General features: G+C 50.4%; 13 protein-coding genes across 33 annotated transcripts in view; 6 read left to right on the forward strand and 7 right to left on the reverse strand.

Annotated features, from left to right (window-relative positions):
• The window catches only part of TLCD3B (TLC domain containing 3B), a gene marked incomplete at both ends in the record, with an annotated part of 8,900 nt that extends 7,698 nt beyond the window's left edge, over positions 1 to 1,202 (reverse strand). Inside the window, one exon of the mRNA XM_081256718.1 lies at positions 1,078 to 1,202. Coding sequence (XP_081112844.1) covers positions 1,078 to 1,202 — 125 coding nt within the window. The remainder of the gene's footprint in view (positions 1 to 1,077) is intronic.
• Positions 1,203 to 14,396: 13,194 nt separating this feature from the next.
• On the forward strand, positions 14,397 to 20,939 carry LOC308629068 (uncharacterized protein). 5 transcript variants are annotated; one of them, XM_081256506.1, is made up of 6 exons: positions 14,397 to 14,486; positions 14,733 to 14,768; positions 15,590 to 15,733; positions 15,986 to 16,141; positions 20,168 to 20,559; positions 20,848 to 20,939. In XM_081256506.1, the coding sequence occupies exons 2-5, from the start codon at positions 14,763 to 14,765 to the stop codon at positions 20,279 to 20,281; spliced, it is 420 nt and encodes a 139-aa protein (XP_081112632.1). In that variant the 5' UTR covers positions 14,397 to 14,486; positions 14,733 to 14,762; the 3' UTR covers positions 20,282 to 20,559; positions 20,848 to 20,939. The 5 variants fall into 5 exon arrangements, with proteins under 5 accessions (XP_081112632.1, XP_081112634.1, XP_081112635.1 ...); XM_081256508.1 differs by having other exon boundaries at positions 20,168 to 20,529; XM_081256507.1 differs by having other exon boundaries at positions 14,434 to 14,498.
• A 199-nt stretch (positions 20,940 to 21,138) lies between these two features.
• Positions 21,139 to 26,407, forward strand: ALDOA (aldolase, fructose-bisphosphate A). 2 transcript variants are annotated; one of them, XM_081255409.1, is made up of 9 exons: positions 21,139 to 21,221; positions 23,712 to 23,838; positions 23,924 to 24,135; positions 24,586 to 24,640; positions 24,771 to 24,931; positions 25,279 to 25,362; positions 25,480 to 25,654; positions 25,816 to 26,015; positions 26,104 to 26,407. In XM_081255409.1, the coding sequence occupies exons 2-9, from the start codon at positions 23,727 to 23,729 to the stop codon at positions 26,197 to 26,199; spliced, it is 1,095 nt and encodes a 364-aa protein (XP_081111535.1). In that variant the 5' UTR covers positions 21,139 to 21,221; positions 23,712 to 23,726; the 3' UTR covers positions 26,200 to 26,407. The 2 variants fall into 2 exon arrangements, with proteins under 2 accessions (XP_081111535.1, XP_081111534.1); XM_081255408.1 differs by lacking the exon at positions 21,139 to 21,221 and adding an exon at positions 22,133 to 22,379.
• A 2,363-nt stretch (positions 26,408 to 28,770) lies between these two features.
• On the forward strand, positions 28,771 to 36,204 carry PPP4C (protein phosphatase 4 catalytic subunit). Of its 2 annotated transcripts, XM_081255656.1 has the most exons (9): positions 28,771 to 28,880; positions 29,106 to 29,267; positions 32,749 to 32,800; positions 33,320 to 33,370; positions 33,594 to 33,695; positions 34,309 to 34,482; positions 34,575 to 34,701; positions 35,490 to 35,679; positions 35,760 to 36,204. In XM_081255656.1, exons 2-9 carry the CDS (start codon positions 29,170 to 29,172, stop codon positions 35,887 to 35,889), a joined length of 924 nt encoding a protein of 307 aa, XP_081111782.1. In that variant the 5' UTR covers positions 28,771 to 28,880; positions 29,106 to 29,169; the 3' UTR covers positions 35,890 to 36,204. The 2 variants fall into 2 exon arrangements, with proteins under 2 accessions (XP_081111782.1, XP_081111783.1); XM_081255657.1 differs by lacking the exon at positions 29,106 to 29,267 and having other exon boundaries at positions 28,772 to 28,880.
• A 499-nt stretch (positions 36,205 to 36,703) lies between these two features.
• Positions 36,704 to 40,867, reverse strand: TBX6 (T-box transcription factor 6). The gene is made up of 8 exons (XM_081256864.1): positions 40,735 to 40,867; positions 40,418 to 40,652; positions 39,214 to 39,481; positions 38,986 to 39,132; positions 38,839 to 38,909; positions 37,607 to 37,680; positions 37,341 to 37,524; positions 36,704 to 37,257 (listed from the first exon to the last, which is right to left on the reverse strand). Exons 1-8 carry the CDS (start codon positions 40,850 to 40,852, stop codon positions 37,044 to 37,046), a joined length of 1,311 nt encoding a protein of 436 aa, XP_081112990.1. The 5' UTR covers positions 40,853 to 40,867; the 3' UTR covers positions 36,704 to 37,043.
• A 1,121-nt stretch (positions 40,868 to 41,988) lies between these two features.
• On the reverse strand, positions 41,989 to 45,707 carry YPEL3 (yippee like 3). The gene is made up of 5 exons (XM_081257167.1): positions 45,550 to 45,707; positions 44,696 to 44,878; positions 44,547 to 44,590; positions 44,227 to 44,335; positions 41,989 to 42,486 (listed from the first exon to the last, which is right to left on the reverse strand). The coding sequence occupies exons 2-5, from the start codon at positions 44,810 to 44,812 to the stop codon at positions 42,397 to 42,399; spliced, it is 360 nt and encodes a 119-aa protein (XP_081113293.1). The 5' UTR covers positions 44,813 to 44,878; positions 45,550 to 45,707; the 3' UTR covers positions 41,989 to 42,396.
• A 1,492-nt stretch (positions 45,708 to 47,199) lies between these two features.
• GDPD3 (glycerophosphodiester phosphodiesterase domain containing 3) lies at positions 47,200 to 53,226 on the reverse strand. 5 transcript variants are annotated; one of them, XM_081257249.1, is made up of 10 exons: positions 52,821 to 53,226; positions 52,329 to 52,371; positions 51,958 to 52,093; positions 51,820 to 51,865; positions 51,539 to 51,657; positions 51,370 to 51,459; positions 50,916 to 51,049; positions 49,277 to 49,336; positions 49,125 to 49,176; positions 47,200 to 47,394 (listed from the first exon to the last, which is right to left on the reverse strand). In XM_081257249.1, the coding sequence occupies exons 1-10, from the start codon at positions 52,957 to 52,959 to the stop codon at positions 47,257 to 47,259; spliced, it is 957 nt and encodes a 318-aa protein (XP_081113375.1). In that variant the 5' UTR covers positions 52,960 to 53,226; the 3' UTR covers positions 47,200 to 47,256. The 5 variants fall into 5 exon arrangements, with proteins under 5 accessions (XP_081113375.1, XP_081113376.1, XP_081113374.1 ...); XM_081257250.1 differs by having other exon boundaries at positions 52,329 to 52,384; XM_081257248.1 differs by having other exon boundaries at positions 51,539 to 51,865.
• A 415-nt stretch (positions 53,227 to 53,641) lies between these two features.
• Positions 53,642 to 60,260, reverse strand: MAPK3 (mitogen-activated protein kinase 3; the record flags this gene model as incomplete). 2 transcript variants are annotated; one of them, XM_081257252.1, is made up of 9 exons in its annotated part: positions 53,642 to 54,230; positions 55,062 to 55,216; positions 55,313 to 55,422; positions 55,583 to 55,714; positions 56,095 to 56,209; positions 56,510 to 56,626; positions 56,824 to 57,013; positions 58,845 to 59,027; positions 60,085 to 60,260. In XM_081257252.1, 8 exons carry the CDS (start codon positions 60,258 to 60,260, stop codon positions 55,094 to 55,096), a joined length of 1,146 nt encoding a protein of 381 aa, XP_081113378.1. In that variant the 3' UTR covers positions 53,642 to 54,230; positions 55,062 to 55,093. The 2 variants fall into 2 exon arrangements, with proteins under 2 accessions (XP_081113378.1, XP_081113379.1); XM_081257253.1 differs by lacking the exon at positions 53,642 to 54,230 and adding an exon at positions 54,249 to 54,353.
• Positions 60,261 to 90,621: 30,361 nt separating this feature from the next.
• On the forward strand, positions 90,622 to 96,152 carry CORO1A (coronin 1A). Its single transcript, XM_081255828.1, has 11 exons — positions 90,622 to 90,776; positions 92,354 to 92,552; positions 93,711 to 93,833; positions 93,924 to 94,053; positions 94,144 to 94,328; positions 94,476 to 94,595; positions 94,791 to 94,895; positions 95,009 to 95,154; positions 95,270 to 95,327; positions 95,421 to 95,636; positions 95,939 to 96,152. The coding sequence occupies exons 2-11, from the start codon at positions 92,355 to 92,357 to the stop codon at positions 96,041 to 96,043; spliced, it is 1,386 nt and encodes a 461-aa protein (XP_081111954.1). The 5' UTR covers positions 90,622 to 90,776; position 92,354; the 3' UTR covers positions 96,044 to 96,152.
• A 2,073-nt stretch (positions 96,153 to 98,225) lies between these two features.
• Positions 98,226 to 100,531, reverse strand: BOLA2B (bolA family member 2B). The gene is made up of 4 exons (XM_081257643.1): positions 100,396 to 100,531; positions 98,857 to 99,110; positions 98,668 to 98,765; positions 98,226 to 98,368 (listed from the first exon to the last, which is right to left on the reverse strand). Exons 2-4 carry the CDS (start codon positions 98,917 to 98,919, stop codon positions 98,269 to 98,271), a joined length of 261 nt encoding a protein of 86 aa, XP_081113769.1. The 5' UTR covers positions 98,920 to 99,110; positions 100,396 to 100,531; the 3' UTR covers positions 98,226 to 98,268.
• SLX1A (SLX1 homolog A, structure-specific endonuclease subunit) lies at positions 99,117 to 102,017 on the forward strand. 2 transcript variants are annotated; one of them, XM_081257641.1, is made up of 6 exons: positions 99,117 to 99,564; positions 100,106 to 100,157; positions 100,250 to 100,579; positions 101,434 to 101,561; positions 101,723 to 101,810; positions 101,892 to 102,017. In XM_081257641.1, exons 1-6 carry the CDS (start codon positions 99,377 to 99,379, stop codon positions 101,919 to 101,921), a joined length of 816 nt encoding a protein of 271 aa, XP_081113767.1. In that variant the 5' UTR covers positions 99,117 to 99,376; the 3' UTR covers positions 101,922 to 102,017. The 2 variants fall into 2 exon arrangements, with proteins under 2 accessions (XP_081113767.1, XP_081113768.1); XM_081257642.1 differs by lacking the exon at positions 101,892 to 102,017 and having other exon boundaries at positions 101,654 to 101,736.
• Positions 102,006 to 106,364, forward strand: LOC308629601 (sulfotransferase 1A1). Of its 7 annotated transcripts, none has more exons than XM_081257626.1 (9): positions 102,006 to 102,703; positions 103,016 to 103,173; positions 103,947 to 104,130; positions 104,237 to 104,362; positions 104,451 to 104,548; positions 105,062 to 105,188; positions 105,293 to 105,387; positions 105,886 to 106,066; positions 106,193 to 106,364. In XM_081257626.1, exons 1-9 carry the CDS (start codon positions 102,103 to 102,105, stop codon positions 106,351 to 106,353), a joined length of 1,731 nt encoding a protein of 576 aa, XP_081113752.1. In that variant the 5' UTR covers positions 102,006 to 102,102; the 3' UTR covers positions 106,354 to 106,364. The 7 variants fall into 7 exon arrangements, with proteins under 7 accessions (XP_081113752.1, XP_081113751.1, XP_081113754.1 ...); XM_081257625.1 differs by having other exon boundaries at positions 103,039 to 103,173; positions 103,912 to 104,130; XM_081257627.1 differs by having other exon boundaries at positions 102,545 to 102,703; positions 103,908 to 104,130.
• SGF29 (SAGA complex associated factor 29) overlaps positions 106,011 to 134,743 on the reverse strand; it is a 29,255-nt gene continuing 522 nt past the window's right edge. For 2 of the 3 annotated variants that reach the window (XM_081257637.1, XM_081257639.1), the window contains exons 2-10: positions 119,080 to 119,174; positions 114,877 to 114,952; positions 114,151 to 114,223; positions 109,587 to 109,651; positions 108,538 to 108,667; positions 108,320 to 108,466; positions 108,042 to 108,077; positions 107,771 to 107,933; positions 106,516 to 106,722 (exon numbers count right to left, since the gene is read on the reverse strand). In XM_081257637.1, coding sequence (XP_081113763.1) covers positions 106,606 to 106,722; positions 107,771 to 107,933; positions 108,042 to 108,077; positions 108,320 to 108,466; positions 108,538 to 108,667; positions 109,587 to 109,651; positions 114,151 to 114,223; positions 114,877 to 114,952; positions 119,080 to 119,174 — 902 coding nt within the window. In that variant the 3' untranslated portion in view covers positions 106,516 to 106,605. Of the gene's footprint in view, positions 106,100 to 106,515; positions 106,723 to 107,770; positions 107,934 to 108,041; positions 108,078 to 108,319; positions 108,467 to 108,537; positions 108,668 to 109,586; positions 109,652 to 114,150; positions 114,224 to 114,876; positions 114,953 to 119,079; positions 119,175 to 134,743 lie in introns of those variants that run through there. The other variant, XM_081257638.1, reaches the window with a different exon arrangement.

Genomic DNA, 134,743 nt, shown 5'->3' on the forward strand with positions numbered 1-134,743 from the left:
GGCCATAGATTTGCAGCACAAGGGCCCAGGCCAGCCCATAAACATGTTTCGTTTGGCCAGTATGGTGTTGCCAGTATAGTATTTTCTTAAATTCTAAGTTATTTGTCAGTGTTTAAAAATTAGATTTCACATAAAAGCTCAACTTCTTTTAAGAAAAAAATCAGGAGGTCAGACAACATTGGGCCCACACTCTTAACTCCATGATGTCTGGCTGGAGCCGAGCAGCTGCTGCCCCCACTGGATGGGATGAAAGTAGTCTTCCAGCTCACACAGTCCCCACAGAGCCTACATCTCTTGTGTCACTTGCGGGAGTTTGCAACCCCTATTTTATTTTATTTTATTTTGGCCACACGGCTTGTGGGATCTTAGTTCTCCGACCAGGGATTGAACCCAGGCCCCTGGCAGTGAGAGCACTGAGTCCTAACCACTGGACTGCCAGGGAATTCCCTACCCCTATTCTACAGACGTGAATTCACCTGACCCTCACACAACATCTCCACGGAGAATGGAAGGTGAGTATTCTTATTAAACCCACGGGGTTGGGGCTTCCCTGGTGGTGCAGTGGTTGAGAATCTGCCTGCTAATGCAGGGGACACGGGTTCGAGCCCTGGTCTGGGAGGATCCCACATGCCGCGGAGCAACTAAGCCTGTGAGCCACAACTACTGAGCCTGTGCGTCTGGAGTCTGTGCTCCGCAACAAGAGAGGCCGCAATAGTGAGAGGCCCGCGCACTATGATGAAGAGTGGCCCCCACTTGCCACAACTAGAGAAAGCCCTCGCACAGAAATGAAGACCCAACACGGCCCAAAATAAATAAATAAATAAATTAAAAAACACCTACTAAAAAAAAAAAAAAAAAAACCCACGGGGTTTACATGGGGGCTCTGAAGTTCAGAGAGGTTAAATGACTTGCAAGAGATCCCATAGCCAGTGTCTTTTGATTCTATATCTCCCACCCACCCACGCTCACATACACGCATAGTCTGCTTCTGCTCTTATCACTAACTCTTCCTGAAAGTAGGAGATCAGCTCCACCAGCCCTGGCCCCAGGAAGGATGCCCTCACCCTGTCCTCTTACTTGGATGCCACCAGAACGGCCTCTGGTCTCTCCATCCGCAGGTTGGAGTGGTTCTGCAGACCCCAGCTGAGCAGAGCAAAGCTCAGCGGGAAGAAGATGCAGCCCAGTACAAAGAGCAGGGTCATGCCTGTCTGGAGTAGAGAAGGTGAGAAAAGATGGCTGTGAGAACACCTCAACACAGTGTCCCTCAGACCCTCCCTTCACCCCAGAAACTCAAGGCCTATGGGATCCATCTTTCATAACCATCAAAAGCCATCAGGCGTAGCTCTTCCCCAATCTCTTCGAGATCCTTAATGCACTTTAAATATGCCTCATCCAGAGCAAATGGACATCCTAATTTTTGGTTATCAATCCATTTCCTACACTTTTATTCATTTTCCCTGTAATTCCTGAAGCTGGTCTACACCTCCCAGTCCATCTCACACCTTAAAATTCCTTCTTTCTCTTTCAGCTCTTAAGTATGTGCCTGCTCTTTCTTAACTCACCCCATCCCAACCTCTGTCCCCCGACCCCAAGCTCTTTGTGTCACCTCTCCCCTCTCCTAGGTCCTCACCTCGGAGGGGCAAGGTGGAGGCTAGAGAGGGAGGCTGGTGGTTCTCATCAGCGCCCAGAACTCAGAAAAAAGGAACGAGGGGTGTTCAAATTGTAAAGATAACTGAATTTTTAAAAATAATATTTCTTTAAAAAGAAAAAGAAAACTCAAAGCATTATCCCATTAAAGAAACAAACAAAACATGGGAAAACCTCTGAAAACATATATATTTACATATATGTTATTTTTGTCTGGAAGAGCCTCCCCTCCCATCCACTCCAGGGAGGGGAGGTGTGAGGAAGGCCCAGGAGAGATGTAGGGAGTCAGGGCCTGCCATCCTGCACCCCTTAAGCAGCTTTGAGGGGACCTTCTCAGGATACAAGGAAAGCGTCAAACTGCAAGGGCATGAGGCGGAGGCAGCTCTACAGAGGCAGTGGGAGGGGGCAGGAACCTCACCTTCCTATTGGTGGAATGGTGGACTGTTTGGAATATGCCATCTTCCCACTGGCCCACTTCTTGACAACATGTGCTCTATCATATGCTTCCTGGAGAGTGCCTGCTGGGGGGCGGGGCGTGCATTGGGGCGGGGGGGCGGGCGGGGGGGGCGGGGGGAGGGGTACCTTCTAACACTGAATTGACTAATTAGCTTTCGTTGATGGCTTGAAGCACAGCTAGGATTCAGGGGTGGAGCTGAAAGAGGGGACAGGATGAGGAGGTGGGGAAAATGAGAGCAGCCTAAGCAGTCATTGCTTTAAAAGGCAGTACAGGATAATAGTTAAGATGGCAGTTCCTAGGGTGGGACCATCTGGACTTCAAATTCAGACTCCAAGGATAATAAAAGAAACATACTGTAAGGCTCCATTTGGAGGATGTTCAAAACAGGCAAAATATCTTCTGTGAAAAATCGGAACAGCATTTAACTTGGGGGAGGTATTGACGGAGAGGAGACCCCAGGGAGCCTTCTGGGGGGTTGGGAATGCCCTTATATGGATCATGGGCATTTACACAGGTACCCGTCCTCAAAGCATACTCTTCTAATGTGTGGAAGTGCGGAGTCTTAACCACTGGACCGCTAGGGGATGCCCTGGAATTTTTTAAATGCTAAACCATCTTAGGCTCTTCCATTCCCTGAGCGATGGTTGGCCAGTCTCTGTGGGCCTCAATTCTTTCATCTGTGAAGTTGGGATAATAATAATGCCAGCTCATTAAATGCTAACTATATGGCATTTACTATGGGCCAGACACTGATACGAGTGCTTAAAAATATCAAGTCATTTCCTCAAAACAACTTTGTTAATGGGGATTATTATTGTACCCATTTTACAGATGAGAAAACAGAGGCACGGAGCAGTTTGGTACCTTGACCAAGGTTACACAGTCAGGGAGTTAATGAGGTGGGATTTTTTTCAACCCTATTTTCTGACTGTATTGGTCTCTCTAATATTAAACAGATATAGAAAACTCGTAAACTCATTTCCTAAAGAAACTGAATGGTTAAGAAAAAAAAAAAGAAACGAAACATCATTGACTACAATTTAGACACGTCAGCCACATTTTCAGAGCTTATCTCTGTTAACTGTTCTTAATTGTTTCCTCCATTTCCCCCCCTCTGGATAGGCCTTTGAAAATTAAATTCAAGGTTAAATCAAGAGCGAGATAAGACTGTTGAAGGCGAGGACTCTGGTTGCCTAACCAGTATCGTCCTTATCACCTTCTTTATTTTGTTGGAGACTGAAATGTGTCTACTTAAAAAATTATATTTCCCAGCCTCCCTGGTAGTTAGAGGTCTGGCCAATATGATGTAAGCCAAAGACGTTATGTGGGGTTATGAGGAAAGCACCTTTTTAAAAGGCAGACAATGCAGTCAGAAAGAAAGAACTATAGACAGCCCTTAAACATGTGAAAAGATACTGAACTGAGGTTTGAAACTAGGCAGCCTGACTGGAGTCTGCCCCGTTACCTTCCCTACTCCTGTGTAAGCTCATTTAGAGGATGAAATAGAGATAACATGGATAAATTTCTTCACACAGCATTCAGGGCCTGTTAGCTGCTATTATCATGAGCACCTGCAGTATACAAGGCACTAAAATACTAATATACTTTCTCTACCTTCTCTCATTTAAGCACCACTACAATCTTACGAATAAGTTCCTCATTTTATATCTGAGAAGACTGAGTATCAGAGAAATTAAATGACTTGTCCTGGGATTGCAGAGTAAATCGCAGAGCTGGACTCAGACTCGGGTCAACATGACTGCTGCCTTTCACGTTGGGAGCAGAGAGGAGGGGAGGAAAGGGGAGGAAGAGGCAGGAATAAGAGGGGAGGTCCCTCTGGTGCTGAGGGCCAGTCATTTTCCTCCGTAGCTGTGGCTTACCCTGGAACAGAGAATGAGGAAGGGAAGAGTCCTCGGCCATGAGCTGGTAAAGGTCAGGCCCTAGTTTTACTGGAATCTGGACACTCTCTTCTACATTTCTTTCTTTCTTTATCAGGTTCTTCCTGTTCAGAGTAAAATAGTTCGAGGCTGCATGGGCTTGTCTGAGAGATAAATAATGAGGAGAGAAAAAGAAAATTGTGGTTTAGAGAAATGGCTTGCACCACTTTTTTACAGTGAGCCTCAAGAGAGACTTTTATTTCATGACTCAGCACAGGCATGCACATGCCAAACTGAACTGAAACTTTCTCACGATACTTTCTGATCCTGATTATGTGCAGTGCACACCGGACTGTATCATTGTTCCTCTTTATCATTTTTCCTCCCCAAATGCTTATCATGACCCATTAAGCCAATTTCATAATCCACTTATGAGTAACAACCCAAGTTGAAAAAATCTTGGTTAAGAGCAGTATTTCTCAACTCTCAACTTCTTTTTAACTATTGCTCCCCAAGCCTTTTTTAGACATTTTGTTTCCTAATCACCATTTCTCATGAACTTATATACTATATGTCTGTGCTTTGTATATCTAAAAGATATTTTTCACCCGCAAAGAACCAATTTCTGCCCTCTTGGGGGGTGCTATTACCCCTGTTGAGAATGCACTGGAGACATCATACCAACTCATTTTCTGAGCCACCTTTACACACAGCATCCCAACATCCAATGAAATAGTATTAGTCCCATTCTGCAGTGAATAAGCTGAGGCTGAGAGGTTATATTAATTACTGAAGATTGAAATGGCTGGTAAGTGGATTGGGAATCCAGAGACCTACCAGATCCTAGCTCAGCTGCTTAATTATCTTCTCCAAAGTTTCATTCCCTCACATGGAAAATGGCGGAATTGGTCCAGAGAAGTGTTCTCTAAACCTCAGGGTTTTCTTCCCTCCTATTTGAGCTAATAATAGGAGACATTTTTACAGCATATACTAGGTGTCAGGCACCAATCTACCCTTTTCACATACATTAATTAATGTAATCCTCACAATAACCCAAGAGGGAGATGCTATTATTACTTTCTCCTTCCGGTTGAGGGAATTGAGGCACAGAGAGGTTGTGTCACTTGCCCAAGGTCATATGGGTAGTAAGTGGCAGAGCTGGGATTTGAACCTAATAGTATGAGTTCCAGAGTACCTGCTTTTAACCATGTACGTTAAAAGGAAACTTTTTATCAGTACGGAAAATAGAAAACCAGTATTATTTGTTGTAAATAGAAGGTAACAAAAAATAAAATGAAAAAAACTTGTTCTTACATTCTCACTAGATATTAGCACGTGCTTGGAATTCTGAGCTGGAGGCCGCCCTCTTTGTTAAAGACAAGACAAGAGAAGCATGGATAGAGAGGTGTCAAAGGGTTTCTGGCAGCGCAATGAGACTTTGTCCTGGAATAATCAGAAGCGTTGAAAGGGAATTGGAAAGAGAATGGCTTTCAGGGGTTTGTGTGTGTGTGTGTGTGTGTGTGTGTGTGTGCGCGCGCGCGCGCGCGCAGCCCTTTCTTGCTTAATGGCTGTACCACCTAAAATAAACCCAAGATGGGATGCATTCCACACACCGTGGTCCCTTGTCTTGGCGTTCTAGGAGTGTCTGAACATCCCGCGGAGGAAGGGAGATGCCAGCCAGTTCTGGCGTGTGGGTGCAGCCCCTGGCTACACGCGCCTCTGGAAGGCAGCCGGCAGCGCCCGCGTGGAGACGGGCAGCGTGGGGTGGCGCTGCCCCAGTGCCCGTCCACGCTCCCACGACTTCGGCCGCCGCTTTCCCGCCCCGGCCTGGCTCCCAGGTGGGTCTCTCACCCCCAAGTGGACCTCACAGACCTGTCACACAATTCACCCCGGGCCTGGAGTTTACCGTTTCCTGCTCCTTCAGCCTCCGTTAGGTCCAAATGCTATCTTGCGCATCCTCTTTACCTGTGTGCCGTGCCGCCGCGGCCCTGCGGAGGTGTGCAGGTGTGATATCATCGAAGCCTGTGAATAAGTAAACGATAAACAGCCAGAAGTGGCCTGTTTCCCACATGATACCCACGGAAGGGTCCAATTCCCCCTCCCCGTGCTCTGGGGTGTGTCCTGGACAGTGCGCCAGATCATTTATTATTTAGTGTTAGGTTCCAGGCAAGTTCAGTCGCACCTTTCATCTCTATAATAGAAAAGGCCGAGGGGCCACAACAGGTGAGTTGGAGTGAGAAAACTAAGCGTCCAGACCCTTTTTCTCCCATACATTGTCTGTGTGACCTTGATCAAGTGTCAGAACCTCTCTTAGCTTCAGCTGAATACACACAAAGTCCCATTGCCTGGACTTAAATCTTAGTTCCGTTACTCATTAGCCAGAAGAATTTGTGCTAGTGATTTAACTCCTCTGAGCCTCAGGCTTCTTATCTATAAAATAGGGACAAGAGCAGTACCTCTACATAGGACTGTGGGATGACTGAATGAGATGTATGTGAACACAGTTCCTATGTGGCACATTGTAAATATTCATTGTGACACTCATTAATAGTTCTTGTTGTTCTCTCTATATTTTTTTAATATTTATTTATTTATTTGTCTGCACTGGGTCTTAGTTGCAGCTCGTGGGATCTTCATTGTGGCATGTAGGTTCTTTAGCTGCAGCATGCAGGATCTTTAGTTGCGGCATGTGAACTCTTAGTTGTGGCATATGGCATCTAGTTCCCTGACCAGGGATCAAACCTGGACCCCCTGCACTGGGAGTGTGGAGTCAGCCACTGGACCACCAGGGACGTCCCATGTTGTTCTATTTTTTAATGACTCCCGTTCTGTGCCAGCTGCTCTGCATATATTTCCTCTAATCATCACAATGAGCCCTGCCAGTCTCTTATGTAATTCCTACTTTCCAGGTGAAGACTGAGGGTCATGGAGGTCAACCGACTTGCCCAAGTCACACAGACACATGGTGGCAGAACTAGAATTCAAACCTAGATCTTGCCTGGTTCTAAAATTCCTTCCCAACTAGGTCCTAATTCATTTCTATCTGTAAAGTGAAAATGATGGCTTCTGCCACTGAGGTCTACTGTTAGGATGAAATAAGATAAAGTCTGTGCACTGATGGAAAGAAATTAAAGATGATACCAACAGATGGAGAGGTATACCATGTTCTTGGATTGGAAGAATTAATATTGTGAAAATGATTATACTACCCAAAGCAATCTACAGATTCAATGCAATCCCTATCAAACTACCAATGGCATTTTTCACAGAACCAGAACAAAAAATTTCACAATTTGTATGGAAACACAAAAGACCCCAAATAGCCAAAGCAATCTTGAGAACGAAAAACGGAGCTGGAGGAATCAGGCTCCCTGACTTCAGACTATATTACAAAGCTACAGTAATCAAGGCAGTATGGTATTAGCACAAAAACAGAAATATAGATCAATGGAACAAGATAGAAAGCCCAGAGATAAACCCATGCACATATGGTCACCTTATCTTTCATAAGGAGGCAAGAATATACAATAGAGAAAAGACAGCCTTTTCAATAACTGGTGCTGGGAAAACTGGACAGCTACATGTAAAAGAAGGAAATTAGAACACTCCTATAAACTCAAAATGGATTAAAGACCTAAATGTAAGGCCAGACACTGTAAAACTCTTAGAGGAAAACATAGGCAGAACACTCTATGACATAAATCACAGCAAGGCCCTTTTTTGACCTATCTCTTAGAGAAATGGAAATAAAAACAAAAATAAATGGGACCTAATGAAACTTAAAAGCTTTTGCACAGCAAAGGAAACCATAAGACAAAAAGACAACCCCCAGAATGGGAGAAAATATTTGCAAATGAAACAACTGACAAAGGATTAATCTCCAAAATATACAAGCAGCTCATGCAGCTCAATATCAAAAAAACAAACTACCCAATCCAAAAATGGGCAGAAGACCTAAATAGACGTTTCTCCAAAGAAGATATGCAGATTGCCAACAAACACATGAAAGGATGCTCAACATCACTAATCATTAGAGAAATGCAAATCAAAACTACAGTGAGCTATCACCCCACACTAGTCAGAATGGCTGTCATCAAAAAATCTACAAACAATAAATGCTGGAGAGGGTGTGGAGAAAAGGGAACCCTTTTGCCCTGTTGGTGGGAATGTAAATTGATACAGCCACTATGGAGAACAGTATGGAAGTTCCTTAAAAAACTAAAAATAGAACTACCATACGACCCAGCAATCCCACTACTGGGCACGTACCCTGAGAAAACCATAATTCAAAAAGAGTCATGTACCACAGTGCTCATTGCAGCACTATTTACAATAGCCAGGACAAGGAAGCAACCTAAGTGTCCATCAACAAATGAATGGATAAAGAAGATGTGGCACATATATACAATGGAATATTACTCAGCCATAAAAAGAAACGAAATTGAGTTATTTGTAGTGAGGTAGATGGACCTAGAGTCTGTCATACAGAGTGAAGTAAGTCAGAAAGAGAAAAACAAATACCATATGCTAACACATATATATGGAATCCAAAAAAAAAAAAAAGGTTCTGAAGAACCTAGGGGCAGGACAGGAAAAAAGACGCAGATGTAGACAATGGACTTGAGGACACAGGGAGGGGGAAGGGGAAGCTGGGATGAAGTGAGAGAGTGACATGGACATATACACACAACCAAATGTAAAATAGATAGCTAGTGGGAAGCAGCTGCATGGCACAAGGAGATCAGCTCGGTGCTTTGTGACCAACTAGAGAGGTGGGATAGGGAGGGTGGGAGGGAGACACAAGAAGGAGGAGATATGGGGATATATGTATATGTATAGCTGATTCACTTTGTTATAAAGCAGAAACTAACAGAACATTGTAGAGCAATTATACTCCAATAAAGATGTTAAAAAAAAAAAAGATAAAGTCTGTGAAGAGGCTTCTACTGATGCTCAACTCAGCTCAGCTTCTTATTCCCCCGGGGATAAGCAGTAATTATCTAAGCCTAGGCCTTTTATTTTCATAATAAGGAGGCTAGTGAACCCCTCATTGTCTCTGGGAGGCAATATTATCTGATGTCCATAGGAGGGGGTTGAAAGTATCAGATCAAAATCAGAACTGTCAGGTTGCCTTCCCACATCCAAGCCCAGGTGTGCAGAGGTGTCTTTCATCTTCTTGGTTTTCTCTGCATCTCAGGCCTCCCACCCACCCCATGACGATTAGGACATCATCTTTTACTCTCTTTCCCAGGGGCAGTGTAAAACCACAGGTGAGAATATCTGACATCGCTGGCTTTGAACTTTAGAAAAAGGGAGATCTTACGGCTATTCAGCTATTGTGAAGTCAGTTTCTCCCTGCCTCCAATAAATGGTGTGATGTGGGTAGAAGTGGGGCCCTGGCAAAGTGGGGCGCATACATCACCCCTCCTACTGGCTTGCCTTGTAGTGAGCAGACCTGGTGCCCTGTCCACCCTCCTGCATAATGTATGCACCCGTGGCAGGAACAGAATACCACCCGTGGTGAGTCTGGCCACTGCAGGCCCTGGACGTGTCCAGAGGTCTTGCCAAGGCTGATGTCTCTCTGTTGGCAGGAGCTGAAGAGAGGGAGGGGCCATGTGTCACTTGAAGCCTTTCCTGGGGCTGAGGTGGGAACTGGTTTCATCTTGGGTCTCAGGATTCTGCGAAGATAGGGGCAGACAACAGGACAGCCCTAAGCAAGCAGTCTGACCCAGACTTCGACTCAACAGAGGTGTCACGGGGGACAGCTAGACTCCTGTTTTCTGGGCTTGAAGCCCCCTCTGAGAGGGCTGGGGTGGCAGAGAAGGTGCCTGGGACCCTCTCAGTGTGGCTGAAGGGGAGAGGAGAGATTTGGGAACCAGGAACACAGACCTTGGCAATTTCTGTGGTGCAGAAAATCCCTGGGGCAGCAGCTATGGCGAGATACATAGGGGTGGAGAATGTGGACAGAAGCAGGTGTACAGTGCTGCTTTCAGGGGAACATGCCAGAATGCAGAAATCATGGATGAAGTCTGAGGCCTCTGTGGGGGAGGTGTGCTTACCTGAGTGTGCGTGTGTGCACGTGCGTGTGCGCAATCTTGTGTACAAGCGTGGGTGTGGAGAACCAAACAGGTCAGGAATGAAAGTGGGAGGTAGGAGTGCCTTAAGAGCCAAGGGAACCAGGGCATCTGGATAACATTACTTCATTTGTTGGATTCTATTCATTCATAGAATCAGTAAGAACTCAGTGGAGGCCCCCTCAAGGCCAGGCTAACTGCTAGGGCTTGGGATATGGAGACGATTTAGACCCAGGCACTTGTGGTCTAATTGAGGAGCCAGGCAGTGAAATGGAGAATTTAACTACCTTGTGAGAAGTGCTAGAACAGCTGTATGTATATGGTGACCAGAGCAGTCACCTCTGCCTAAGGCAGGCAGGAGTACGACCCTGAGGCAAAACTGAGCAGTGGCTCAAAGGATGAGGAAGGTGTTAGCTGGGGTGGAGGCAGTGGGGAGAGATAGGGGAAGGGTGTTCTACGCAGAGGGAACAGCAGCTGTGAAACCCTATGCACTGGTTCAGGAACCTTGAACAGATCCTACGGTGGAAACTTGAATGAGCTGATGGGGCACAAAACGATCTTATCCGTATACATATTATCTGATCCTCTTCCCCCAGTGGAATATAAGCAACATGAGGGCAGGAAATTTGTCTGCCTTAGTCTCTGCTAGAGTCCCAGAGCCTAGAGCAGTGCTTGGCACGCTGTGGGATACATTGTGAATGAATAAACCGAAGATAGGCCCAGGGTGGATGGTGTGGACAGTCAACTAAAGCATTTGCGTTTTATCCTGGAGTCAGTGGGGAGCCCTTTGGGGTGGAGGTAAAAAATTGAAAGGGCACAAGATCTGGGCTTCCCTGGTGGCACAGTAGTTAAGAATCCGCCTGCCCATCCTTCTCAAACTCTTCCAAAAAATTGCAGAGGAAGAGGCTTCCCTGGTGGCACATTAGTTAAGAATCCGCCTGCCCATCCTTCTCAAACTCTTCCAAAAAATTGCAGAGGAAGAGGCTTCCCTGGTGGCACAGTGGTTGAGAGTCTGCCTGCCGATGCAGGGGACACGGGTTCGTGCCCCAGTCCAGGAGGAGCCCACGTGCCGCGGAGTGGCTGGGCCCGTGAGCCATGGCCGCTGAGCCTGCGCGTCCGGAGCCTGTGCTCCGCAACGGGAGAGGCCGCGACAGTGAGAGCTCTGCATACCGCTAAAAAAAAAAATTGCAGAAGAAGGAACATTCCCAAACTCATTCTATGAGGCCACCATCACCCTGATACCAAAACCAGACAAAGATACTACAAAAAAAGAAAATTACAGACCAATATCACTGATGAATATAGATGCAAAAATCCTCAACAAAATACTAGCAAACAGAATCCAACAACACAGTAAAAGGATCATACACCATGATCAAGTGGGATTTATCCCAGGGATGCAAGGATTCTTCAATATACACAAATCAATCAATGTGATACACCATATTAACAAACTGAAGAATAAAAACCATATGATCGTCTCAATAGATGCAGAAAAAGCTTTTGACAAAATTCAACACCCGTTTATGATAAAAACTCTCCAGAAAATGGGCATAGAGGGAACCTACCTCAACATAATAAAGGCCATATACGACAAACCCACAGCAAACATCATTCTCAATGGTGAAAAACTGAAAGCATTTCCTCTAAGATCAGGAACAAGACAAGGATGTCCACTCTCACCACTACTATTCAACATAGTTTTAGAAGTCCTAGCCACGGCAATCAGAGAAGAAAAAGAAATAAAAGGAATACAAATTGGAAAAGAAGAAGTAAAACTGTCACTGTTTGCAGATGACATGATACTATACATAGAGAATCCTAAAAATGCCACCAGAAAACTACTAGAGCTAATCAATGAATTTGGTAAAGTTGCAGGATACAAAATTAATGCACAGAAATCTGCTGCATTCCTATACACTAACAACAAAAGATCGGAAAGAGAAATAAAGGAAACATTCCCATTTACCATTGCAACAAAAAAAATAAAATACCTAGGAATAAACCTAACTAGGGAGACAAAAGACCTGTATGCAGAAAACTATAAGACACTGATGAAAGAAATTAAAGATGACACCAACAGATGGAGAGATGTACCATGTTCTTGGATTGGAAGAATTAATATTGTGAAAATGATTATACTACCCAAAGCAATCTACAGATTCAATGCAATCCCTGTCAAATTACCAATGGCACTTTTTACAGAACTAGAACAAAAAATCTTAAAATTTGTATGGAGACACAAAGGACGCCGAATAGCCAAAGCAGTCTTGAAGGAAAAAAACGGAGCTGGAGGAATCAGACTCCCTGACTTCAGACTATACTACAAAGCTACAGTAATCAAGACAATATGGTACTGGCACAAAAACAGAAACATAGATCAATGGAACAATATAGAAAGCCCAGAGATAAACCCTCACACCTATGGTCAACTAATCTATGACAAAGGAGGCAAGGATACATAATGGAGAAAAGACAGTCTCTTCAATAAGTGTTGCTGGGAAAACTGGACAGCTACATGTAAAAGAAGGAAGTTAGAACACTCCCTAACACCATACATAAAAATAAACTCAAAATGGATTCGAGACCTAAATGTAAGACTGGACACTATAAAACTTTTAGAGGAAAACATAGGAAGAACACTCTTTGACATAAATCGCAGCAAGATCTTTTTCGATCCACCTCCTAGAGTAATGGAAATAAAATGGAAATAAATGGAAATAAAAACAAAAATAAACAAATGGGACCTAATGAAACTTAAAAGCTTTTGCACAGCAAAGGAAACCATAAACAAGACGAAAAGACAACCCTCAGAATGGGAGAAAATATTTGCAAACGAATCAATGGACAAAGGATTAATTGATACAGCCACTATGGAGAACAGTATGGAGGTTCCTTAAAAAACTAAAAATAGAATTACCACATGATCCAGCAATCCCACTACTGGGCATATAACCAGAGAAAATCATAATTCAAAAAGACACATGCACCCCAATGTTCATTGCAGCACTATTTACAATAGCCAGGTCATGGAAGCAACCTAAATGCCCATCGACAGACGAATGGATAAAGAAGATGTGGTACATGTATACAATGGAATATTACTCAGCCATAAAAAGGAATGAAATTGGGTCATTTGTAGAGACGTGGATGGATCTAGAGACTGTCATACAGAGTGAAGTAAGTCAGAAAGAGAAAACAAATATCGTATATTAACGCATGTATGTGGAACCTAGAAAAATGATACAGATGAACTGGTTTGCAGGGCAGAAGTTGAGACACAGATGTAGAGAACAAACGTATGGACACCAAGGGGGGAAAGCCATGGGGGGGTGGGGATGGTGGTGTGCTGAATTGGGCGATTGGGATTGACATGTATACACTGATGTGTATAAAATTGATGACTGATAAGAACCTGCTGTATAAAAAAATAAATAAAATAAAATTCAAACATTCAAAAAAAAAAAAAAAGAATCCGCCTGCCAGTGCAGGGGACACAGGTTCGAGCCCTGGTCCAGGAAGAACCACATGCCGCGGAACAACTAAGCCCGTGCACCACAACTACCGAGCCTGCGCTCTAGAGCCCGCGAGCCACAACTGCTGAGCCTGGGTGCCACAACTATTGAAGCCCGAGTGCCTAGAGCCCATGCTCCGCAACAAGAGAAGCCACTGCAATGAGAAGCCTGCGCACCGCAACGAAGAGTAGCCCCCGCTCACTGCAACCAGAGGAAACCCACGCGCAGCAACGAAGACCCAATGCAGCCAAAAATAAATAAATAAATAAATTGATTTTTTTAAAAAGAAAAGAAAAGGCACAAGATCTGACGTGGGTGGGAGGAAATCACTTTGATAATGATGTGAAGGTTGAAGAGACCAGACGATGGCTCTTAAATTTGGGCACTGTCAATAAAAATGAGTGGGGGGTCAGGTTGAAAAATTATTGAGGATAATTCTATACAATTAAGAAGTGTTTCTGAGTTTTACAATATCCCTGGGAGGCAGGCGTTTCCCCGTTTTACAGAGGGGAAAATGGACTCAGTGAGGTGCAGTGACTTGGCCGAAGTCACACAGCCAGTTGGCGGTGTAGCCCGGGGGTTCAGTCTTGCTTTTGCAGCGCCGCAGGACCCAGCACTCGGTGAGGATCCGAGCCAGGCGGGTAGCGGCGGGAACTCTCGCCATTTCTACTCGGTAACTGCCGGAAAGCCCAGCGGACAGCGACTAAAATGAAGAGCGGGCGTCCACAGACTGGAAAAGGGAAACGAGGCGCGTAGAAGGAGTTTTGGGTCTGAGCGGCCGCCGTAGTAGCGGCGCTCTGATCCCCATGACAACAGCGAGAAGCAGCGGGAGGCTTCTGGGCGGTGCAGTAGCTGCGGCCGATTGGAGCAAACAAGGCGCGGAATCCGTGAAGTGCCCGCGGCCCCGAGGGCGCAGGTGATGGGATAGGTCGGTGGAGGGAGCCCGGGGTTTGGGGACAACGGTAGGATGTGGCCAGGGTCGGGCTGGGGCCTTCGAAGGAGGCGCTGCCCCGAATCCCCGAACCCCCATCATCGCTGTCCGGACCAGGGACTGTCGTTGGGCCTCAGTTTCCCCAAACGGGAAAGGGGAGGAGGAGAATGGGCATCCCAGCCCAATGGCCCCTCTCAGTGTCTGAGGCCCACGACTTTCTCTCCTCTGCAGCTCCTGGACTGACCGGCGCTGTCCTGCCCAATGGACGTGAGTCCTACCCCTCTCTGGAGCGGCCCCCTCAGCGCCCTCCACTCACCCTGACTTTGCCTGCCTTGGAGCCTGGACTTGAGAGGGGTCTCTTTACCCAACATAGACCCTTCCAGCTCAGGACAAGAGCTGTGAGACAGAAAGACAGTTGCAGGGACGGCCTTCCCATGGAAGGGCACATCCCACTCTGGCAAGATGAGGAGGTAGCCAAGCAACAGAGAAGAAAAGGCATCCCAGGCAGAAGGAACAGCATGGGCAGAGACGTGGGCGTGAGAGAGAGGCCAGGGCATTTGGGGAACTGCTAGGACTTCAGTATGGCTGGAGTGTAATGGGGGAGAGGGAGAGGTAGGCAGGGCCAGATTGAGGCCTTTGTCGCTGAGATAAGAAGTTTGGACTGAGTTGGTGGGAGCCACTGATGGACCGCAGGGGAGGGCGGGATACGCAGGACAGCTGGTGTGGAAAGGGGCACAACTGCAGGTTGCAAGACAGTTAAGAGGCCAGTACTGTGGGCTGAGGGATGGTAAAGTAGTGCAGTGGAAGCAGAGACAATAGATCTGTTTGGAGAGGCATTCTGAAAGGAAAAGCAATAAATCTTGGAAAAGTCTAGAATGACCAACAGGTCCTCGATGGTGCTGAAATGGGGATGACAAGAGAAAAGGCAGGTTCGGGGACAAGACAGTGTAGTCCTATTCACTCTCTCCCCACCACCTGGTGGCTGTTCCTCCCCTTTTCCCAGCCACCTCCCGTGTCCCTCCTGGTATTTCTGTGTCCCTGCAGCCCCTCCACATCTCCTCATCACCCCTTCCTCCTGTGCTGTCCAGGCCTCCTCTAGCCCGTGGAATCCACCCCCGGCTCCCGTCAGCAGCCCCTCCCTGCTGCTCCCCATCCCTGCCATTGTCGTCCTCGCTGTGGGCATCTATTTGTTGCTGCTGGGCCTAGTGCTGCTGACTAGGCACTGCCTGCTGGTGAGGGGCCTGGTGGGGGCTGAAGGGTGGGCCTGGGGGAGGAGGAACCTGGTCAATTTTTCCCCTCATTCATAGGCCCTTACCCTGAGACACCTTGCCATTTAGTCCCCGCATCTGTCCCTTTCGTGGGACCAGGAGATCCTCTTCTCGTACTCAGCTGAACCTTCTTCTGCCCCTCTCCCCAAAACTGAGTCTTGGCTGTCCCTCCCTACCTGCTGCCTGGCCCAGATCTTGAGCCCTGCCTTCTCTTAGGCTCAGGGCTGCTGCACAGACTGCAGCTCCCCCTGCAGGAAGCAAGGCGCCTCCAGGCCCCAAGACTGTTGCTGGACCTGCGCAGAAGCCTGTGACTTCCCTCTGCCCAGCCCAGCCCACTACCTGGATGCCTGCTGCCCCCAGCCCGCCGAATCTGTGAGTTCTTGTCCTGGCCCCTGGCCCCTGAGTCCTGATCTTGGTACTTTCTGTGCATTCATTTTTTGGTTCAACAAAATTTATTACTGAGTACCTATTCTAAGCCAGGCACAGTTCCAGGTGGAGACAGCCAAAAACAACATATCAGATATTTTCTGGTAATGAAAGCTACTTGGAGAAAGGAAAATAGGGCAGCAGCTGGAGAAAGGTAATGTATGTAACATGGGCACATTTCTACTTCTGAAAATGGTAGTTAAAAGAAAAGACAGCCCCTCACAGAGCTCCTTCTGTTTGCAGAATAAATATGATGTTCTAGATACTGTGCTACTTTATTAACAACCCCGAGAGCTGGATATTTTAAAAAAACTATCTATATGTATTTTTTTAAATTACAAAGTGTGCATGTAGAAATACATAGAAAGTACAAGTCACTTTATAAACTAGCTCTCTAACCAAGGTTGCTACATTTGGTGTATGTCCCTCATATACTAATACACATACAGTACTATCACTGTTGTATTTTACTATTGGCAAAAATGTAGTCATACCACATATACCACACAGACTATTTCCTCACATCCGCCACTTGCCCTTTTTAACATGACATCACACCTTGGCTACCTATCCATGTTTTTATCCTCCTTTTGCAGGGGAATAAATTGGCTCAGGGAAATTTAGTCACTTTTCCAGCATTCCACAGTAGAGTCTTGCACAGCAAATTGCTCCATCATGTGTTGAAACAGAACCCTCAGGGAGAAGCCTGGCTCACAGAGGACAGGCCATTTTTGCATTTGTGGCTTTAAAGCCACATGTTAATTGTAATTGACCACCTTCCTAGGCTCTGATTATTTTGGGCTCAGAGATGTAGACAGCAAAGCTCCTGCCCTTGAAGTGGGGACCTTCCCTAGGGAGGGAAGAGTGAGGGGAAAAGACCAAGCAAATTCATAACTCGGGCAACTGCAGTTGCAAATCCCTGCAAGATGTTTTGAGTTTCAAAATAAATTATGGGGCAAGGAGTTCTCCTCTTTCAGGTAATCTGCGTCTGGTTTCCCAGGCATAGCCCGGAGACGGGGCCCAGGGCTGGGGCTAGGGGGACAAAGGGGAAAAAGGAGAAGACCCTGGGTCCTCAAACCTCCTATTCTATAAGAAATGCTCAATTGCACAATGATTTCTGGCCCCCTGACCTGGGGACACCACTTACTTTGCCTTCTGTCCGCGGGGAGGGAAGTGTCAGAGGCCTCTCTTCCTCCTTGAAAGTGAGGTGCACTGTCAGGAGGGACTGGCCCCTCCCACTGCTCCCTCCAGGGCTGCAGGGCATCCAAGCTGGAGACCTCAGGTCCCGATCCTACCCGGCTTCTGCCAGAGCCAGGAAGGATTCTAGAATGACGAATGGTCATTCTGTCCTTGAGCTATCTTTCCTCAAAGCACAGTAAGGCTTCTGTGTTCTTCAGTTTCCTTATAGTAACAACAGCCACCACGAATATTCCAAAGCTCTTGGCTCCTTCAGAGCTGTAGAAACTGAGGCTTACAGAGGCCTAAAGCCTGGGTGGAGACACAAACCCAGGTTTCTCTTTCTCTCAGGGAGAAACCTGCCTATGTTACTTCTTTCACAGGTATGTCGTGAGGACCTAATTCATTCATTCATTTATTTATTCACTTATGAAAGATTTATGGAGGCACTGTTGAGGCACTGTGCTGAGCCTTGGGGGCGCAGTGGAAACAAGGTAGACACGGCCACGGGGCGTGAAGGACAGAGAGAAATAAGTAGGCAATGTGAGAAATTGCCTCACATTCTGAATCGAGGGTGAGAAATGATGCAGTCCAGGGCAGTGGTTGGTTCTCAGCCCCTTGTGTGATCAGAAGCTGGAACGAGGCTTAAATGGAAAGCCAGGCATCCAGGCCCCATGCCCAGCAGATCTGGAATGGGATCGGAATTTGCGAATCTTTAACAAGTTCTTACAAGTTCTTACGACTGACTCATACCACCAGGGTTAACAGCTATTGCTAAGGGCAAAGCGCTGTGACAGAAGAGTTGCCTTTTGCTGAGAGCTCCCTCCCTACCAGGCACCGTGCTTCGTGCCTTCCACTGATTCCCCACAGTGACCCTGTGAAGTAGGTGTTATATTTAAGATATATTTCAGAGATGAGGAAACTGAGGCGCAAATCATGAATTAGCCACACCTGGGCCTGAACTAGATTCAAACCCTGAGCTCCAAACAGTAACGATGGCTGCCCTTCACAACCTCAAAGTGAAAGAAATCAGAGTGAAAAACTACAGGCCTAGAGAAACACGGGGGTTAACAGTCACGTGGAGCCCTTGTTTAATGTACTTAAAAAGCAGATTCCTTCCAGAAGCCACAAGGCTGCCTGTGAGAGTCGAGATATCCATTAGCTAGTTATTAACAACGAGAGCCAAGCCCTTCCAGGCGGCAGAGCCAAGAAATGCTTTTAATACCCTCTTCTCTGACGCGAGAGCAGTGGGACCTCTCTCAGCCCCCAATTCTGCGCACAGAATGACGGCGCAGTCCTCCAAAAACCCACAGAGTTGACTTCAGCCCAGACTGGGACTCCCCAGAGACACCCCAAACCACACCCCCATCAAACACAAGGAAGCCACCTCGCTCTCTCCCCTCCACCATGATATACTTCTACCTCTTTCTAGAGAGACAATTCTTTTGGCAGGAGCAGATGCCCTCCCCTCACCGGAGCCCCTGGTGATATCTGATCTCACCAGTCATCGGACACTGCACCCCGAAACCTCAGCTCTTCTAAAGGTCATTCCCCTATTCCTGGCTTGGCCCGGTGTCTGACTGAGCTGTGCAACTGTGACTAACCCTGTCACTAACTCTGCCTCGGGCCTCAAGGAGCCAACCTTGTCACACATCCTGGGTGGGTCCTATTCCAGCCACTTGGCCTGACTCCAGTCCCTGCCTGCAGCAGTGACAGATCATTCATGTCCCAGGGCAGAAGAGGAGAGGTTCGGAGTGGACCGGTTCTCCCTTCCTAAGGACTTGCTGTTCCTGTTCCCCAAGAGGCAGACCTTCTGTCTCCCCTGGGAGCTGAGAAGCCCTCTTCTTTCTTCTTTGCCTAAAGAGGGAAAAATGATATGCTTTGATTGATTCATTCATTCAACATTCATCTGTATCTCAGACACCTGCTGAGCCTGAGTCCCCTGGTAGCTCAGTGGAGACAGGAGATGAACTGTCCCTGCCTTAGCAGACCCTGAAAGCAGCTGCTATTCATGCCCCTGGGAAGCAGTTGGTCAAGGGGCATCTCAGGACTGGAAGCAGGCAGGCCCAGACCCATCCCAGCCCCATTCCTTTGTTGTATTCCTTTGCACGATCACTCCCCTCTCTGAACCTCCATTTCCTCTTTTGTAAAGAGGCCCTCTACTCAAGGTTCTGATAAATAAGAGATGTAACTCCTTTTAAACATTAAAAAATTAAATGCAAATTACCATTTTTAAGGAAAACTAGATTTTAAAAATCATTCATGAAAATAGTCTGTGCCTGGCACAGAGTAGGTGCTCAGTAATAGAGGATGAATGAGATCCAGCTTAGTCTCAGGCCAAGGAAGAAATCCACAAAACCAACAAGTTGTTTTCATCATAGACAGTGTGTGTGTGCTTTCCCAGTCTAACAACTTTCAGTTGCGTGATATAAGAGAACCATCTCTGAGCTGAACATTGTGAGCTAAGCGTGGGTCCAGGGCCAGTTGATCTCTGGTCCTCAGTCTCCTCATCCATAAGATGGGAAGAAAGAAAGGACAACCCCCACCCCCACCCCACCGAATGATTTCTTCCAGCTCCTGAAGCCAGTTGTTAGGAACATTGCCTCCTTGCTGATTTCTCAACAGCACAAAGAATTGATTTGTTCCCAAGAATGGTGGATGGTACCCTCTGATCCACTGGGCAAATGGGACTTTCCAGGCCACTCTGTTCCCTTCTCCCCTGAGAAGGAAACAGCTTCAGGCTCTGGTCCCCCTTCCTCCTGCCCAACTCCCTCACCCCATTCTCCTCTCCCTCAGGATTGGGCCCCTCACTGCCCTCGCTGCTGCCCACTCTGTGACTGTGCCTGTGCGTGCCAGCTTCCTGACTGCCAGAGCCTCAACTGTCTCTGCTTTGAGATCAAGCTCCGATGACAAGACCCAGGGTCCCTGCCCTTTGGGGAGCGGCCAGCTCCCAGGGCCCACATGCCCTGTTCCCTGAGGGGCCTCAGGACACCCTTCTCCAGGCTATTGGAACCACAAATGGCCTACCCAGCTCACCAGCCTGGGAACCAGCAGTGGAGAGCCTGGCTCCCTGCAGAGTGGGACTCAAGGAGCCCTCCGCCAGCTGGATGGCAGCCCCTTTGGAGGGCCAGAAGAGAGAGTGGCTGGTGCTCTGGCAGGTGCCCCTGCCCTCCTCTCCCCCTCCCCAAGTAAATAATCGTATTTGAAGGTGAGGGTGGGGGACACTGCTTACCACAGTGAGCATTATGGGACAAACTTGGGCCTTGAGTATCAGGATGTAGGGGTACCCCAGGCACACCCTGTCCACGGACTCTTGGTTATTCTGAGGTGTGAGTGTAGTGCCTGCATCTGCTCTCCCTCTAAAGAAACAGGCTCCAGAGAATCACAGCAGCCAGTGAGAGGCCCGGAGTCAGGGGAGCAGAGGGGGCAGGGAAGGCCACGAATCTGAGTCCCCTGCCCTCCTTCCCTCCCCACAGATCCCTGTCCAAAGACTTCTCCTGACAACCTTCTGAGGGCCTCAGTCTGGATTTCCAACGAGGAAATTTCCTCTGAAGTACTGGTGAGTGGGCAGGGGACCCTCCCCCCACCCACAAAGAGGCAGGCCCACAGCTTCCTCCCCATCCTACACTTTAGGCCCCCAGCTGGCATGAATGTCAGGAGCTTCAGGTTTCCCTAAATATAGATCCCCTGCCAGGGGATCTGTGGCGAGGAAAGGGCAAGGGTCACCGGAGAAGGTCGGGGACATTGGTTGGGGGTAGGGCAGGAGCTGCCTTATAACCCAGCCCGGGTGTGGCCTGACTCACTCGCTGCTGACCAGGCTCTGCCCGCTCCTTCAGCCTCCTCCTCGCAGGTGGGCGCCAGCAGGACGGAGCGGGGGTGGGGCTGGGCTGAAGGCATCGGGATTAAGAGGGGAGACCTGGCGGGTAGGATGGGGACGCTAGAAAAATATCTGGGAGGCTGACAGCTGGGGGACGGATTTTATTTTGGAGAAGGAAGGCAGTGCCAGGGAGAAGTTTCGCAGGGGCTCTGGCCCCACATCCCCAGACTTGCTTGGGCAGAGCGGTAGCCGGCGGGTTTCCGCTGGGTCTGGCTTTCGTGGGGCGGCCCGGGCGGCGGACGCGTACACCCTCCCGGTCCCGGGAGCCAGACCCGCCGGAATGGGGCACAGATGCGGCGGAGGCACTCTCCCCGCGGGACACCCGGAACCGCTGCCGCCTCGCCTCCGCCCCTTGCCAGCCCCTGCCGTCTCCTCGCGCTCCCCGTGCGTGCCCTCGCCGCCCTCTCTTCCGCCGGGGCTCGCAGTCGCTTGACCTCCGGACTCGGTTACAACGCGACGCACGCTGCCTCAGCGCAGCCGGAAGCTGGGGCTGCCCCGGGCCGCTGGACTGGGCCCGTGGCGGGGGAAGCTGAGCCTCAGTCTTCTCGGGCTCTGCCACCCGCTTTTCCCCGACCCGACCCCCACCCCATCCCCATCTCTGCCGGTGCCCCAAATCGGCTGAGTCACAGCGCCCCAAAGCACGCCAAGCAGGGGGGGGGTGGGGGGAGGAGGAGGGAGAGGGAGGGGAGGGAGGAGAAGGGAGAGGGAGGGGAGGGCCCCCGCGACCCGCGGGATGTGGCCCGAGTCACGTCCGAGGGGGACGGGGTGGGGGAAGGGATCGTGTTCTCGCCGCACTGTCCTTGCCCAAGCGCCGCCTCCGGGCTTCGCCTTTCGGGAGGCGGACTCTCGCACAGTCCCTCGCCTGCAATTGGACGCCGGGGCGCCTCCGGCCCCCTGCAAAGGGAAAAACCCAGCGGAGACTGGAGCGGTGCCTTTATAAGGCGCGGCACCACCTCCAGCCTGCCCGCCCCCGCGCGCCCCCCTCGGGAGCTGAGTAGGCTGCGTTCCACTCGGAACGCGCCGCAGAACCAGAGTCCCGGTGACGACTGCCGCGTTCGCTCCCTCAGTCCACTCGCCAGCCCGCGGCCCTCCACCGCTGCACCCCGCCAATCCGCCCCTCTCCTGTGCCAGGTGAGCGCCCCTCCCCACGTGCGAAGGTCAGGGAGAGGGTCGTGGAGAAGGATCCGGGGTGTAGTGGCGGGTCGGGCGTCCGCGCGGAGCCCCCCACCCGGGCCCAGCATCTCCCCTCCCCACCACCACCCACACCTGTGCTCCTAGCCCAGACTCCCCAGCTTGAGCTTGAGCTCCCGCGGTTTGCTGCGCAGTCCAAGGGCCGCTCCGCGCTGAGTCACAGCAGGGAGGAAGGAAGCAGGGCGAGATGAAGTACCATTTCCCCCTCTCCTTTTCTTGTTAGGACTCTTGGTGCAAGTATTATGGCCCCTTTGCCTCTGCAGGGATCCTAGGAGGCCACGAGGGGTGGGGGCCAGCTCATATACTGCCTCAGGGTTCCCCAAAGCGGGTGGTTGGTCCCTGTCCTGGGAGACGGGAGGGTAAACCCCTCGGCAGCTTCTGATGCCCCATGAACACTTTCCCTATTTTTCCTTATCGGGTGACCTTGATTCTGAGTCTGGAACAGCTGCAGCGGCAGAGCAGACATGAGCATTTTTCAGGGGAGGGGGTGGGCGCTTGCCTCTCCTCCACGTTCTCTCACCCTGTATGAGCAGTGAGAACGACAAACCTCACCCCTTTCCTCCACCTCGGGCTGGGCTTCCTCTGTGGCCCTTTTCTGGGCTTCTGATGACCCTCCTGCCTTCTTCCTAACACCCTTTTAATAACAACCTCCCCCCACCGTGGGGGGAGAAGCCTGACCTTGGGGTGTCCTTGAGGCCATGGAGCCTGAGCCAGCCCTGGGATCTCGAGTGGACTGCAAGGAACGCTCCTGTAACAGTCAGAAGATCTGGGTTCTACTCTCACATCTGGCTCTAGGGTTGCTGTGTGGCTTGAAACACCGACCTTTTCCCTTCTCAGGCTCCTTTCAGATGAGGAGGTTGGGCCTTCTGCCTTCTGCACCACCTCTAATTCTAAAATACTCTCGTTCGGTTTTGCTTCCAGGCAAGGTGACCCCATGGCAGAGCGCAAGCAAGGAGGGTCCGGCTTCCACGTGACTTGCCTGTCCATGGTTCTGTCCTATTCCCTTTACCCCAGATGCCAGTATATAGCCCCACCCTCAGCTGGGCAACACCCAGCAACAAACAGAGTTAGGAAAGGTACAGGAGGCAGGCCTAGTATAGGGAAGTCGGATGTAGGGGAGAGCTGGGGACAGGAAGTGCCCCAAGCCCTGCCAGTTGTGGGGCAGGGGAGGTACGGAACCTTTGCCCTGACCTGCAGGCAAGGGGCCTTGCTTGTTGGGAGACCACGGGAAGACCCTGCTAACTAGCCCTCCCTGGTCTGTCTCCTGCCCAGGAACTGACAGGCACCATGCCCCACCAATACCCAGCACTGACCCCGGAGCAGAAGAAGGAGCTCTCTGACATTGCTCACCGGATCGTGGCTCCGGGCAAGGGCATCCTGGCTGCAGATGAGTCCACTGGTGCGGGCAGGACACAGTGGGAGGAGGGCCCCAGGTTGGGGGTGATAGGCTGATCCCCTTATTCCCATGTGATGCTTCCCTCCAGGGAGCATTGCCAAGCGACTGCAGTCCATTGGCACTGAGAACACCGAGGAGAACCGGCGCTTCTACCGCCAACTGCTGCTGACTGCCGACGACCGCGTGAATCCCTGCATTGGGGGCGTCATCCTCTTTCATGAGACGCTCTACCAGAAGGCAGATGATGGGCGTCCCTTCCCCCAAGTTATCAAAGCCAAGGGCGGTGTTGTGGGCATCAAGGTGAGGGGGCTAGGCCTCAGGGTGTGAGATGTAAGATGGATCTGGGGGAAAGAAATCCAGAGTAGCAGGCTGGGGGATGAACTTCGGGTCGGGTGGAGTCTGCCCCAGATCACCTCCAAATCGTGTGTAAAGAAGCTAGAAACATATGGGACCTGCTTGGCATTTTTAATCCTTGCAATTGTGAGAGGCAGGTGTTAACGCTTATTATACAATTGAAAAACCAGATGCTCAAGGCCGCGAAGTGTTTTGCTCATAGGGTCAGTAAGTGGTAGGAGCCCCGGCTCTGTGTGTGTCCTGCTCTATAGGATCAGATAACGTGACTACGTGAAACATTTGCAAACCAGGAAAGATAATTGAGAGATGAAGTAAAGCCGGGGCAGGGCAGGGCTACAGAGGAGAAAAGCACTAGAGATCACTTCCCTGTCCTGTGTTGTTGCCCCACTCCAACAGGTAGACAAGGGTGTGGTACCCCTGGCAGGAACAAACGGCGAGACAACCACCCAAGGTGAGAACCGTTTAGCTCCCAGCCCTACCCACCAGCCCACCCAGCTCGGTACCCCTCTGGGTGCCCAGGGTGTGTGGGAGCCACGTGCCCCCTCCTCTGCCATGCTTTGATCCCTCCGTCCCCTCTACAGGGCTGGATGGGCTGTCGGAGCGCTGTGCCCAGTACAAGAAGGACGGAGCTGACTTTGCCAAGTGGCGTTGTGTGCTGAAGATAGGGGAACACACCCCCTCCGCCCTCGCCATCATGGAAAACGCCAACGTCCTGGCCCGTTATGCCAGCATCTGCCAGCAGGTGGGCCTGTAGGTCCCCGAGAGGCCACTTCCCACCTCTTTCCATTCCAGCGTGTCAGCTAGCCTGCCACCCATCTGCCAGGCTACCTACCTTCCCCAAGGCAACTGCTCCGGATTCTCACTAAGCACCAGGCTTGGGCCCGTGGAGGGCTTTGCAAGCAGAAGAGCAGAATAGGGGTTGTGCAGGTGGATCTGGGGAGATGGCTGATCTCCTGCAATCTGGCAAGGGTTGTGAAGCCAGGGGTCCCTGTCGTCATGGAGATAAGATCTTGGTCAGTGGCTGTGGAGGGCCGTAGGTGGGGCTCTGGGTCAGGAGGCCTCAAGGCTGCCCTGTCCCTCACCCCACAGAATGGCATTGTGCCCATCGTGGAGCCTGAGATCCTCCCTGATGGGGACCATGACTTGAAACGCTGTCAGTATGTAACCGAGAAGGTAGGTTGCCTGCCTGGGCAGTGAGGTGGGCTAGAGAGCTGGGCTGGGGGCCCTGGGGCTGACCCCCGTCCCCCTCCCTGCTCCACCCCACCCCACTTTGGTCCCACCCTGCTGTAGGTGCTGGCTGCTGTCTACAAGGCTCTGAGTGACCACCACATCTACCTGGAAGGCACCTTGCTGAAGCCCAATATGGTAACCCCAGGCCACGCCTGCACCCATAAATATTCTCACGAGGAGATTGCCATGGCAACTGTCACAGCACTGCGTCGCACAGTGCCCCCCGCTGTCCCTGGTGAGACCCACACCCTCATCTTGACCCTTGGGAGGTAGACGAACTGTACCCATAAACCTTGTGCCCATGTGCTGTAATTTCCAGGTCAGCTTCTAGGGCCTCCTACCAGTCCCCCGGGTCTCTGACTACAACCCCTCCCCCCATTTCACCCCCTTCTACAGGGATCACCTTCCTATCTGGAGGCCAGAGTGAGGAGGATGCATCCATCAACCTCAGCGCCATCAACAAGTGCCACCTGCTGAAGCCATGGGCTCTGACCTTCTCTTATGGCCGAGCCCTGCAGGCCTCTGCCCTGAAGGCTTGGGGTGGAAAAAAGGAGAACCTGAAGGCTGCCCAGGAAGAATACATCAAGCGAGCCCTGGTAAGGATGGGGCAGGAGGTGGGCATGGTGCTGGGGTGGATGGGATCTGAGAAGGAACCTTCTCACTCTGGCTCCTCTCCCCTTTTAGGCCAACAGCCTTGCCTGCCAAGGAAAGTACACCCCAAGTGGTAAGGCGGGGGCTGCAGCCAGTGAGTCCCTCTTCATCTCTAACCATGCCTACTAAGCGGAGGTGTTCTAAGGCTGCCCCCTCAACACTCCAGGCCCTGCCCCCTCACACACTCACTCTTGAAGAGAGGGGGCCTCATCCGGGGCTCCAGGCTGCTCTTTCCCGTCACTCCTGCCTCCCTTGTGACGTTGATGCCTGGTGTTGTCTGTGTACGCTAACTCCACCATTTCCAGCCCACTGCCAATAAACAACTATTGAAGGGGGAGTCTGTTGTCCATGTCTGTGGTGTCTCGGGCAGGGGAGGGCTGGGGGAGGTGGCAGAGCCCAGAGAAGAAAGCGCCCTTGCATTATGTTCTTCCTTCTTGAGCAGAAAAATAGGTGAAGGAGATGGACTAGTTTAACACTTTAATACTTGCCCCGGGCTTCAAGAGAAGAGCTTGTGAATTTTCTTCCAACCACCCAGTGCTCTGTTGCTTCTGCCAGTAGCATCTGATGAGGCTCACAGTGGGGGGTGCATGTGTAACTGCTGGTCTCAGGAGGCTGCAACCTCAGCCTCAGTTTTAGGCCCAGAACTCACAGGTGTAGAAGGCCCCTGTCCCAAAAACCAGCCACTGACAGAAACTAAGATTTCCTGAATCTATAAACCGTACAACATGATAAGTATTCTACAGGAGTAGGTACTGTTCTTCCCAATTTGTCCTTAAGGCGATCTTGCCTCACTGTTTCTTGGTTGAAACAAGATTATTAATGCATGTCTTCTTAATCTGCACTGTTGAGCTTGTTTGTTTTCCCATCTTAAAAGGAGATGGGATTAGAACTGACTTCTTAGACTCTGGGCTGTGGAACCCCTTGAAGAACCTGGAATCCTCTCCGACATCCACTTCAACAACACAGACACACACACACAGAGAACTGTGGAGCTCAGGTTCCAGGTTAAGAACTGAACCTCTGTGGCTTCTGCATTCCATGAAGCCAGAATGAGGGTCCTGCACTTCCCCTATACCGTGCTTTGAACCCTTCTCCGTTCACCCAGGCTGGGGTGTAATAGTAACTATATCAGATCTTTTTGGGTATAAAAGATCTTAGTCATAACCAACGACATAGTCCTGCCACTTCCCAAATTTCATGATGTGGACCATTTCCTGTCTGAGCTCTCTAGAGGGGAAAAAAAAAATCTTCACCTTTCTGATCTCTGGACCTACTGAATCCCTATAGTCATCTGCACAGAAACTTAGTACCTTCTAGGAATTTAAGAACTTAGTCCTTTACCTTTCTCTGCACATTTGCATCTGTTGCCTACATCCAAAACAGAACTGGTGTCTAGTGCTCCTTCAAACTGTGGCCTCACTTCTGTGCCTAGCCTCACTCAGCTCTCTGAAACAGTCTGAAGTAAAGCAAGCAACTAGAAATTGAGGGGCCATAGAAGATAGCAAAAAGGATGTTCCAAAAGGGCTTTGACACCAAGTTTGGTTAAAGACCAAGCACTTCCTCTGCGTGCAGCAAGAGACTAGGGAAGCAGAGGACTTCAAATGTCAGTTCGGGATGATTTATAAAGTTTCTAACGACAAAGTGCCAGAAAGAGTAAGTGACAGAAGAAGAAACTAGAACTGAGGACACAGCTTTCCTGGGTTCAGATTTCAACTTTGGGGACTTCCCTGGTGGTGCAGTGGTTAAGAATCCGCCTGCCAATGCAGGGGACACGGGTTCGAGCCCTGGTCCGGGAAGATCCCACATGCCACGGAGCAACTAAGCCTGTGCGCCACAACTGCTAAGCCTGCTTGCGCCCTAGAGCCCGGGAGCCACAACTACTGAAGCCGGCGTGCTGTGCTCCACAAGAGAAGCCAGCGCAATGAGAAGTCCGCGCACTGCAATGAAGAGTAGCCCCTGCTTGCCGCAACTAGAGAAAGCCCGCAGGCAGCAACAAAGACCCAACGCACCCAAACAAACAAAAACTTCAACTTCGATTCAAACCCAAAGTTCTTAGCTATGCAACCATGAACAAGTTAACCTTTTTTAGCCAGTTTCCTCCTCCTCTACAAAAAACTGCAGACAATAAGCAGCTGAGGGGTTTCAAAGGGACCATTCTGGAATCGGGGAGGTCATGTTAACTGAGGTGTAGACTTGGTGTGGGGAAGGTGGACTCTTTTCCACTTCTAATTTCGGAGGTCCTCCACAGCAGAGATTTTTCTGGGGCCCTGGAAAGAGATCCGGACTGGAATTCCTTCACCATTGAACGAATACTTCTGTATGCCAACTGTTCCAGGCCTTGTTCAAAGTAAGCACTGCGGCTGCAAGTGTAAACAGGGCAAAGTTCCATCCCTCAGGGATTGTAATGGGGGAGGCCTGCTAAAACAGGTAAACAAAAACGTGTAACTTAAAGTTACAGGGTGGAGTCCCGGCTCAGCTCCAGTTTCCCTCACTGAGATGGGGGGACTGGACTGAGGTCCCCAACATCCCTCGCAGCGCCAATCGGCTTAGCCCACAATCACTTCCGTCCGTTTGTTGCCGACATCCGGTTCCTTGGGCTCATTTCCATTCCCAGGCTTGAGGGGGTGGGGTAAGGGCGCGGCGTGGGAGGGGGGAGTGCGTGTATGACGCCACGTCCGGCGCGCGGCGGAACTAGTCTTCCTATGCTTCCGCGGCGGGGCCGGAAGTGGAAGCGGTGGTGGCGGCGGCCCAAAGCGGAGGGAAAGAGGAAGACAGGGACCCCGGGAGCCGGAGCCGGAGTTGCAGCGGCGGTAATAGTCTGAGACCCCTCTAGGCCACCATCCCCAGCGCGGGCCCGCTGGGCCCGACGGGAGTTAGCGGGGGTGCTGCCTGGCCTGTGGGGCGGCCCGGGAGCCGATGTGAGGGGAGGCGGGAGTGGGGAGGCCGGGCCAGCTCCAGAATCGAGTTGCCCCCGACCCTGACCCGGCGCCCCCTAGGGACACTCTGATCCGCGGGCTTGTCTTCGCCTTTCCCAGGAGACCCCTGTGCGGTGCGGAGGGGGCGGGGGCCCCGGCTCTGACCCGCGCCGGGGGGTGGGCCATGGCGGAGATCAGCGACCTGGACCGGCAGATCGAGCAGCTGCGGCGCTGCGAGCTCATCAAGGAGAGCGAAGTCAAGGCCCTGTGCGCTAAGGCTAGGTGAGCCCTGTGGCTCCGGGGAAGAGGCTTGGGGTTCCGGCCTGGGGCAAACCCAGCTGAGAACTTTGGGCCTGGCTCATCCTGGAAGCTTTCCTGGAGAGGAGCGGAATAGGGCCTCTTTCCTCGAGGAGCAGCCAGCCTGTTGGGGGAAGACAGACCTGGATGAAGACACTTGAAGTATTAGATGATGTGTTTTCAGTGGAGTTAGTTACAGAAAGTACTTAGGAAGCTCAGGGAAACAACCCTGTCTGTCTGGGGGGAACAGAGAACGTTTCTTGGAGGAACTTTGGGATAGACCTCGAAGAATAAGATGATAAAAGGGAGTGTCAGCAAGAACAGGAGTTCAAGGCAGAAAAGCTAAAGACTCTGTGGTTTACAGTGTTCTTTTAATTCCAATAACAACCCTAAAAGGTGGATGGAATTGATCCCATCTTACAGGTGAGGACTCTCATATTCAGCAATTAAGGGATGGATCGTGAAGCCAGTTCTCCATGTCCTGCCCCTTTTCGGGCTATAACGCAAGAAAGTGGAGTTGGATCACTCTCATATTCATTGTGGGAGCCTAGGAAATAGTAGCCAATAAGCCAGAGTAGAATTAAGCAAGGTCTGGAGGGAGGCCCAACTCAGTTCTGTGGGAAGTAGGGTGATGTAGTGATTAAGAACCAGGTTTTGGAATATGATGGCACTAGGCTGGAATCAGCTCTGCCAACTTCCTCGCTGTGTTGCTGATGTTGAGGTCTCTGAGACTCCGTTTCTTCATGTGGGGATAATAGTACTTAATAAGATGGTTGGTGCTTGGGATGTGCTTAGCATAGGCTTTGGTAAAATGTAAGTGCCGGACAAACGTTGGGTGTTACTGAAATTATTTTGTAGGACGAGGGCAATGCTGATATGGACAGAAGTTATTAGAGAAGGATTGTAAGAGAAGGTGGCCTTGAAAGGTGAAAATAATTTGGATAGCTGGTGGGTGCAGGCCCAGTGAGGAAGGGCATTCCTAGCAGGATGAGAATAAGAGTAGAGCCCTGAGATGTGTGGGCAGTGGTGAGACCAGTCACCTGCCTCTGAGGAACTTTCCGTGGCTTCCACCATGCTGGAGAGTTGTGGGGAAAGTGCCAGCAGAATTACCCCACATTGGTGGAACAATAGGCCCACTGTTAGCCTGGCCTTGTACTGGCAAAGAACTTATATCCATTTCCCTCCCACAGCTATCCTGTGAGGTTGGAATTATTAGCCCCATTTTACAGAACAGGAAGCTGTGACTCCTTGAAGCCTAGTGATTTGACCAAGGCCACCCAGAGAGAAAGTGGCTGTCAGGCTCTTTGCTTGGCTTTGCCCCACACAAACCTGTAACAGCCAGACAGGTCCTGCATGGATTTGGTGAACAGGCAGGGCCTGCTTTTAAATGCTCATCTGTGGCTCTTCATGTATTCAGTCTTCATTGCTCTTTGCAGCCCTGTGGAATAGGCAGGGCATGGGGTGAGTATTTCACAAAGAGGACACTGAGCCTCAGAGAAGATAATGTCTTGCCCCTGGTCTCACAGCTGATCGGAGGGGAGCCTGGTTTTGGATCCAGGTCTTTGACCATACTCCACGCTCACTGACAGCCAGGCAGACAGACATTTAGACTCTGTGAGAGGCAGCAGGGGACTACTGAGGGGTGGAAGGGTCCTGCCCAGCTCCTAAGATGGAGCTTGGAGGTACTAGGCTCAGGCCTGAGGTGGCCATTGTTATCCCAGGCCCAGTCTGGAGGAGGACCAACTCTAGCACCTGGCCATGGCCTCCTGAGGACCCACCAGGGGCCCAGGCTGAGGCTGGTCGTGTCAAGAGCTTTTGCTTGCTCAGAGGGTACGGAGGCTCAAAACCTTGGAACTACAGAGGCCTGGGAGCTGAATTTGCTCTTGTGAAAAACATCAGCACATTAGAACGGCCGAGGGTTTTGACCGGGGTGGGGGGGGAGCCTTCAGTATGAAGTATGGCTTTGTCACCTATAAACAGTGTGACCCTGGTCAAGTCACTCTACATCTCCAAGTCTGAAATCCTTACGGAGCCTGCATGAGATTCTTCATATCCAGGGACAGGGTCTGGCGCTTTGGTCGGCAGTGTTCATTGTAGAAGTGAAGGTGAGCAGGTGGGAGCCCCGAGAGGGCTGCTGATGTGCTGCAGGTGACAGAGCTGGGGCCTGCTTCCCGCGCTGTGCTGAGGCCTTGCTGGCAGTGGGGCAGGTTGCGACCCAGAGTCTGTGGAAGGGGCTGGTATAAAGTCTCAGGAACTTGGGTCCCTGAGGTTCCAATTCAGCCACTCTCCAGCTTTGTGACCTCGATTCTGCCCCTTTTTTCTCTAAAGCCTCAGTTTTTTTGTCAGATGAGGATGGAAAGAACCTCCCGAGTCAGTTGGAAAGGTCATTATACGCAGTCATGTGGCGGATGTTTGGCACAGGATGCCGTACAGGTGGGAGAGCCTGGCTGCGGTTTGGCCCCTGGGCCACCGCCAGCGCCTCCCGCCATCCCTGGAAGCCGGGGCACACCTCCCTGGAGCCACCTTAGTCGTACAGAGCACCCTAAGCCCAGGGAACTCCTGGTCTTGTGGGAGGGGACTGGCAGAGAGAGCGGGCTGAGCAAGTGCCTCCCACATCAGACTAGCTTGGTAAGGGCCTTGGTTCACTTTCTGCCTGTGTGACTGGCCGCTTTCTTCATCTGAGCCATAGGAATCATCACAGTGCCTGCCTTCGAGGGTGGTGGCTTGATTGCCTGCATCATCCATGCAGAGCTCTTACTACCGTCCTGGCACGTGGTATGAACTGAAGTGTTCACGGCTGCTGTGATCATCAGGACAAAATCTAGAAACAGGGCACTACTTACGATTGGGTGTCTGTAACGGACAAAGCAATTTCATGTCAAGCTCACTCAGGTAGAAGTAGACTGCACTGCAAGGAGAAAGGGAGGACAAAGTCCTCACTTCCTCTAAATAAATAATAGAAAAGCGTCAACAGCGTATCACTTTGAAGGTGCCTCCAACGGCCGGCCTGCCCAGGGCACCACCCCTATGACTTGGGACAGTCCAGGAGGAGGCCCCTGTGGTGGGGAGAGAGGGGCTGTAGGAGCTCGGCCAAGGGCACGGTCTCTGAGCAGAGGGCCCTGTGGAGAGGAGGAGGAGGAGGACATCTGTTTTCTGGGAGTAAGTGCTGGCTGTGTGAAAGGGAGCAGCATGGAGGGTCGAGGCCGGCAAAGTCCCAGACTCCTTGCAAAGGCTGAACAAGAGCTTGGGCTTTGGCCTGTTGGCAGCAGGGAGCCACACACAGAAGGGTCTCGAGCAGTGGGGCTGTGGTCAGGCTATCCTGGGGAAATTGCACACCTCTGACCTGCCCCCTAGAGGTTCAAGGACAGCCTCATATCCTCCCCTCCCCCGCAGAAAAGGTCAGGAATAGGGTTGGGCTGGTTGGGCTGGCTCGGCTTTGGTGACCCTGGTCTTCTCCTGTCTCCAGAGAGATCTTGGTGGAGGAGAGCAACGTGCAGAGGGTGGACTCGCCAGTCACAGTGAGTACCCGCTGTCCCTCCACAGCCTGGCTTGGTCTTTTAGGCACGTGGTCATTCCCCTTAATCTTGTGGGCTCCGAGGTCTACCCCTCATCCCCGAAAGCCCCATCTTCAGGGGAGCTTTGCTAGAAGAATTGGCTGTTATGGGCAGGGTCTTTGGAGTCATTGGAGGGATGCTCTTGACCAGGGCAGAGAACTCAGTTCGGTGAGTGGTGACTCCATGTGTTCCTCTGTGTTATTAGTGGCTTTATTCTGGGTGCCTGGTGGGGAGTAGGGAGAGGAGGGGGCCAGGTCCTCTGGGAGCTGCAGGTCTAGCTGGAAAGAATTGGCTCTAGCTCTTGCCCCCAGAATAGCTGGCACTCTGTGGGATGGGGGGATTGGGGTGGGAGAGTAGGTTTTTGGCCCTGAGAAGCAGAGGCTTAGCCGAGAGATCTTCCCAAGCAGGGGGTGTTTTGAAGGCTGGCCCCTGGTAGCAGAGGCTTTCGGACTGCCGAGTTCCGACCTGCTTTCTTACTTCCAGGTATGCGGTGACATCCATGGACAATTCTATGACCTCAAGGAGCTGTTCAGAGTGAGTGTGGGGAAACAATGGGAAAGGTGACCTGGGGGGTGACTGGAAGACCCCTTTAACTGAGAGTGGAAACTTTCGAGTTTGGTGAGTGGAGTGGAGGCCAGAGGCCCCTAGTCAGGTGGGCCCATTGTGAAAGAAGGGCCTCAACTTGACTGGAAGTGGGCCACCACAGTGAGTCGGGGCCAGTTTAGGACCAAGCAGAACCTTCTTCCTCCCTCCCCAGGTGGGAGGCGACGTCCCTGAGACTAACTACCTCTTCATGGGGGACTTTGTGGATCGTGGTTTCTACAGCGTCGAAACGTTCCTCCTGCTGCTGGCACTTAAGGTGGGACCCCCTGACTTCTGGACCCCAGACCTGGGCCACCTCAGGCCTGACCTGTCTGCATCCTTTCCGCCCTCATCTCCTGCTGCATCCACCCCCAACTCTTGAGCTGTGCTGCTGGTGACGGACAGATTCTGCTTGGGTGGTCAGAGAAGCTTTGCTTGACTTGGGGACATCTGGTTGGGCCCCTGGAGGATGAGGTCAGAGGGACGGCATTGTAGGGGAGGAAATAGAGGCTCATCCAGTTCAGAAAGTGACAAGGAGTTGAGTTCAGCTGGGTGCATTATCCATTGCGGGGAGAGAGGCTGTAAGGGACCAGATGACAAAGTGCTCTAAGTGTCTCGCTAAGGGCTTGGTCTGTACCTGGTGGATGGAGGGGCCGTTAGGTTTGTAGTTGATGTGAGGGGGGCAGGAGGTGGGAGAGGATTCAGCTTTGCATCCTCTGGAGGAGGGACTGGGAGTGTGTGAGGTGGATGTAACACAGTTCAGGCAGAGGTGACATGAATCTGGGCCACGGCAGTAGTGATGAGGATGGAGCGGGGCTGGCAGATGTGAGGACATCTAGGAGCACGAGACAGAGCCTCGACCCCAGGCCTGGCGTGGTGCCTACCTCCAGGTTCGCTATCCTGACCGCATCACCCTGATCCGGGGCAACCACGAAAGCCGTCAGATCACCCAGGTCTACGGCTTTTATGACGAGTGTCTGCGCAAGTACGGCTCGGTGACCGTGTGGCGCTACTGCACTGAGATCTTTGACTACCTCAGCCTGTCGGCCATCATCGATGGCAAGGTAGGCCCGCCACACAGCTCCCAGGGATGGGAGAGATGGAAGAGGCGCTGGGCCTCAGCCTCCCTTCCCACCTGTCTCGCTCTCTCCTGTAGATCTTCTGTGTGCACGGGGGCCTTTCCCCCTCCATCCAGACACTGGACCAGATCCGGACAATTGACCGAAAGCAAGAGGTGCCTCATGACGGGCCCATGTGTGACCTGCTCTGGTCCGACCCTGAAGGTGAGGGCAGGAGCTCTACTCTTAGTTTAGTGAGTGACTGAGGGGGTCCTGTGGTTAAAGTGGGTGCCTTAAAGGGACAGCCCGAGCCGGTGAGTTTGGGACGGAGCAGAGCGGGGCTGGTCCTCACTGGCGTCCATGCTTGACTGCCAACTGGCTGGCACCCTTGATGAGGAGGAGAACATGGGGAGCTGGGTGCTTTGAGCTGGGGGATTGGTGGGGATGTATGTCATTGCTCAGGGGCTTGTTGAGGACAAAATCATCGGCTCCCTGAATGTGAAGGGGCTTCTGCAGAGGTCAGACTCCCAGAATGGTAGCCCCCTGAGGACCCCTCATTTTGTGGGCCTCCTCAGCTAGTGTGGCGCAGGGCCGAGATGAAAGCCAAGCCTCCTCACCCCGTCTAGGGCTCCTGTGCTGTAACAGCGGCCTCCACTCCCTCGCTGCCCTGTTACTACCTCCCCGCCGGCTGGGCAGCCCGGGGTCACAGGTGCTGTCCCGGCGTGGTTGCAGCACCTCCTTTCGCTCTTGGGTGTACCTGTTTGGACAGTAAATTACATGGTCACCCTGATGGTGAGGTGGCTCAACTATCAGGAAATTCTTTCTTCTTTGGAGCTTATCTGCTTCAGCATTTGCTGTCCTGCCCCCAGGCTCCCTCAACGCACTCGGGCCCTGTGCTCCTGCTGCACAGGCCTAACTGGGGGAGGGGCAGGGCACTCTCCTGCAAAGGGCCGCAGATAGCCACTGATGCCCTGAAGACACCCTCTCGGCATCCCTACCCTCATCTGCCTCAGACACAACAGGCTGGGGCGTGAGCCCCCGTGGGGCTGGCTACCTATTTGGCAGTGACGTGGTGGCCCAGTTCAATGCAGCCAACGACATTGACATGATCTGCCGTGCCCACCAACTGGTGATGGAAGGTTACAAGTGGCACTTCAACGAGACTGTACTCACTGTGTGGTCGGCACCCAACTACTGCTACCGGTGAGCTGCCTGGGCTGGGAGGTCGAGGTGGGGAATCTAGGCTGACCCGCTCCTTTAACACGCTGCCCTCCGACTTCCAGCTGTGGGAATGTGGCAGCCATCTTGGAGCTGGACGAGCATCTCCAGAAAGATTTCATCATCTTTGAGGCCGCTCCCCAAGAGACACGGGGCATCCCCTCCAAAAAGCCCGTGGCTGACTACTTCCTGTGACCCCTTTGGCCCCTGCCCCCTCCAGCCCCTCTGGCCCCTGGACCACTGTGACTCTGCCCTCTTCAGACGAAGGCTGGGGGGCTGTCCCCGGCTATGCTGTCCCCCCAGAAGAGGGCACTTCGCGGGTGAGGACTTTTCTGGAGAGGCTTGGAGCCTTGGCTCCATGTTCCTCCTCCCCTGTCTCCCCACTTGAACCGTGAAGTTTCCAATAATTTTGTTTTTCTTTTTTTTCCTTTTTTTTTGGTTTGTTTTTAGATAAAAATTTTGAGAAGAAAAAAAAAAAGAAAAAAAATCTAATAAAAGAAGAAAAATGGTCTTTGGGTTTGTGTCAGAATTGATTGGGGATGAGCAGTGGTGCCAGCGCAGCCTGGTAGACGTCAGGACATTGACTGCCCTGGAACCCCAGTCCTGCCAGCAAGGTGCGGCTCAGGCCAGTCAACTTGCCCAGAGCCTCCTGGTCCCCATCCAGTGACAGTGACCGCTCCTGAGGGCTTCCTGAGTGCTAGGTAGAGGGGCGGGTTCTCAGGCAGCCCTATTTAATTCTCAGAACATTGAGTGTCAAGACACTGATTCCCCCGTTTTCCGGAAGAGGAAACAGGCCCAGAGTGTTGATTTACACGCACAAGGTCAAGCAGCTGGAAATGACAAGTTTAGACTGGGGCCTGGGTCTCCTCACAGAACCTGTGCTCACACAGCCCCACTCCGGGCCGAACACCATTAGCCCAATGTTTCCAGAACACTGATGTCTTCCGAGTTTTATTAACAAAAGATACTCTAGTCCTGAGAAGAGACCGGCTTGGCTTGCACTGGGGTGAAGGGGTAGAACTTGCCGGGCCCAAGGGTGAGGCTGGGAGGTGGGAGTGCTGGTCCCAGGTCCCATTTGGCCAGGCAGAGCCTCCCTCCATTCACACTGAGGTGAGAGCCGGGAAGGGGAAGCTGGCCCCAGCTGGACTCCCAGCGGCTTAGCCAGAGCTTTGAAGCCAGAGGGGGGTGGGAGTGAAATCAAAGTGTGAAGTGGGGTGGGGGAGGCCTGAGGCAGCCATTTGGCGTGGGGGATGGGGCCAGTGGAAGTGAGGGGGCAGCAGGCCTGGGGGAGGGGAACTGGAGGTTTGTGATGGAAGACGGGGAGGGAGGCAGAGGGGCTTAGCAAAGGCTCAGTACATTGGTTTGGAGCCCACATCCAGGTAAGCCCCAGGCCCAGGGTAGGGCAGAGGGAAGGGGCCCCCTTGGAGGAAGTGCGAGGCAAAGGACGCTGGGGGTGCCGCTGCTGGGTATCCTGAGCCTGCTGGCCCGGGCTGCAGCTCCAGGAAGGCAGCTGAGTAGGGGGCTGGGCGCCCAGAGTCTGGAGCCTCAGGGAAGCTGGGGTTCCTGAAGTGCAGAGAGGTTACCAGAACAGGAGAGAGGGATCCCCAGCCTGCAACAGCCCAGCCCTGTGCCCTTGTCCCACTCACCTGGTCGGAAGGTGACCAGGGGCCCCATGGAAAGCTGCAGGGTGAAGAAGGTAGGCCTCAGCACTGGGGCCACCACAGGGAGGAGCTGGGGCTGGGGCAGCTTCCCCGGGCGCTGGGGCCTGCTCTGGATCCGACTCACGAACGTCCCCACCCAGTGTGGAATCACAGGGACCACCTGGTGCATCTAGGGAGACAGAAGGGACAGTGTGGGCCAAGGAGGATCAGCATCTCAGGCCTGGCCCCATCACCACTGGGACTACACTCACCTCCACTCCCATAGGTCGCTGTGGCTACTGGCTCTGGGCCCCGCAGTTTCCTCTTCACACGGGCGTCTCGCTCCCTGGGGAATAGTGATGATGGTGATGATGATGATGATGATGATGACGACGATGATGATAATGGTGATGGTGATGATGGTAATAAGAGCACTTACCAGGTGCCAGGCATTTCACCCAGGGACCCTATCAGGTAGGTGCCATTATTATACCCATTTTACAGAAGAAGAAATGGAAGGCCAGAGAATTAAATGACTCGGAAGTAGCAGAGCTGGGATTTATTCCCCACTTACAACTTTCTAATGGTTTCCTATTGCATTTAGAATCCATGGAAACTCCTTCCCAAGCAACAAGGCCAGGGCATGCTCTGATCCCAGCTCATGCCACCTTGTTCACTCTGCCCATCTCCACTAGCTGCCTTTCAGCCACAACTCTGGAATCCCCGTCTGTCCCCTCTTCCTGCTTTACTCCTTATCTCAGTTCAAGCACAACTTCCTCCAAGGAGGCCTCCTGACTTCCCACAGCACCACACGCCCTCCCTGATAACCTCTGTCAAGAGTGATGCTGTTACATTTGTTAGGGTGATCCTTGAATTAATATCTATCTCTTCTGCCTGACTCTAAGTGTCTTGAGGGCAAGGGCCAGCTCTGAAGGGGTTAGTTAGAAGCCAGTGTCCTAACGAATGAAACCTTTACAGCCCACCATAACCTGGCTACCCATCACCTCTCTCACTCCACACCCGCCATACGGCAGGCATGCTCCCACCTCAGGGCCCTGGCATGTTCCCAGATATCCACCTGGCTCCCTCCCATACTTCCCCCAAGTCTTTTCTCAAATGTCCTCTGAGTGAGGCATTTCCAGGCCTCTTATCTAATAAATACCTCTCTCCAGTCCTTCTGATCCTCCTTGCTTGCTTTCTTTTCTCTTTAGAACTTATCCCTAACATATTTATTTCTCTTGTCTACTTGTCTACTCTGCCCACTAGAGTATCATCAGTTCCACGAGGGCAGGGGCTTTGGTTTGTTCACTGTTGCATCCTCACTGCCTAGAACTGTGCCTGGCACATAAGCTGGTGCTAAATAAGTATTTGTCAAATCAGTGAGTGAATACATGTTTTTACTTACATTGTGTTCCTGGCATCCAGCACAGTGCCTGGCACACAGTGGACGATTAATAAACATTTGATGAATGAACGAGTGAATGAATGAATGAATGATGCCCACCTCTTACAGTTTCTGCCATTCTCCCGGAAGCCCTTGGCAAAGGGGTTGGCTGCGATCTTCAGTTGTGTGATCTGGGGGTGCACATCCAGAGTCAAAACTCCCACAGCCTGGGCAGGGCACGCCACCCCCTCAAGCAGGGTCACTCACCCGTGGGTTCTGGTAGGCTGTCACGGAGATGAACATGGTCTCGGGGAAGCGGAAGGAGGCAACGCCCCCCCAGTGTTGGCTGCAAAGCTGGGCGGCCCGCACCAGGTGTATGCGGGGCTGATACTTATGCATGGAGTGCAAGATCAGCTGGGAGGGAAGAAACAGGAGTGACCTCCTACCCTGGTCCCACCCCCAACCCTTATCCGGGGGTCCCAGCCTGGGCCTCACGTGGCCATGGGGGTCCAGCGTGCTGTTGGTGAGCTTGACACGATGGAAAGACACAGGCTGCCGCATCCAGTGGGCACCGGTGGCAGGGGAGTCAGGATGAATGTAAACGCGGTCAGGCAGGCGGGGCTCTGCCTTGCCGCTGGGCTCCCAGCGCCGGCCCTGCCAGCGGTAGCGAGCCCCGTCCACCGGAACCACATCCAGAAGAAACAGGTAGCGGGCCTCGGGATCCAGGCCAGTGACTGATACTCGGCAAGCAGGGAACATGCGCCTGGACAGGGGAAGGGACGGGAGAGGCCTGGAGCTACCCAGTGGCCAGCGGTGGGCACAGCACCCGCAAGGGGGCATGGCCACTGGCTCACGCAGTTGTCACAGAAATCGAGGGATGCAGAATCAGAACTCAGAGGGCAGGATCTTAGAGCTATAAGCTTGTTTCATCCCATTTTACAGACGAGAAACAGGACCGACGGGTCAGGTGATCTGACCAGAGTCACACAGCAGGTTAGGAGCAGAGTCTGGACTCCTGACCCCTGACCCCTCAAACTCCATTTGCAGAAGCAGGAGTGACACACTTTTCTTCTGGAAATCTTGCCAGGAGGCTTCTGCTCCCCACCCTGGCCTCCTCGCTTGATCTCCAGCACCAGAATCTACAGCTGCTGGACAAACTTGCCTCAGAGAAAATAAAAAGGGGACTCACCACGCTAGTGCCTGAGCTCCTGGCCTAGATAAAGACCGCACACTGACCATATCCCTGCCTCCAAGGTGACCCCTGATCCTGGCCAGACTTCCCTGATGCTGGTCAGTGGCTGGCCCTTGACCCCAGTCATAGTCTGAATGCTGACTCTAGGCACAGACTGACCCCTGATCTAGGCCACGTACTAACTTATAACCCAGCCCGACCTTCTGCCCCCGGCCCAGACTGACCTAGGACCCTTGCCATAGGTTAGTCCCTAAACCAGCCACAGACTCCACAGACTGACCCTTGACACTTGCCACAGAATGACCCCTGGTCCAGCCACAGAAGGACCCCTGGTCCAGCCACAGAAGAACCCCCTGACCCAGGCCACAGTCACACTCTGAACTCAGGCAGAGCTCTAGCCTCCCTAGAAATCCCCACACCTAGCCCCATCACCGGGGACTCTGCCTTTCCCAAGAGACCCCCACCAGGAACACACTGGGTCTTCGGACCCTGGCCCAGCCCCCTCACCTCCCAGCTTTGGTGATGATCATCTCTGTTCCCACGGAGTTGAACTCTTTCCACAACTCCCGGTTCTCCAGGCTCAGGCTGACTCCAGGGAGTGGATGAAGGCCCTCTGGGGCTGGAGGGGGCGGCTCAGTGCCCAGGGTTGGGGGCAGCGGGGGTAGAGGTGGGGGAGCGGCCAGAGTTCGGGGAGCAGCCTCAATCCCGGAGAGGAAGCAATCCAGTTTGGGAGTGTCCAGATCTGGAGATGGGAGGAGAATGAGCCAGCCGAGGGCCACAGCCTCCACCCCAGTTCCCATCCAGGAGCTGCTCCTACTGCTCACCGGGGTAGCGGTAGCCCTCTGCCAGGGCAGGCGGGAAGCTGGAATCTGCTCCGGGCTGGGGGGCTCCTAGGCGGTAGCCGGTCCCCAGGGAGGGGTACAACTCTCGTGGATGGTACATGGAGTAGTCCAGTCTGGCCTCAGGTCACGCTGCCTAGAGTGCCCCAGTGCTGAGAGATGCCCCCTTTATAGCTCACAGCTCAGCCCCTTCCAGACCCAGGATCACAGCCCCTCCCCTCTTTGGGGCCCTGGAGTTAGGCTGGGGTGGAGACCCCTGGGGCCTGGAAGGGGTCCGAGAGGGGGCCGGATACCTGGGTACCCTCCCCTCCTCCCCTCCCCCCCAGGCTTCATTAGCCCCGACCCCCTGCCCCCTCATTACATAATTAACTCCTCGGCCTGATTGATCCCCGGGGCTCGACAGGGACGCAGTTTGGCGCTTCCGGCCAGCTGGTCCCCGTTCCCACGGGGGGAGCCCCGGCTAGGGATAAGCTACTGAGGGGCGGGGCCTGGACCCTGGGATGGAGCCTGGAGTCCTGGGGCAGACCTTGGCGCCCCAGACTTTTCTGGCAGGTGAACCCCTCCCCTTCACTTGTTGGATGAGACGGACGAAGCATGACTGGAGGGAAGGAGCAGGGCTGGAGGGACGCGACCAGAGCTTATTGTTAATGCGGGGCACCGGGGACCTCAAGGAGTCCGCAGACGAGGCCTGAACTCTGGAGTCCTTCCCAGTTCCCATTCTGAAAAACCTTCAGCCTCGGCCAAGTCTCAAAAGTTTAGAGACGCCGACAGCTCGACGGTCTCTGACCGCTGACGCCCGGGTTTCCCAGAAGGTCCCGCGTTGGGGAACCCTCGGAACTACACTTCCCAGCAGGCCCAGGGCCGAGGTTTGGCGCGAAGGAGACAGGCAGGTGCCGCTGGGGCCGCTGGCAGTTGTAGTTGGGAGGAGGAGGGGCGGTGAAACCCGCGGCGCAGTTGCCTCTCAGGAGAGCTGCCCCTAGGCGGCGTCAAAACGTTTAGGCTAAGATGCAGATCAGCTGAGGTCAAGGCCTAGCGAGCTAGAGTGGGCGTGGGAATCTCCACCTGCAGTGAGATCTGCCCCCGGTGCTAGAGGAGGCAGCTGAGCCCCAGGAGCGAAGGCTCCCATATTTGACCGCCGTGCCTACCACCCCATGTCTCTGGGACTCAAAAGGGAACAGGTCTATAGAGGCAGGAATGCATTTGAGTCCCCCCTTTCCCCGATTCCACGTGAGCCTGGGGCTGTCTCCACTCCATGGTTTTATTATGTACAAACGCTACAGAACAAGGGGAGCAGACACGTGTGGGGTAAGAGGTGCCCGGTGGGAGGAAAATTTCACAGGGCAGATGGTGCACTGGGGCCAAGAGAGAAGCACACAGGCCATATCTATAGGGCAGGCGGGGCAGGAAGGGGTTAAAAATGAGATCCAAGCCAGCCAGATCGCAGGGAGGTGAGGGGGTGTCGTCCACCTTGTCCACCTTCTGATCTCCCCCCAAGGTCACAGTGCATGCAATAAAATATATGTACAGGAGCTGGATCCTTCCTCTGCAGAGGCCCTGATGGTCCAGAGCTCCGTTCGGGTGAAGGGAAGCCAGTGGCGCCCCCTGGCGGCCAGGCAGGGCTGGAGCCACATGCATCAGGAGCAGGGGTCAGTCCCAGCCATTGTCTTTGATCATGTGGTTGAGTTCAATGATGTACTTCCCCTCTTTGTACTTCTGGCTGCTCTCGAAGGCCTGTTCCTGAAAGGAGGGGAGAGGCTGTCATCCCTGGAGCTAGGGCCTTACCAAAAGGAATAGGGGCTGGGGAGTGGATATGACTGGCCTCATTTTACATATGAAGAAACTGTCAACCAGAGAAACCAAGCCACCTGCCCACAGACGTAAAGCTGGTAAATGGCAGGGCCAGGTTTCTCACTAATAGGGGATAGACAGAACTCTCTGAATCATAGGTACTTTTTAAGTACTAATGTTGGCTCCAACAGAGAGGATATGGAAGGTTCTAAAAGATCCAGGGATGGACTTCCCTGGTGGCGCAGTGGTTAAGAATCCGCCTGCCAATGCAGGGGACACGGGTTCGAGCCCTGGTCTGGGAAGGTCCCACATGCCGCGGAGCAACTAAGCCCGTGGGCCACAACTACTGAGCCTGTGCTCTAGAGCCCGTGAGCCTAGAGCCCTTGCTCCGCAACAAGTGAAGCCACCGCAGTGAGAAGCCCACTCACTGCAACAAAGATTAGCCCCCCCCCGCCGCAACTAGAGAAAAGCCCGTGCGCAGCAACGAAGACCCAATGCAGCCAAAAATTAATTAATCAATTTAAAAAATAATAAATAAATAAATAAAAGATCTAGGGATTACAAACTGGTAGCCTGAGGGCCAATTTTGGCCTATACATGTGTTTTGTTTGGCCAACAGAGAGTTTAGTAAAAATAACTTTCAAACAGTAAAATACAGGGCAGGCCACGCTCATTCCAGTTTGCCAGACTGACCCCCTCTCCAGATCTATGTTGCCCCTTTTGCAGATCCACAGCATCTGCTTGGCCCTGCAAGCACTTGAGTTTTTGATCTCTGGATCAGGCTACTTCTTTATTTTACAGAGGTCCAGAGAGGCCAAACCACCTGTCCAGGGACACAAAGCAAATCTGTGGCAGGGCCAGGGGTGAACTCAGGTCAGGGTTCTGTCTCTGCCTGGGGCGGTGCCTCACAGAGGCACCACAGCTCCAAGAGATGCCTGAGGATTCCTGTCACTTGCAGTTTCCCAAGAGCATCTTCTTTTGCTGCATCTAATCTGATCCCCGTAACAATTTTGGGTGCCAGGTGGTGGCTTTATCCTCCACTGCCAGATAAGGAAATGATGCTCAGGGTGGTGAAATCAGACCCTGAACAACAGCAGTGGCAATGAGGGCAGTGGAAAAGGAGGCTCATGGACCCAAGCTCCATGTTGCTGTGGGGTCTTGGGCAACTTCTCTGATCCTCTGAATGGCAACAGAAGCTGAGGGGTCAAGGGTTTGGAGTTAAAAAAAAAAGACAAAACGAGGATTCTGGTCCCTATTCTGTTACTTACCAGCTGTATGACCTTGGGGAAGTTACCTAACATCTCTGGGCCTTCCTTTCTTCTTCTGTAAAGTGGAGATAATAACAGACTACCTACAGGATTGCTGTAATGAGTGAATGAGATAAAATATGCCAAGCACATAACAGTGCCTGGCACATAAGCATTCAATAAATGGTAATTCTCATTATATATCCTCATCTCTAAAATGGGAATGTTTGTGCCTGTGAGGAGAAGGAGGAGTTTAAGAGAAAAATTCTAAAAGCCCTTGCAGGATGTGAGAGAAGAGAACATGGTCAGGGGATGAAAAGATAGTTTGACTTGGGTGAACTGGGCCTATACACCCTGAAAGACTACCAGATGACTGCTGTGAGGAGGAGGTGATATGAGGTCAGGTCAAAGGCTAGCCTGGGGTCAGAGGTCACTGACTCACATATTTCCAGCCCAAAGTGGTCTTGCAGTTTTCGCAGTGGATGTCAGCAACAGCATGGAGGCCTGTCAGCAGCACCCGCTCCTCGGCTGGCCCGCAGCCCACGTTCACCCTGTGGGGACACGGGGGCAGTCCCAGGGAGGGTCCCCACCATCACAAAGCCCGCCTCTAGCTTGTATCCTACTGTGTCTGTCCTTAGCATCCAAAAGAAAGGCGATCAAAGCTTCCTGCCCAAACCAGGGGACTCTGAGAGTCTCAGTATGATGCCAGGGGTCACAAGTCACAACAGAGGTCAGGGAAAGAAAGGGAGATTGAATACTCACACAGAGTTGAAGAGGTAGGCACGCCCCTGACTACCCTGGAAGGACTAAAGGGTGGGAGGGAAAAAGGAGGGGATGTCAGGGCTCTTGGTGGGGAGCTGCCAGGCAGCCCCTCTAGCCTCCCAGTCCAGCCCCAGCTGTGACCTGGTTACCTTGGAGATGAGGTCGTCGTGGTTGGCCAGGTGAGCACGGCAGTGGGCACAGCTATACCTCCGGTGACAATCATCCAAATAGGCCTGAAACGTCTTGGGCTTTGAAATCCGCACCATGGCGGGGGCCGGGGGCAGTGGCCCCACGCGGGGAGCGGCCCACGGGGAGCAGAGGGAGCCCAGTGCCTGCAGCGGAGGGAGTGGGCTGTCAGGACCCGGGTCACACACATGCAGGCATGCCCTGGACCACGGGGACTCTCTCTGTCACACTTGGCTGCTGTCTCCTCTCCCTAGAGCCAGCAGCCTCTCCAGGGGCCAGAGCTATCTGAGTTTTGACTCACTGAGGAGTCCTCAAGTTGCATCAATGGGGAAACTGAGGCTAGGAGGAGCCCAAGATGAGTCACCCACCTGCTTTCAGCCTCACCCCCGCTGACCTGGCAACTGAAGCTGGAGGAAGGGGCTCTAGAGTGGATGAGCTGTCAGTTCTCCGTTTAGGGGGAACATGGAGGGGGTTAGGAATTGTATGGTCCTTAGGACCTCAGCTGAACTGCCGGAGGTGGGGACGACTTCACTTGAGGCACAGGGAGTTCACCTGGGGAGAGGATGCCTCACCCTCCTGGAGAAGGCAGGAGGCCTCAGTGAAGGTGGGGGGGTCACCTAGGAGGGGACGGGCTCTTACCTGGGGGCGCTGAGGCCTTGTCTATGCCGAGGGGATCTTACCTGCATCGCGGAGCCTTACCTGAGACCCTAGGGCTCACCTGGGGCGCGGGGACGAGGGGCGGGCGCCGGGGGGGAAGGGGGCAGTGCTCGCCGCGGGGGCGCGGGGTGACGCGCAACCCTGACTTTGCGGGCCTCACCTCGCCTGGGCGCGCGGGGGTCCAGTCCGCCGGGGTGGCCTGGCCTGCGAGTGGGGGGCGCTCCTGGTGGGCGCCGTCCCCCCCACCCCGGCCCGGGTTCGCAGCCTCCGCGACTTGTTTACACCGAGACCAGCTGCTGCCGCCGCTGCGGCGGGAGGGGGAGGGGGAGAGCCTCTGGTCCCGGCGGCCGCTGTGGCCAATCGGCGTGCAGTATGCAAATGAGGGGGCGCGTCACACAGCGGCCAGCGCAGGCCTGGGCTGCCCTTCCCCCCTGCTCCTGGCTCAGGCCGGCCCGGAAATGCGGTTGCGGCCCGAAACCCAGCCGGCCGGTCCCACGGCCGGGGCCTGGTAGCCCCCTTTTCCTCCCGCGGTCCTCGAAGGGACGAGGATCTGAGGTACCTGACCTGACGTAGGGTTAGGAAGGAGATGGTGTCTGGACGCACGCCCCGGGAAATAATAGTCAAAATTATCTGCGTTTGGGCTTCCCTGGTGGCGCAGTGGTTGAGAGTCCGCCTGCCAATGCAGGGGACACGGGTTCGTGCCCCGGTCTGGGAAGATCCCACATGCCGCGGAGCAGCTGGGCCCGTGAGCCATGGCCGTTGAGCCTGTGCGTCCGGATCCCGTGCTCCACAACGGGAGGGGCCACAACAGTGAGAGGCCCACATACCACAAAAAAAAAAAAAAAAATTATCTGCGTTTATCCACCGCCAGTGCCCTACTCCCTTAATCCCCGCAGCAATCCTAGGAGGCAGCTTCTGCTATTGTTCCCATTTTACCGGGAAACTGAGGTCCACAGAGGTCTAGCAGCTCTCCAAAGCTTATTCAGCTGATAAGAGGTGAAGCTGAGATTCTCACTTTGGCCCGATTCCATGGTTCTTGCCACAGCATCAGGGCCAGGTTTTTGGATGGGAAGAGCTAAAGGTATCCATCTGTGTTAGAACCCTGGGAGCCAGCGCCTCAGAACAAGCCGATTCCTACTGTTGTGCATCACCTCCTCCCGGCACTCTCCTCTGATGTCCTGCCCATCCAGGCTGGGTTAGGTTTGCTTTCCCTCTCACCTCTGAACTGGGTTGAAAATGACAATGTCCATTTAAACATGTGACTGCCATGCTAGGCTTGTCTTGTTCCCTGCACTGGCCCCAGTACCCAGCCTGGCCTATAGTTAATAACTTCTTTGTGAAATATGTGATTCATTAAATGAATAAGGTAGTAGGGCTAATGAGGGTTGAGGAGTTCGAGAAGCTTCTGGAGTGGGACACCTGGTAATGGAAGGTTGGAATGGCTGAGGTAGCAGATGGGCCAGCCATGCCCATCCTCTGAAGCCAGGTGATGTGGCTCACAGGGGCAAAGCAAGTCTCTTGCTGTGTGCTTGGGGCTCTTAATGTCCTCAGGAGAATGGAACCATTGTCTGTGCCTCTGAAGGGGCAGGGGGCCTTGCAAGGGACATTCCTGAGGAGAGTGGAGGCCAGGTTGGCACAGGGTGTGGCATTACTCTGGGTCTGGAATGTGGTAGAACCAGTGGGTCAGGGTGGTTAGGGCCTCAGACTCTGGCCCTCAGCTGGCCTCTTCTGCCACAAGCTGCCATCTTTGTAGTCTTCTAGGATATAACCCCTCACACCTTCCCCCACTCCCCAAGCACAAAGACGTGACTGAAAAGAATACATTTATTGGGGAAGAGAAATAGAGGAGAGGGTGAGCACCTCTGGGTTAGGAGGCCAGGGCAGGTGGTCCATGGTTGTCCAGGTAGCGCCTCAGGGCTGTCGGGTAATCAGTTATGATGCCAGTGGCCCCCAGGCGGAAGGCCACTTCAAAATCTGACTCTTCATTAAGGCACCAAAATACCACCTAGTGGGGAGGGAGGGGCTTGTAGTTTCCCAGCAACTTTACCTAGCGCTTCCCCTTGTATCCAGATGCTGGGAGCTCTCCTCCTCTGTGGAGACCTCCCAGCAGTGCTATGCTGGAGCTGACTGTCACATTTTCAGGAATTTTGCAAACTGGTTATTAAATACAGCCATTATTAAGTATTACATTATATAAACATACAATTCAATAAATTATATTAAAAACAAAGGTAATAAATACTCAAAACTCATCACTTCCTAACTATTTTACCACATTTTACTGTTACCCATGTTCTGGAGGTTGTCTACATCTACCGAATGTATAAGATGGAAATAATATATAATGGTGCGTTACCACAGCACACATCCCTTCCCGACTCTGTTCTGTGAATTCATGTTGGTAGCCTGAAATTGGCCAAGGTGGGAGTATACATACAGCAGGGAAATTACCTAATGTTCAAATCAAGGGGTTTCTTTCCCCCTGGGACAGCCGGTAGTGGAATGTTTCCCAGCCTGCCTCCCAGCCTGCCTCCCAGCCTGCCCATATCCTGCTGCTCTACATCTTCCCTGCCTTCTGAGTCCTCTCCTGTGGGCACTGAAGTAGGTGGAGCTGGTATTTGTACCCTGGGCTAAGTCACTGGATGGACCTCTCAGTTTCTTAATTTCACAAATGAGAGTGATGGTCTAACCTCCCAGTGTTATGGTGAAGACCGTGGAGCAGGAGGCCTGACCTGAAAGAGCTACGTCATCCCCATGCCTTGCTCGCCCCAACATCCACTCAGTGGCGAGCCCGGCCTGTCTGTGACTTCACCCTTCCGTCCGTCCCCACTGCTGCCACCGAAGCCTCAGTCCTGTCGGTGGCAGGCATCAGGCGCCTGGTAAGACTCTGCTTCCACACTGGCCCCCACGATCCCTTCTCCACGTGGTGGCCAGAGTGACCCTCACTCGACAAGGCTTAATTGAATCAGGTCTCTCCCCTGCTTAAGGCCCTCTCCTTTGGGCTGAAGCCCAGGTTCCTTACTGAGGTTCACAGGCTGCCTGCCACAGCCTCTCCTGCCTTCTCCAGCTCCCCTGGTGCCACTTCCTCCAGACTGCAGCCTGGTGGGACCCCTCTCAGTTCCTCTGCTGGCCTCTTGCTTCTCATGACCTCCCCACATGCTGAGCCTCCTGCTGAGATGCTCTCCCTTTCCCCTCCCTGCCAGCCGGCTCCTCACTGCTTCTAGGTCTTCTCTGACCCCACAGACCACAGCACTCTGCTTCCTTTCTGTCCACTGCCTGCCCCTGCGATGCCTGCTTTTCCTCCTCCTCTGCCCCTGATGGTAAGCTCCCTGCTCCTTCCCCAGGACCACAGTGCCTGGAACTGTGTTCTCAACACAGTCAGTTCCCAACAAAGGTTTGCTAATTAAATGACCTGGTCAGAGCTGATGCTGGGCAGGTTGGAGGAGGGGGGTGGCTTGGGCTGGTTTTCCCCTTCTCTGGTCTCTTCCCAGCCCCACTCATCAGGGATCAGGACAGTTCAATACATCATCATTATCGTAACGGCTAGCGTTTATCAAGCCCTTACTAAGTATCGGCTACATATCCAGAAGAGTTAAATATATCATTATCCCCATTTTACAGATGAAGAAACTGAGACACAGAAGGTGATCTGCCCAAGTGACCCAGCCAGTTAATAAAAGAGCTGGGACTGGAATGCCGTGCTGGGCCCACACTGTGAACGACCCACTTGCTCACCTGCACCCCTCGCTGCTCCAGGTGTTGGATCAGACTTTTCCTCATGATGAGCCTGGTGGGGGGCGGGGTAGCAAAGGCTGTGATGAGAGGGGACTAAGGAGAAGGGCGGGTCTCTGTGGGATCCCTCCACCCAGCCTTCTCGCCCACCTCACCATTTGGAAACCACAGCCACCAGCTGATTCAGCCCAGAGCAGGAAAATGGGAAGTAGGTCCTGTGGAGAGGTGGTGTCGTGGTCAGCCCCTTGGGTCTCTCTCTGCACAGGGGTGGGGTGGGGGTGGTAGTGACCGCCCCCCAACCCATATAACCCCACTCCCTCTAGAAGAACCTTTGCAGCTGCCCAGAGGAACAAGTCACCCATTGCTCAGTGACTTCCTACTCCGGTAGCCTTGACTCCATGCTTTGAGCGTGTGCCCCTCCCCTCACCGTTTTACAGAAGAAGAAACTGAGTCTTGGAGAACTAAAGTGACTTGCCCGAGGTCACACAACAAACCCATGGTGGGGCCAGGGCCAGGACCCAGCTTGATTCCCAAACTGTATACGCAGCTGGAGGTCCTCCTGGTTAGGCCTGACCAACTTCCTGAGACCAGACAGCATTTTAATCGGTCGGCTACTTGTCCCTAATTGTTCCACTCCAGAGTGACTTTATTATTTTTTTTTCAATGATGAATTTTTTGTTGTTGTTGTTATTGTCGTTTTTTGTTTTGTTTTGTTTTGTTTGGCTGCGCTGTGAGGCATGCGGCATCTTAGTTCCCCGACCAGGGATTGAACCCGTGCCCCCTGCAGTGGAAGAGCGGAGTCCTAACCACTGGACCTCCAGGGAAGTCCCGGGGTGACTTTAGAGGCTTTCACGGTGTCCCAGGGCAGGCTCTGTTGTGTGACCTTGGGCAAATTACAGAACCTCTCTGAGCCACAGATTCTCCATGGGGGTCATGATTCCTGTTATCTCCTGAGGGTGCTGCAAGGTAAGGCTCAAATAAACTAAAGGATGTGAGAATACCTTGCAAATCCTGGATAAAAAGTTAGGTGCACCAAGTTTGTAGTATAATGATCTCTTTGTGGCAAGGGATGATGGGGGTGGCTGGGAGCTTCCCTCAGGATGACAGAGGGGAGCAGAAAGCACTGGGGCCGCCACAGAGGAGGTCTCAGAAGGCAAAGGGAGGGTCCCGGCCTGAGAGCTGGTGAAGTATCCAAATTCCTGATACTTTGCCCAGCTGTTTCTTTGTTAATCCTTGTCCCCAAGCAGGAAAATGCTTGCCTTTCTGTTTGAGAATCAGAATGATGCTGTAATTAATAAATATTTGTCTTCCCACCCAGACTGTAAGCTCATGAAGGGCCTCTCCCCACCTACATTGGTCTTATTTACTAGTGTAAGTGCACCTGAAACAGAGTAGGCATTCAATAACTCTTTGTTGGATGACTAGATGAACAAATGAACCCTTGTCCTAAAACTCCATCCAGATCAACGCACATTTGCACAGGATTTCAGGGGGTTCATGTCCCCCTCAGTATTCATGAATGCTTGGTGAGACCACTGTCTTCAAAGGACCCCGGATGGGAGATTATCCTTGAGGGTAGCCAGGGAGCTGGGGACACTGGATCTCCTGCTCCACACGGGACCCTGCACAATGAGGTCTGAAGTGGGGGGTGTTTTTTTTAAACTCTTAATTTTATATTGCAACATAATTGATTAACAATGTTGTGTTAGTTTCCGGTGGAGGGTGGAGGAGGGTGTTTTTGTGGACAGAACCCTGGGGGAGAATGAGGAAGGGAGACAGGGACCCTGTAGGTACCTGTTGATGATGGTGGGCAGGAAAGAGATGAGGAACCTCTCAGGGATCGAGATGAAGGGCAGCAGCCCCAGGTAATAGAGCAGCAGCACCCAGAATCCTCGGCTTTTTGTGAAAGCGGTGGGCATATTGGGGTTCTGGAAGCCAAGGGGAAGTGAGAAAGGGGATCAGTCTGCTCCTGCAGAAGCAGAGAGGACACTTGGGCTGCACAGTTTTCAACATTCAGGAAACCCCACTACCTGCAGGATCAAAGCCACATCTTGGCCCAGCGTTCCAAGCCCAGAGCCCGCTCCCTGTCCCTCTGGCATGCCTTTGCTCACACACCTTCCCCACCTCCCCCACTCTCCAAATCCCACCCCTGGAGACTCTGCTCAGGGCTCCTGCAGAACCCCCAGACCCCTCTGGCCTAAGCCCGTTTGGGAGGGGCAGTGGGCGCAGGGAGGGATAAGGGACTCACAGCGGCCTTGCACTTCTTCATGACTGAGCTCTTCCCCGAGGCCCAGATGGTGATTTCATCGCGTTCATAGTGCCTCACCAGGCCCGCTATCTGGGAGGAGGAGGAGGTGATGGGGAGTCAGGCCTCCATCCAGCCCTGGGCCCTTGCCCACGCCTGCCCGCAGCACCACCTTGCAAATGAGCTCTTCATTTTGCTCTTTGACTTCCACGCTCATGGGCGTCCGCGGGAACCTCCGGAACATGTCCTCCAGACGCACCATGTGCCTGTCTGACCCGCGTGCAAAGTGGCCTGAGGGGTTGTGGGAAGAAGGATCAGAGAAGGATTGCTGGGGTGGCGGGGTGCAAGCCCGGGGGGAGGGCGTGGGTCCCAAAGGGGAAAAGAGGGCAGGAGGTTGAGGCCATGACCCCACTCTAGCTGGCTCAGCCCGGTGCTGACAGCCCACACGCTCACCCGGCGAGAAGTAAACCTCCAGCTCTTCCTTGTAGAGGGGCAGCTCCTATAGGGAGAGCAGGGAGCATGTCACCAGGAGTCACACGTGGAGGCACGGTGGTTCTCTGGGCATGGCTGGGGTGCTGGGGCAAGGCCCACCTCAAAGTCCAGGCTGCCCACATCCCTATTCACGCCTGACTGGCGGGACAGGTTCTTGTCGTGTGACACCACCACCACGCCATCCCGAGTCAGCTGGCAGTCAAGCTCCAGGAGGTCGGCTCTCTGGGCCATGGCGCTGTGGGAGCGAAGGTCAGTGAGTGGCCAAGGGATGGGGGATGCGCCAGACAGCAGGGCGGTGGGGATGTTTAGGGGAACATGGGGCAGTTCTGGCCGGATGTGCAGGCTGTGCACTGCATGACTCCAAGGGGCTCCAGTCACCCAGAGCAGGAAGTGAACAGCACCCCTTAGCGTCATGCCTCGTACAGCTGGCACAATCTTACCCGGCAGCTTGGCCAGGCAGGTGGACTCACTTTTCCATGGCCTCCATGGTGTTCTCCAGGCGCTCTCCAGATCCTGTGTGGGGCATCTAGGGTGGGTTCCTGCGGCCTGGCCCCCGCCCCCTGCCTCATCAGCCCCAGGCAGGCCAGGTTGAGCAGCCTCTTCTTCCCTGTTCCACATCCTGCCCTGCCACCTGGCTCTCCGCCCACCTCGAACTCTGCCCTCCTTTAATATCCTGCCCTTTGCCGATGCAGGGGACACGGATTCGTGCCCCGGTCCGGGAAGATCCCACATGCCGCGGAGCGGCTGGGCCCGTGAGCCATGGCCACTGAGCCTGCGCGTCCGGAGCCTGTGCTCCGCAACGGGAGAGGCCACAACAGTGAGAGGCCCACGTACCGCAAAAGCAAACAATCAAGAAAAAACATCCTGCCCTTTGGACCTACCCCTCTCTGCTGTCCACGCTGGCACCTGCCTTGCTCTCCATCCTCAGGAGCCCCCACCCCGTCTACCCCAGCCCAGCTCACCTCCCCGGTGGGCCCCCAGGCGGGGACAGAAGGCTGAAACCCATGGCGTATGCAGCAGGCGAGGTCGGCGCAGGAAGAAGATGGAGAGCATGACATAGCTGCTCAGGGCGGGCAGGGCGTAGTACAGCAGAGGGCTCATGGCCGCGCTGCTTCTTCAGGCTCTGGCTGCCGCAAGCTGAGCCATTCCCGATGGACTGTGTTGCCTCGCTGACTGCCCGGCTGATGTAGGCTGGCTCCACCACCGGCTGCCACCACACCCCTTGGGACCTGCTGAGCCTGCTTCTGGCCTGAGGCCAGACTGCAGGGTTCAGCTGGGGTTGGAGTAGAGGCAGGAGTAGAGGCCAGGCAGCTCTGGCCCGCGTACCCCCAGGCCCTTCACACACCCCAGAATCCCTCTCTCCGTGGCCACACTGGGGAATCAAGTCCCCCCCCCCGCCCCCCACCAGCTCTGCTACAACACTCCCCCTTCCCACTGGTATGTGCGCCCAGGGTATATAATATGCCACCCCTTGCCATTTCCAGAGAAGCCGGGGGTGTATAGTGTGTCCCCGAGTCACTCCAGAATCACCCCCAGCCAGTTAAGACAGGAAGCCATTAGAGCGGGGACGGAACAGTGACTAAGGGGGAGATTGACCCCACTCCGTCTAGGGGTCTGGAACCCCTTACCCTCCCAGCCTCAACCCTGGCCAGCGGGGGAGCCAAAGGCCACCGCTCCAGGTAAAGCCACAGGTGGGAAGCAGCGGGGCTGGAGACTCAGTCCTCAAAGCAGCAAGGGTTACGGTCAGGGCATCGGCGAACACAGACAGAGCCAGGGCCATCCATAGACACACCTCTATATTTATATATTAGATACAGGCACGGGGTGGGCAGGGGCACTGGGCTCTCCATGTGCCCCCGCCTCCACTTCTGTTCACCCACACACAGAAGCAGCGGGGACGTTAGATGTGGCAGCTTTGTGGGGGAGGGTTTAGGTCTCCTCCTCAGGGACACTAGTCCTTGAGCCTTAGGAATGTTCCTTCAGGGAAAATGGGGTGGGGTCTTAATGAGCTGAGTGGGGCAGGGCTGGCCCTGAGTCCCCACTCAGTGCCCTCCGTGTCCCTCCCCCACTGCCCCTCAGTAGGTCTCGGGGCAGCCAGAGCCCTTGAATTCCAGAACTACCAGAGACTGGGAGAGCCGGGCAGACGGTGGCAGAGCAGCAGAGGGGAATTGGCTTTGGGGCCACCTGAGCCCCTCAGGTCCTCAGGTGAGGGGGGAGGGCGCGTTGGCCTGCCTGAAGCAGGATGCCTGAGCAAAGCAAAGGAAGGTGGCCAGGCCCGCCCTCTGCCTCGACCTGGGCTGTCGGGGTCTGGGCTGGGCACAGAGTCCATTTTCTAACAGTCCGGCAGGGGAGGGGCAGGCAGGAGGCAGGGCCTAAACAAAAAGGCAGGCAGGAAAGGAACCATTAGCACCCTTGAGCGGACCTGCCAGAGCCCCGACCTCCACTTCCCTCATTTCGTCCTCACAGCTGAGTGTGATGCGGCTGGGTTTCCTTATCTGTGAATGCGGATGATATTAGTACTCATTTCAAGGTACTGCTATAAGGACTAAGTGAGTTAATACATGCAAATCTCTTACAACAATGCTTGGTGCTCGGGAAGTGTTTGCTCTCATTATCAGGACTGTGTCCAGGAAACTGAGCTGCAGAAAGGTGAGGTGTCTTGCACAATATCACACAGCCCTTATTGAGTATCAGAGCCGGGCTTTGAACCCAGGTGTGTCTGCCTTGCTGCTATTAGGCCACAGCTGGCCAGAGACAGAGAGGAAACTAGAGGAGGGACGGAGAGCAGTGTGGGTGGCGGTAGCCCCAGCCGGGTCCCCCAAAGGTATGGGAACTGCTGACCTGGACGCCAGGTGTGAAAAAGCCTGGCATGTGGGTCAGGCCGGGTGCTGCCGGCTCCTCCCAAAGCCATCACTGCCCCACCTGCCTCTCTGCCCATCCTGGGGGAGCCAAAGCCTGGCTCCGCTCCTCAGATGGGTGAGAGGGGGCCCTCAGTGACCTGGGGCTGGAGTGTGCAGGGTGTGGACAGGTGGGAGACATGTGGGGCTGGGCGACCACAGGTCTGTGGCTGAGGCAGGCTCTGGCCCTTCTGTTGCCACCGTACACGTGGCGCATGGACGTGAGCAAGCTTGTGACTGCGTGGAGGCATGCTGGGCACCCTGGTCTCAGGGTGAATCTGTGCATGGGTGGTGGGGGGCACTCACCAGGCCCCAGGGAGCAGAGGCATCTGACCAGGTTAGGGGGCCTCCAGCACCCCAGGCTGGAAACGGGCTGTCTCCTGGAAGATGAGCTCCTTTAGCCGCTCCTTGGGTAGATCATCCAGCTCCATGTCGAAGGTGAAAGGTTCCTCGGCCACTGGCTGGGGTGGCAAAGAAGTGGGGAGGCTCAGGACAGGGACTGAGGGATGCCCACCCATCCACCTACCTGCCAGCCCTGCTGCTGGTGGCTGGCCCACCTCATCTGTTGGGTCGTAGTACTGCTCCAGGTAGGGGTGAGCCAGTGCTTCTTCCACTGTGATCCGTTTGTTGGGGTTAAAGGTCAACATCCGGTCCAGCAGGTCAAGAGCTAGGGAAGCGCAGGTGTCAGGGGTCAAAGGGAAGGTCAGAGGAGCTCCCAGAAGCATTGCTTTTCTTCTCTGTGTCCAGAGGCCCAGGTAGCTACTGGGCTCATGTACCTTCTTCTACACCCGGTTTTTATCACACACCAGCCCCCAAGTCTCTCTCACCTTTGGGGTCTGACTTGGGAAAAAGCTTGGCCCAGGCCACCTTGGTCTTCGAGGGTAGAGACTGTAGGTAGTTTCGGGCCTTCATGTTGATGATACAATTCAGGTCCTCCTGGGAGGGGGAGCCCAGGATACCTGTAGGTGAAGCAGGTGACTTGGTGAGCAATCTCTCCCTTCTGGGAACAGAAGGCGCCAGGAACAAGAGCCTCCACCAACCTGCTCCAGGCCACCAGCCAGTACTATGGTGGTGAAGAGCAAGGGGTCTGGATTCGGGCAGCCCTAGGTTCAAATCCCGGCCCTAGCACTTCCTAAGCATGGGGTGTATGTAGCCTTACTGTTCCCATCTATCAAATGGGGACAGTATCTATACCTCAGTGAACTACTGTGAAATGCTGTAGGGGCCCCACACATGGTCGTCCCCCTGACCTGACTCCCACAGACTCACTGACCCTAAAGAAATCTCACCTCCAATAAGTGAAATCTCCCTCCCACTCAGCTGGCCAGTCCCCCCTCACCCAGAATGTGGTTGAGCTGGTCCAGGTAGTGCTTGCCCGGGAAGATGGGCCGGTTGGAGAGCATCTCAGCCAGGATGCAGCCCACAGACCAGATGTCGATGGACTTGGTGTAGCCCTGGGGAGGAGGAGAAAGTGGTGGGCTCCTGGGCCAGCCTCAACCTGTTGTTGAGCCAACCCTGATGTTTGGGCCTACCCACAACCCCCGACCGAGGTTCAACACCAGCCAGGGAGGCAGAGGGCAGAGGCCCAGAGGAGCTAATCCACAGTTTCTTTCCAGAGCCCAAGGACCAGAATAATGTGACAAGACCTGGGGGTAGACTTCCTGCATCATGGGGGATCAGTGCCTGGCTTAGAGGCGGCTCCAGGGCTTTGTGGGACACAGCCCCTTCCCTTCAGGGGTGGGTGGCCCCCCTACCTTGGAGTTAAGCATGATCTCTGGGGCCCGGTACCAGCGTGTGGCCACGTATTCCGTCAGAAAGCCAGTGTGGTCGTGCTCAGGATCGGCGATCCGGGCAAGACCAAAATCACAGATCTAGAATGCAAGCCAGGCTACTGAGCTCGGTGCTCAAGGCCTCCTGGGCCCAAGTAATCATATCACCGCGTCTCTGCCCATGCTGTTCCCTTTGCTTGCGAAGGGAACTCTCCTACCTATGGGGCGGGGGGTGGTACTGGGCACCTGCAAGCCTGAGACCCCAGGGGTAGGAGGAGACCGGCCCTCAACCCTCTGACCTTAAGGTCGCAGGTGGTGTTGATGAGCAGGTTGGAGGGCTTTAAATCCCGGTGGAGCACGTTGGCAGAATGGATATACTTGAGGCCCCGCAGGATTTGGTAGAGGAAGTAGCAGATGTGGTCGTTGCTCAGCTGCTGGCTTTTAAGCAACTTGTACAGGTCTGTCTCCATCAGGTCTTGCACAATGTAGCTGAGGTTGGTGCCAGAGACCCCCCAGATGGGGGGCAGCGAGAGGCACTTGGTTAAGAAGAAGAGCCTTTGGTGAACAGGTTTCATATCCCTCCAGCTGATGCCCCTGGGACTCAACAGATTTGCCAACTCATATCATGAGCTGGGCAAGGCCCATACTTAGCAGTAGGGCTCAAGGCCTCTGCCAGATCTCAGCCAGTGACCCTGACCAAAGCACTTCAGTTCTGTGGCCTCAGTTTCCCTACTGGGAGAATAGGGCTAATAAACTGTGGGAGGCAGGAGAATGTCCCATTTAAGAGCGGTAACTCTGGAGTTCACCTGCCAGTGTCTGAATCCCCACTGCCCTGCTCATTGGCTTTATGGCCTCAACCTGTCTGCACCTCTATTTCCTCATCTGTAAAGTAAGGGAAAAAAATTGTTCTTTAGAAAGTGGTTGTGAAGATTAGCTGAGAGATGACCCACATAGAGCAGCCAGCCCAGGGCCTGGCATGTTGTAAGTGCTCGGCAAACACGAACTAGTACTGCTGTTATAAAAGCGTGAGCCACATGGCTCTTGAGAAGGTTAAATGAGATAATGTATGAACACCATCTGGCATGCAATAAATGTTTGCTTAAAAATAAATGCCTGCGTTATGGGAATGGTTTGTGCAAGACGATGAGGAGAAACTCCCCACTGCACGCTCCTACTCAGGGTGCTTGGCCATACATCCAAAGACAGAGGAGTAAATGTCCTTTTATATTCTAAGATAAAAAGACTACACATAAATAAACAAATAAATGTCATGTGGTTTGTTTCTGGAAGACTAAATTAGGGCTGTCTTTCAGAATCAGCCTCCAAAGGGCCTTCTGAGAACACCTGGACCAACCCTTGCTGTTTTAAAGATGAGGGGGCCCAACACGATGCAGTGACCTGGTTAAGGTCACACGGCAAGCTGGGGGTGAGTGTGGAGATTTCCTGCCCACGGTTTGTGGTGGAAGCTGCAGACGGCGCAATACTAATCCTCACTCTTGGGTGGAGGACTGGGACTGGCTGGGGTGGGTGGGGCAGGGGAGAGGTGATGGGTGTTATAAGCTGCTCACTGAGCCAGGCAGGAAGTGGACAACAAACTAGGAAAGCAATATGGGGGGAGGGTAACAAAGGCAAGGCTGTCCCTCCCGGGGCAAGGTGCAAGTCCACAGGGGATTGGGGTGGGGCTCTGAGCAGGAAGTCCCAGAGGGAGGACAGGTTCTCATTTGGGGGAAAGGAGGAGGTAGCAACAGAAGCACTTGATTTTATTGAGGCTTTCTGAGTCTCAGTTGCCTCATCTTTGAAATGGAGCTGATGAGACCCATCTCATCGGGCAGTTGGGAGTTAGAATAAGAAATGTCAAAGCACTCGGCTTGCACTGCACCAGACTCATAGTAGCCCCTCCAAAAAGGGCAGTTTTCTTCCTTCCTGCCTTCCTTCCAGTCTGAGGACCCAGAGGAGAAAGAATCACCGTCTGTTAAACAAAAAAACTGACTGTGGGCAGAGGCTGGATCTCATCACAGAACTGCAGATGTCAGAAGACAAAGCTCCCATAGAGACCATCTTGCCCAGCCCCCTACTGAGGCAGAACTCAGAGAACAGACTTGCCCAGGGCCATACTGCCTGGCTGCAGCAGGCCAGGATTCATCTGAGGCCTCCCCGTCGTCCTCTTACACTCTGTGGCCTCTTTACTGCTGGAAAGTTTCTTTTACTGGGTTTGTTTTGGAGGGTGGTAGGGAAGAAGGAAACAGAAAACAAGCCAACATTCTCCCAGCCCAGCTCTGAGGCTGTGCCTGGCCAGCCATCTGGCCAAGGTGAAGGATACACATCCCTCATGGCTTCCAGGGTGGGTGCCCGCAGAATGTCTCGGATGCCGATGACGTTCTCATGGCGGAAGCGCAGCAAGATCTGGATCTCTCGCAACGTACGCTGGCAGTAGGTCTGATGCTCAAAGGGGCTGATTTTCTTGATGGCCACTCGAGTCTTGCGCACGTGGTCGTAAGCTGAGCTGAGAGGGCCAGAGATGTTGTTGGCGTGGCCTTACGAAAGGGGGAGTCCAGGCCTGGTGGCCCCACCCAGGTCTTGGCAGGGAGGGGAGGGAGCAGGAGAGGCTCTGGCCAGTCATAAACAATGCTGGTTCCTTCCTGCTGTGAAGGCCTGGGATCTCCAGGGAGAAAGCTGGGGACCAGCCAGGCAGCCCTTCAGTGACTTCACAAACAGAGGAAGAGACTGACCGATCACTGACTTCCCCTCTCCTCAACCCTTTCCATTCTAGTTGCCCTGACCCCTCATCCTCCCCTTCCCAGGATGGGCTCCCTCAACCCAAGGCAGGTCCCGGGGGTGGGAGGTGTGGAGGATGTACAGTGAGGCAAATACAGTGAGAAGGAGGGAATCATAGGAGGGACTGGAGAGAAGGGATAGGCAGAGCAGGGGTGGGTGTCAGGGGGAGGTTCCTGGGCAGCAGAGTTATTCCCAGATGAACAAAGGCCCAGAGCACCCAGTGGGGCTGGGAGAACTCACAGACCCCTCCGAAAAGTTGCAGGAAGGCATTCCTGGACCCCTCATTGCTCACTGGGTCCCTGGCCCCAGGCCCAAAGCCCCACCCCACCCTGCCTAGCCCTGAGCTCTGCTCTTTTCTCCCAAACTCCTTGGCAAGCCTCACTGAGGGGGGATTCCAAGGCATCCTCTCCCCAGTGAAGGGTCCTTCACTCCTTCACTAAGGATATTACCTCCCCCAGAAGACTTATTCTCTTCTCCTCACCCGTGTCTATAGGGTCCTCAAGGTCCCCACAGCTCCCCCACATATACTCAGATGCCCCTCTCTTTATTACAGAATGGTGGGTTCAAAGCTCCCAAGCTCCCTCTCCTGAGATTTTACGCAGCGCCCCCTCCCCCAGAAAGCACTCAAAGGCCCTCTCCCTGGGACGCTTCCCAGCCTCCTGAAGCCTCAGCTTCTTCAGGATGCTCAGAGTCCCCAAGGCCCAGAGAGCTCTCAGCAACCCTCCCTGCCCCCTCCCTCGGAGTCCCCTCCCCAAAGACGCCCCCTCCCCCAGAACGCCCCTCACCTGACCATGCCATACGCGCCCTCGCCGATGTACTGCAGCTGCGTGTAGCGCGGGCCCACGTCGAACGGCTGCCCCTTTACTATCTCTACTTCCCCCGGGACCCCCGGGCCGACCCCGTCAGTTCCCCGGGGCTCCCCGCCCCCGCCCCCCTGAGCCGCCGCCGCCGCCGCCGCCATCTCCACTCCTCCCCTCCCGCCCGCCCGCCTCCCCCGGCGGCCCCGCCCGAGGCCCCGCCCCTTCCCGCCCGCCCTGTCACCCGCGGAGCCTGGCGCGCCAGGCCCCGCCCCCGCCCGTCCCCGTCACGTGACCCCCACCCCGCGCCCAGCTTAAGGAGCCTGGTCCTTGGCACCTGTCGGCTCCGTCTACTCCAGTCAACCTAGAAGCTCCCCAGGACCATCTTGAGACTGTCCAGACCCTCCCCCCGAATGCAGACCAGTAGGGCCGCCCGGTGACCTCACCCAGAGCCACCCAGCAAATGAGTGCTGGACCGGGGATCAAGACCGGGCCACGTGGCCCCACTGCCCCCGCCAGCCCCACTCAGCCGGAGGAGTGGCCCGGGCTTCGAGATGGAACCTTAAGGGAACCCTCACCAGCCCTCTGGAGTTTGGCCTCCCGGAGCCAGGCCCGATGCTAAGTGCTCCAATGCATATTTCACAGTGGCGGTGGGAGATGGATGCCTCACAGATGTGGCGTGCTTTTCACAGATGAGGAAACTGAAACCTGAGCTGGACAAGGTGACTTGAGAGCTGGAAAACCCAGGCTTCCAGACTCCCAGCGTAATGGCTTTCAGAAGGAGGCCTATCTGAGTGGGCTAGGGACCTGGCCTCAGCAACCAGGCTGTGCCTGTATCCTGAGGACAGATACTCCCAGCCTATCCTTACATGGAGAGCAGGGGAGAGGTGAGAGAGCTGCGTTGACTGGGTTTGGTGAAAATATACTATTAGGTTTTTCTCAAAAACAGCAAGATAGCTAACGTTTTTGTTGTAGTTGGGTTTGGCAATCCTGTCAAGATCATCATCTTTTGATTCTGTACTAGACTTTACACAGTACTTGGTCCACTTCAGTTTCTTCACTGGGACAACCCCACAATGCAGATGTCATCTGCTTTTCTGAGCTGGATGAGCAGGAGCCATGTCTGTCTTGTTCATCGCTGTGTTCCCCACCCCTCACCCCTACACTCAAACTCAGACCCTCAGAAAATTTTGAATGGATGAATCGACTCTTACAGAATGGGAAACCTGAGAGTTGGGGAGCTGAGACTCAACATGGTATCTTCTGACACATAAGTAGAGGCTCTTTTTAATTTCATTCTGTCTCCCGGAATCATAGTCTGTTAAAACTGAAGAGAGGGCCCTCAGAGACCATCCAGTCCATCTCCCTCACTTCACAGTGAAAATGTGAGCTGGGACCTTCACAGAAACACACCTCCTAGACTTAAGTAATGTTGTTTTTGTCTTCCTTAGAAGCTGGGAGTAGGTCCTTGTATGCATTAAAGATCAAGAGACAAAATGGACCTGTAATTATGATTCTGAAATTGCTCATACTTAGATCTATGGTGAGGCTCTAATTCAGATTGAGACCAAGTTGCTGGTTCCCAATAACCCACAAGTCAGTGAAGGTTCAAGAGGTGCTAATTAGGACTTCCCTGGTGGCGCAGTGGTTAAGAGTCCGCCTGCCAATGCAGGGGACACTGGTTCGAGCCCTAGTCTGGGAAGATCCCACATGCCACGGAGCAACTAAGTCCATGTGCCACAGCTACTGAAGTCCGTGCGCCACAGCTACTGAAGCCTGCACGCCTAGAGCACGTGATCCACAACAGAAGAACAACCGCAATGAGACGCCCGCGCACCGCAACGAAGAGTAGCCCCCGCTCGCCGCACGGAGAGAAAGCCTGCGTGCAGCAACGAAGACCCAACACAGCCAAAAATAAATAATTAATTACTTTTAAAAACAAGAGGTGCTGGGCTTCCCTGGTGGCGCAGTGGTTGAGAGTCCGCCTGCCGATGCAGGGGACGCGGGTTCGTGCCCCGGTCCGGGAAGATCCCACATGCCGCGGAGCGGCTAGGCCTGTGAGCCATGGCCGCTGAGCCTGTGCGTCCGGAGCATGTGCTCCGCAACGGAAGAGGCCACAACAATGAGAGGCCCGCGTACCGCAAAACAAAAAAACAAAAAACCCAAAAAAACCCAAGAGGTGCTAATTAGATCCTTTTTTTTTTTAGTTATTCATTTGATAAGCTATTGAATGGTACTGTGTGCAAAGCTCTGAGCTAGGCACTAGGGCTGATAAAAGATTACTGTATGGTGTGAATTAGTGGTGAAGAGCAAGAGCTCTCTGGTGTCAGATTGCCTGGATTAGAATCCCATCTTTGCCACTTGCTATGTTATTCTGGACAGATTACACACTGGCCTCTCTACTCATCGAGTTTCTAATCTTAAAAAGAAATGATAGGACTTCCCTAGTGGCACAGTGGTTAAGAATCCGCCTGCCAAAAGCAATTATACTCCAATAAAGATGTTAAGAAAAAAAGAAAAGAATCTGCCTGCCAATGCAGGGGACATGGGTTCGAGCCCTGGTCCTCCAGGAAGATCCCACCTGCCATGGAGCAACTAAGACCATGTGCCAAAACTACTGAGCCTGCGCTCTAGGGCCCTCGAGCCGCAACTACTGAGCCTGTGTGCTACAACTACTGAAGCCAGCACACCTAGAGCCCATGCTCCGCAACAAAGAGAAGCCACCGCAATGAGAAGCCCGCACACCGCAACGAAGAGGAGCCCTGTGGCAACAAGAGAAAACCCATGCGCAGCAACAAAGACCCAACGCAGCCAAAAAATAAAGAAATTAATTAATTAATTAATTAATAAAAGAGAAAAGATGCACATACAGAAATCAATTTAATACAGGATAGATGGATGTAATATATGTGATATATAGATGTGAGATCACTCTAGAGAAGTGAGGAGGGAATAATGGAGGAGGTAGCATCTGCCTCTCTGAAAAAGAAGTAGGGTTTCAGAAGGACAGTATGGAGGAAAGGCATCAAGAAGGAGCAGCATGAACCACCGCATAGAGGCAGGAGCATGATTTGTCCCGTGTGGCTGCAGTATAAAGGGTTAAGGGGAGTTTAGGCTGGAGAGGTAGGTTGGGGCCAGGTTGAGGAAGGCCTCCGATTCTGGCAAGAAGTTTGGATGTTACTCAGTAAGCAGTAAAAGACTTTCAGGGACTTTTGCCAGATCATTTTGCAACTATGGGAGAATACAGTGACTCAGAGAAAACACCATGGAGTTGAGCGTGGAGCCAGGTTTCCTGAGTAGGAGTGAGTTTCCTGGCATGGGAAAGGCTGGTGTATCCGGAGGGGTGCCTGCCACCTCAGCTGTATCTGAGCCTCATTTAAAGGCGTGTGACTGAGAGCCCCCTCTAGTGGCTGGGGTTGGTACTTCCTTCTTCCTTGGAGATTGTATTGGGATTTCTTAGTCTATTTCATAAATTCATATTCAACTAATAGAGACTGAACATCTATTCTGTGCCAGACACTTATTTTTTTAATAGTTGGAGACTTCAATACTCCACTTTTTTTGTTTTTGTTTTTATTTTTTGGCTTGCTGCACGGCTTGCAGGATCTTAGTTCCCCGACCATGGATCAAACCCGGGTTCCTGGCAGTGAGATCACTAAGTCCTACTCGCTGAACGGCCAGGGAATTCCCTGTGCCAGGCATTTTTATGTACTTTATCTCCTGTCATTCTCATAGCAGCCATATGAAGTAGATACTATAAATATTTAACAGAAAAAAATAAGCAGCAGCTCACTGAACTATGGAGTTGGAAGGAACTTTAGAATCATTTCCTCTGTCAGGTAGTGCAGTACCTCCACAGCCTCTGGATCTACCCAGACTAAGTCTTTTTAAGTCCTTTTTTTTTTTTTTTTTTTGACCACACCACACAGCATGCAGAATCTTAGTTTCCTGACCAGGGATCGAACCCTCGCCCCCTGCAGTAGAAGCATGGAGTCTTAACCACTGGACCACCAGGGAAGTCCCAACCTAGACTAAGTCTTAAACCAGCTCTTATCTCTTTGTGATGTCAAGGTCACAAGAGAGGCCATTTGGTAATTTGTTCAGGGTAATACAAGTGAGTAACATTGGAAGAACACAAATGAACAATCCCATTTCAGCTAACTCAGCTCACCAGCACAAACCGAGAAAGGAGCAAATGTACAGGAATAGGGGTCAGAACACAATGAATAATTTATTAAGATTTAAATACTGATCTCTTTTTTAAATCCAAAAAAAACCTCATTATAATTTTCTTGTGACACTTCTTCATATATGAGAGATTAGCTGGGTCTAAACATCTCTCCCCTGGTATAAGCATTCTTCAGCTGATCCCTTCTCTGAAATCTTTGTGGTCAGCTTTGCCTGCCCCCACTGGGCTCCTTGCCTGGGCTGTCCTCACCAGCCTTCTTTCTTGATGTCTCTCTCTTAGTCATATCATACTCCTGTGATGTCAAGCTTTTCCTTTATGTTAAATCTCTCCTTAGCCATTGCCTTTCATCCAAGTTCCAGTTCCAAAATTTCAGTGTTTGATGGACATATTCACCTGGAGACAAGGTGATATAGAAAATTCAGGATGTCCAATGAAAGTCATTCTTTTTACTCCCAAACCTGCTTCTCTTACAGACTCTGTTTCAGGACGACCACCATTCTCTCAGAGTTGAACCCTGTTATTTTCTCATTTTCCATTTCTCTCCACGTCTAGCCAACTCCTTGTCATTTTATTATCACAATATTTCCCAAAGCCATCTCTTCTACCATTGATCAAACCCTAATTTCAGGGACTTCCCTGGTAGTCCAGTGGCTAAGACTCCACGCTCCCAATACAGTGGGCCAAGGTTCCATTCCTGGTCAGGGAACCAGATCCCACATGCCACAACTAAGACCCGGCGCAGCCAAATATATAAATAAATATTTTTAAAAACCCTAATTTCATGTTTTTATTCTTTTACTTTCTAACTCTTTAACTAACTTCAGAACTTACCAAAAAGTTGCAGAAATAGTTCAAAAAGTTTCTGTATACCCTTCATCAACACTCCCTAAATGTTAACATTTTAAATAAACACAGTACAATCATTAAAATCAAGACATTAACATGAACAGAGTTAATCTATAGGTCTTTTTCAGCCACCTGTCCCCATAATGTCCATTTTCTAGCTCAGGATCCAAATCAGGATCACATGTTGCATTTAGTTGTTATCACTCAATTTCCTTTAATCTGGAATAGTTCCTTAGTGGGTTTTTTTTTTTTTTTTTTGCTCCTTCTTGACCTTGACACTTTTGGAGAGTGTGTCTGATGTTTCCTTGTGGTTCCTCCTTTCACTTTGCCTCTACTATTGTATGATGCTACTACTATTGTACTAACTAGCCTCCTTTTCTTCAGTCTTCTTCCTCCTCAGATATGCCTAAAACACAGAGCTTATAAGGTGTGTATGAAGCAGGAATCTTTCAGTAACAAGTGGTTAAAGATCAGCTCAAACCCACTTAAATAAGAAAGGAAATTTATGGGTTTACTTACTGAAAAATGTAGAGGTAGATGTTAAGGCACAGTTGCCTCCAGGGACTTAAACAATGTCATCAGGACTTTGGTCCCACCTCTGACCTCTGCTTTCTTCTGAATTGTTTCCATTCTCTGGTGGTTCCTTTCATGGTGGCAAGATGGCTGCCAGCAGGTCCAGATTCATGTCTGATGTTTATTCCAGTAACTCCAGCAGGGGAAAAGCTCATCTCTGTCTTTCTGTCTCCTTGTAACAAAAATGCCAGATTTGACTCCCATTGGTTATTGGTTCTGTTTGGAGCCTGTGCAAATCCCTGAACCAATCAATGTAGAACTGGGGATTTAGTTATCTCTACTTGCATGACATGAACTGGTCTGGGGGAGGGATGGTTTTCCTAATGAAAATTGGTGTGCTATCCTCAGAAAGTGCTGGACAGGCAAAATAACAGTGTCATTACAATGTTTCTCTTTAGAGATTCTTCATTCCTCCTTTAACTACCAAATTAAGTCCAAATTCCTTACCAACATCTAAGGCCCTACTTCCTTTGATCCAAATCTTATCTTCCTCAGGCTCATTTCCTAGATGAACATTTCTCTCTAGGAAAACTGAGTTTCTCAATGGCTTGCATACCATACATATTCCTGCTTCTGTACCTTTGCTCATGCAATTTCTGTTATTTGGGATGCCCGTTATGCAGGTTTTTCAATAAAAGGAATCCTTTCCATTTCCAGGATGAAGTGTTTCCTGGTATCCTCCAGCTACGTATGCTGCATCTGCAGCTCTTAAGTCTTAGAGCAAATGTCAAATGTGTATTATATTTATTTATGTGCTCATCTTGCCCTTCCTACTAGATGGTAGAATTTCTTGAAGGCTGTAATGATGGTGTCTTTACTTTGCAACCCTCTTCAGTACCAAGATGTGTTTTGCACTCAATAAATATTTGTTGAAAGAGAGAATTGAATATTTATGGAATGGTCTCCACACCCTTTGTCAGCTGGGATGCACTTTTCTGTATGAGCTCAGGGTTGACTGTGTTCCTGTTAAAAATGCAGCACCCAAAATAGAATACCATTTTCTATATGTAGTCTGACCAGTGGGAGTATAGTAGGAGTATTGCTTCCCTTGTATTGGTCCAATATTTTATTCTCTTCCACACAGAGACTTTCCCTGAACCTCATATGCCTCCTCACAGTGTTCTTTTCTTTAATGGGACTTAGCACAGTTTGTCAGAGATTCACTTGTGAAGTGGTAGAACACAGTAATTAGAAGTGTGGGGACTGCAAGTTCCCTTCTCTTTCTGCCTCCGTGAATTCACTTTCCAGAACTGCGGAGAGATGAGCTATAATCCTATTAACTGCAGAGGCTTGGGTTATTTTATTTCAACACACAATGAAATTGAGTACCTTAGGGCCAGGTAGGCAATGGTTAAACTGAAGGGGAAAACTGAGTGCCTCCCAAGTGCTAGATTTTTGAGGGCACATGATCTTATTTGATATTCACACAAACCTTGTGAAAGAGATGTCATCTTCTTTTCACACATGGGAAAGCTGGGGCGGAAAGCTTGGGTGACTCGCTGGAGACCACACCTGTGATAAGTGTCAGGCCTGGGACTCAAATACCTGTCTATCTGATTCTTCACTGGAGGCTGTAAACAAGTAACCCAAGGCCATATTCAGCCTGCAGATGTATATTACTTGACTCATGTCATTTTGCTTTCCTTTAATTTAAAAAAAATAAAAAAACAAAGCAAAACAAAAATTCAGGTCCTGGAATCAAACTGCTGGAGTTTGAGTCCTGTCACCACTAATCAGTTGTTTAACTTCTTCCTCAGTTTTCTCATCTGAAAAAGAGGATATAGTACTTACTTCATAGGGGTGCTGAGATTTAAATGCTTTTAATATGTGAACCTGGGTGGGTGGCATAACTTTTCTAAACTTTAGTTTTATCAAATCCAAATATGGGATCATAAATTGATTCTGCCTACTTCACAAAGTTAGGTACAGTAAAGTTTTAGAGATTTTTTTAAAAATAAATTTTATTTATTTATTTTTGTCTGTGTTGGGTCTTCATCGCTGCGCGCGGGCTTTCTCTAGTTGTGGTGAGCAGGGGCTACTCTTTGTTGCAGTGTGCGGGCTTCTCATTGTGGTGGCTTCTCTTGTTGCAGAGCACGGGCTCTAGGCGTGCGGGCATCAGTAGTTGCGGCACGCGGGCTCAGTAGTTGTGGCTCACAGGCTCTAGAGCACAGGCTCAGTAGCTGTGGCACAGGGGCTTAGTTGCTCCATGGCGTGTGGGATCTTCCTGGACTAGGGATCGAACCCCTAGTCCCCAGCATTGGCAGGCAGATTCTCAACCACTGCGCCACCAGGGAAGCCCCTAGAGACTTTTAAATATGCAGGCCTTAAAAACTGCAAAAAATATATAGATGTTATATGTCTCTTATCATAAGAGGTAACTCCCTAAGCTGACATCAAATTTTTGTTGTTTTTAAAATTAAGATATTAATTACAATCAATAAAATCCACCCATTTTACATATACATCATAGCTTGATGAATTTTGGTAATTCAATACAATTATGTAACAGTCACCTCAATCAGGATATAAAACAATTTCTTTAAATTAAAAAGCTCCTTTCCAGGGACTTCCCTGGAGGTCTAGCGGTTAAGACTCTGCGCTTCCAATGCAGGGGGCATGGGTTCGATCCCTGGTGAGGTAATAAGATCCCATATGCCCGTGGTGCAGCCAAAAGACTTAAAAAAAAAAAAAGCCCCCTTCCAGTGATTCTCTCTTCCAGGCAATGATTGATCTACTTTCTGTTACTTTAGTTTTGCCTTTTCTAGGATTTCACATAAATGGAATCACAAAGTAGTGTTTATGTTTGACTTCTCATGCTTAGTATATTTTTAGATTAAATTACATTGTGCATACTAATATTCAACTTTTGAATTGAGATATCATTCATATACCATAAACTTCACCTTTTTTTTTTTTTATTTTGGCCACAGCTTGCAGGATCTCAGTTCCCCAACCAGGGACTGAACCCCAGGCCACGGCAGTGAAAGTGCTGAATCCTAACAACTAGGCCACCAGGGAACTCACAAAATTCACTATTTTTTTTTTTTTTTTTTTTTTTTGCGTTACGGGGGCCTCTCACTGTTGTGGCCTCTCCCGTTGCGGAGCACAGGCTCCAGACGCGCAGGCTCAGCGGCCATGGCTCACGGGCCCAGCTGCTCCGCAGCATGTGGGATCTTCCCGGACCGGGGCACGAACCCGTGTCCCCTGCATCGGCAGGCGGACTCTCAACCACTGCGCCACCAGGGAAGCCCCAAAATTCACTATTTTAAAGTGTACAATTCAGTGGTTTTCAGTATATTTACAAGGTTGTGCCACCATCACCACTATCTAATTCCAGAACAATTTAATTATCCCCCAAAGAAAGCCCATACCCATTAGTAGTTACTGCCCATTCCCCCAACCCTGCAGCCTGGCAACAACTGATCCCTTCTGTCTCTATGGATTTGCTTATTCTGAACATTTTATATACATAGAATCATATAATATGTGGCTTTTTTGCATCTGGTTTCTTTTCCTTAGCATGTTTTCAAGATTCACCCAGGGTTTGGCATATGTCAGTACTTCATTTTCATTTTATGCCTTAATGATATTTCATTGTATGCAGATACCACAGTTATATATCTATTCATCAGTTGGTGGACGTTTGGATTGTTTCCACTTTCGACTATTATGCATAATGCTGCTATGAACTTTTGTGTACAAGTTTTTGTGTGACTATATGTCTTCTGTTCTCTTGGGTATATATCTAGGTGTAGAGTTGCTGCATCATGTGGTAACTCTGTTTATCCTTTTGAGAAACTGCCAAACTCTTTTTCATGGTGGCTGCACCATTTAACATTACCACCAGCAGTGCATGAGGGTTTCAATTTCTTTACAGCCTTGCCAACACCGTTATTATTTGTCTTTTTTTATAATACCCATCCTAGCAAGTGTGAAATGGTATCTCGTAGTTTTTATTTGCATTTTTCTGAAGGCTTTGTGCTTACTGGCCATTTGTATATCTTCTCTGGAGAAATGTCTATTCAAGTCCTTTGTCCACTCTAAAATTGGGATGTTAGTCTTTCTGTTGTTGAGTTGTAAAAGTTCTTTATGTATTCTGGAATATTAGACCCTTATCAGATAAATGATTCACAAATATTTTCTCCCATTCACTGGATTCTTTTCATTTTCTTTAAGCACAAAATGTTTTACTTTTGATGAATTCCAATTTATCTAGTTTTTCTCTTGTTGCTTGTACGTAGGTTTCTTAGATAAGAAACTGTTGTATATTCCAAAGTCATGAAGATTTATGCCTATGTTTTCCACTAAGAGTTTTATAGTTTTAGTTCTTACATTTAGGTCCAGCCGTTTATCTTATTGTAACCCCCTTGCATGTGATAAATCTTTTTTTTCTCTTGCTGTTTCCAAGATTTTCTCTTTATCTTTCAGTACTTTTACTATGATATGTCTGGATGTGGATCTCTTTGCATTTATCCTACTTGGGATTTGTTGAGCTTCTTGGAGGTATAGATTAACATTTTCCAGCAAATTGGAGAAATCTTTAGCCAAGTTTTCTTCGAATGTTTTTCCTTTCTCCTTTCTCTTTCTCCTCTCCTCTCCTCTGGTACTCTTATTGCACATATGTTGGTGTGTTTAAAGGCATCCCACATTTCTCTGAGGCTCTATTCACTTTTCTTCGTTCCATTTTCTCTCTGTTCTTTGGATTCCATAAGCTCTATCCATTTATCTTTAAGTTTGTTGAGTCTTTCTTTTGCCAGTTCAAATCAACTGTTGAGCTCTTACAATGAATTTTTCCTTTTGGTTAACGTACATTTCAACTTCAAATTCAAATAGAATTTCTATTTGGTTATTAAAAAAATAATTTCCACCCCTTTATCTCTATTTGATAGTCTCTAGTCTCTATCTGATGAGACATCATCATCATACCTTCCTTTATTTCTTTAAGCATGGTTTCCTTTAATTCTTTGAACGTGTTTATAATAGCTACATTGAAGCCTGTTAAATTGGACATTTAGTCCCTCTCGCAGGCAGTTTCTCTGGCCTGCTTTTTTGCCTGTGTATAGGTTACACTTTTTCTTTACGTGTTTCATAATTTTTGTTGAAAACTGGACATTTTAGGTACTATAGCAACTCTGGATACTGATTCCCCTTCTCCCTCCCTAGGGGTTGTTTTCGCTGTTGTTGGCTTGTTTGTTTTGTGACTTGACTAGGCTATTTTAGTTAGTTTTCCCTCACCGTGAAAGCTCTGCTCTTGCTCCTTGAAGGGCATAGCCTTGGACTCTGCCTTCCTGTTTCAGCTCTTGTCACCTTGGGATGACAGGGGTTATAGCAGGCTCTCTTTGTCTCTTTCCCGATTTCTCTGGTAAGTTGTCTGCTTCATTTGATATTACACACTGCCTATTAGGCTCCACTAACTACTGGCTGATTGCTCTATTGTTTTTGACAATGCCCTGGGGCATATATTGCTCCGCAGTCTGATTCAATTAAATTTGGGCAGGGGTAGGTGTTAAGCCTGGTCTTTGAGGTTTTTTCTGACCCCAGGAGGGGGTCTCTTTTTAGCTGTCTCTTTCACTGGTTCTCTCTGGTGAATTAAGTGGCTTATGGTTTAGCCTCGTGGTTCTTAATTAAGAAGAGCTATTTTTTTTTTTGAGAGTGCCCTTAGGCTTGAGCTTTCCTATACTAAATTTCAAATAAAGTCAATTCCTTTGGGGAGAGCCTCAAGTCTCTTTTCTATGGACTGTCTCTCCCTGGTCAAAGTCTCTCAACTACTACTTTGGGCACTGGCTAGGGCAGTAGCTTCTGGTCTTCTTGGCTTGCTTCTCCCAGCACTGGATCTCTGCTCTACAAGCAAGCTGGGATGAGGGTGGTTGGGACCCTAGTGTCCTTGGACCATCACACCAGGGACAGAGCCTCCATCCTATGAGTAGGGGATGCATGGGGGAAGGGAACCCCCTACTTCTCTGCCACACTCACCAGAAATTTAGCCTCTTCAGCTTGGAGTTGGAGGGGATGAAAAATCCTGGCAGCCTGTCCCTCGTGAGATATGGTAAGGCTTGATTGGGAGCTGAGGGGAGAGGGAGCCCCATCTTCTTGGCCACACCTACCTGGGGCAGAGTTTCCTTTAAGATGAGCTGGGGGGAGGGTGGGAGGGAGGGAATTCTTTTGGCTCAAATGCCACAGACTCTTCCTAGTTTTACCAAGTTTTAGTAGATTTTCCTGAGTAAATGTCTCTTCATTGGCTATGTGCCATTAGTACAACTTCCAGAAATTTTAAGTTTTTTTAAAAAATAATTTTCATCAATTTTGCTTGTTATTCTGGGGAATGGGAATGCAGAGCTCCTCAAACCGTCATCTCAGAGCTTTTATCTCCCCTAGCTTTTCCTCTAAAGCTTTTTGGCTAGTCTATTGTTTGCCCTAACATCTATCTACTACCTCAGGCAGCTCCAAAGTTAAAACACTTGCCTTTAACTGTTTTTGACAAATGACCCCTGGGAAGAGGACTTCTCAAACTGGGCAAGCTCCAAGTGAAGTCAAATACAGACAGCCTTGGGGGCTTCCCTGGTGGCGCAGTGGTTGGGAGTCCACCTGCCGGTGCAGGGGGCAAGGGTTTGTGCCCCGGTCCGGGAGGATCCCACGTGCCGCGGAGCGGCTGGGCCCGTGAGCCATGGCCGCTGGGACTGCGTGTCTGTAGCCTGTGCTCCCCGCAGCGGGAGAGGCCGCAGTGGTGAGAGGCCCACGTACTGCAAAAAAACAAAAAATACAGACAGCCTTGTAAGCTGGGTCTTCCAAGGAGCCACAAGACAGTGCCAATAATGGCAATTCTTTGGAAATAAGACTTGGAAGGAACTGTGATAAACCATAATGGAAAAGAATATGAAAAAGGATATATATAACTGAGTCACTTTGCTGTACAGCAGTAAGTAACACAACATTGTAATTCAACTATACTTCAATTAAAAAAAAAAAAAGACTTGGAAAGTGCTCCATTCTGTTCCCTCCAGTGTCTGCCAGGTTGTACTGGGAATGTGGGCTATTTTTCAAGGTTTCAACAGAGCTGGAGAGTAGAGGACAGGACTTAAGCAAGTTAAAATGTCACAAAGCTCAGTGTTCTCACCAAGATTCAGCAATTTTTCTTGAATAAGCATTCCTCAAGTTGCTGTTAGCCTTTGGTTAATTTACAGAGTTTTTAAAAAGTTGATTCTGACAATTTTTGCTGAGTTCTTTACTGCTCTTATGTAGGAGTGAATTTTCATAGGTCCTTTCTCTGTCATTTTTCTGACATCACCAAAATAAGCATTTAATTAATGTTAACATTCAAACTACTACAGACCCACCAAATTCCTGAACTCATGACCACGTTCTTTTATATGATCTGCAAGGATGCCCTGAAAGACTGTGCTTCTTCCTTGAAATCACGGTAGAAAGCAAATAAAATCCTAAGGGTTCCCCTGTCTCATCGTGGGATAGCCCTATCGTAACACTATGAAAAAGGGAAATGAGGTTTATTTAACATTAGTTCTCACTGTCCCCACTACTTGGTGCTCACAAGTAGTGCTCACAAATTATCTGAAGAATATAGAATCTAGAACCTTGTCAGGGAGACTAATACCAAAGTCATTGGTGAATAGTTTTAAAAATCACTTTTTAAAACTTCTTGAAAGTAAGAATGGTGTTTGCCTATCTCTGGTACTTTTCCTATTTTCTAAAATTTCTCAGAGTTTGTCTACCATGGTTCCCAAACCATATCTGCAGTTTCCTTCAGCATCCTGTGGATGGATTGCATGCAAATCTGGGGTCTTGAACATTTTAATTGAGTTAGTGTTCTCATATCATTATTCTTCACTTTTGGGGCTTCAATTTCCTCTGAACCACAACCTTAAACCATTTTAAAATCTTCAGCATCATTTTCTTTATAGAAGGCAAACTAAATGAAAGTTGAGACGTTCTGCTTTTTCTTGGTCATCTGTTAATATTACACCATCTACCTTAAGCAATGGGCCCCTTTCTTCCTTCTTCTTCTTCTTCTTGCTCCAAATATAGCTTTAAAAGCCCTTTTTGTTGTCTATAGCATGTTTCACAGTCTCAGCCATCCTGATAATATTCTTATAGGGTTGTTTTTTTTGCGGTACGCGGGCCTCTCACTGTTGTGGCCTCTCCCGCCGCGGAGCACAGGCTCCGGACGCACAGGCCCAGCGGCCATGGCTCGCAGGCCCAGCGGCCATTGCTCACAGGCCCAGCTACTCCGCGGCATGTGGGATCCTCCCCGACCAGGGCACGAACCCGCGTCCCCTGCATCGGCTGGCGGACTCTCAACCACTGCGCCACCAGGGAAGCCCTCTTATAGGTTTATACCAGTCTTGTGTGTTTATCCCTGAGTAGGTAGCTCTTCCATATTCTCTTGTAGAATTTCCTGTGCAGTCAATTTAGTTCCTTTAAATGTTCTCCCATTGCATCATCATCAGGATCTAAAAGGGATGAAGGAATGACTTGTTTTTCTTTGTTTGTTTTTGGTTGGATGTTCTTGAAGTGATAATTAAAATTACACATATTAGTTTAGTATTGGAACATAAAGAGCAAATTATTTAGTATGTTCAATGAAATAATTGTTCATTAATTTAGCACCCAAGCACCCAATGATTAACTTATGCATCAATTTAGCACCCAATGATTAATTCAGCATTGTAATGGTTGTAGGCATTGTCTTCTTCATGCTGAGTACATTAATACATAATTACTTGTCACTATTGCCCTTAGCTTTTGTTTCATTTATTACTCTGTAACACACCATTCCAATATTTAGTGGTATAAAACATTTTTTTTAAATGCTCACTGACCCTGTGGGTCAGTAATTTGGAAAAGTCATACACTATACTCAGTTTCATGATGTCTGAGTCTTAGCTTGGATGACCTGAACAGCTGGGAGTGACTCTGCTGGGGTTGGAACAGCTGGGACTGGGGGATCCACTTCCAAGATGGTTTCTTCACTCACATGACTGTGGCCTGGGCTGGGATGGCTGAAGGACAGGCTCAACCATAGTGTCTATGGGTGTCCTTACCAGCATGACTGTGGCAGGGTAACTGGACTTCTTACCTGGGTGTTCCAGACTCCAGGAACAAGTGTTCCAGTGAGCAAGGTGAAAACTGCATGACCCATCCTTGGAAGTCACCCACCATCATTTCCACCACACTTTTTATTGAAGCAGTCACAGACAGCCTTAATTAAGGGAAGGGGACATAGATCCCACCTCTTTTTTTTTGGCCGCGCGGCACGACTTGCAGGATCTCAGTTCCTTGACCAGGGATTGAACCCGGGCCACGGCAGTGAAAGCCTGGAATTGTAACCACTAGGCCACCAGAGAACTCCCCCAGACCCCACCTCTTGATGGGAGGAGGGTCAAAGAGTTTATGGCTCAGAAGAACTGTTCAACCAACCCACAGAATTGTAAGCTCAATAAAATGGATATTGCTTTAAGCCATTAAAAAAAAGGATTTTTTGGCCATATTTTAAAACTGCCTCAGTTTTACAAATAATTATTTACATTTATAAAGGTGAAGTATATGTCCCTGGCTGAAAGGTTGCCAAACCAGTAACCAGAAATACTTTTCAACCAGTTTCTTCTTTTGATCCATTAAAACATCTTTTCATAAAAAATAAATATATGCTTTTTATAAAAATGCAGACATAGGGGCTTCCCTGGTGGCGCAGTGGTTAAGAATCTGCCTGCCAATTCAGGGGACACGGGTTCAATCTCTGGTCCGGGAAGATCCCACATGCCGTGGAGCAACTAAGCCCGTGCACCACAACTACTGAGCCTGCGTTCTAGAACCGGCGAGCCACAACTACTGAGCCCAAGTGCCACAACTACTGAAGCCCGTGTGCCTAGAGCCCATGCTCTACAACAAGAGAAACCACCCAATGAGAAGCCCGCGCACCGCAACTGAAGAGTAGCCCCCGCTCACTGCAACTAGAGAAAAGCCCATGTGCATCAACAAAGACCCAATGCAGCCAAAAATTAAAAAACAAAAAGGATCCCGCATGCCACAACAAAGATCCCATGTGCCACAACTAATATCTGATGCAGCCAAATAAATAAATAATATTTTTAAAAATCACCTTTAAAAATATGTATATGTGTATAACTGAATCACTTTGCTGTACACCAGAAACTAACACAACAGTGTAAATCAACTATATTTCAAAAAAAAAACCAATAAAATTTGTGTTCCTATGGTCTTCTCTCATTCTCATTGTTCTTGTGGTTTTGGGGTATTAGAAAAATCTTCTCACTGTCATTTTATTATAGTTCTGGCAGGAAGAGGGGTAAATACATGTGTTTAATCTACCATCTTTAACCTGAAGTGCTCCATTTTTTTTTTGGCTGTGTTGGGTCTTTGTTGCTGTGCGCGGGCTTTCTCTAGTTGTGGCAAGTGGGCGCTACTCTTTGTTGTGCTGTGTGGGCTTCTCATTGCGGAGCACGGGCTTTAGGCGCACGGGTTTTAGTAGTTGTGGCATGTGGGCTCAGTAGTTGTGGTGCGTGGGCTCAGTAGTTGTGCTGCACGGGCTTGGTTGCTCCACGGTATGTGGGATCTTCCCGGACCAGGGCTCGAGCCTGTGTCCCCTGCATTGGCAGATGGATTCTTAACCACTGCACCACCAGCGAAGCCCTGAAGTGCTCCAATTTTTAAAAGTAAACCTTTTCAAGGGAAGACTGCCTCCATGTCATGCCCGCTATCTGCCGTACATGGTGGGGTGTCACTCCACCTTGTTTCAGACATGTAAGATTCCCCCATCCATTAAACCATTGATGTCTCTGAAAGAAAAAAAAAGTAAGGGAATTCCCTGGCGGTCCAGTGGTTAGAACTCCATGCTTTCACTGCTGTGGCCTGGGTTCAATCCCTGGTCAGGGAACTAAGATCCCACAAGCTGTGCAGCGTAGCCAAAAGAAAAGTAAACCTTTTCTTGAAGTATAAGATGCAGACATCCAGTTTGTTCGTGACTGAATTGTTTTGATTCCTAATAAATTATTTAGAAATTCAGAAAAAAAATAACTTCATGGAAAAAAATGGAACTTCAGGGAAATGGGCTGGGTTTGGGTAGGTAAAAGGGAGTGATGATAAATACCAGATGAATTTACCTGAAGTAAAGAGGTCAAGAATAAGAGTTGTGTGGAGAGGAATATGAGAGGCAGATTACAAAGAAACTCTGAGGACTAGGATCAGAAGGTTGGATTTTCTGCTAGAAGAGAGCATTTTATCACGTTACTCAGCTTCAGAGGGTTGCAAATAAAACATTTACACATCTCAATGTTGATGAAGATATTTACAAATATAGATAAGGTGTGATAATTTGTACTGTTTCCCAGGTTGGTGTTAGTGATGTCATTTGATTACACCAGTTGCAACATGAGTGAAAAAGTAGAGGTTCAGGATGTCAGGATTGGACCTGATGTTTGAGCATCCTAAGTGGATTTTAAGGAAAAGGAAGATGTTGTCAAGGGCTCAGCAATGCTGGAGACATGAATATGAAACTCATTTACCAACACATGCAGTCACTTTTAGGTTACGTGATAGATTTGAGGCAGAACATATCAGGTACTCATTTATGAAAGGAGGGAACCAGTGAGAGAAAGTATAGAAAACTATATACTTGTCAGTTCAGGGGTCACCATTCTCAACAATCTTTGGAAATTAATGGTGAACATTTTGAGCATTTGCCTCTAAATATGTGTGCTATAATATTACAACATAATTTTAATTTCAAGTCCAAAGACACAATTTTCTCTTCTTATTCAACTCGTACACCTTTATAGGAAAAGCCTAGCTGTACCCAAGAAAAAGCATGTGCCAACTCTGCTTGAACCAACAGATGGAATTAATGGTTGTGTGCAATCCTTTTAGCATTCCTAGGCATCAGCATTATCCCTTAATCTTTGGTGTGTTTCCTGGGTTTGTGCTTGGTTTTGAGGTGTTTTACAAACATTGTTAACCCTGCTATGCCTCATCAGTGTTTAATATCCTAGTTAGAGGGCTGTCCTGGTGGTGTAGTGGTTAAGAATCCACTTGCCAATGCAGGGGACATGGGTTCCAGCCCTGCTCCGGGAAGATTCCACATGCCGCGGAACAACTAAGCCCGTGTGCCTAAATTACTAAGCCTGCGCTCTAGAGCCAGTGAGCCACAACTACTGAGCCTGTGTGCCACAGCTACTGAAGCCCGCGTGCCTAGAGCCTGTGCTCCGCAACAAGAGAAGCCACCGCAGTGAGAAGCCCGCACACAGCAATGAAGAGTAGCCCCCGCTCGCCGTAACTAGAGAAAGCTTGTGCGCAGCAACGAAGACCCAATGCAGCCAAAATAAATAAGTTAATTAATTAAAAAAAGACAAAATGGCAGTGACATTTAAAAAAAATCCTAGTTAGAAAATGTGGTAGTAGCAATAAATAGGTCATTAAAAAATGGTGAATGATCTTGCATACATGGGATGAATTTTTCCCCAAGAGAAATCCCTTCTGAAGAACAAAGATCCAAATATGCAAAGTGCAAAAATGTGTCATTGACATTTATCATCAAGAGAAGAGGAAAAGTGATTGGCAAATGCCTCTAAGACCTATTAGCTTGTTATTCACTAGGAAAACAGGCAAAGCTTGTTGAAGGTACTGTGCGGAAACTTTAGTCACCTGACTCTGGTAGTTTCATACGTCAAGGCCCTTCCGACATAGCCAACATCCAAGTGAGTAACCAGGTGGCAAGTGTGGACATGTGTAGCTGCGAGGATTTCCCACTAACACCGAAATATCAAGGAAGGAGGTTTCCTTCTGCCACGGATGTCAACAATAGTATCTATAAAACATTAGCTGCGAGGAGGATCAAGGAGCTTGTTCTAAAGTTTGAGGTCTGATACACAGTCCTGTTTCATGGAAATAAACTAGGGAACACAGCCGAACTCCCACTTACTTCCTTACAAATGAATGGACATGGGAACAGCCTTCATGATCTAACCTCCTTGTAGATTAATGAACTTCTTTATTAGTTACCAAAGTTTTTTCTTCCAAATGGGACATGTAGGGACCTTCCTGGTGGTCCAGTGGTTAAGACTCCGTGCTCCCAAAGCAAGGGGCCCAGGTTCAATCCCTGGTCGGGAAACTAGATCCCGCATGCCGCAACTGAAGATCCCGCATGCGGCAACAAAGATCCCACGTGCCGCAGGTAAGACCCAGCACAGCCAAATAAATAAATAAATATTGTAAAAAAAATGGGACATGTAAATAATATTTATGGAGCATCCACCGTAGAGGGCACCCGGGAAGCAAAGATGAATAAGATTTGATCCTGCCCTGGAGGAAGTTACAGCCTAAGCGGGGATCCATGCAGTAAATGGTTCATTGTAATACTTTGTAAGTATGTCATTATTATTATTATTATATTGTATTATAATGAAGGAACCATTCAGCAAGTGCTATGGAACACAGACTGGAGAGTCTTCCTGGAATAGGTGATGTCTAGGTTTACTCCAAGAGAATGAGAAGGTCATACTACGGAGAGGAAGGGAGGTGAGAGGTAGCCAGGTGTGTGTGTGCAGGTGGGAGAATAGCCTCCAGCTAATGAGTGAGTCAGGGTGGGGTGGGGGTCAGGTCATGGAGGGCCACACATTCTGCATTAAGGAGTCTAGACTTTATTTGGTTTTGGGCAACAAAAAGTCATTAAAAGGTTTGAAGTAGGGTCTGACATCTGATTTATAATTCCGGTATTGTATTAGTTTTCTATTGCTACCCTAACAAATGACCGCAAACTTACAGACTTAAGACAACCCACATCTCCAGCCTCACAGTTCTGTAGTGCAGAAGTCCAGGTCGGCCCAAGTGGTTTCTCTGCTCTGGGATCTATGGGCTGAAGTCAAGGTGCTGGCTGGCTGGATGCCAGCGGGGAGGTGCTGGGAAGAATCCACTTATTCGGGCTGTTGGCGGACTCTAGTTGCTCGTGGTTGTAGGTGGGACTGGGGTCCCCACTTCCTTGCTGCTTCACATGGGGGCCACCCTGGCCTCCTGGGGCCTCACTAGTGCGCGTGCACAGAGCCCGGTCATCCCAGAGCCAGCAGTGGCTGGCGAATCTCCGCCTTCTTCTGCAGCATCCCTATTGCTTCCAGCTGGAGATAGTTCACCGCTTTTAAGGAATCAGGTGATTCGATTGGGTTCACCTGAATAATCCAGGTTACTCTCCCTATTTTAAGGTCTGTAAACTTAATCACACCTGCAAAGTCCTTTTATCTATGTCAGGGAACATATCACAGGTTCCAGGGATTAGGTGTGGACATCCTTGCAGGGGTGTTATTCTGCCTGCCATGGGTGTCTAGGTAGGTTCTAAAGGGCAGAGACCTCTGCTCACAGAGAAAACCAGACCCTGGTTTTCTTCCTATCTTCCTGGCTATTTAAAAAACAAGACAACAACTAAACGGCAGCCCAAACAAAACAAAACAAAAAACAAAAAACCATCCCAGCTTTATTGAGGTATAATTTACATTCACCCATTTTATGTGCACAATTTAATGACTTTTAGTAAATTTATGGAATTGCGCAGTTTCATTACCACAAACTGGCGTTAGAACGTTTTCATCACCCCCAAAAGATTTCTCAGGCCCGTTTGCAGTCCACTGACTGTTCCTTTTAATTCTCTTTTCTAGGTTCCTTTGCATGCTTATGTTATCCAAGACTTTCTTTGGCTCTCTGGGAAATAGCCACACTTAGCATATTCTTTGCCAGGTGTGCAGGAAAACACATCAAATTGTTGACATAGTTTACCTGAGGGCAATGGGAATGGAGGGTTAGTGTTGAAATGACTTTTTCTTTATGTATCTTTTGGGATTTAATATACAATTAGCATGTATTACTACTGAGATTAAAATGCTTAATTCTGAAAACATTAAATATGTAATTCTTTAATATTCTGTGGCTGAACATTAAAAGAGGTGCTTCAAGTGCCAAGGAGCAGGATTACCACCTGAATGTTTTGTGATGGACCCTTCAGACTCAGGTAGATGCCAAGGCCCCACTTCTCATACTCCTTGTCATTATCTGACCCTGAGGGGGAGGTGAGCTGATGTTAGTCCACATCCAGGTCCTCAGATGGTCGAGGCCAGACTCAGGGAACACACTCTGTTTTCTTAGTTGAGTCTTTGAGATAGAAACTTCAGGATAAAATCAGTTTTAGGAATGTTGGCAAGGCCAATACAAAATAGTACCATGCAGTAGTTGTGAAATATTAACAAAGTTCTAAGATATGTTTAGGTCTAGAAAATGTCATAGGTACTGTTTTTGTTGTTTTAATTAAACTTGTTTTTTTTAACTTCTGCAGAAGGAAGATAGAAAATTGTGTTGACTATCTCAAAAACTAAAAGCTGTATCAGCTTTTTGCAGTTTGAAGGAACAAAAGAAATTTTGAATGGGAAATCTCACAAATGTCATGGTAAATCAGGATCATCTGAAATGATGAAGGAGTAAAATTAATGAAATATCATTAAACTCCTACACTAACTGTGATTAATAATTTCTCATAATTATTAAAATATATTTCACAATTCTTGTTTCAAAAAAGGTTTATATTTTAGAAGGGCAATAAAATAAGTTATTTTTTTTTTTTTTTTTTTTTTTTTTTGCGGTACGCGGGCCTCTCACTGTTGTGGCCTCTCCCATTGCGGAGCACAGGCTCCGGACGAGCAGGCTCAGCGGCCACGGCTCACGGGCCCAGCCGCTCCGCGGCATGTGGGATCTTCCCGGACCGGGGCACGAACCCGTGTCCCCTGCATCGGCAGGCGGACTCTCAACCACTGCGCCACCAGGGAAGCCCAAATAAGTTATTTTTTGCCCAGCAAAAAGCCCTTATCTCTTTTCATTGAATGGAAGAAAAATACAGCATTTAATTCCTTAACTTTAGGAAAATTAGAGTAAGGCCACATATAATCTTTTTTAAAAAAACAGCATTCTTGAAATATACTATATATTATATAAAGTTTACCTTTTCAAAGTTTGCATTTCAGTGGTTTTAGTCCTTAGTATATTCACAAAGTTGTGCATCAATCACCACTAATTCCAGAACATTTTCATCTCCAAGAAAAAAAAAATCTATACTCATAAGGAGTTACTCTCCATCCCCTGCCCAGACCCCATGTCCCTGGCAACCATTAATCCAATTTTTGTTCTATGGATTTGCCTTTTCTGGACAAGCCACATGTAAAGTTTTTCTTAACCCGATTAGTTAATTTCTGGATTCAATTTTTTGCAGGTAGCTTTTCTTGTCAGCAAAATGAAAGAGACTTAAAACATAGTATCTGACCCCCTCAAAAGTTATTTTAGGTTCAAATGATTTATTTCAGCTTCCATTTAATTGGAGCCAATTTCTCATTAGATACCTTAGGGGACATTACTACCAACTACATAAATAAAAAGGATTATAAAGGAATACTATGAACCATTATATGCCAATAAATTAGATAGCTTAGATGGAATGGACAAGTCCTAGAAAGACAAAAACTACCATCAAGAAAGTGAAAAACAGGGGCTTCCCTGGTGGCCCAGTGGTTGAGAGTCCACCTGCCGATGCAGGGGACACGGGTTCGTGCCCCGGTCCGGGAAGATCCCACATGCCGCGGAGCGGCTGGGCCCGTGAGCCATGGCCGCTGAGCTTGCGCATCCGGAGCCTGTGCTCCGCAATGGGAGAGGCCACAACAGTGAGAGGCCCGCGTACCGCAAAAAAAAAAAAAAAAAAAGATGGCTGCAAATTCTTTGTAAGTCTCTGCATCAAAAGGAGGAGTTAATTTTCCCTCTCCTGGGATCTGGGCTGGTCCTATAACTGCTTAACTAATAGAATGTGGTGGAAGTAACCCTATGCAAATCACAGGCCTATCCTCTTGGAGCATTCTCTCGGGACACTCCCTTTCCAAACCCTAAAATAATGAGAGCTAATAAAGCAGTTGTCATTTTAAGTTGCAAAGTTTTGGAATGGTTTACTCCGTACAGTTAAATGGAACACCCACCTCCACTCCTTCCCTTGTAGACATCTGAGGGCTCAGCCTCTGGACCAGAGGAATGAGGGAGCATGTTGAGCTTGGGTGATGATGAACAGCAAGGCCAGAAGGGTGGATGGGGGAAGATCATGAAGGGCTTTTGATGCCATGCTGAGGACGTTTCAGTTTTTTCCCAGAAATGTTCAGGAGCTGGTAGCGTTTTGTAAGGTAGGCATAGTATGACTTGGGAGGTGACTCTAGTGATGCTGTTGAACAGGGGTCCCCAACCCCTGGGCCACGGACTGGTACCAGTCCATAGCCTGTTAGGAACCGGGCCTCACAGCAGGAGGTGAGCGGAGGGCAAGCGAGTGAAGCTTCATCTGTATTTACAGCCGCTCCCCATCGCTCACATTACCGCCTAAGCTCCGCCTCCTGTCAGCATTATGGTGAGTTGTATAATTATTTTATTATGTATTACAATAATTAAAATAATAGAAATAAAGTGCACAATAAATGTAATGTGCTTGAATCATCCCGAAACCATCACTTCCTGCCCCGGTCCGTGGAAAAATTGTCTTCCACGAAACCAGTCCCTGGTAGAAGATGAATCAGAAGAAGGCGATTGGTCAGGGAGCTAGCACAACGGTCCAAGCAGCACAGCTCAGGCGGTGGTGGTGGGCATGGAGAGAAAGGGAGAGATTCAAGGTCAAGACTTTCTCCTCTTGTGAGGCTCTCCCTGAGGTCCTAATGGGACATGCCGGTCGAGCCATGGAGTTGGTAGTCAGAACTAGGGAGCATAGGCAGTAGGACTGAGCCACAGAGACAGACTGGGGACTGTCAAAGTTTGAACTTGCGGATGTGGAAGAGATGGTGTAGGGAGATTGGGTGCATTGGAAGAGGTGGTGTCCTGGGGAGCATCATACAGACAGTGTGTTAAGCAAAGGGAGAGACACCCTGCAGGGGACTGAGAGAAAACTGCAGAGCAAAGAAGGGAACCAGGAGATGGTGGGGCCCAGACACAAAAGAAAGGAAAGATTCTAGAGGAAGGGAGTGGTAGGTAGCATCAGATGATCACCAGAACGTGCTCATTTGATGTAATGATCAGGAGATCACTGGTGGCTGAGGCAAGGGCACGTCTGTGCGGAAAGGTGGGAACAGAAGCCAGACTCATGAGACTAAGTAGGAAATGAGGAAGTGAAGACAATAAGTGTAAACAACTCTTTCAAGAAACTTGATTGTGAACTGTAAGACAGAGATAGGGAAGTGGTTTGAGGTTGCCAAGTTGAGAGAGGTTCCCCCAAAGACACAGGGGACCTCAGCTTGTTTTTAGATACTGAAGAGAGAGGGTCTGTGGAGAGGAGAACTTGGCAGTGCAGGAGAAAGGGGTTAAACGATGGAGTGAGGTCACTGAGGAAGTGGGAAGGAATGTGTCCCAAGAGGGAGGCATCAGCCTTGGGCCCTAGGAGGACACCTCCTCTGTAACAACAGTCTATGGTTGTTTCTAGGAGTTGGAGATTTTGTTGCTGTTGGGAGTAAAGGGGTTGAAAGAATTCTTGCCTCTTTTCTCCATAAAATAGGAGCAGTGATCATCTCATAAAGGTAAGGAAGGTAGCCTGAGTAGGTGGCTGGCGAGAAGTGGCCAGCAAGGTTGGCTTAGACCTGAGCCTGTGGACAAGGCATGTTTATGTGCCTCCTGCTTAAGGCCGGGGTGGTTCCTGAATGTGGGTCAGGGCGGAGCCTGAAGGTGGATGGAGGACCACAACTGTGAGAAGGCCTGGGGGCCACAGGGGCAGGGTCCCAGCTGTCAGAGTAACGTCTTGCAAATGAGACCCTGTCACTTCTTTACTTAGAGACTTGCATAAGCAGCAAACTCCTTGAGAAGACACAGCTTGAGGTTCCTCATGAGCTGCCTCCTGGGGATTTTCCCAGCTTCACCACTTTCCCCTTCATCCCAAGCACCTGAGCTCCAGCCATGGTGAAGAGCTCACCATTCCCTTAAAACGTCATTGTCCCTTCCTTGCTTTTCTTCCTCTCTCTTCTCTGCTTGGCAAACTCTTATTCAAGACCCAGTATAAGTGTAATTTCATTCACCCATTCCACCACCATCTACAGACCATGCTTCAATCCTGGTTCGCTCTCCCGTTGCGGAGCACAGGCTCCGGACGCGCAGGCCCAGCGGCCATGGCTCACGGGCCCAGCTGCTCCGCGGCATGTGGGATCTTCCCGGACCGGGGCACGAACCCGTGTCCCCTGCATCGGCAGGCGGACTCTCAACCACTGCACCACCAGGGAAGCCCAGCCAACAGCATTATTAAAGTAAACTCAGAGCTGCATTTTTGCACACAAACTGATCATATCAGTTTGCGGCCTGGAATTATAAACGGAAGCCCCCAGAACTCCAATCTGAAGTCTCACCCGTGGGGTGTACGAACCGCCCAGGACCCTTCCCAACTAGGGCTCCAGACTGCTGTTATTTGGATCTGGAAGTCGGTGTCGGCCCAATTTGGTGATGTATATACCCTATTATGTTTCTCTAATATTCTTGTTCCTTTCCTTCTAAAGATTGTATATTAAAATTAAGTTAAATTACCTTTCATTAAAGAATTGATTAAAGCTGTTTATTTGTGTGAAACGAGTGGTTATTTTGTCAACAAATCCAACGAACCTTAAAACCGAAAGCAGGCTTTCGGCAAAACAACTGGAAACCTTGAACGGACTCATGGGTTTCAAGGGTCAGGCAGACTTGTATTTGGACCCCAGTTTGTGTGACTGTGCGTAGGTCATTTACTGCCTGTGAGCCTCATTTTGGTCATCTGTAAAAGAAGGACAATAAAACATCTCACAGAGCTCTTGAGACTCTTCAGTGATGGAATGTTGGTGCAGCACCAAGGACCTAGTGCTGCTTGGAGCATTCAGGACTCTTGGTTTAAGTGACAGAACCTAATTTTTAAAAATATACTTTTAGTGACTTCCCTGGTGGCACAGTGGTTAAGAATCCACCTGCCAATGCAGGGGACATGGGTTTGAGCCCTGGTGCAGGAAGATCCCACATGCCACAGAGCAACTAAGCCCATGTGCCACAACTACTGAACCTGAGCTCTAGGGCTGGCAAGCCACAACTACTGAGCCCGCGTGCCACAACTACTGAAGTCTGTGCACCTACAGCCCCTGCTCTGCAACAAAAGAAGCCACCACAATGAGAAGCCTGAGCACTGCGACAAAGAATAGCCCCCGCTCGCTGCAACTAGAGAAAGCCCACGCGCAGCAACGAAGACCCAATGCAACCAAAAATAAATAAATAAATAAATAAATAAACAAACCAGGGTCTCCCTGCTTTAAAACTCATGCTTTAAAAAAAAAAAATCTCCTTTTACAGTTGATTTGTTTGAATCAGGATCCAAAGAAAGTTCACATGTTACAGTTAGTTGATATGTTTCTTAAGACTCTTTTAATATATTTCCCTTCCTTTTAATGCCATTCATTTGTTGAAGCCAGATCATTTATCCTATAAAATTTTCTACATTATAGATTTAGGTAATTGCTTCCTCCTGGTGTTGTTTAACCTGGTCTTCTATCCTTTTTATTTCCTATAAACTAATAGCTAGATCTAGAGGCTCCATTAGATTCTGGCTGGTGATGATGATGATGATGATGGTGATGATTTTGGCAAGAATACTGCAAAGGTGACGCTACATAATTATTATATCATTTTATGGGAGGCACGTAATATCTGGGTGTCCTACATTTAGTGATGTTAAGAGTCACTTCTGGGTTCTTTTTTTCTTTTTCTTTTCTTTCTTTAGGTAATCATGGAGATTTGAACATAAATTGGGAATTAGATGATGTTAAGAAATTATTGCTAGGGACTTCCCTGGTGGTCCAGTGGTTAAGAATCTGCCCTCCAGTGCAGGGAACGCGGGTTCGTTACCTAGGTGGGGAACTAGATCCCACATGCCACAGGGTAACTAAGCCCACACACCGCAAATACTGAGCACGCACACCGCAACTAGAGAGAAGCCCGCGCACCGCAACGAAAGATCCCGCATGCCGCAAGGAAGATCCCGCGTGCCGCAACTAAGACCCAACGCAGCCAAAAATAAAATAAATAAATAAATAAATATTTTTTTTAAAATGAGAGAGCTTCCCTGTTGGCGCAGTGGCTGGGAATCCGCCTGCCAATGCAGGGGACACGGGTTTGAGCCCTGGTCGGGGAAGATCCCACATAATGCGAAGCAACTGGGCCCATGCGCCACAACTACTGAAGCCCCCACGCCTGGAGCCCGTGCTCTGCAACAAGAGAAGCCACCACTGTGAGAAGCCCACGCACCACAACGAAGAGTGGCCCCTGCTCGCCGCAACTAGAGGAGGCCCCCGTGCAGCAACAAAGACACAATGCAGCCAAAAAAATAAATTTTAAAAAATTTAAAAAAAGAAATTATTGCTAAACATTTTAGATATAATTATGTATTACATAGTGGTATTGTGCTTGGGTAAAATAAAAATCCTTATCTGACATACAATAACATGGATTAATTTCAAAACGTTATGCTGAATGAAAAAAGACAGACCCATACTGTATGATTTCATTTGTATGGAACATTCTAGAGCAGGCAAAACTAATCTATACTGACAGAAAGCAGATCAGTGGTTGCTGGGGTCTGAGGGTGGAAATTGATTGTAGAAGGGTGTGAACTTTTAGGAGTGATGGAAATATTTTATATCTTTATTATGGTGGTAATTACTTGGGTATATACATTTGTCAAAACTAATTGAACCATGCACTTAAACTGAGTGTGTTATATTGTATGGGAATAAAGATGTATTTTATTGTACGTAAATAAAGTTGATTTTTGAAAGGAAATAAAATAAGGTTACAACTAGAATGAGAAGAATCCATTCAAAATAGCCACAAACCTATAATACACCTGTTGGGGGGAGAAATTTAATGATATACTCGACCTTTATAGAGAAAATTATAAAATAATATTAAGGGACATAAAAGAAGACATAAATATATGGAGAAATACACTATAATCATGGATGGAAGTCTTAATATCCTTCTCAAATTAATCTATAAAGTTAATGCAATTTTATTAAAAACTCTAAGAGTTTAAAAGTCTTTATCTGTTGGAAATAAATGCAGAAGTATTTAAGTTGAAATGCTATGATGTCTTGGATTTTTTTTAGTAGATGCCAAGAAAATAATGTGGAAGAAGGAATGAACGAGTATTGGCCATGTGTTGGTACTTGTTGAAGCTGGGTGACGGGTACACACTCTAGTGTAAGTGAGCAGTGCTGTGCACCTTTACAGGTGAGGAAACATCACTGCACTGGGGCAGCAGGAGAACCATGAAGGAAAGGTTCTCTGGGGCTGACTCCATCATGCTCTACAGACCTTTAGGGCAGGACAGACCAGAGGAGGTCTTGTGAGCCTTGCTAAGGAGTTTGAACTTTATCCCGTGCTCAGCATTTCAGTCCCTCTTTACTGTGTGTATCTGACACCTTGGAAGGGCCTCCGGTCCTGTCTCCCTCCATGGTGGGTGTACCAGTCAGAACCCTTTCAACTGTAAATGTCAGAAATCCAACTAAAACGTACTGACTTATGTGGAAAAAGGAACTTATGAAAGGTTAAGGGACTCAGGCACAGCTTGATCCAGATACTCAAAAGATGTCAAGAATATGTCTGTCTTCATATCTTGTGTCTGCAGTCCTCTGTGTGGGCTCATTCTGGCTGGCTTTTCCTACATGGTGTCAAGATGGTCACTAGTAGTCCTGGGCTTACAGCCTTTTAGCTTACTAACCCCCAGTGGAAAGAGGGCTCTTTTTCCTAGCAGCTCCAGTGAATCTGCTTCTGCATGCATAGACTTGATTTAAGTGTCCACTCCTGAACCAATCATAAAAGGTAGCTGTGACTGGGGAAATGTGGACCGTGGGCCTACCCTGGACACCCTCTCAAACTTCAAGGATTGCCAGTGCATAAAGGTTGGTTTCTTCAAGGAAAACCCAGATGCAGCCTCCAGTAAAGAGGGGATGGTAAGATGCTGGTCCAGTGGCATCTGGCAGGAACACCCTCCCAACACCCCTCACAGGAAGGACCAGCCTCATCTTAATCACCTGAAGAGCCTTCAGCACCCACTACTGAACTAACGCTCACTCTCGTTTTGCCGGGACAGCTGCTGCCTCACAACCTCCACTACCAGCCTCGCGTCTGTGCCCCCCGCCCCACAGCAGACCAGCTGGAATGAGAAAGTAGCCTTTGCGCATCCCCACCTTTCCCTCTCCATGCCTGTCAGGCTCTGCCTCAGGGGGCATGGTTTTCAGGCCCCTCACAACGTGCTTGTCCTCTGCCTGGAAATGAGGTGCCCCAGGACTGAAGGTCATGGGTGCCTCAGTTTCCTCTCTTTACATTGGAGGTGGTACCTGCTCCCTGGGTGTGTTGTAAGGATTAAGTGAGTGCAGCGTATTTATAGTGTTAGAGCAGTGCCCAGCACACAGTAGGTGCTCAGTAAATCCCAGCCGTTATTCTCATCATTTCCGCTGGAGACTATACAACACAATCCCTGCCCATCCTCGTCCAGTCCAGTCCAGTAGCAGGCTCTCAGGTGAAATACAACACAGAGGTTCTTACAACTGAATGCTTGAGTGGAATAAAAGTGTGGAGGACACTTTTATAACCACTCGAGCCTCATAACTGTGAGCTGGACAGGACAAATCATATTTAGCCTCCATTTACAGATGAAGAAACTGAGGTTTAAACCTCTTGCCTAAGATCACGCAGCCAAGCCGTGGTGGAGGCAGGATTTGAACCAGGGGCTGAAGGATCACATCGTTGGGACTTTGCTCAGGCTGTCCCTCTGCTGACAAGACCTCCTCCGGTCACGCCTGTTGGCCCCTTCTCATCCTTTCAGGTTCAGTCCCAATACTCTAAACAGTAACAGTGGTGAGAGGTAACATTTATTAAGTGCTTGCTACACTTTGGATGAGGTGCAGAAGGCTTTCCGTTCCAATAAAGTCAGGAGGTAGGTATGACGCTGTTACAGAAAGAGAAACTGAGGCTGACAGAGGTTAAGGAACCTGCCCAACGTCACTCAGTAGGTGTGACGGCTGGGAGTCAAGCTCATAAAGCAGTCTGATTCTAGAGCGGACCTTTCCACATTGCTACCTCCGAGACTCTGATGCCAAGGATGGGAAAGAACTCCTTCCTCTTGAGTCTGAAGTCTGGGCTTCGGCCTCTACTTAGCTCTTGGAGCTGTTATTTGTGCCTCTCCTTTCAGTAGACTGAGAGCTCTTTGGGGCAGGAACTCGACTCTGACTTTTTCATTTCCGTAGCCCCTGCGCAAACAGGCTCTCCATAACACCAAATTATTTCATTCGCCCCTGTGAGGCAGGCAGAGGTGCTCCTAGGTGAGGACAGACCCAGAGAAGTTAAGTGACTCTCCCAAGGCCACCTGCTTGTAAATATAGGAGCCTGGAGAGGCCCCAGGCTTCCTGGGCGCAGGTGGGTGCAGGGTTCTCCCTCCTCCTTGTTCCCCCGCCTTCCTGTTCCCTGAGCGTTGTCGGTGGGGGAAGAGATGGCAGCATAGCCTTAGCTGGGGCGGGGAGGGGGGCGGGGGGGCTGTACCAAGGCCCGCTGGGAGGACTGATGGGCCCTTTTATGAATGCCAGGCGAAGGATGGCGAGTAGGCTGGGGGTGGGCTGAAGGAGGGAGGAAGGAACGGGTATTTTTTACATTTTGACATTAAAAAGTGCAGATCAGATTGTCAGCGACTGGCCAGCAGCATCTGTTTTGGTTTGGAATTGGCAGCTAAGGCGCTGAGCTTCTCCGCGGAGGGAGGGGAGGGGAGGGGAGGCTGCGGGCTGGTGGGGCGAGGCGGCGCCTCTGCGGAGGGAAGGGCTCTCCGCTTCAAGAGCTCCGCCCAAAGGGGCGCTGCCACCCCTAAGGAGGCGGGCGCCGCCGCTTCTCATTCATTGTCTTGACAAGAGCATCCTCAGCCGGCAGTCGCAGGCTCCTCCAGCTGCTTCCTCCTCCTCCTCCTCCTCTCCTTCCTCCGTCTGGGGGGTCACTCATCTCTCAGCAGCAGGTAAGGCTGGAGCCCGGGGACGGGACTCGGCATCGCTGCCCTGGGCCACCTGTGGGGCAGGCGGGAGCCTGGCAGAAGCCCTCTGCGGGGCCCGACAGACTGTCAGAGCGAGCTGGCTCGGAGGCGGGGACAGAGCCCGTTGACGCCCCGCGTGGCGGGACTCGCCTGGGGTGTGGGTGCGCGGAGGAGGGTCCATCTGTGTGTCTGAGAGCTCCGGGAGCGGGCGAGGGTGAGGGACCACCGCAGCCAAGATGGAGGTGGGGAAGCCCGGGGGGTCAGGACACGCGCCGACCGGACTCTCCCCAGAATGGGAGTCTTTGGGGTGGCAGTCGGGGGCAGGGTGGGGTGAGCCCAGCAGCTGCCCTGAGCTTGGAGGCAGGAAGGGGTTGAGAGCAAAACAAGAAAAGACCAAGTTCCCCTTTCCGTGGTTTCCGGGCCTGGTACCTGCGGTGGGGAAGGAGGTGGGGTGGGACGATGGCTTCCTGTCTCTCAACCTCCGATTTGCGGCTCCCCTCTCCCCAGACCCAGGCTTCCCACCTGGGATGGATCCCCTGCCCCCAGACTGCTTCTCCTCACGCAAGCTCCTCACGTGCTTTCCGGGCGGGTGGACCCCAGAGCCTCCTGGAGAGTCATGGAATGGGCGAGGCTGGCTGGAGCCCCCAGTGAGAAGGGCTAGGCCTGAAGGGGGGGGCAAAAGGGTGAAGCTGGGGCCGTGGAGGAGAGGCCCTGGGGGGGCCCCCACGGTGAGCTGGAAGGCGATGCTGTTGGGTGCCAGGATGGCGGCCTGGAGCCTGGGGAGCCAGAGGCAGGCCCCTTGGCTTCGCTGTCACCCAGCCTGGGGGGAAAACCATCCTAGCTGGATCTCCAAGAAGTGAGCGCTGGCCTCTGCCTTCCTGTGGACAGCTCCACTGGGGCTGGAGAAGGCACTAAAGAGCACCTGCTTAAGCAGAGGTGCATGGAGGAGGAGATGCTGGGACCCTAGCCATCAGCTTGTTTCTGGTGCCCAGAGACCTGCTGGGGAAGCCCTCCTGCCACTGAGGTTTGCCCTCCCAGGCAAACCCACACACCTCTTCCCTCAGCATGTCCAGCCCTGGGCCTGGAGGCAGGGAGGGCCCCTGCCTTTAGGCAGCTTCTTATGTGGGTGTGAGGGTGTGAGGTCTGGACACGGAGGCTGAGAGAACCCACCCTCCAAGCTGTTGCACTGAGGCCCCGGAGTGTGACCTGTCAGAGAGGAAGGGCTCTGTGTCCGTCAGCCATTCTGTGGTCAAATCGGCACTAGGTGCTACCCCACATCAGGCTCTGCTGGGGAGGCTGAGGGTACAGAAGCTAGGCCTGGGGAGGGTTGAGAAGGTGGGCCTTGCAGGTTAGCCAGGGGTGAGGAGGTGTGGGCAAGGCGAGTGTGAGCGTAGCAGGATGTCAGTTACAGAGGAGAGCGGCAAGGGGCCGGGGAGACATGCTGGGGAAGTTAGCTGAGACCATGACTGCCAGGCTGAGGGGTGTCCTGGAGGAGATGGGGGCCACTGTAAGGTCAGAGTTGACCTGAAGGGAGAAAAGCCCTCCACCTGTGTGCCTTCCAGGATGAGCCGGCAGGTGGTCCGTTCCAGCAAGTTCCGCCACGTGTTTGGACAGCCGGCCAAGGCTGACCAGTGCTATGAGGACGTGCGCGTCTCACAGAACACCTGGGACAGTGGCTTCTGCTCTGTCAACCCCAAGTTCGTGGCCCTGATCTGTGAGGCCAGTGGGGGAGGGGCCTTCCTGGTGCTGCCCCTGGGCAAGGTGAGCCCCTGGAGCCCTGGGGGGGCCTCTGGTCATCTAGTGGCCCCCTGGGGTTCCTGATGAGGTGATTGACTATCCTCAAGCCTTCCCGGGCCGCAGTGTTGTCGTCTGTAAAATTGAGCTGAGCCAGATGAACCTTATGCTTCCTTCAGCTCCTACATGCAGTGGTCGCATGGAAGCTAAAGCTCAGGGGGGATGACATGGGAAGGGACGTACAGTGAGTCCTGCAGACCCAGGACCAGGCCTCCCAATTCTCAGCCTGGACCTTTCTCCCCTCGGGAGCATGAAGAGGGCTGGGATGGAGTCTGGGCAAGCCCAGCAGTGCTCTTAGGGTTTGGAGGGACCTTTCGGAGCCCTTGGGAACACAGCAAGCTCTGGCTCCCAGCTCACAGGCAGGGGTGATGTAAGAGACCCTCTCCGCTCCCCCAACCTGGACCCCGTCAGATCTCGCCTCCCCAGCCCTGTTGTCTGCTGACCCCACCCCCAGCACACTCCTGTGCTCTTGGGTGGTGAGACAGGAAGGGGAGACAGGCCCTCAGTTGTTACCTTAAAAGGGCCGATGGAAACAAGAGAAGAGGAAGTGGTTGTCGGGGTGAGAGCTGGGCCTGCTCTTCACACAGGAAGCCCTGCTGCAGCAGCTGTCCCCGGAAGAGCCCATTTCCAAACCTCTGCTCCTGCTGGGGGTCCGGTTATGGCAGACTTCCCCATCCCTGTCCTTTTGGAAGGACCCATCCCTACAGCCCCATCATTCACACACACTTCCCTGGGGAACTCCAGCCCCAGTATAACTAGCCCCCGCCAGCCTGTCCCATGCCCAGGGCCCTGGCCTGTCTTCCCATGGGGGCCTCACCTGGGGAAGCTGGGGTGGGAGTACCAGGCCACGGGGCATGGATGAGAAACTGAGCTAGAGATGGCAGGAACTTGGCAAGGCTCTGACAGCAAGGCAGGACCAGCCCCGTGCACCCATCCTGTGCTACTGAGTTGCCCAGACAACTGTGGGGCTGGGGCAGAGGCCCAAACCCTCCCACCCCAGGCCCCACTCTGCCTCCCAGGGACCTCACAGCTTTTCTCTCTGTGCCTCGTGGAGGGGAGTGGGGAGGTTGGATTGGGTTTGGAGGGCAAAAGCACCTCCCTCAGAGGCCCCACTGTGTCCTCTAGACTGGACGTGTGGACAAGAACGTGCCTATGGTCTGTGGCCACACGGCCCCGGTGCTGGACATCGCCTGGTGCCCGCACAATGATAATGTCATTGCCAGTGGCTCCGAGGACTGCACAGTCATGGTGAGTGTGGGAACACACGGGCCAGGAGGGGGCTCCAGCACTGGAGCTGACGTTTGGAGCCCCCAAGACTCACTCACCGCTTCTCTGCAGGTGTGGGAGATCCCTGATGGGGGCCTGATGCTGCCCCTGCGGGAGCCTGTCGTCACCCTGGAGGGCCACACCAAGCGCGTGGGCATTGTGGCCTGGCACCCCACAGCCCAGAATGTGCTGCTCAGTGCAGGTGCCCGTGGGGGGGAGAAGCAGGGAGGGCTGGTCCCCTGACAGCGAGGGTGGGAGGCTCATGGCTTCTGACACTGGGGGCATCGCCCAGGTTGCGACAATGTGATCCTGGTGTGGGACGTGGGCACGGGGGCGGCCATGCTGACGCTGGGCTCGGACGTGCACCCGGACACAATCTACAGCGTGGACTGGAGCCGAGATGGCGCTCTCATCTGTACCTCCTGCCGCGACAAGCGATTCCGCATCATTGAGCCCCGCAAAGGCACCATTGTAGCTGTGAGTTGCCTTGACCCTTGACCCTGAGAGCTTTGCCCCTCCTACCCACCACCAACCAGGCCCCTAGATGCTACCCACTCCCAGCTGAGGCCTGGCCCTTAGGGGGTGCGTGCGGATGGCTGACCGGTCCCCTCCCTTTCCTTCCAGGAGAAGGAACGTCCCCACGAGGGGACCCGGCCTGTGCGTGCCGTGTTTGTGTCAGATGGAAAGATCCTGACCACAGGTTTCAGCCGCATGAGTGAGCGGCAGGTGGCGCTGTGGGACACGGTGAGTGCCCGGTGGGGAACAGGCTTAGTCCCAGCCCTGCCAAGTGTCTGGCTGGAAGGCCATGGCCTCAGTTTACCCACGGCGAGATGGGGTTTTCCGCTGGTCTATGAGCCCCCCACCCCACTCCTCCATCACTGGACCACACCTGGGCCTGACGTGGCCCAGCTCATTATAACCCCCTGCCCGTCTCTACAGAAGCACCTGGAGGAGCCGCTGTCCCTGCAGGAACTGGACACGAGCAGCGGTGTCCTGCTGCCCTTCTTTGACCCTGACACCAACATTGTCTACCTCTGTGGCAAGGTGGCCCAGTTGGGCAGGGGGTCGGGGGAGCGAGGTGGGCAGGGGGACTGGGAAAGGACCACAGCTGGAGGCATCTGCCAGTGTTGACCCTCCCTTGCATCCACCACCTGCAGGGTGACAGCTCTATCCGGTACTTTGAGATCACTTCCGAGGCCCCATTCCTGCACTATCTCTCCATGTTCAGTTCCAAGGAGTCCCAGCGTGGCATGGGCTACATGCCCAAACGTGGTCTGGAGGTGAACAAGTGTGAGATTGCCAGGTAACCACCCCTGCCCCTGACCTGAGTATGCTCCTTGGGCAGTGCCGACCGCACAACGAGCTTCAGTCCCAGCCCAGCCATGCTGTGGGTGCTGATCGCCTTCCTGTTTCCACAGATTCTACAAGCTGCACGAGCGGAGGTGTGAGCCCATCGCCATGACGGTGCCTAGAAAGGTGATGCTCCCGTGTCCCTCCCCGGGCTCTCGGAGTGGCGGGTGGTGGTGTGGCCCAAGCACTTTCTTAACCAGCCTTGGCCTTGCCCCACAGTCGGACCTGTTCCAGGAGGACCTGTACCCGCCCACTGCAGGGCCTGACGCTGCCCTCACAGCTGAGGAGTGGCTAGGGGGTCGGGATGCCGGGCCCCTCCTCATTTCCCTCAAGGATGGCTACGTGCCTCCAAAGAGCCGGGAGCTGAGGATCAACCGGGGCCTGGACACTGGGCGCAAGAGGATGGCACCTGAGGCCAGTGGCGCTCCCAGTTCGGTGAGAGGCAGATGGGAGCCCAGGAATCAGGACAGGAAGATGGGGTAGGGCAGGGGCTGCTACTGATGTGGTCATTGACCCAAGTGGAAAGAGGCTGGCATTTGGGGCAGCCCAAACTCACAATGTTGGGGATCCTGTGGGGGCTGGGAGTGGATAATCCTGAGGCCTCAGAAAACAGGTTTCAGGCTTATAGGCCTGCAGCTCTCTGGCTGAGAGACAGAAGGGCCCAAGCCCTGGGGCTCTTGGGAGGAGGCCTAGTGGCCAGGGAGGAGCTGGGCCTGATGCAGCCCTGGATCCCCCAGGATGCTGTATCCCGGTTGGAGGAAGAGATGAAGAAGCTCCAGGCTACAGTACAGGAGCTACAGAAGCGCCTGGATAGGCTGGAGGAGACAGTCCAGGCCAAGTAGAGGACCACCGGCTGAGGCCAATGGCATCGCCTCCCTCCCTTCCACTCCCACTCCCCAGGCCACAATGGCAGATAAGAAAATACTAATAAAATGGCTTTATTTTCTGGTACCTCTCAGACTCCAGTGACTGGTCACCAGATGCTGGGTCTGCTGAACTGACCTGCGCTTGAGCTTCCCTCTCCATAGCCTTGATGAGCTTGACCCATGGCAGGGGCGGGCTGGGGAGATGCCTCTGAATGCCCTAGACCACAGACAGGGAGAGGCCTTTGCGGGTGGGAGCCATCCTGTGCTGATGTTGGTTGGGAGCCTGCTCTGTTTTCCAGCTGGTAGGTCGAAGCTGCTCAGGGCTCTAGCCTGGAGCCTTGGTCATTCTGTTTACCCCAAATCTGCCTTTGCTGGTCAACCACACCACCAGCTTGTATGCACCTGTCCTGACACTGCTGCTTGCTTGTGGGGAAAATGAAGCAACCAGCACTTACATGACATCTTTCAAACTGTAAGCCCAAGGGATCAAAATAAGGGGTCCTTTTGTAAGAAGAAAGCTTAGAATCAAAGCAACAGGCCCTGACCCTAGTTTACAAGCGAGGAAACAGGCTGAGAGCAGGAGCTGGGCTTGCTGAGGGACAGATCCCGAGTCAAGATGCAAGTCCCCCCCTTCTAACTCAGAGCCTTCCCTGCACGGCGTGGCTGCCTCTTGAACCCTGTCTGTGGCTTCCACCTGGGTCTGGCCTCGATCTGTCAAGCCCTATCAAGGGGGGACTTGGAAATGGGTTCCCGATGGCCAACTTAGCAGGTGATCCCCCCTGAGCTGGGACACAGGACTATTGGGGATGGGTGTCCTGGCCACAACAGGGCTTTGTTCATCCACATAGGGACCACAGCAAGGACTAAATGTCCCCTTTGAACCCCCATTCCCCTTTGGCATGACGTACAAATGTCCCTGTCTGCCCATTTGGGTCTCAATCTCTATGCAAACCATGTGCCCCTGGGCAAGTCACTTCTCTCCAGGCCTCAGTTGCTCATCTATAGAATGGGGAGGGATTCCACCACAGCTCTGCGAACCTAGGGCGTGGATCCAGTCAGGGGTGTGGTACAGAGAGAAGGAGACCATCTGAGGCCTGGGCCTCAGGCTCCCACACAAAGGGATGATGGGCCCTCCTAGTGAAGCAGACTTGTGGGTAGTCACTAGTTCTCCTGGCCCAGGGAAACGGAAAAAAGTTCAGGGAAGGATCCCTGGAACTCAGAAGGGTTAGCCCCTACTCACCATGATTTCCAGCTTCCTCTGAGAGAAACAAGAGAGGGAGATGGGGGTGGGGGGTGGCGGTAATTTAGGGGCCAAGAAACCGGCCTTGAAAACAGGAGAACAGGGTGGGTGGGATGGTTGAAATCTGCAATTTCTCACCCCCAAAGAGCTCCGTCCCCAGTTAGCACACTTTCTATTCCTCCTGGGTCTCAGGGCCCTCATCTATGCAAGGCCTAATCAACCCTGGCACCTGTGTCGACTCTAGGGCCTCACATGCCCCAATTTTGTGGCTCTGGTTGGCCTTACTTTACTGCTGTAACCCTAGCCCTATGCCCATCCCACCCCTCCGTTCCTGAAAAACCTCACCAGCTCTCCAGGGTCAGCTGTAGCCACATCAAGCCCAGGGCCAAAGGGTCACTGGACCTTCTCCAGGGGCCAGAAAACACCAGCATTCCAGGTGTTGGGAAGCCCCTGCTGGGGTACCAGGTCCCTGAGGCTGTGAAGGGCTTGGGGAACCAACAGGGGAAGTGTGGAATCTTCTATAATGCCTCTGACATTGAGATGATATTAGGGAGAGGGAGAGGTTTGTTAAATTGCCCAGGGCCCTAAAACCCTGAGCACTTCTGATCTATGCATCTTGAAGGAGGACAGAGCAGGAACCCCCAGCAATGGTCAATGAATGGGTGGGTCGGGTGGGTAGTGGCCGTACCCCTAGGGGGTCCACCAAGGATTACAAAGAAGACCTGTAAGGCCCACCCTGGAAGGGACTTTAAGAACTGAACTTTCACTTTCTAAGTGGGGACACAAAGGCCTGTGTGTGGAGAGGGACTAGCCCAAAGTAAAACAATGGAGCGTGGAGGGCAGGGAGAAGCCAGGCCCTAGACCCGGCCTCTGCACACCTCCCACCCTCCTACACACAACACACACTGACACAGAAGCTGGGCCTGACTCATAATTTAATAGATGTGCAGGTCCGGGTCCCTTATTTCTGCTGCTCACGGGTCCACTGCTCTGGAGTCAGGGTTTTCTGCTCAAAGGCATGGATGTGCAGGAGCTCTTCTGCTAGGCAAGTGTTCACAAGCCTGAGAGAGAGATGGGGTTAGAAAACGGCAGGCTGGGGCCTGGGTCGCAGACCCCGAAGCTAGGGTGAGCCGGGAGACTGGAGGTGTCCCCCAGGTTGTAGTCCTCGGAACCTGGCAACAAGAGAGGTAGAAGGTTGAAGTCTCAATATTTGAAGCAGAGGCCATGAAGGCGGGATCGCTGAGGTCGTGGTCTGCGGTGCTGGGCCGCACTGGTGGGGGTAAGTTAGGTTTCGGGGAGCGGCCGGGGATGTGGTCCTGGAGCTGGGGCCGCGCTGAATGAGGTGTTCCTGGGGTCTCACCGGTGTCTCTGAAGCAGCGGCTTCCCCTCGAACTTGGCCGACACCACGAGGACTCGGAAGCTAGACGCGCAACGGTTGGGAGTCGTGTCCTCCACTTCCTATGGGGCATAATGGGGTGGATGGTGCCAAGCCCGCCCCTCAGGAGCCCTGTTCCCCTCACTGGGCGAGTGTCCACGCCGCTCAACTCACCACGTGTTCCGCCTCCAGGCCCCGCTGCAGCTTCTCCCGGAGGTACTCGGCGCTGAGTTCCATTGTGGCAGCACAACGGGGGCGACGGCCCAGCGGGGAGAGAACCCCTGCTCGGACCCCTGCCACACTGCTTCCGCCCTTACTAGGGCCACTTCCGTTGAGGTCTCTACTTCCGCCCTTACTAAGGCGTCAGTAAACACAGCACTTCCGCCCTCTTGCAAGCCCAGTTTTCCAACAGTCTCCGGTTTCTGCACCTACCATCAATCGGCCAATCAGAGTCTGCATAAGGCCCCTGCGGACGCTAATTGGTACCCGCCGCCTGCACAGCAGCCCGGGTTCTGTGCCCCGGTTTGGACACCCTAGCTCCAGCTGGGAGAGGGTGCACGAGCCTGCATTGCTGTGGCCTCTAGGGTACCTCGGGATTGCCCCCAAGCGCTTTTTCCGAGACAAGCATCTTGCGGCCCTGGCAACCCAGCTCTCCCCGGGGTCACAGGCCAGAGCAATCAACCCCCAAGTTCCGATGGGCCCCACAGGGGGCGCGGCGAGGCCTGGGCGCTTCTTCGGCGTCTACCTGCTCTACTGCCTGAACCCTCGGCACCGGGGCCGCGTCTACGTAGGGTTCACGGTCAACCCTGCTCGTCGGGTGCAGCAGCACAACGGGGGCCGCAAAAAAGGCGGGGCCTGGCGAACCAGTGGACGCGGGCCCTGGTAAGAGGCAGCGGATCACTGTCAGGAGGAGGGCTTCTAGGAGAAGGCCGGAGCCGGCGGAGGGGAGGCCCGCTGAGAGGGGCGCGGCCGGCGTGGGGGCTGAAAAACAGGGCTGCGGGCGGGGTCCTAGTGACGAGGGTGGGACTATCGCGGGGGAGAAGGGGTAGTGGGGAGGCGGAGCCCTGTGAGTCTGGGATGTGGGCCTCAGAGGAGGGGGCTGGGTGGGAAGGGGACTGATGATCTAGGTTTGGTCCAGCGACAGGGGGCTTGGTGAACAAGGCTGGGTTGGAATAGAGAAAGCCTGGAAGGGAGAGGAACTGAGGAGGGCTGTTAAATACCTGTGACTGGAGGCGGGGCCTGAGGTTAGCAGGTGCGAGGGGACATACCTCCATGAAGGGGGCAGAGCCTCGTGGGCTAGGCTTGAAGCCAGGTGTGACTCCCCTCTCGGGTAGGACCGGAGACGCATCATGGCGAGGGGATTCGGTTTGACACGGGAAGGGGCGAGGGGCTCACAGGCCGCGCCCCTCATTCTCTTCCCCAGGGAGATGGTGCTCATCGTACACGGCTTCCCCTCCGCAGTGGCCGCCCTTCGGGTAAGAAAAAAGACGGGGGTGCCGGGAGGACGGGGGCTAGGGCTTAGGGCCTTCCCCGGGAGGCCCTGAAGCTCAGTATTCCCCGTCTGCAGTTCGAGTGGGCCTGGCAGCACCCGCAGGCCTCGCGCCGCTTGGCGCACGTGGGTCCGCGCCTGCGCGGTGAGGCCACCTTCGCCTTCCACCTGCGCGTGCTGGCGCACATGCTGCGCGCGCCGCCCTGGGCGCGCCTCCCACTCACCTTGCGCTGGCTGCGCGCCGACTTCCGCCAGGATCTCTGCCCGCCGCCGCCGCCTCATGTGCCGCTGGCCTTCGGGCCTCCGCTGCCCCGGGCCTCAGCCCCGAGACGCCGCGCAGCTGACACCGAGTCCGAGCTGGAGCACGACGCCGAGACCCGCTGCACCTTGTGCGCGCGCGTGCTCCAGGTAAGACTCTCCACCTGGTCTCCGGGTCAGGGCAGTCTAGGGTTCAGAGGACTCAAGATCAAGCTGTTTCTTGAGGGACTGGGCAGCCCATTGACACCCTTTGGCCAGTCTGCCCCCATCTCTAAAACGGGGATCATAGTGCTTGCGGCCATTCCTCGACGGCAGTATCCTCCTTTCAGGGCCTTTGCCCTTTCCCTTTGACTGGAAGGTTCTTCCCTAGACCTTAACGTCTTGATAAAATGCCACCTTTCCTCCGTGAGGTCTTCCTTGGCTCTCCATCTGAAATTGCCACTCTTTCTTGTACACTTCCCTGGCTTCCTTTAACACTTATTATTGTCTGACATACTGTATATTTTATTTACCTTATTATCAGTTTCTACCCCCACCCCGTTCTAAACTCCGCTGGGGCATTTAGTTCCTTTTCACTACTGTAGAACAGGGTCTAGTGCAGAGCAGATGGCCAATGAATATTTAATAAATTAATTGAGATGATGAGTCTGGCTTCTACTGAGCCCTCAGTAAATGTAAGTTGAGCTCTTGCCATTCAGAGATTAAGTGACCTGCCTGAGATTGCTCAGCTTTTAAGGAACTCTACGTCTGGCTGCCCTGCCGTGGTGTTATATAATCGCTGCTAACACTCAGAGAAAACTGGCCAGCTTAGTCCCTGTGGGCCAGTATTTTAACGTCTCCGTGCCTCAGTTTCCTCATCTATAAAATACAAATAATAGTATCAATAGCGCATGTCTCATAAGATGGTTTTATGTAAGTCTTGGAACAGTGTCTGGTCCATAGAAATTCTTCACCATTGCTAGCTACATCATTACTCCCCATTTTCTCTCTGCCACCTCTGACAGGATGAAGAAGACCCCCTGTGTTGCCCCCACCCTGGCTGCTCCCTGAGGGCCCATGTGATCTGCCTGGCAGAGGAGTTCCTGCAGGAGGAGCCAGGGCAGCTTCTGCCCCTAGAGGGCCAATGCCCTGGGTGAGTCCAGCACCCCTACTCCAGCCTGGTTTAGCTCTGGGAAGACGGTGCCCAGTTGTCCAAGTCCAGGCCTGGGGTAGTCCTCATCTTAGCACCCAGGTCCTGGCCTAGAGGAGGCTTGTGATCCTGATTCTATCTCCTACCAACCACACCCCTGGTAGCTGTAAGAACTCACTGCTGTGGGGAGACCTGATCTGGCTGTGCCGGATGGGCACCGAGGAGGAAGAGGAGGACTCGGAATTAGAAGAGGTGAGAGGTGGCTTGGGCCCCAGCCTCACGACCCCACCCCATCTCCTGGGCTGCCTTTCACCAACCCTCTTGTCTCCACAGGAACACTGGACCGACATGCTGGAGATCTGATCCTCAGCATCCCCAACCTCTGCCCACTCCTTTTCTGTGCCACCCCCTGTGGGTCTGGGCAGTTTTTACTTGAGTACAATAAAAAGTCTGAGTTAAGGTACCTTCTGGTGTGTGCTGGGGGGTGGGAGAGTGGGGTAGGAGGCAGAGGCCCTGCCAGTCACTGGGGCCTGAGGAGGACAGAATGGGGAACGGGCACTGGCCCCAGCACGGACCAGCCTCTGAAGTCACATGGTCCTTTGAGGGCTTGGGAGACTCATACCCTGCACACAGAGCCCACCCACCTCTGGTGCCCAGCTTGACTCTGGACTTTAATGCAAACAGTAAGGACAAACGCCAAGGAGGAGAGGGGGGATGCTGTCCCCCCAAGGGATCCTGTGGCTCTCTAAGCCCCAACTCCTTCTCATCTCTGTCTGCAGAGCCTTGTTCAAACCCACAGAAAGAAAAGCACCTTCTGGGGGCTGTTGTTTTACCAACCATGAGTGAGGCTCCGTGCTGTCCCACGGGAACCGCCTTCACACGGGAGCCATGGAGCTGGGGCTCACTCCCAGGGTTATTCGACTTAAGCATTCTGGCTCTTCCCTATCTTTTGCTGCCTCAAAAAGAGCCTGCCCTGCTCGGCTCCGCCCCGAACTCCATGACCCGGCCCACGCACATCCCTCTGGACTGGCCTCGTGGTCAGAGCCAGAAGTTCCTGGAACAATGTTTGGGCTGCTGGGGGCCTGTGGGCTGCCTTCCACCTGAACCCTTGGCCTCTTCAAGACGGGCCGGGAGCCAGCAGGAGGGTGAGTGTCCCACGTTTACCCTCCACTCCTCTGCCCTTTCTAGACTGGGTCTGTTAGGTAAAGCTGTCTTTTGGCCCCCTTTTCAGGGGTGGAGTTTAGAGGGCAGGTCAGGAGCCAGGATTACAGCTCGAAACACCAAAAAACAAAACTATTGCACCCTTATGTCTAGTTTCAGCCTTCTATTTTCTACACACTAAACCCACATCTTAGGTTTTCAGGCCCATCTAAGCTTGATTCGAGCTGGGCACTGAGCAGGGTAGCACAGAGGGGCCCTCCCACCCCGAACTGCACCCTTTCCTTCCTGGACAACAGCCAAGTCCCAGTGCTGGCTCCAGATCCCTCCCACTTTGGACCTACAAGACCTTCAGCTCATAGAGCAGTTCTGCCTTCACCATACCACACCCGCTCTAAGCCGCAGCACGCAGCACGCAGAACGCAGACGTCAGGAGGCCAAGATCCAGAGAAGTCAGGTGAGAGTGAGGTGGTGGGCTGGCTGGGCTGGATCTCCCTCAGCTTGGGCTGCTGGCTCTTATCCTGTCGGTTGATCTTTCTGGTCCAGCTTCTCACACCCTGCCCTTTCCCCATGGATTGCCCATCTCAATCTACAGCCTGGCCTGAATAATCCCCCTCCTCCTCCTTCGTCTCCCACTTCACTGCTCCCTCCCCTCCCCCTCCTCCAGTGAGTCATCAGTTTTGCCCATTCACATACCAGATTCTGGCTTCCCAAACAGTTGCTCAATTGGCTGTGTTTTTCTCCAAGCTGGGGAGGGTAGCTGGGCAAGCAGGGTCTCAGGCCCAACTGGCCTTTTTGGAGTTTTCCAACATACGTGAGGGGCCAGGAGGGGAGCTGAAGGAGGGGACATCAGGGAGGAGCCCACCAGGATTAGGCCCAGAGGCAAAGCAGGAAGAGAAAGCAAGCTGGGGGCTGGCAGGAAGTTCAGAGAGGCAGGACCTAGAGTGGGTTTTCTCAAGTGCACAGTGGAATCCCCTGGAGAGCGTCAAAAGAACTGCTGTCTGGGTCCCATCCCCAGAGAGTGTTTTAATTGGTTTGGGATTTTAAAAGCTCTGCAGGCAAATAAAAATGAGCCTGGGTGTGACCCACTGCGTGAGCACTGGATCTGGCTTTGAATCCCAGCCCCACCACTCACTAGCTCTGTGAGCGTGGGCAAGTAGCTCCCTCAGCCTCAGTTTCCTTACCTTAAAGCAAGAATTCAACAGCTGGCACCATTGTGATATTGTTAAGGGAAGGAAGCTACACTCTGGCCCCAGACGTGGCAGCATGGAGCTGGTGCAGGACACCTCCCGCCCGCCACTGGAGTACATGAAGGGGATCCCTCTCATCAAGTACTTTGCAGAGGGGCTGGGGCCGCTGCAGAGCTTCCAAGCCTGGCCCAGTGACCTGCTCATCAGCACCTACCCCAAATCTGGTAGGTGATGAGGGCACCAACGCCTCTCCTGGGCTGCAGTCCCCACCTTGGGCCGGGAAGGGCGTGCCCTCAGCCCTGCTCATCTCCTATTTCCCTCTCTCTCCAGGCACCACCTGGGTAAGCGAGATCCTGGACCTGATCTACCAGGGTGGCGACCTGGAGAAGTGTCAAAGAGCCCCCATCTTCGTCCGGGTGCCCTTCCTTGAGTTCAGGGTCCCTGGGGTTCCCACAGGTATGTGGCGGGGTGCTGGGGCAAGCATAGCGGAGGGAGGTAGGACTCGGGCTCCAGCTCAGCCGACTTTTCCCTACCTACGGCTTAGGTGCTGAGCTTCTGGAAGATGCACCAGCCCCACGGCTGATCAAGACACACTTGCCCCTGGCTCTGCTTCCACCATCCCTGCTGGATCAGAAGGTCAAGGTGAATGGCAGAGGAAGCCAGGGAAGGAGGCTGCTGGGGCCATCCCAGCTTTGGCCCTACCTTCTGGGAAGGTCTCCTCACCTCCTCCAGTCTGGTCTCATCTTAAGGGAGGCGGGGGGCATCTGCCTGATGGCTCTAGTGGGGTCAGATAATCTGGTGAAAAGGAGACTCCTCTGTGCAGAGTTGGGCTCACAGGCCCATGTAAGAGGGGCTGGTGGGAATCCAGCATGCCTTGTTCCAAGTTCAGGCAGATTGGCATTGAGGGGATTAGATTAGTATAAAATATGGTTTCAGGGACCAGCCCAGGGTTCAGCATCAGAGCAGGGTTCAAGCCCCAGCTCAGTCTCACCCACACCATGGGACTGCAAGTGAGGCAGCCTCTAGACCCGTTTCTCCCTCAGCCAAACCGAGAGGACCTCCCTGGCAAGGATGCTGTGAAGGGTGGGACACGTAGTGCCCGGTGTGCTGTGTGGTGATGGTGCTGGGGTTGGGGGGGGTCATCTGCCCCTCCAGGTGGTCTACGTTGCCCGCAATGCAAAGGATGTGGCTGTCTCCTATTACCACTTCTACCGCATGGCCACGGTGCACCCTGACCCTGGCACCTGGGACAGCTTCCTGGAGAAGTTCATGGCTGGGGAAGGTGGGGCCGACTCTGGAGGAAGGAAAGGGGTGGGGTGGAGCTGAGGGGCATCAGCTACAACTTATGCCAACCTCTGTGTCCGTGCCCCCTGCCCTTTTCCCCAGTGTCCTACGGGTCCTGGTACCAGCACGTGCAGGAGTGGTGGGAGCTGAGTCACACCCACCCTGTTCTCTACCTCTTCTATGAGGACATAAAGCAGGTGAGACCACCTGCTTCTGCCTCCCTCCATGTCACACGCAGAGAGGCAGGAACCTCACAGTGACCTGCCAGGGCCCTCTCAGCCCCCCTCCCCTATGACAGCCCACAGCCCAGTCCTCCTGGATCCCCTCCGCAGGACTGAGCAGCAGTGCCCCCTTGCAGCAGCGCCCTGTATAGCTCTTATCTCCTAGCACTCGAGTCAGCAACACGTGCACTCATCCATCAGCTAGTTACTGCTGTTGCTTCTCCTGGGGCTACGGTTATGAAAGAGGACTGTCCCTCCTCTCACCCAACAGGAACCAGACATCTGTAATAAAGGACCACAGGGCAGAAGGCAATCAAACCTGCCCTAGGGAAAGAGGACCAGAGAGTCAAGGAACAGGGTCTGAGGTCTCTAAGCAGAAGTGGCCAGATCCCCACAGGGTTAGAAAGGGGCCTCCCTTCTGTTTGCTCAGCAAGCAATCCAAACCTCCACTGAGGAGCCCCTCTGCTGCTCCAGAACCCCAAAAGGGAGATTCAGAAGATCCTGGAGTTTGTGGGGCGCTCTCTGCCAGAGGAGACCGTGGATCACATCGTCCAGCACACGTCTTTCAAGGAGATGAAGAAGAACCCCATGACCAACTACAGCACCATACCCACCAAAGTCATGGACCACAGCATCTCTGCCTTCATGAGGAAAGGTGAGGGCTGCCCCAGGGAGCGGGCACGGGCATCTGGGGAGAGAGTGGGGGAGCAGCAGCTAGAGCCGCCGTTCAGCCACTTAGGGCCTCCTCTGCGATGGGGACCTCTCTCCTTTCGTCTCCCAGGAATCACTGGGGACTGGAAATCCACCTTCACTGTGGCCCAGAATGAGCGCTTTGAAGCCGACTATGCTGCGAAGATGGCAGGCTGCAACCTCCACTTCCACTGGGAGCTGAGTGGTGCTCATCAGGATGAGCGTGAAACAGGCCTCAACAATAAAATCTGATGTGTGTTAAACAGAGCCTCTGCTGGAAGCAAAGGACAAACCTGAGCTGAAAGGGTAAATGCCCACTGGGACCAAATGAGGCCATCTCCCCTGGTGGCCTCCAGCTCGCCCTAGTGGGGAGGGAAGGAAGGGTCTGGAGAAGTAAAACCCAGGAGACATGGACAAGGGAGGAGGAATATTTATTTGATCACAAAATCTTGTGTTGCATCCCCCTTCGAGGGTGTCAGGAGATTGGGAGTCTGCTAGGCTGCTTCACTTTTTCTTGGGCTCCTTACAAGCCACCACGTACCGCTGGGCCACATTGAGGGGAGGGGAGTAACCATCTGCATAGGAGGTGTCTTCAAACAGGACCGAATAGTCATCCTGGGGCTGCAGTAGGGGGCAGACAGGAGTGACTGGTCAGAGACCTCCAGGCGAGGCCCCCCCAAACCTAGATAGACAGGAACCTCTGGCTCGTGGGCCCCCAGCCTCTCCTGTCCTCATAGTCACTCAGGAAGTCTAGACGTTTGAACCTAGTCCCTGTTACTACAGAGCTCTTTCCTCAGCAACAAAGGGACAAGGGTAAGGGATGAAGAGCAGGGAGAAGGGAGACTTGCCACCTACGTGGATGGGCCATAACTGGAGGGTCTGGTACCAGGGAGCCCGTGTTAAAGGGATCAAGGACAGCCTAGAGGGGGACTCCCCTGGTGAAGGAGTGGTTAGGAATCCGCCTGCCAGTGCAGGGGACACGGGTTCGATCCCTGGTTCCGGAAGATCCCACATGCCTCGGAGCAAGCAAGCCCGTGTGCCACAACTACTGAAGCCCGTGTGCCTAGAACCCATGCTCCGCAACAAGAGAAGCCACCGCAATGAGAAGCCCACGCACTGCAACGAAGAGTAGCCCCCGCTTGCTGCAACTAGAGAAAGCCCGCACGCAGCAATGAAGACTCAACGCAGCAAAAAAAAAGACAGCCTAGAGGGCAGCAGGCAGGTATCCTGGAGGAAGAGGGGAGAACAGCCTTTAAACTACCATCAGGTGATGGGTGACCAGGGCGTCGGCAATGTCAGGAGCTCGAAAGAAAGCAGCTCAGCCACGGAAAGGGCAGTGGTGCAGGAGTCAAGGGTTCCAAAACAGGCCCTGGGCATTGAACTTTACATCTCAGTGCAAAAGCGAGGTTAGACTAGAGTATGCTTCGGGTCCATTCCGCTCAGGGCTTGCTAAGGCTCTGAAGCTTGGAAAGAGGAGGGTTGGCTGGTGCTGCCCTAGAGGGCAGGGCTGTAGGGCAGACTAAGCAGAAGACAAAGGCCGATTTGCAGGACCCTCCTATCTCAGAGAGGCTGTAAGATGAGGAAAAGGGGACGGAAAGTGGGAAGATGTTCCATGACCCAGCTGGTCCTTGTAGCGGGGCCAGCGTCTCTCCCGTGAAGGCTGGCTTACCCGTTGTGGGGGCGTGTGGATCAGGGCACGGTAGAAGCAGGTGGTCTGGGGATACAGGGCCAGCACGAGCTGCTCCTTCTGGAATAAGGCTTCGGGGTCCGTCTCCGGGTTGGCCTTCCACTGGGGCAGTGGGATGATCCGCCGGCGGCTCAGGGTGTGTCTCCTGGTGGGGGCGAGGGGGAGCTAAGGTCAACCCATGGCCAGGTGGGGGCCCCATCCCAGCAGCTTAGCTGCCCCCAGGCTTCCATGGCCCCCCCATGAGCACACTCACTCTTTGCCTTCTTCGTCAATGTCATCTACCTCATACCTGTGGGTAAACAAAAGGAAAGCGGTGGATGCAGGGAGGTGCATAGTCTTAAGTCAGGGAGCCCCGAGGAAGCGGGGGAGGAGGGCGGGGAAGGGAAGTAGCCCCCGGAGCCCACTGCTTCACACACCATCCCCACCGGCACCCAGGGGAAGCCGCTTTTCTCCCATCTTGCACACGGGAGAGAGTCGCAGCCCAAGTGGGTGTGGTGACAGAAGAGCCCACAGGGCTGGGCGTCCACTCACTTGTTGGTGGCATGGCTGTAACTGACCACCTCGGCCAGGATCCACTGCTCATCCCCATCCACAGCCTTCACCCGGGCAGCCACCTTGTCTCCAGGTTTGGCCACGTAGTCCCCAGAAGCTGGAATGGCCCCACAGAGGGGCGGGGGCCTGAGGGTGGAATAAAATGTCACTTCCAGTCCCTTCCTTGCCAGCGCCCCCAGCCCTGGGCCCGCCCTCACTTGTCACCAGGCTTCCCGATCCACAGGGGCAGGGTCATGGCTGACTGCTGCAGCAGGGTCATCAGCACCCCCCTGCGCATGGTCTTCCGAGGGGGCTCCGAGTCATTGTACAGGCCTGCGATCTTGGCCGCTGTGGGAAAGAAGTGAGCCCTTGAGACACCAGGGACAGGGTGCCCGCCCCCAGGCCCTCCCTAGCCTGCCTGCATCGGGCTGTCAGAGCTCAGCCTGCAGCCCCACCGCCCAAGTTAGCGCCAAGGGCCCAGGTGCCATCCTGCCCCTTCCACCAGATGCCCACAGTCAGACCGCCCAGATGGTGAGACACCAGGAGGGTGGATACCCTAGGGAGAGGGAACTAGAAAGGGCAAAAGCTGGGATTCTGGGGTGCTGGTCACGTTCTATTTCTTGATCTGGGTGCTGGTTACATCCGTTTTGTTCAGTTAGGGAAAGTTTCGGTGAACTGTATGTCCACTTACGTGTACTTTTCTATGAATATATGTTGTAATTCAACAAAAAGTTTAAAAAACAAACTCTCAAATGTGGACAGACCCCTGACCTCCTCAGGCGTGGTTCAACACACCCAGCCACTTCATACAAACCCAGCTGGCAGTGTGACAGCATTTTTGATGGGTGAGGAGTTGCACACGGGGGGTTCACTGGGGCAAGAGAGGTGGGAAAGCCACAGCAGCCTGAGGGATCTGGAAGCCAGCGCCTCGTGTAGGTAAACTCCATGTGGAAGGCTGGCTTCAAGACACCCAGGGTGCAGCTCTGGTTCTCCTCACAGCAAGAAATGGGAGGGGGCGGCAGTAGGAAGGAGGGAGGTGACTGACCCAGACAGTAGAGGGAGCAGGGGAATCAGCGTGGTCTGCAGGGAGCTCTGGGGATGACCCCCATTCCCTTCCCAACCCCAGGCTGCCCAGGTGCTTCTCTGTCAGAAGCCCCCGGGGAACAATCCCACCGGACTGAGGTCACAGGCTCCCCCACAGGGAGACCTGACTGCTGCCCTCACTCCGCCTGGTCCAGGAATGCAGGCCTGGTCGTCTCCAACTCACCAATCCGCCTCTCTTCCAACAGAGACTTGATTTCCGCAATCTTATCTAGGGCTTTCCGGAGGATGCTGAGGGCAGGGAGAAGGGAGAGAAGAGGTCTGGATGAAGCACAAAGCGCAGACTTCCTTTTCTCATTACGGCAGGCTGGCTAGCTCAGACCAACCCTGATGCTGGAAACTATAAACCCTAAGCACGTGTTTTTTAATCTTAAAAGCATAAAAGAACTGATGAGGCAAGAGGAAGTGGCAGGCCAAAAAACCTAAGAGGGTCCTGGAGAGGTAAGCAAAGCAGAGAGCTGCCTTGGCCGGAGTGCATCCGACAAATCCTGAAGAAGTGTTGCTGGATGCCAGCAGACTCTAACAACCTCTTACGATTCGGAGGACAGAAGTTAAAACTTGGGGTCTGCCCTAGTGGCACCTGTAAAAGAGACACTCCAGAGGACTGTGGGGAGTTGTCTCGGCTCAGAGCAGGGCTGGGGGTGGAGGGAACTCATCCCTGAAAGACTGCAGCCCCAGGAAACCTCTGGAGTTCGATTACGGGGGTTCCAGGGTGGCTGGGACCCAAGCAACCGGGCAGAAGTGCACACAAATCCTTGCGGGAAGAAGGCGGCTTTATCCTAGACCTTCGGGAACCTCCCCCAAAGAGTATCTCAACAGCAATAAGCAGCAGAGAAGCCACTTCAGGTCATTTATTCTCTAGCACATTCCTCTAGCAAACCTTTAGTAAATGACCACGTGTTTCTGAAGGCCTTGGTTCAGACCCATGAGAACACAGCACAACAGTGTCACAGGAGGTGTCCCAGAGGGTGTGACTCTTGTGGACTCATCAGGCAAAGAAAGGCCAGAAGATCGGGCAAGGGGCAGCCTTGGCAGAGGGAACTGTGCAAACCAAAGCAGGGAGGGATGAACACCATGCTGACAGGCTTGAAGCACTGAAGCTCAGAGTGGCTGGTGTCGGACGCCAGGATGACTCAGCCAGAGCCACCTCGGGCTTGTGAGTGAGCACTGGGACACGGGCAATCAGGCTTCCAGGAAAGCAGAGGAGGAGTAAAAGCCAGCAGGCCAAAGGGAACTTGCAAAGTCTGATCATTGGTGCTGGGCCTGTTTGGAGGACATCCTTTTACATAGTATGTCTAAGCTGTATTCTGTGAGATATTAATGGAGTGGTTCTCAACCCTAGATGGACATCAGAACGCCCTGGGGAGCTTTTTAAAAAGAATCCCAATTGCTTTAAGTAAGAGTCATCAACAGATGCCAAAACTAGTGGGTCTGATGTGAAACGGGATATGTACATAGTCTCCAGGTATCTCTCATAAGATACTTATTAATCACACAATGGAAAACAGCAATAACTTGACACAGGAGAAACCTGGAAGAGCCCACCTTAACCAGTGGGAGTCTTTCTGCCTTCTAATATGATGACGGAGGACAACATCACTTCCATGCTATTACTTCCAAAAGCGTAAAACCTGAACCTAATCATGGGGAAACATCAGACAAACCCAACTGAGGGAAATTCCACACTGGCCTATAATCTTCAAAATGTCAAGGTCAGGAAAAGCAAAGACAGCCTGGGAACTGTTCCAGATTGGAAGAGACCAGAGAGACATGAAAACTAAACACAGTGTTGACCTGCACTATAAAAATGTTCTGTTCTTTTGCTATAAAGGTCATCAGTGGACAGTGATGAGATCTGAATAAGATCTGTAGATCAGTTAATAGTTTTATACCTGTAATTTCCTGATTTTGAGAAATGTACCGTGGTTGTTTAGGTTTTTAGGAAATGCTGACTGATGTATTTAGAGGTCAAGAGGCATCATGCATCATGTCTGCAACATAAATGATTCAGGGAAAAAAAAGATTCTAAATACATATATATAGAGAGAGTGATAAAGCAAATGTGGTAAAAATACATTTCTGTAAGTCTGAAATTATGTAGAAAGTTAACACCAATGCATGAACTCCACCCCAGTTAAAGCAGAACCTCTGGGCGCAGCCAGACTTGAGAACCAGTGTGTAAATGTATTCCACTGTCAAGTAAGTTTGTGAAATACTGAGTTAAAGAAATTGCTGTTGCAGAACTTGGCAGAGCCTTCAATACTTTAATACTGCAGTACTTTAATACTTCAGTACTTTAATTTGCATTGTGAACCTCTAAGGAGAGGAATGTAATATTCCATTTCCTAAAGTTACTGAAGTTCCACTGTAGAGATCTGAGGAAACAATGTTTTAAGATCATTTACTATTTAAAGAGCAGTTTTCTGGAGCTGAAACTTCTCCATCTCAGAACCATAGAGGCTTCAGGTCAACTAGGATGACCACCCAGCAAAGCGTGGGTCCCTACCTTCTGGGAGGCAGCCTGCCAGCCCATCAGCAACCCTCAGGGATGGTGCCATCCCAAGAGCCCCACTTCACCTGGGACAGCAGAGGAAACGCCTTTTGCTGGCTGACCTTCCTTTGAAGGGTCCTCAGCCAAGAACCCTGAGCCTTAACCTCCCTCCCCCGCCAAACCCAGCACCCCTCCCCAACCATTCGTAAGGGGCTAAATGGCGTGGGCTCTTTAAAGTAATCCAATACTGCTGCATACCAATACACAGTAATTATTTGATTAGGGTGAAAAATAATTCCTTGTGGGCCTTCTCTCCTGTGCCCTCACAGAGCCGTACCTGGAGAAGTGCCTTCTGAACCAATGTTAGAAAATATCTTGTTCCCACCCAGAATGGCTACCCGTCTCCACTGGAACACGGAAAGTGACATCTTTGATCTGTTTCCCTTTGACTCCTGCTGCTAAAAGAGATGATTGTTAAATGAAGACACAGGGGTTCCTTTCTGTTTTCTGCAAAAGCAGGAGGAGGAAAACCAGCCAGGACTGGATAGAAGGAACAGCGAAGCATCACAGGCTTGGACTGGCTCATGAAGCAGGCTCTTGGCGCCTCTTCATTTTCCCAAGAGGTTTAATGCAAATATTTAGAAGATGAGCTGATAGGTGCTGCAGCACCTGGGTCAGTGCCACAGGCACACACAGTACCATGTTTTCCCCATCCAGACGCGGAGCTCCCTGCGGGTAGGGGTGGCATCTTATCTGTCTCACCCACTCTCCTGTTCCCAGCATGGTATCTGGAGGTGAGGACACCTTATTTGTTGTTTAGTGAATGAACGTATGAAGGTCTGAGAGTCTGAAAAAGTGAAATGACAGCAGAACTGCAAGGGACCTGCACTTACGAAACAAGCTTTAAGTGTTAAACTCTGGTTAAGTCACTGCCAGAGAAGAGCTCACACCAGCTGGTTGCAGAAGCAGCCGCCTCACTCTGCCGGCAGTTAAGCTGGGAAGGGAAAGTCTGCCTTTTACTTTCCAATGAGCGGTGAGTCACTCTGACTTATACAAGCCAAACTCCAGACCCACTAATGGGAAAGGGCCCAACTATGGCTACCCGATGAATCTGCAAATCAGGGAGAAGATGGGGGTGGGGAAGGCTGGGCTGGAAAGCCAAGCCACACCTCCAACCAGAATTCACCGTGTCCCCTTCCCTCCAGTCGGCCCCACCCTTTTGTTCTCTTCCCACCCTGGCAAAGGGAGCCCCATCAAACCCCTTTGTTCAAGCTAAAAACCTTGGAAATCTTCTCTCCCAACTCGTCCTCCAGTTTGATCTCAGAACCCACCCCTCTTTCTCTATCCCCACTGCCATTGTCTCAGCTCAACTCCGTCACAATCTCTTGCCTGGTCTCCAAACTAGCCTTGAATCTCACCCAGTCTGCTCTCCATGCGGCAGCCAGGGGTTTCTCTCCTGCTCTTACATCGTCTTTGGCTCGGTATGGCCTCCAAGATAACGTCCAGGTCTTGGAGGTCTTCCACATCCTGCCCTCCCCTCCCCCAGCCATGCAAGGACTAGTTCTCATTCCCCAAATGCGCTCCTCCATGGCCCTGGCACACTCTGTCCTCCGTTTGGGCTCTCTGACTTGTCTGCCTACCCATCCCCAGCTCAAGTTTCTCCTCCTCCCTGAGAGGGTCTCAGATCCCCAGGCACAGTGAACACCATCTCGGCTGGCCCACCAACTACACTGTCCTGTAACTTTTTTAGGGTGTCTCTCTTTCTGGACTGCTTGCCCTTGAAGGCAGGATCTCACTATCCTTGTGTCTCTCTATGGAGACTGCCCAACACCAGGCATAACCATGGGTTATGGTCAAAAGAGTTTGAAAAATACTGGTATTAGGCACTTCATGTGCATTATCCCATTTTATGCTGACAATTCTACAGGTAGTTATTACCTCTGTTTTAATGACGGAGTAACTGAGTCTCAGCTGAAATGACTGCCCAAGGTCAAGTGACTAGAAAAAGGCATCACTGGGATTTGATCCACACCTTTCTGCCATCTATAAAAGAGCAGGGCCAGGGAACAGAGGCCAGAGTGGGCTCTAGGGAAAGTGGGCCCTAAAGGAGAAGCTGGGGAGTCAGAATCTGCTTATCCGTGGGAGGAGAGGCAGGCTGGGGCTATGGTCCACAGGCTCCTACAGCCCAGCACCTGGATGAGGAGGGGAGGCGATGGCAGGGCAGTGGGACAGTACTCACTTGCACTCAGCCTCTGCATCGGCCTTGGCGGTTGTATAGAGGCCACGCAGCTTTGTCCGGTAATAGGGAGAGACTGCAGAATAAACAAAGGGAGAAAGATGCATGGGTGAGGGGCAGCCGGCAGCAATGTGGCACTGCTTCCAGTCCGCCGGAATCAGACTCTGGGAGGCACTGAGGGGCCATGGGCTGAGGGATGAGCTTTACTAGCTCAGAAGTGCCCCCCGAGGCTGATACCTCCATGTTCACATTTTCATATGGTACAGATGCCATCACAACATCTAGGAGAGGACCCTCTAACCTATGCCAGAGTGTGACGCACGCAAACAGAAAACAATTCTCCAAGCTCCTCAGAGCTGGAAAGCACCAGTCCGGGAGACTGACCTCAGGGCATGTGCAGGGCACACAAGTAGGGAAGCTCTAGAAAATGCCGGCTAACTGGGGGGTCCTGTGCACTGTAAGGGGGTTCCCGAGATGCAGCGTCATTTCCTGACTTCCCAGTCCTCAGAGTTGGGGGATTTTAAGGTCCCTTAGTGGCTAGGCAGTCTGTCATCTGTCTCCTGGGTCATCTTAGGTCACCCAGCCTAAGGGAAAACTGTCCCTCAGGGCTAGGGAGCAAGCAGTTCATTTTGGATTAGGCAGATACATGCAAAAGTCCCTTTCGAAAATGATGACCGCCATGTTCCCAGTCTTGGCCCACTCCTTTCTCTCCCGAGCCCAGCTACTCACTCTTGTTCTCTGTCTGCATCCGCTCGTGGGTCTTTTGGATGTTCACTAAGTTGTGTTCGCTCCTCGAACGCTCTTCCTGCAGGACGAGGTCAACAGGACATGAGGGGAGGCCCTTTATCCTGCTGTGGCAACTACCCTGCAGCCCAGGCCAGAGGCCCCATAAATATGACCCTCATTTTGTAAATCCAACTTCCAAATCCGTAAGTTTAAAAGCATTTTTCCCCGACTAATGCAAAAGCAATACAAAAGGCATTAAAGTTAACTTACAAGTTATACATTTAATGACTCTCCTTTATCAAAAAGACAAACTGATCTACAGATTCAAAGCAATCCCCATCAAAATTCCAGCTGACTTCCCTGCAGAAATTGACAAGCTGATCCTCAAGTTTATATGGAAATTCAAGTGACCCAGAATAGTCAAAACAATCTTAAAAAAAAAAAAAAAAAAAAACCACTGGAGGACTCATGTTTCCCAATTTCGAAATTTCCTACAAAGCTGCAGTAGCCAAATGGTGTGATACTGCCATATAGGTCAATGGAACAGAATTGAGAGTCTAGAAATTAACACATGTATCTACGATCAATTCATCTGGGGAAGCGGGGTAGGTAAGGATGCTGATACAATTCTTCCCCACATCAGTGGTCCTGGGACCAGGGCTGCAAATGAAGATGCCGGAAGCAGGGATGATTCCTAAGGAAGAAATTGTAACTATACCTTTTAACCTTTATGTCAGAATTTCTAAGTGCCTGAGGGGGTAGGTACTTTCACCCCACCTGGCAAAATGGAGTTAACAGTGAACGCAGCTATAATGCCTAGTGGTGAAAACAGCCCACTAGTTCCATACCTAAGTAACCCTACCTTACATGAATGGGAATGGACGGAGGCCGGGGTGGGGATAGGGGGAGAGTCGGAGGAAGGTGAGGCACTTGCTAGACTAGTGTTGTTGCTGGCAATCAGGACCAGCACAGTGGCCGAGCCTAATGTCCTTCGAAGGTAGAAAAATCTGGGTAAAAATCAATGACAAATGCAGAGAAGGAGAAAGAGTAACCGAGGGTAAAAGAATGAATAAATGGGTTATGCAATGATGGAAATTCAGTATTACATTAATACCTGAGAGAGGCAGAGAGCAAGAGAATAACATTGACTCTTAACTCAGTCATACCAGATGCCCTGAAGATGATGCCGTGTGTCTGCCAAGACCACCTCCGCTTTTAGACCCTGACAAAGTCAAATGGAAGCCTGAAAACCTTCTGAGAGACATTTTGGTTAAACAGTATGATGATAAACTACACAAACTGTTGACGACTGACTGGAATTCTAGTAATGTGCCAGTATCTTTTTTTCTTTATCTTCAAAATTTTATTAATAAACTATTTTTAGAGCAGTTTTAGGTTTACAGAAAAATCACGCAGGTAGAAGACAGAGTTCCCATATACCTGCTTTCCCCTGCACAGCTTCACCTATTATTAACATCTTGCATTAGTGTGGAACATTTGTTACAATTACTGAACCAATATTGATAATTATTATTAACTAAAGTCCATAGATCACATTAAGATTCACTTTTTGTGTTTTACATTCTATGGGTTTTGACAAATGCAAAATGTAACGTGTCCACCGTTACGGTATCATACAGAATAGTTTCACCTCCCTTAAAAATCCCCTGTGCTCCCCCTATTCAGCCCTCCCTCCCTCTAAGCCCTGCACAATCACTGATCTTTTTATTCTCTCTATAGATTTGCCTTTTCCATATTGTCATATAGTTGGAATCATACAGTATAGAAAACCTTTCAGACTGGGTTTTCACTTAGCAATATGTGTGCCAGAATCTTCTGACTCTTATTTTTCAGGTCACGTTCCACTACAAAGGATACCATTTGGAAAGGAATCTCTGGAAACTGCTCCCATTGGGTTGTATGGCGGCTCCCATCAGACTGATCATTGTGTCACTACAAGCCTGGATGATGGGATGCTTAGAAAGGTCCCTGGTTATAATGGACACGATATGCCACAGCATGCTTGCACAAATACCTATCATCCTTATCTTTGTGAATGAAAAGCAAGTAAAAACAATAGGGGAAAAGTGGGTTTCTGACAGGATTAGAGCAGTAGGCACATGGTGGGTCCAAATTCCCCTGGGGAACAGCCCCATCCCCCAACTCCCCTAGACGAGGAAGGTTTTGAGAGGCCTAAGAGGCCATATGATATACTTAGGCTAAATTACATCTAGGTGCGACTACCACTCATCTAACCCTAGTATGGGGCACCCAACATTTTTGGGTACAAAATATGTATCCTAACTGTAGTACCCAGGCCATTGGTACACAATGGCAACAAAATGCATGGTGGAGTAAGCAACATTGGCCCATAGACAGAAAAAGGCTTTAGGGGACATAGGTACTGTTGTGTTCATTGTGGGGCAAGCTGAACTCATTTTCAATGAGAAGCAGCAATCAGGGGGAAAAGGCTGTTGATTAGAATAAACGAACAGAAGTGAGTTCTCTCCTAGGAGGAAGGCAAGGGATGGGAGTCAGCCTGGAAAGATGATGAGGCTTTAGTGAAGTGGTTCAGGCCAACCCAACAGGTAATGTGGATAGTTCTAGGACCCACCTGTTGCTGGGAAAGGGCTTGCACCTTGACCCACCAGGGTTTCTTGACTATTTTAAAATGGATAATACTTTAATAAGTAGCCATGAGCAGCAGCCCTCCATCCTAGCTGCTGAGCCCCAAGGGGCACACTTATGGGAATTTTGTGGACCTCTAAACCTATGGAAGCCCTCAAGGGGCATGTGCAATTTACATCAATGCACCATGACTACCCTTGACCCAAGAATAGATCAAAATAAGACATATCCTGAAGTCCAGTTAGCAGAGGTAGGACTTGTACTCTGAATACTACCTGTGTCCTCCCCATAGGAGGGAGGTGGACTCTGCTATACAACAGTATGCAATGGAAACCAATCTCAATATGAGCCTGAGCTGAGACAGAGTGACTGGCTTTATCCCCAGCTGACTTGGAACCCAGAAATAACTGAATCATGGCCAACTGTAATAAAGCCTGTCCGTAATAAAATCTGGTAAATGGGCAGGGCCAATTCTGTTGCAAAGGCCTAACAAATAGCTCTGTAATTCTTACTGATTTGTTCCATAATGAAACTGAATTTTACCATGAACACACTTCAATATGGTGGAACACATTGGCACTGTTGGTAAGATTCAACTACCTTATGTAAGTCAGTCATAGGATAATACTGATATTGATGACCAAATGTATTGGGAGATTGAGTCAAAGTCTTCTGAGAATGTAATGCTGATGGAAAATGACTGACCTGAGGAAGAACTGGATTTAACTCACCATCAGCTAATTTCTATGCTAAACAGTTTCACACAAATTTATTATAAGGTACAGATGGTGGTAGATGAAGGAGAAAAACAGGTAATCAAATTAGTACAAAAATATGAAAGTGTATGTAATGGCTCTATAGGACAGAGTAGTTGTTTCTTTAAGTCTATCCCTACCCTATAAGGATTCCTGCAAATGTTAGGCATATTTATCCTGATACTATTGCTGTATCTGTTATATAAATGCTATACTAAAGGTAAATGCTCAAATGACTGTTTTGCTGTAACGGAGCCTAGGCCAAGGGCCAGGGGGGTGGCAGGTGCAGTTAAAGATCAATTCAGCAGGCCTGGGTTTTCAAACACTACACATTCCAAAAAAAGGGTTGGCCCTTGACCAGCTCTTAGTAGATAACCTCTAAACATGCTTGGAATATCTTGCCTGATAAGAGTATCTCTGTTTACCTGAGGTGGAGGCACAAGGAGAATGACTGCTATTGGGTACAGGGCATTTTTGTCAGGTGATGAAAATGTTCTGAAATTGATCATGGTGATGGTTGCACAACTCTGAATACTGATTCAAATTGGACTGTACACCTTAAATGGGTGAATTGTATGGTATGTGAATTATACCTCTCAATGTAGCTGTTACTAAACAAAACGAATCATGATATCCTGCACATGACAGAAAATCCAATAGGAATGGAAGTCATACCCTACATTCTCCTTCTCCTCCCACCTTCATTACATCACCATGGTTCCTGCATGTCCAATCTCTTTGAACACAACCACCCCCGCCCCCTCCACAGCTCAGCATCACAGCCCACGTTCCCCTCTAGGAGTAGAGGGCTGTGGATTTTTACCTGAGTTTGCTTGATCAGCTGATGGAGCTCTGTGAGCAGTTCTGCAATGCGGGAATCAGCAGACACGAGGGCCATGGTGTGGTATACGGGGGCGCCTGGGGTAGAGGGGGAGCAGAAGAGAGCCTTGTTAGTGGCTGTTGTGGGTTAAACCATTCTCCTGAAAGATATGCTGAAGTCCTAACCTCTGGTACCTCTTACTTGGAAACAGGGTCTTCGCAGATGTAATTAAGATATATGTTAAGATGAAGTCACACTGGAGTAGGGTGGGCCTTAATCCAACATGACTGGTGTCCTCATAAGAGAAGAAACAGAGACACACATACAGAGAATGCCAGGTGGAGAGACAGACACACACAGAGGGAAGACAGCCATGTGACAGACGCAGAGAGAGAGTGCAGTTATGCAGCTGCAAGCCAAGGAATATCAAGGATTGCTGGCAACCACTAGAAGTTGGGAGAGAGGCACGGAACATACTCTCCTTCTGGGCACCCAAGAAGGAACCCACCCTTGATTCTGGAACTAATACAACCCCTTGATTTTGGAATTCTAGCCTTCAGAACTGTGAGAATACATTTCTTTTAAGTCACCCAGTTTATGGTCGTTTGTTATGGCAGCCCTAGGAAACTGATACAGCGGCAAGTTGTCTTGGATTTCCTCCCTAATCCAACGATGCTTGTATTTGATATGTTCAACCAAGTCAGGAGTACTTATTAAGTATCTTCAAAAGCAGTATGTCCTAGCCCCAGCTCTGCTGCTACTATCCTGACAAATGATTCAAGCATTCTGGTTTCCCTTTTTTTTTAATGTGTAAAATGAGGATTCAAATAAGATTTTATATGAAGACACTTTCTAAGTCATAAAGCATTATTACTTTTTTTACTGTAGAGGGAAGAGAAATTAACTACTAAAAATATCTGACTTAAGGTAAGATAAATGTATTGTGATGAAAATAAAATACAACAGTAGGTAATTAGAAAAAGAATAAGAGACAATAAAAGGTAATTTTAAAAGTAAGCTATTGTACAGCCAACACATGGAAACAACCTAAATGTCCACTGACAGATGAATGGATAAACAAGATGTGGGGGGCTTCCCTGGTGGCGCAGTGGTTGAGAGTCCGCCTGCCGATGCAGGGGATACGGGTTCGTGCCCCGGTCTGGGGGGATCCCATATGCCGCGGAGCGGCTGGGCCCGTGAGCCATGGCCTCTGGGCCTGCGCGTCCGGAGCCTGTGCTCCGCAACGGGAGAGGCCACAACAGTGAGAGGCCCGCATACCGCAAAAAGAAAAAAAAAAAAAAAGTAAGCTATTGTACAGCCAACACATGGAAACAACCTAAATGTCCACTGACAGATGAATGGATAAACAAGATGTGGGGGGCTTCCCTGGTGGCGCAGTGGTTGAGAGTCCGCCTGCCGATGTAGGGGACACGGGTTCGTGCCCCGGTCCGGGAAGATCCCACATGCCGCGGAGCGGCTAGGCCCGTGAGCCATGGCCACTGAGCCTGCGCATCCGGAGCCTGTGCTCTGCAACGGGAGAGGCCACAACGGTGAGAGGCCCACATACCACAAAAAAAAAAAAAAAAAACAAGATGTGGTACATACACACAATGGAATACTACTCAGCCATAAAAAAGAACAAAATAATACCATTTGCAGCAACATGAATGCAACTGGAGTTTATCCTACTAAGTGAAGTAAGTCAGAAAGAGAAAGACAAATATATGATATCACTTATATGTGGAATTTAAAATATGACACAAATGAACCTATCTATGAAACAGAAACAGACTCATGGACCTAGAGAACAGACTGGTGGTTGCTAAGGGAACCTATCTATGAAACAGAAACAGATTCGTGGACACAGAGAACAGACTGGTGGTTGCCAAGGGAACCTATCTATGGAACAGAAACAGACTCATGGACATAGAGAACAGACTGGTGGTTGCCAAGGGGGAGGGAGTTGGGGGAGGGATGGAGTGGGAGGTTGGGGTTAGCAGATGTAAGCTTTTATATAGAGGATGGATAAACAAGGTCCTGCTGTATAGCACAGGGAACTATATTCAATATCCTATGATAAACCATAATGGAAAAGAATATTAAAAAAAGAATGTATATATATATATATATATATATATATATATGTATATGTGTAACTGAATCACTTTGCTGTACAGCAGTAATTAACAGAACATTGTAAATCAACTATACTTCAATAAAATTTTTTTTTTTAAAAAGTAAGCTACTGGGCTTCCCTGGTGGCGCAGTGGTTGGGAGTCCGCCTGCCGATGCAGGGGACACGGGTTCGTGCCCCAGTCCGGGAGGATCCCATATGCCGCAGAGCGGCTTGGCCCGTGAGCCATGGCCGCTGAGTCTGCGCGTCCGGAGCCTGTGCTCCGCAACGGGAGAGGCCACAACAGTGAGAGGCCTGTGAACCGCAAAAAAAAAAAAAAAAAAAAAAAAGTAAGCTACTGTAACTAGGTGAAACTGGTCATATGCCTAAAGATAAAAGTAGACTGGAAAAAAAGAACTTTTTTTTAGGATGCTGAAATTTTTACTTTATACCCTACCTTCTTATAAAGGTCATTCAATTAGTACATCTCCATCTCCACAAAGATCAGATTCACACTGCATGTCCCCCACCCCCCGGTAATGAACTGTGAACTCTATGTATTTAAATATGCATATCTTCTTAAAATCTCTGCTTTTGTTTATTAAAAGAGTAATATACAAACCAGGAATAGAGGGGAATTTCCTCAACCTGATCAAGGGCATCAATGAAAACCCACAGATAACATCATACTTATTGGTGAAAGACTGAAAGCTATCCCCCCTAAGATCAGCAATAAGTCAACATTGTTCTGGAGGTTCAAACTAGGGCAATAAAATGAAATAAAAGAATCAAGATTGGAAAGAAAGAAGTAAAACTATCTTCATCTGCAGATGACATGACCTTGTATATACAAAATCCTGAGAAACCCACTAAACAACTATTAGAACTAATAAAGAAGGTTAAAGGACAGAAGATCAACAGGCAAAAATCAATTGCATTTCTATACAGTTGCAATGAACAACCCAAAAATGAAACTAAGAAAACAATTCAATTTACAATAGCATCCAAAAGAATAAAATACTTAGGAATAAATTTAATAAGATAAGTATACAATTCTTATACTGAAAACTACAAAACATTGTTTAAAAAAATTAAGATCTACATAAATAGACATCCCATGTTCATGGATCAGCAGACTTAATATTGTTAAAATAGCACTACTCCCCAAATTGATCTACAGTTTCAACGAAAGCCCTATCAAAATCCCAGGTGGCTTCTTTGCAGAAATTAACAAGCTCATCCTAAAATTAATATGAAAATTCAAGGGATCCAGAATAGCCAAAATAATCTTGAAAAAGTTTTGCCAATTACAAAACGTACTATAAAGCTATAGTAATCAAGATGTTGTGGTACTGGCATAAGGGTAGACATAAAGATGAATAGAACAGAATCAAGAGACCATAAATAAACCCTTATATCCATGGTCAACTGATTTTCCACAAGGTTGCCAAGACAACTTAATGGGGAAAGAATAGTCTTTTTTGATAAATGGTGCAAGGACAACTGGATGTCCACATGTAAAAGAGTGAATTTGGGGCCCTACCTCAGACCATATATAAAAATGATCTGAATAGACATTTCTCCAAAGAAGATATACAAATGGCCAACAAGCACATGAAAAGATGCTTGATATCATTAGCCATCAAGAAAATGCAAATCAAAACCACAGGAGATACCATTTCACACTCAATAGGATGGCTATAATGAAAATGAGACATAATAACAAGTGTTGGTGAGGATGTGGAGAAACTATATGAATGGGTAAACTGTGGTATTATCCATACAATAGACTATATTATTACACTAAAAAGGAATGAAGTACTGACACATGCTACACATAGATGAACTTTGAAAACATTATGCTAAATGAAAGAAGCCAGACAAAACAAACCTCATATTGTATGATTCCATTTATATTAAATATCCAGAATAGGCAAGTCCATAGAAAGCTGTTGGGGGGGCGGGGGGGTTTGAGGGAGGAAGGGGAGTGACTGTTAATGAGAATCGGGCTTTTTGGCCAGGCGGTGAAAATGTTCTAAAATTGATTGTGGTGATGGCTGCGTAACTCTGAATATACTAAAAACCACTGAATTGTATGCTTTAAATACATGTACATCTCCATCCCTTCCAGCCCCAGGCAAACACTAATCTACTTTCTGTGTCTATAGATTTGCCTATTTTGCACTTCATTTCTTTTTATTGTTGAATAATATTTCATGTTTGCATATACCACATTTTGTATATCCATTCATCAACTGATAGACATTTGGGTTGTGTTCACTTTTTGGCTGTTATGAACATTGCTGCTATGTATACTTGTGGACATGTTTTCATTTCCTGGGTATACACCTAGGAGTGCAAATGTTGGATCATATGGTAACTCTATGTTTAACCTTTTGAGAACAACTAGACTGTTTCCAAAGTGGGTGTACCATTTTATATTCCCATCAGCAACGTATGAGGGTTCCGATATCTCTGCATGTGCACCAACATGCAATATTGTCTGTCTTTTTGATTATAGCCATCCTACTGGGTGTGAAATGGTAACCAGTGGTTTTGATTTGCATTTCCCTGATGGCTAATGATGTTGAACATCTCTTCATGTGTTTACTGGCCTTTGTGTATCTTCTCTGGAGAACTGCCCTTTGCCATTTTTAATTGGTTTTTAAAAAAATGATTACTGAATTGTCTTTTGAAGCACATGTTTTTAATTTTTATGAAGTCCAAGTTATTTTTATTTGACTGCTTGTGACATATCTTTTTTTCCTCACACGTGCAACACTATTTTTACCACCACAAGCTTTATATAATGCATTCTAATATAGAGAAGAACATGTCCCTTAAGAAAAAAAAGTCTGGTTGCATTAATTAGAACCACACAAAATCAGGGATCTAGAGTTTAAGAGATTCAAAGTGGATAAATTTGAGAATGATCAGTATAAAGGTCGTTGCTAAAGTCTTGGGAATTGATGACGCTAGGGATGATCTGCTGAGTGAGCAAAGAGGAAGAGGTAAAGAGCCCCACTGAACCATACCAAGGTGAAGGTGTGGACCAAAGAAGAGTCCAGTGGGAAGATCCCTGGAAGGAATGGATCAGCATGGAAAAGGGCTGTTCTCTCCTGCCACATAAAGCAGAATCCTGGTCAGAACCACCTGCCTTTTACATGCCTACACCTGTGCACATTAAAACTGGGGGAATGGGGCTTCTGTGGTGGCGCAGTGGTTAAGAATCCGCCTGCCAATGCAGGGGACACGGGTTCGAGCCCTGGTCCTGGAAGATCCCACATGCCACAAAGCAACTAAGCCCGTGTGCCACAACTACTGAGCCCATGCTCTAGAGCCCGCGAGCCACAACTACTGAGCCCGCGTGCCGCAACTACTGAAGCCCACGCGCCTAGAACCCGTGCTCCGCAACAAGAGAAGGCACAGCAATAAGCCGGCGCACCACAATGAAAAGTAGCCCCCACTCGCTGCAACTAGAGAAAAGCCCGCGTGCATCAACGAAGACCCAATGCAGCCAAAAATAAATAAAAGTAAATTAAAAAAAAAAAAGAACTGGGGAAGCCCCCCCAGCCGGACAGTGGGTTTTAGTTTATACAAGCATTGATAGCAAGCACTCCCACTCTGCTGCCAGGTAAATCAGTTACCTTCCCTGAGAATTCTGACACTTCAAACTTCTCCCTCCTCAATATCTTTGCTCCTGCCCTCAGACCCACCACCATGCAGGAGGGGTGTGGTAGCAAATAAAGGTAACAATTTCCTGCTAGCAGGGCTGTGATGCAGAGACAGGGGTGGAGCCTTGAAGGGGAGGCCAAGCAGAAGGAGGAGGGTTTACAGGTGGAGGAAATGTGAGCCTGTTGGCTGAGGGGCGGGAGCACACTGAGAACAAGTCCAAGGATGAGAGAATGGGGCTGCATCTGAAGAGGCCGGAGGGTGAGGGGTGGGATCCAGCCCTGAGACATATCCAGTGTCATCTGTCATTATTTGCTGACATTTCTTCTGGTCTGTCGTATCTACACATACTCAAACGCAGATGTCCTGTCCCATCCCAGCCCACCCTCCAAAGAGGCTGAAAGGGTGTACCATCTACACCCTCTCCCTCTCTGCCAAGGATACAAACATTACACTTGTTTCAACAACCAGATCAAAACTGGTCTTGTCTGACCATCCCTAAATAAGCCTAACTTTTCTCTTGACTTTTCCTGGAACCTACCTAGACCTATAAACTGGCTTTCCAGCCAGTGGATGTAGGTAGATCTTTTCTTCCCCAACTAGCCTGGAAGCTCCTCAGGCAAGAACAGTCATCTCTGCTGTTATCAACAACCCCCTTTCACCAATAACCCCACTGGTAAGTAGTGTTGGGAAATCGACAGGAACTTCATATTTTTACTCCTTCACACACCACCTCTCTCCTGCCCTGACCCCCCTCCCTGAAGTTAGGTCCATTTTGAAATTCCCGTAACAACGATTCGTGTTGGCTGCACATCTCCACCAGAGGAGACCCCAAATCACTCTGCCCAGCACAGACACTCCTTATGTGATTCTACTTCTGTATGTTAGAAATGTTCCATAATAAAAAAAATTTTGTTAAATCAATGTACCCAGAAAATATTCTAAAATAAGATGATGATAATGGTTGCACAACTCTGAATATACTTTAAAAAATGCAATAAAGGGCTTCCCTGGTGGCGCAGTGGTTGAGAGTCTGCCTGCTAATGCAGGGGACACGGGTTTGAGCCCTGGCCTGGGAGGATCCCACATGCCGCGGAGCGGCTAGGCCCGTGAGCCACAGCTACTGAGGCTGCGCGTCTGGAGCCTGTGCTCCGCAACAAGAGAGGCCGCGATAGTGAGAGGCCCACACAGCGCGATGAAGAGTGGCCCCCGCTTGCCACAACTAGAGAAAGCCCTCACACAGAAACGAAGATGCAACACAGCAAAAAATAAATTAATTAATATACTCTTACCCCCAACGTCTTCTTAAAAAAAAAAAAAAGAAATATTCAAGCTCCATGCTTAATACCTGGGGTTAATTTTAAAAAACGCAATAAATTATACATTTTAAATGGGTGAGTTGTATGGTAGGTGAATTATATCTCAGGAAAACTGTTCAAAAAAAAAATCAGTATGTCCAAAAGCAAGCTCATCCCTTCCCTACTCACCCCACCCCCAAACCCCTACGTGGTAACACACTCCTCCTAACCCATTCAGCCACCTATGTTGGAACCTGAGTTATTTTCAACTCCCCCTTCTCCCTCAGTCCTCATGTCCAACCAATCACCACTCTGGCTGATTTACTGCCCCAGTATTTCAGGACTCCATCCACTTCTCTTTCGTCCTTCACTCGTTGGTTCAGGCTGTATCAGGTCCGTCTCACTGTAACTTATACAGCAGCCTCCTAGCTGGGCTTCCTCCCTGCTTTCTCGTCTCCCTCAAATCCACCCTCTGCAGAGCTCCAGGACTATCCAGCTAAAAGACAAGTGTGGCCATATCATTTCCCTACCAAAAACTTTCAATCCCCTCCCACGTCTCCGCCCCCAGAAGTCAAGCCCTTAATACAGGACACAAGGTCTCCACAAAGAGGTTTCCATCTTCATGTCTCCCCCGCTCCAACATCTCTCAGCCCTGTCTGCCTCACATTTTATATTCCAGTAATACTGAACTGTTCCGCTTTTGACTGGGCGCCATGTAACTTCTTATGCCTGTGCCCTTTGTTTGTGCGGCTCCCTCTATCTGGGATGTTCTTCCTGCAGGCAGATTACCCCTAATCCTCTGCCTGATTTAACTGTTCTCTAAGACCTGGATTACTACCAAGTCACCCCCTCCTCTAATCATAGAAATCCCCAGTCTCCTCAGCTGGGTGAAGTTACCTTTCTCTGTGTCCCCATTATACCCTGTGCATCTCTCCACCACTGTACCCATCAAATCGTATTACAATTCTGTGTGTGTGTGTGTATTTGTCCCCTCCCCCAGCGTGTCCAGTCTCTGAAAGCAGGGATCACTTTATCCTCTGTACCTAGCACAGGGCTGGCACGGTACCCACCATCCTCACTTGTACTCCCATTTAATCTTTAACCATTGCAGTCCGGCTCTCCCTGAGTGCCTATGATCTCCTGCCAGCTCCTGGAACTTTCTGCTGCACTGAATACCTGACCACACGCTGCTCCTCAAAGCTCTGTTCTCTGGGTTTCCAGGCCTCCAGTCTCCCCTATTTTTCTGTTGCCCTCCTCCTCCACCTCAGTGTAAGGTCACCCTGGATCCTCTTATTCTCTAAGCACTCCCTGAGCACTGTCACCAGCTTCAAGCACCCATATTCTGAAACTTCCACATCAGTATCATCAGCCCTGACTTCTCTCCAAGGCTCCCAGCTCAGACCTGCAGCTGCCGCCTGAACGTCCCAACCATGATGCCCCTCAGACACCTCACACTTCCTGCCCTGCACGGCTCTGCCTTCCAGACGTGGGTTAGTGGTGCCCATCACTGGCCAGCCAGCTTCCCAAGCTGGAAATCCTGGGGTCTTCTCCTTGCTCATCTCCAAACCCCATGCCCTTGATCAATCCCCATTCAAATTCTATTGATTTTGTCTGAGAAATTTCTCTTAAATCCAGACCCTTCTCTTCCATCACACCTGTCACTGCCTTAGTTTAGGCTCTCATCACATTACTGCAATATCATTTGTCTCTTTGTCTCACTGTGGTTAGATACAAAGTCTGTTCCACTTAAGGGGGAAAAAAAAAAGAAAACCTTTAACTACTAGATAATATATGCACACAGTAAAAAAAATTCAAACGATTAAAAGAAACACAATGAAATCTCCCACCCCTTGAGGCAACCCCTGTTGTTTTTTGGGTATTTCTCCAGAGATCCCATGTACATACAAGAAGAAAAAGTATGTTATCTCATAAAACCTTTTGCAATTAGTAGATGCAGAGACAGACAATGAAATTGACGTTGAAACTTTCAGCCAACCAAAGTGAAAAAGTTGACCCACTTGGTCTGGAGGGGAAGGAGTAGGTCAAATACCAAGCCAGGCAGGGCCTAATCCTGCAATCAGAAGGCAGAGGTGGGAAAGGAGGGCCCTGTTTTTGACAAGAGACCTGTCGGGATGCCCTCACATAAAAACACTGACTTGTGACTTTTAAAATGCTCTCTTCTCACCTCATTTCTGTTCAGTGTGAAGTACTGGGTTGGCCAAAAAGATCTTTTGGAAAAACCCTAACGAACTTTGTGGCCAACCCAATAATTCTGAAGTAATGAGATGAGTGCCAGGATTCTGGAGGCTCACTTTGCCCACTGGGTAGTGTGCCCTGCCTAGGAGAACCTCATTTTATGATTTTATCATACAATGAACTACTGCTCTCTCTGGAAGCAGTCGGTATTGAGCTCTCTGAAAGGACCATCAAACTGTTTCCACTACCTTGATGCCCCTCCCCTGGGAATTGACTGACAAATGGCAGTGAGTTCCTACTCCAGTGCCCTCTCTTCTCTGGGGTACTCCTTAACCAGCGAGGCAGTCAGAAACTCCCCTGGCTCCCCAAAGTACTCTGGTCACAACTCTATTTCCATTTTTTCCTAACTTAGGTGAAAAAAAAAAAAGTCAACAACATCAAAGAATATCTTAAAGCAAATCCCAGCAACCTACAATGATTTTCATTTTGTATGATACCTTCTGTATATGTAATATACAGATCATCCTTGACTTACCATGGAGTTATGTTCCGATCAACCCACTGTAAGTTGAAAGTATCGTAAGTTGAGAATGCACTTGATACACCTAACCTACTAAACATCATAGCTTAGCTTTGCCTACCTTAGATGTGCTCAGAACACTTACAGTATTAGCCTACAGCTGGGCAAAACCGTCTAACCCAAAGTCTATTTACAGTAAAGTGACTATCTCATGTAATTTATTTATTTAAAAAAAATTTTTTTTATTTTTAATTTCATTTTTTTTTTCCACACTGCACGGCATGTGGGATCTTAGTTCTCCAACCAGGGATTGAACCCACATCCCCTGCATTGGAAGCATGGAGTCTTAACTACTGGACCGCCGGGGAAGTCCCCTCATGTAATTTATTGAATACTGCACTGAAAGTAAAAAACAGAATGGCTGCCTAGGTACAGAATGGTTTTAAGTGTGTTGGTTGTGTCCCCTCGTGATTGCCTGCAATAGAGCCATCAGGGTAATGAACTGACAGGCATATTTTAGGAGTGTTCCAAGGAGAGGAATGGGGACAGAACAGCTATAAAGTTCTCACCCTGAGAAAGTTCTCTAACCTTTCTGAGTCTCTATAAAACCCAGAGCACCCACGTGAGGACTAACCACACAAGTAAGGTGATAGACAGTGCCTGGCACAGAGCGTGCACTTAGTAGATACAAGCTGCCTCCTCATCTGTAGATGTGGGTCAGGGGACTACCAGGAAAAAAGACAGGGACTGTGTTAAGTTGAGCAAAGCAGTCAAAGGCACAAGGAACAGAAAACGCTGATGCATCCCAAGCCTGGGGAAGCAATCACTGCCCCCACCATTTAAGGGCCCTCTCCTGCTTAAGCTTTGCTTACTGGGTGCGCCCTGCCTGGGAAAACCAACTCATTTTATGATTTTCCAATAAACTACTGCTATCTCTGGATCCAGTCAGCTGTGAACTTGAATTTCCCCAGAACACACATTCTCAGCAGAGGCAAAGGTTTCTGTGGTTCTCCACTCTGAGGACACTAAGCCTGGTGGTGCAAAGCCGGAATGCAGACTCAGGACCACATCTAACTGAAAGTTCAGGCAGCTCTCAGCTGGGAGGAAACTGAATGTTCAGCCCAAGCTGCCCATTATCTGAGTCCAAGGGTCCCAGTTGATCTCAGCATTAGTCTCAAACCAAGAAGAGGTTACGCAATTCCTGTAAGTTTCAGAATTCTTATGAATTTTGAAGCAAGGCCCAGTACCCTAAACCTTCTGGGTCCTAGAACCCTCTTTTTTCCACTTAGATGGCCACACTTTCTATTTCTACCCACAAGGGGAACCACTGTTCTGATATTTTCCACTACAGACTAGTTATGCCTATTCCAGAATTTCATAGAAACATAATCATGCCATCCATATTCTTTAGTGTCTGGATTCTTTCACTTAATGTATTTTGAGATTCATCTGTGTTGCTGTGTGTATCAGGAGTTTGCTTCTTTCTATTGCTGAGTTGCACCTATTGTACGAACAAACTGGTTTGTTTAACCTGTTCTCTCTGAATAGCATCTATTTCCACTTTTGGTCATTATGAATAAAACTGCTATGAGCAGCCATATGTGATTCTTTTTAAACACACATATTCCATTTTTCTTAAGTAAATATTTAGGTCTGGTAATAGCACTCTTAATTTCCCTTTGGGAAACCACCCCTCACCTTGGCTCCAAGGCTGGGTATACCACCTGGGCCCATGAAAATATTATATTCTCCCTGACCACCATGACTGGTTCAGGAAGAGATATGTGACACAAATCTGGCCAAAATCAATTTCAGATCTTTTGCTAGAGCTATCTGCAAAAAGATAACCTCTTTCTGTTGGTTAAGAGTAGCATGGAATATGACCCAGCAACCCCACTACTGGGCATATACCCTGAGAAAAAGCATAATTCAAAAAGAGTCGTGTACCACAATGTTCATTGCAGCTCTATTTACAATAGCCAGGACATGGAAGCAACCTAAGTGTCCATCGACAGATGAATGGATAAAGAACACACACATATATACAATGGAATATTACCCAGCCATAAAAAGAAACGAAATTGAGTTATTTGTAGTGAGGTGGATGGACCTAGAGCCTGTCATACAGAGTGAAGTCAGAAAGAGAAAAACAAACACCGTATGCTAACACATATGTATGGAATCTAAAAAAAAAAAATGGTTCTGAAGAACCTAGGGGCAGGACAGGAATAAAGACGCAGATGTAGAGAATGGACTTGAGGACATGGGGAGGGGGAAGGGGAAGCTGGGACAAAGCGAGAGAGTGGCATGGACATATATACACTACCAAATGTAAAATAGATAGCTAGTGGGAAGCAGCTGCATAGCACAGGGAGATCAGCTCGGTGCTTTGTGACCGCCTAGAGGGGTGGGATAGGGAGGGTGGGAGGGAGCCACAAGAGGAAGGAGATATGGGGATATATGTACACATATAACTGATTCACTTTGTTATACAGCAGAAACTAACACACCATTGTAAAACAATCATACTCCAATAAAGATGTTTAAAAAAAAAAAGCAATTATATTCCAATAAAGATGTTTTAAAAAAAGAGTAGCATGGAAGCCTGGAACTGATGGAGGCTTTTACCTGCCTGAGGGAGAAATCAACATGGACAAAAGCAGAGCTGAGAAGACACAGAAAATACTGGTGACATAATTTAGGCTTCTGGACACAGCCATGCCTGAAGCAGATACAGTCAATAGATACTCCTTTTCTGCTTAGACTAGTTTGGGTTACCTTTTTGTTACCTGCAACTGGGAAGTTTGACTAAAAAGAGGTAATTCTTGGGGACAAAGGCTTCAGGTGGAAAGCACGTATCAGCTGCTAAACACCCAGCTTAAAACTGTTCTCCGACTCTCTACTAGCAGCCAAGGCCTCATACAAACAAATGCAAACATCCTATACTTAAAACACTCTAAAAAGAATCCCACAGGACTCAAGACAATAAAAGCTTTGTTATGAGTCAAAGGGAAGCAAAGCATCTAAGACTCTACACTCAGATCTCATACCCTCAATTTAGCCACCATCAGTAAGAAGCTACATTAATCAATCAGTTTCTTTAAAAAAATTAAGACGTTGATTTCCACTTACCCCCCCACCCCCGCCCAGTACCTACCATGCTTCTGTACTGAAACTTACACAGGTGATTCTCCTTTAAACCTACATCAATGCTACAAGCCCACCTTCTTTACAGCTGGGGAAACTGAAGTTCAGACAGGTTAAGTTATGCTGGTAACTCAGGAAATACAAGTAGTTGAGCTGGGATTGCAAGTCTGCAAACTATAAAATCTATGCTCTTCCTCCCAATTCTAAGTTTTGTCACAACTTCAGCATATTCAATAGCAAAAGAGATCATGGAAGTAGAAGCAATTTGTCTACTGTAAACTGCCAATCAACTGTTACGTTAGTATGATTACACTGAAAGTACCACCAGTAAGACAGTGATTCATTGTGCCATCTGAAAAAAAAAAGAGGTAGGAAAATAAAGGTAACAATGACAGCTATTCCTGATTACCTACCATGTGCTAAGCACTCTTGCATGGATTATCCTATTTAACAATCCTGCAAAGTACTGTTCATAGTACTGAGGAAACTTGAGTCTTGGAGAAATAAATGACTTTACCAAGAAAACACAAATAATAAGTGGAAGAGGTGGGATTCAAATTCAGATTTGTCTGACTCTGCAACCTAAGCCTTAAGGGCTCAAACAACTTAGAATCAACATCCAACTCCCACTGGTTCAGTGTTCACCATTCTACCTTCCTCTCCACAGATACAGTGACCACAAATCCTGAAGTGACATAAATTGGGTATTTTTTCCAAGGCAGATGACTCATCAAAATTCCAAGTGAGATTCATTTTTAAAACCTTTGTAAGAATCTTTGTATATAAGTTTAGAAATCAGAAAAAAAGGACTTTGACTTAACATCCCTGCTTCTAGCTCCAGAAAATTGGTCTCTAAAACTATGGACTCTAATTGGACCTACCCACTGAGAAAAGGGTGCCTCGTGGTGGGCCAGGTATTTATAAAATGAACACTCTGGTTTACCAAACACTTCCAAGGCACTGCTTCAGATCCTGGAGGGCACCTCTCAACTGACCTACAATATCCACGCCGAAAAATCCCAGCGCCCCAGGCTCAAACAAGCACAGACTTTTATGCTTCTGTTATGCCTGCCTGAAATGCCTTTGATCCTTCCCCCTCTTCCCCTCTGGATCTCTCAAATTTACTCGTTTTTCAGGGTCCAAATCAAAAGGCAGCAAAATTAACACTTTTACAGCAGTATTTGCCAACCTTTTTCACACCATGGCACTCAGAGAACACAATATTTGTACGGCATACTAGGATAGAAGGACAAAGCTGCTTATAGCCAGAAACAACTGGCAGGGAGATCTGGCTGTCCCAGGCCCCTCTCATCTGCCCTGCTGCCAAGGGCAACCAAAATTTCCAGAAACTTCCAAAACACGGTACACCAACTTCCGTTCTGGCACCTGTCACACATACACCCGGAGACTAATTGTTTCACTTGTCTCTCCTGCCACACCTCTTAGACGAGAGGGATGCAATTTTATTTATCTTTATATTCCCAGCAACTAGCATAGGGCCTGGTACCTACCAAGTCCTCAAAATAGACTGCAGAACTGAACTGAATCCTGGAAACCTCTTAGAAACACTGCAACAATTCTGAAGCTGGGCTGCTCAATATCTTCTCCTCCCTGACCACAGAAAACAAATTAGTTGTAACCAATATCCTCTTAAGAGGAATTGTCTACTTACCACCTATGGAGAAAAGGTACTTTCCCTTTGTAAATTCATTCATTCATTCATTCATTAACATTTATCAAGCACCTACTCTGTGCCAGGCATGAGGGGTATACAGCAGTGAATGAGACAAACAGTCCCTGCCTTGATCTTAGGAAACTTACAGTCCAGAGGAACACAGATATTAAACAGTTTGGTATACTCAATTGTAGGTGAAATAAACACTCTAATAGGGATGGATCAGAATACATAAATGGCTAAATCTGAATAAATGACAGAGAACACCAAAAATGAAAACAGAAATTTTCAGGCAGAAAGGACTGACCAAATACCAAACATACCTACAACTGGACACCCAGGAGTGAAACTTCAAAGCCTCAAGGATAAATATGTGCTGACTGATGGAGGAGGAGAGAGAGGAAGCAAAAGACACCTACAATAACTCAAGGTGCTTGGCCTAAGCAACTGGAAGAAAGAGAAAACTGAGCAAGGCGAAAGGTAAAACTCAAAATTTCAGGAAGAGCAATGACTTGAAGACAGAAATTTGAGAGTTAAGCACAGTAGACGGTATTTATATTTAAAGCCCAGGAAATGAACACTGGACAGAGATCTAGGATGACACTTTGGGGCAGTACAACCATTAAACGTAAGGAAGAGCAAGAATCAGCAGAGAAGTCAGAGAGAGCTGAAGCTAAAGACGAGAATGTTCCACAAGGCAAACAAAAAACGCGTTTCCATTAAAGGCAGTGACTAACTGCATCAAATACTGCTAGGGGTCTCAGAACTAACTTAACACTGAATTTGGCGACCTAGAGATGATCGGTGGCTTTGACAAGGCGCTGTTTCAGTGGAGGGGTGGGGGCCAAGGCCTGAATGGAGTGGGTTTGGAGGAGAAAAGGTGCTGGTGAATACAGGTTGAAATTTTGGCTGCAAACAGGGGCAGAGAGATGAGCCACCGGGAGGAATGTGAAGGAAGAATCAGGTTGTTTGGTTAAGATGGTCACATCTTGAGCAAATAACAGAAGCTGCCAAGGTTCGGGGCCCATCCTCTGCCCTCGTCTTCT

Source organism: Mesoplodon bidens (genome assembly GCF_964165515.1).
Source record: "Mesoplodon bidens genome assembly, chromosome: 15".
In the NCBI taxonomy this organism is placed as follows: domain Eukaryota; kingdom Metazoa; phylum Chordata; class Mammalia; order Artiodactyla; family Ziphiidae; genus Mesoplodon; species Mesoplodon bidens.

Bases quoted from the DNA above. Each gene is read 5' to 3' on its own strand.
- LOC308629068 (XM_081256506.1), top strand. The intron at 15,734-15,985 runs GTGAGGGGCCTG...GCCTTCTCTTAG, and splicing joins TGACTAGGCACTGCCTGCTG to GCTCAGGGCTGCTGCACAGA. The intron at 16,142-20,167 runs GTGAGTTCTTGT...CCTCTCCCTCAG, and splicing joins GCCCCCAGCCCGCCGAATCT to GATTGGGCCCCTCACTGCCC.
- ALDOA (XM_081255409.1), top strand. From the start codon at position 23,727: ATGCCCCACCAATACCCAGCACTGACCCCGGAGCAGAAGAAGGAGCTC. The intron at 23,839-23,923 runs GTGCGGGCAGGA...GCTTCCCTCCAG, and splicing joins GGCTGCAGATGAGTCCACTG to GGAGCATTGCCAAGCGACTG. The intron at 24,641-24,770 runs GTGAGAACCGTT...TCCCCTCTACAG, and splicing joins CGGCGAGACAACCACCCAAG to GGCTGGATGGGCTGTCGGAG.
- PPP4C (XM_081255656.1), top strand. From the start codon at position 29,170: ATGGCGGAGATCAGCGACCTGGACCGGCAGATCGAGCAGCTGCGGCGC. The intron at 34,702-35,489 runs GTGAGGGCAGGA...CATCTGCCTCAG, and splicing joins GCTCTGGTCCGACCCTGAAG to ACACAACAGGCTGGGGCGTG. The intron at 35,680-35,759 runs GTGAGCTGCCTG...TCCGACTTCCAG, and splicing joins GCACCCAACTACTGCTACCG to CTGTGGGAATGTGGCAGCCA.
- TBX6 (XM_081256864.1), bottom strand. From the start codon at position 40,852: ATGTACCATCCACGAGAGTTGTACCCCTCCCTGGGGACCGGCTACCGC. The intron at 39,133-39,213 runs GTGAGGCCCAGG...CTTCCCTCCCAG, and splicing joins CGCTGGACCCCCATGGCCAC to CTGATCTTGCACTCCATGCA. The intron at 37,681-38,838 runs GTGGGCATCATT...ACTATTCCCCAG, and splicing joins AATGGCAGAAACTGTAAGAG to GGAGCGAGACGCCCGTGTGA.
- YPEL3 (XM_081257167.1), bottom strand. From the start codon at position 44,812: ATGGTGCGGATTTCAAAGCCCAAGACGTTTCAGGCCTATTTGGATGAT. The intron at 44,591-44,695 runs GTAACCAGGTCA...CCCACCCTTTAG, and splicing joins ACGACGACCTCATCTCCAAG to TCCTTCCAGGGTAGTCAGGG. The intron at 42,487-44,226 runs GTGAGTCAGTGA...CCCTCCTTTCAG, and splicing joins CCACTTTGGGCTGGAAATAT to GAACAGGCCTTCGAGAGCAG.
- GDPD3 (XM_081257246.1), bottom strand. From the start codon at position 52,590: ATGTGGGATCTTCCCGGACCGGGGCACGAATCCGTGTCCCCTGCATCG. The intron at 51,866-51,957 runs GTGGGCCTTGCC...CTCTCCCTATAG, and splicing joins TGGGCAGCCTGGACTTTGAG to GAGCTGCCCCTCTACAAGGA. The intron at 51,050-51,369 runs GTGAGTCCCTTA...CTTGGCTTCCAG, and splicing joins TGAAGAAGTGCAAGGCCGCT to AACCCCAATATGCCCACCGC.
- CORO1A (XM_081255828.1), top strand. From the start codon at position 92,355: ATGAGCCGGCAGGTGGTCCGTTCCAGCAAGTTCCGCCACGTGTTTGGA. The intron at 94,329-94,475 runs GTGAGTTGCCTT...CTTTCCTTCCAG, and splicing joins GCAAAGGCACCATTGTAGCT to GAGAAGGAACGTCCCCACGA. The intron at 94,896-95,008 runs GTGGCCCAGTTG...CACCACCTGCAG, and splicing joins TTGTCTACCTCTGTGGCAAG to GGTGACAGCTCTATCCGGTA.
- BOLA2B (XM_081257643.1), bottom strand. From the start codon at position 98,919: ATGGAACTCAGCGCCGAGTACCTCCGGGAGAAGCTGCAGCGGGGCCTG. The intron at 98,766-98,856 runs GTGAGTTGAGCG...TATGCCCCATAG, and splicing joins GCCTGGAGGCGGAACACGTG to GAAGTGGAGGACACGACTCC. The intron at 98,369-98,667 runs GTGAGACCCCAG...TCTCTCTCTCAG, and splicing joins CCGCTGCTTCAGAGACACCG to GCTTGTGAACACTTGCCTAG.
- SLX1A (XM_081257641.1), top strand. From the start codon at position 99,377: ATGGGCCCCACAGGGGGCGCGGCGAGGCCTGGGCGCTTCTTCGGCGTC. The intron at 100,158-100,249 runs GTAAGAAAAAAG...CCCCGTCTGCAG, and splicing joins CCGCAGTGGCCGCCCTTCGG to TTCGAGTGGGCCTGGCAGCA. The intron at 101,811-101,891 runs GTGAGAGGTGGC...TTGTCTCCACAG, and splicing joins AGGACTCGGAATTAGAAGAG to GAACACTGGACCGACATGCT.
- LOC308629601 (XM_081257625.1), top strand. From the start codon at position 102,103: ATGGGGAACGGGCACTGGCCCCAGCACGGACCAGCCTCTGAAGTCACA. The intron at 104,549-105,061 runs GTGAATGGCAGA...CTGCCCCTCCAG, and splicing joins TGCTGGATCAGAAGGTCAAG to GTGGTCTACGTTGCCCGCAA. The intron at 106,067-106,192 runs GTGAGGGCTGCC...TTCGTCTCCCAG, and splicing joins CTCTGCCTTCATGAGGAAAG to GAATCACTGGGGACTGGAAA.